A 115,785-nucleotide genomic window follows, 5' to 3' on the forward strand; every position below is an offset into this window, starting at 1 on the left:
AATTTAGTATAGCGTATATTCGAAAGTAGAGAATAAGATCTCCAGTAACGTATAAACCAGTATGTGTTGTATTGCACGTGTCGATATGTATCATCCTTGATTTTTTCAAGCACGTGCACGTCTTGTTATTACAAACTCACAAGCATTAATGGATAAAACTGCCCAAGTTTACTTTTGCACAAGGTTCAATACTTCAATATGTTACATTTTTTGTGGGTAAGGAGACCAATCATACTTGACTGACACCTCTCATAGGTAAACCTACCTAATTACACAGGTCAGTCTATTAGGGAATGAGGGATAAGGTAATCTCCACCTCCAAGAACAGCAACTGGTAAGAATCAAACTCGTAACCTTAAGGTGAAACTCCTACTAACTACACCAAGTACTACTTAATATAGCGTACATTGGGCAGTAGAGAATAAAACCTTCGGTGATATATGAACCTTTAAGTATAGTACAAGTGTCAAATATGTATAATTCTTAATTGTTTCAAGCACGTGCGCGTGTTGTTAACTCACAAGTAATACTGAGAACGCCTGAATACACTCTTGCATTAGGGTTAATATGTATCACTCATAATTTATTATATCGTACATTCAAAAGTAAATAATAAGATCTCTAGTGAGTACGTAGTGACATATGAAGCCGTATGTGTATTACAAGTGTCAATATGCAACATTTTTAATTGTTTCAAATACGTGAATTGTTTATTACAACCCAATGAGCTTTATTAAGAAGTTAACTGGTCAATTGATAGAACCTTTCAAATTTTATTACGGAACCAACCTCTTTTTCTAAATTTCAATCAAGATAAAATAATTTTGCTGAAAAAAGAGCCGTAATTGATACTATTATTAAATGAGAGTGAATAAATGTAATTATATGAAACCATTATTAGCTTGCTCATTAATTACTTGAATTATATAAAACCATTATTAGCTTGCTCATTAATTACTCAAGATTACCCTAGGTAATTGTACAAGATTATGTTTTCCCAAGATGTAATAATATAATGGGCTAGGGTTCAAATCCGAAGTCCATTAATTTGTAACACTCCCTATGTCATTAAATCTAAGCAACGCACCTCATTACTTTATTTTTATTTTATTTTAATAAAAATTGATTCATAAATAAAAAATTATATGACATCTACAATAAGATTTATATCTAGCAAATATGGAGTACATGACAATAGTAACAAAGTAACAATTACTTGTAAGTTGTAATTAAATTAATACAGTAAGTAACAAAGTAAATTGCCAAAATGAAACACCATTTCTTTGTCAAAATGGGCTGTGTAAGATTGATCCTTGTGCTAGCAACTTAGCAAGGTTACAAGGTCTAATGTTAAAACCCCTACAACATCAAACTTCTTGTCCCTTGTTGAAATTGCTAATTATTTCTGACTTAAAAAGAAAACAGACATAGCAGTTATAGCACCATTTACTTGTACCTCTATTCGTTGCATTCACTTCTTAACTTCAAGCTCTAAAAGTCCAAAATTCTTCAATTTCTAGCTTCAATTTGCGCAACTGACTCACATACACAAATGATCAAAAAAACATCCAAAATCTTTTAATTTACAAGATTCAGGATGTCAAAAATGATCTGGAAGGAGATAACAACATAATTACAAACCCCTATTAGCACTTAACAATAATTACAAATCGCCTCTAAAATACGGCCCGTTGAAAAAGGAGCTTGAGAAGGTCCCTCCTCCATTTGGGAAGAGAGTTAAGAAGCATACAAGGAAGAGGACGACACCCCAGGCATATCGGTCATCACCTAATGGAGTTATCTCATCCTTAGCAGGAATTTCTTCTCCCCCTCGAAAGAAGGTAGCAAACAGTCCCCATGCTAGACAGATTACACTTCCGCTGAGACCACCAATACCAAGTAGCAAAGAAGTGGCGAATGACAGCAATGTGGCAGTGCTCCTACCAAACATGGCCTGTGCAATCCTACCCCCTTCAAGTCTTCCACAAGGCAACAAGTTCAGCGACGTCACCACCATCCCTAAGGGAAATAGGCAGTCAGAATCTTTCATAAAAAGCAACGAAATAGTATGATTACTGTCATAAAAATCAAACAGCAAGGCAGCAGGACCAACCTAAAAGCCCAGCGAAGGCAAGGGGATCAACTGGGACACCCACTCCTTCCACCGCATTAGGTAAAACATTTCCAAGATCATCAGCATAAGGCCCAATTACATATTGGATGAAAGAAAACAAAGGATTGTTCTCAAAAAATTGAGGCCTTACAAACCTGTAAAATCAAAAAGCACATCTTAATATGGGAAAAACATAAGGTTTGAAGAAATATATTTAGACTGCACCATGTTGATTATGCATACAAATGAACTTGAGTGCTACATAATCTTAAACAATAAGTCATTTAACTAACAATAACAGTCTAACATATGTTGTTACAGCTAAAGAATGAGTAGCTTGTTTTACACCAATTAAAAAAAGGTCCCATGTTGATGCATTCATGCATACAATACTACCTGACTACCTGTCTATCACATACTCTATCTATCCTAAAGTAAAGCTACAAGTTGAGGGAATCTATCAATAGTTGAGACATAATAACTACAAGAGCTGGTTTTATAAAGTGGTTGAGGAACCTTACAGTGCATTATCACCACCATTGAAGCTACCATCTGATATAAAGGCAGCAACAGCAAGCCCCAGGGAAGTCAAGTAGGCACTGGCTGTACGAGCAACAGGAATATCAAAAAGTGCCTTCTTATTTGGGAGGAGGGACTCGTAGTTGTTCATTACTCCCAAACACCCCGTCCAATTTGATGGAACAAGAAATGATGGGCTGAGCTTTACCCCATAGCGGTTTGCGGTCAACCTTGTGGCAATCTGCGAATACAAGTATCAAACAATGTGCCAGAATGTACATATGTTAGAAAAACTGAATAGTAAGAAAACAGCTAAATGCTACATTTCATAATTTGACAGTAACACGGGACATTATTAGTTTATTACTCTTTCCTTTTGACAAATTTTAAATCTAGGGATAAGGATAACATCTGGAAGAGAACAACTGCTATCACAACATGAGCTCTTTCCCTTCGAGACTCAAATGCGATAATATATGAGACAAGAAATAACATGAATACAAATGAACCTAATTTGCTATGTACTTCACAAACATTTAAAGAGTTTTGATTTGCCCATAAAACAGAAAAACGCAGCATTTTAGTATTCCAAGCCACTTAAAACATCTAAATCCAAAGATAGCAACTTATATTAAATCACACAATGATAGAAATGTCAGATTACAGAAAACGCAAGATTAAGCATGTCATAACACACCTCAGAAACGCCCAAGATGGTTAGGAAACCACCAAAAAGAGGTACAACATTAGCCAGGTAGTCATCGAACGTTGCACCCGGCTTGACAAAGAAACCACTCGTCAAAGCAATAGTTCCAAAAGTTGTAACACCCAATGCTATTGCACTAAGATAGCCCCAGGGAGTGCTCAGCTTCGTTGATTCAAACTGGAGATCAATTTCTGATTTTGGTTGCACCAAACAGACCTTTAAAGAAAAACAACAGGTAAGTTATACCAAGATGCAATAATCAACGACAAGCTTCATGAGGATGCAACAAACTAAGACCTCAGCACACAGAAAAAGTGGTGCATCATTTCATGCCATCAGATAAAGGACTAGCACTCAATTTGATCCAGGAAAATAAGAGTAAGCAACTTTGTGGAAGACAGAGATGGACCCACTCCAACGATTTCAGCCTAACTGTAATTTGAGATACTTTTTCTGTACACATCCCTTGAAGCTCGACAATTCTCCAAGCCACTACAGCATGTACAGGGATGCATTTATGTTACTGTATAGCATTATTACATCAACGTAAGGTTCTGCAGAACCTGAAACTCATATCTATCCACAAGCTTAATGTTTGCTTATTATATGAGTTCTTTCCTAGCTTCCTTAATTGAATTTTCAGACTTCATAGAGATATAACCGCATAAGCTCTGACTATAAATCCCTACTAAAGGTACCAAGTATTCAAGGCAGTATATATGCCCCAGCAATAAGAGAGAAGTTAATCTATTTTGACCAATTTACTCATGTTTCCAGTCTTTAAAGACACTAAACTAATTAAGCTTTCGTTTGCCAAAATTTAACATATTTCTAAATATGAGAGCTATCATCACACACATTATGACTTTATAAGCTTCCTTTGATTCAACAAGAGTATTAACGGAAACTTTAAAATATGATCATACTGAATTAAGCATTACCATAATACCATACCTGTTTTTTAATGTCATCCTTAGTCTCTTCCATAAACCATAACACAACCTCTGTCCCTGCTGCTTCAGACAATTTCTTCTCCAACTTTGGCATTACTTCTTGGATAGGCTTTCTCAAATTCCCTATGAAAATTCCCCCATCCCCAAATCTCCGGACGTCAGTCGCAAAGAAAGTATCAAATCCAAAGCAATTCTTCAACTGAAAATCACAAAATCATACAAATTCATTACCATCTAGATACTTCTCTTGAAATCAGTTTTCCAATTTTATTCCATTAGTCTATTCGAAGGTATAATCATTTAAGACCATTAACAAATCAATACCACAAACAATTTTATATATATATATATATATATATATATATATATATATATATATATTCTCACTCCTACTATCCAATTTTTCCTATATCAATTTCCAATTTTGCACTAATTTCACAAACAACAGTCTGACTAACAGTGATGGAGACCGGATTTGATCCAACTTATCAGTAACACAGGACATGATTTTAACCAACTAAGTTAGTCGAGCACTCGAGCTAGTCGAATTTAACTATCAACTACACGTCTAAATAAACCAGCAATTAATATTACGCAAAATAGAGAAGGAAAAAGGAAAAATTCGAAAAAAGACCTTATTAAGATCAAGTGCTTTGAAGGCTTGTTCAACTTTCTCCAAAGTCTCTTTCTCTCTCAACAAATTATCGCGAGCAATTCGATTGAAAATGCCAACAATCGGATTATCACTCTTACTCTCAGCATCAAGCTCCTTAAGCTTCCTATCAGCCCTTTTCTTCTCCAGCTTAATTGCAGCTTCAATTGACGGATTTCCCATAAATTTCTTGAATTCTTCATCAGTTTTCCAGTCCAATTCCTGCTGCTTTGGCTGATCATCATCTTCATCATTTTTTTCTTCTTTCTGCTCAACCCCTTGTTCTACTTTCTGGGTATCTTCGTCTTTCTTTGAATCTTCATCCACAACAACAGCTACAGAAGAACTCTCTGTTTCTCTCTCATCTTGCAGAGAGAAGCAGAGTTTTCCGGGTTTTAAGGGTTTGGGGAAAGAAAAGGAGAGAGAAAATGGGTGGTGGTAGTGAGAAGTGGAAGCAAATGAGGGAAATTTTTGAGTTTTGTTGGAGACCCATGATGAAGAAGGTGGAGAAATGAAGAGTGTAGCCATTGAAATTTGAGATTGAGACTGAAAATTGGATGATTGAATTTGGACATTGTAGAAGAAAACAGAGAAGGGTTGGAATTTGAAGGGATGATTATGGGGTACATTCTGGGGATTGATTGAGTCTGGAAAGTTGGAGAAGATTCAGTGAGTTTCACAGGTGGATGGTGATTTGACAGTGACGACAAAAGGAGTCTCATTTGGAGAAAAAAAAAATTCGAAAATGATAAATGCTGGATTTTGTAAATTTGTACCCGCGCATGAGGATGCCAGGATGGTATGAGAAGGTTAGGCGGGGATAGGAAGACTTAATAATTAACATCTATCCCGTTCTGTCTTATAAGATATCCCTAATTGTATTTTTTGTAAGTTTGGTTTTCCTCGTCTTTTTGCAAATTTTAACAATGGATAAAGATAAAGTTTCAACAATGGAGAAATTTCATTACTTGATTCGCGTTATTTAATAATAAGATACCTAATAAAAAATACAAAACCCAGCAAGCTTGGTTAAGTTGATGGAGAATTCACCTTGTGACTTTGAAATCATGAGTTCGAGCCTCACCAACTATAATTTACTTGGGAGTAATTATTCCTCAACATTTCACAATACTATTATTTATAATTGTTGTCTCCTTCCGTATCCATTGCTCACCACTTTAGTCAGTTGCTCACCACTTTAGTCAAGTAAGAGTTTGATTCAAAGATAAGTGTAAAATTAGACCAAGAGAGCATTATAGAAAAGGTGAATTTTCCCTATACAAAAATTGTGGAGTAGAATTTTTAAATATTGAGACATAATCTACCATTACTTGCTAGAATTTAATTATTTTGAAATTCTGATAACTTTTCTAACTTGTAGATGAGGTCTCTCACTACCTTGAGTGGATCGATGGCTTATGTTATTGGATGATTATATTTTCCGGAACTTAATAACATAAACAAAGAATATAATTGCAACACTTTGAAGTATGTAAAAGTGAATAGGATGCCATTGAAACCCAACAACTCATATAAGATTCGCTCAATTGCATTGAGGTTTATGCCAAGATTAATGGTCGTATATCTTTTTAAAAAAATTATTAAGGGTATTACTATTTTTGAAAAGTAAAAGCATTTTCGTTAAGACTTTTTATCATGAAATGTTTTTTTTTTTTAACGAAATGAAATGGTGTTTTTAAAGGTTGCAAAAGCTTAAAAGTTTTAATAAATATTTTATTCAAGGTAGCAAATTACTCTTGTCAAAAGAAATTGGGTTAGACAATTAGACTTGAGTCCAAAAGTAATTAAAATTTAATTAACAAGCTCAATGAAATCTTCAGCCCACTTATACCTATTTTAATTAAACTATTATTAAAAATTGGTAAAAGTTAACAAACGCCCCAAATAAAATAGCTAAAAGTAGAAATAATGATTTAAAATGAACATTAATTACACCGATCAACGTGTGATTTTGACATGCAATTCTAAATTAATAATTATTTGGAAATTGTTTTAGATGATTATCTACCGCCTCGGGGGCGTTTGTTAGCAAGGTCATTAAAATTTCTATTTGTACTTATTTTTAAAAAATAAAAATATAAAATTCTATTCGTAATTTATAAAATGAACGATTTCCATAAAAATTGCTTAAATGTAAATTAATTCCGTATTTGCGTCGGTTTAAAAACTTATTCCCACCATAGTGTCCACGTAGTATTGGTGGAAGCTTTGTTATTATTTTTTTAAAATTCTGGTTCAACAAAGGACCGCTAACGGTGATAACGCTTTTATACATTAAAACCGCAAACACCATTAGCGGTTATTGTTACAGGTTATTATTTTAACTATATGAACCACTAATGGTGTTTGCGGTTTTAATGTATACAACCGCTATCACCGTTAGTGGTTCTTTTAATTATGCCCTTTTGTTTTTAGAGGTTATCATTTTAATTGTAAGAATTGCTAATGGTGTTTGTCGTTTAAATGTATAGAACTGTTATCACCGTCAGCAGTTCTTTGCTAAACCATAATTAAAAATATATATATATAATTAATAAAGCTTCAAATCAACACAAATAGGGAATTAATTTGCAATTTTTAGGGAAATTGTCCATTTATGGATAAGTTTTGATTCCTGCCTGCGGCTGTGCTCTCATATCTCCCAAACACAAATCCTGATCAAACAAATTTTTTTTTTTTTTTTTTTCTACTGTGTTTCTCAAAACCAACCATGAAACTAAGGCTAAGATCATTTGAATCCAAAGAAACTCATAAAATTGAAGTTCCCAATACTTTCAATCTTCAACAACTCAAAGAATTCTTCTTCCTCCAACTTTTCCCTTCTTCATCCTCTGCTCTGCAACACCAGAATCTGCTCTTATCCCTCAACAGGAAGGAGGAGCTTTGCGGATCTTCTCCAGAAGATTCTATTCAGTCTCTCGGCGTTACTTCAGGTGATCTTATTTATTATTCCACAAACCCTTTTGCATTTTCATCTCAAATCCCTAATTCATCAGGAAATTCCCGGGAAACTAGAGTTAATATTGAGGAATTTAATGAATTGGTGAATACCCAGAAAGTAGATTCTGGTAAATTGGATGAATTGGACGTTCCTAGCGTTGAATTTAGGGATTTGAATGATGCCCAGGTGGAAGGAACCTCGAATTTGACTAACCCTAATGATACTGGAAATTTAGAAAATACCCAGATGATTGAATTCTCTAAAGTTGATGAATTAATTGGTTCGAGCGCTCGAACTCGAGAAATTGTGGATGCCCAGTTGGAAGGTTCATCAAATTTGAATGATCCTAATGTGGAAAATTCAATTGACTTAGTTGAGGAGATTGATGGAATGGAGGTTGATGATGAATCTGAATCAGATGGAAATTATAGGTTTTCTGTCCCAAGTTTTTTGAAGAAAGTATATGTGAAGGAGGTAGGAGATGCTGCTGCTAATGGTGATCATAAGCTCTTGGTGATTGCTGTTCATGCTGTTCTATTGGAGTCTGGATTTGTGGCATATGACTCGGTTTCGCACAGGAAAGTTGAGGGATTTCATCTGGCTGATGTTTGGCCCTCTTTAGCTTTTGGTATGACTTTGCATTATACTCTACCTGAGGTTTCAACGTCTGAGGTTGTTGAGACTGTTGTTTTGAATTTCCAAAGTATGGGAAAGTTTGTGAATATATATGGTTCTTTGCCAAAGAAAGGATTTGGGGTCCATCGAGTGTGCTTGGATGAACCACGGTTCCTCCCGGCTTTGAGTTTTATCTGGAAAAGGGGTGATGATAGTCGTTCTCATGATGAGATGGATGACTCCAAGAAGTTATCCCCAAATCAAGAGATTTTTGAGTTCTGGAAGATTGTCAAGGATGGCCTTTCATATCCTCTTCTAATCGACCTTTGTGAACGAGTGGGTGTAGTCCCTCCACCTTGCTTCATGCGCCTTCCCACGGAGCTTAAACTTAAGATCTTGGAGTCCCTTCCTGCAGTAGATGTTGCCAAAGTGGAATGTGTTTGTTCAGAATTGCGATTTGTTGCTTCAAACAATGATCTGTGGAAACTAAAGTATGAAGAAGAGTTTGGAAACACTGCATTATCACAAAGGGAACGTCAATGGAAGGCAAAGTTTTCTTCTGTTTGGGAGATTAGGAAAAGGAGAAAGAAAATTTGTAGACCATTGCAGTTCCGAGAGCCTCCCCATTTTAGGCCTTTATTTCCAGGTCGAAGGGATCCAAATCTCCTCGGCTCTCCTTTCATAATAGGTGGAGATTATGATCATCTGCCAACTTTTGGTCTACCTCAACATCCAGGGCGCAGGACATTCAGGCGGAATTATGACCTGGGAGGGTTTTGTCTTTAAGCTGGATTGGAGCTGAATTGATAAGGTGGAATTTCAGTCATTTACTGGTGGCTTACTAGAAGTTCGTTAGTTTGCATAGGGTACTCCTAGTTTTCATGGTGTTTTTATAGTAGTGCGAAAATTTTATGGTTTAACTTTCAGTTCCCTGTCTGCTCAGATTTGTATTTTACCGTTTAGCAGGGTAGTTTTTGTTCTTAAGCTCTGGTTGAATGTTATGACTTGTTCTATGATACAATTTGCTTGAAATAATTATAGAAGTAGCTTAAATCTGAAAGTCAGCCACTAATCGAGTATAACTAGTAGCTAATTTATCATATTTGAAGTCCAAAATCACAGATATGGAGAATTGGAGAGTATCAAGCAAACTTGTAAACATGCTACTTGATTACGCGTAGGTTCTTTTGTCAAACAAAGTAGATTCTTAACCTCTGCATTTGTTTACAGTTAAATTTGTTCTCGTATATTTCTGTGACATCTTATGGTATGATTTAGTGCACATTCACTACATTGTACATGTACTATGTGGTCATGTTTTAGGCTTGTAGTCAGTAGTTCTACGGATCAATCTGAGTAATGATTAGCCTTACAAAAACTAAACACCATATGGAGTATCTTGCAATGTTATGGAAGCTAAATACTCGTATTATTTTTTATATAACGTAAAGCATCTGTGTACTAATATGAATATACTTCTTAACTCTCATACAACTTTTACTAAACACATTTTTTTTTTCTACTATAAATTGGTAACTAGATTTAATCCCGTGCGATGCACGGGTCTCTATTAATAGTTAGAGTTAACATTTAATATTCAATCGTAATAACAAAAATATTAATACATAATATTACTATTTTTTAAATCTTATACAATTAAGGTTCACACATATATAAACACGGTATATTTTGTAAATTTTTTGTTTAAACAACAAAACAAGCCAATTCTTGAATAAAAATAGAAATAAAATAAAATTTAAAGCTATATATATTTGTTTAACCAACTTATTTTCAAATTGTGTCTACGGTGAAACATATGATCTTTTAGGCTTCCATCATCCTTTGTAAATCAATCGTTGATCGTGTCAGTTGATAAGTTGCATAATTAAATCCGCCCCCTTACAAAATTAACATCTGATCACCGTTCATCGCGGTCAAGAATATCACGTTTTACGTTTATTTGTGTGGGATATTAGATGAGTTTATATAGGATTGAAAAAATACTGAATTAAAAGTAGTGATAAATTTATTATTACATATGATAAATTTTGTTAATATACTTGATCTTTTAGCCGAAAAAATGATAAATAATAATTTTTTTATTTTTTATTATAATCCTACGTAGCGCTTTAAAAAAACTTATCTTACGTGGCATAATTCTATTGTACCATATTAAAAATAGTAATCCTACGCGGCACTCTAATAATTTTTTGAAAATTAAAATCCTACGTGGCGCTCTTAAAACTCGGGAAAAACTCCCCTTTATATATAATATATATATACTAGTTTTGTGTCCCGGGTGATGCCCGGGTTGTTTATTGAATTTTAGGATAAACCTTTTGGCTTGATGTTAAATACGGTCATATAATTAGTTTTGATAACGCAGGATATTTAGACATGCAATATCATACTTAAATTATTTTTACTAAACTGAAAGTATTTTTAACGATTAAAACTTATTTTTGCTAATTCTCTATTATTTTAAATATATTATAAATGGATCTTATTTTAAAGAACCTTTTAAAATGAATTTTATGATGGAAATAGAACCGAGTTATTAGATTTTTATTGAAAGTTACGATTAATTTTGTATATATGAAATATTAGTAGTGTATCGATAATAAAACTCTATACAACATTTTTATCTTCAAAAATCTATCCAAAATTCGATTATTTACGGGCGATGCCCAGATGGTTGATAAAATTTTAAGATAACATTTTAACTTGAATGTTAAATACGGTCAAATAATTCGTTCTAATAATATAGGATATTTGGACATACGATATCAGATGGAGTGTACTTTGTATAGTTTTGTTTGTAAATAGATATCTATGTTATTATTGACTTGAAATTATTTTTACTGAAGTAAAAGTATTTTTACCAAAGTAAAATTATTTTTATCGATTAAAACTTATTTTACTGATTCTCTAATATTTTTTTAAAATAAATTGAATAACAATGCATTTTGTATGTGACTAACCACACCATCTGTCCGGACAAAGTAACCCCTATAAAACTGATCGAGTGACCCTTGTAATACTAACTGAGTAACCTCTAACATTGACTAAATAACCCCTATCTATAACACTGATTGATTAACCACTATAACACTGACTAAGTAACTCCTATAGCACTGATGAAGTAAATATGATCTTGTAATAGTTGGTGACATAGTTTGGCTAGCTATGTATAAAAGTTTGTGATTAAATATAGGATTAATACTGGTTTTTTAATCCCAACTTTGACCAATTTATTTTATTAATCCCAACTTTGGATTATTCCTCAATAATCCCAACTTTAAGGTGGGTTATCATTCTTTATACCCAAACCGGTCAACAAAAGTCAACAACCTTCTATTGTAGGTTGTTGGACACGTGTCGCCACGTGAGTGGTCCATTTTTTAAATTTTTTTTTACTGAACCAAATTTCTTTTTTAAAAAACAAAAAAATTTCCTTTGGATTGGTCTAAAAATAAAATAAAAAAAAAAACTAGAAAAAAAACCCCACCATAACCCCTACCTGACCACCGTAACCCCAACCCCCACCACCACCTGCCGCCAGCTGTCCGCACCGACCCCTCCCTTCCCCTGTCCCAATGTTGCGCCGCTTTCCCCCTAATCCCCCTGTGTCGGTGCTGCGACCCACCTCCACCTCCACCCCCAATCCCCTCCTTTTCCGATTCGATTTTCCGCCAACCACAATCAAAACTCCGTTTAATCCTCTCTAACCATTCGAAACACCCTCGAAACCCCTCCCCCACTCCCGAAAACCCCCAACAGCCACTTCCTCACCGTCGAAAACCTTAGCCGCTAGGGTTTCGAGGTAACCGGAGTGGTGGTTGGAAGTTTTCGAAAGGGGGGGTTTATTGACGTTTGCATAGAGGTTTCGGGGGTGGTTGGTGGTTTCAGGGTGAGGGGGAGGGGAGTCGTTGGTTTAGGGGGAGGGGGAGGGTGGTTGGCACGACGCTCCGGCTGGGGGCCAGGCAGGGGGTTGGGCTGGTGGGGCTGCGTGGCCGTGGAGGTGGTTGGGCTGGGTGGATTTTTTTTTAATTTTTTTTTTATATTTTTAACCAATTAATTTGTGACACGTGTCACTTTAACAAAAAAAAAAAATTAACCCATTCAACCGGTAACTGGTTTTTGGGATTGAAGAATGATAGGCCACCTTAAAGTTGAGATTATTAAGGAATAATCCAAAGTTGGGATTAATGAAACTAAATTGGTAAAAGTTGGGATTAAAAACAGTATTAATGGATCTTATTTTAAAGAACTTTTTAAAACGAATTTGATGATAGAGTTGAGTTATAGGATATTTATTAAAAGTTATGATTAATTTTGTATATATGAAATATTAGAATTTTATCGATAATAAAACTCTGTGCAACAATTTTATCTTAAAAAATCTATTCAAAAAGCGCTTACTTAGCATCATATGTGTCACAATATACATATTTATCACCCACGTGACGCGACACTTGGCGAAAAACTGAAATGCCAAGTGTCGCTGTCTCGTGGCCTCACTGCGAGACCGACTTTAATTATTAGTGATATATGATATGATTAGATTAGATTTGCATATCTTTTTTATTCTCCCATAGACTCATATAAAGATGATTATGGCCTTATGGGGTATGTTGGAACCGCGTGCTTTAGGCTTGGCAACACCTAGTCCATGAATGAACATACTTCGTACTTGTTATGTCACGTGACTCATGTCAATTACACTCTCCGCTTCGCAATAATCGCAACACTTTTCTTTTACATCCGTTTTATAATTTTTGTAACATTTTCTTATTTGATAAGGACCTATAACTATCTAAGCTAAATATAACATGTTTAGTTGCTTTATCATGTTATTTCTTTTGTAGTCCAAGCTCGGCCCTTGGCCTAGCACACATATCGTGTGTGTGGAATGCTCATCTCGCAGCCCTGCTTTGCTTTCATCGTAAGGGCAAGCCCGGTCCAGTGTCATCTTTAGTCTCATACGAGTATCCACGAAGAAAAAGTCTCAAATTTTCCTCTAAACAAATCCACCCACTTGCTATTCCATACAGAGTACTATACTGTAAACTTGTAAAGTACTCCGTAATTCGTATGCAATGAAGGAGCTAATCACGGAACCAAAAGCAGGAGAGTAAGTTCATCAATGGCGGCATCCTCCATTTCTCTCTCCTCCCTTTCGTTCCTCCGATCTCCTTTTCATCATCATCTTCAACATCAACATCAGCATTTTCTCTCTCCTCCTCATCAACTCCATCTCCTCCGAACCTTTCCCACTCTTCAAGCTTCTCGCCGAAGTTCCTCTCAGGTTTTTCTCTTTCAATTTCTGATCAATTTTATCTTTGATTAAGGATTAATATATCCTCAATTAACATATGATTTCATGAATTTTTGATTAATATATTGCGAATTTGCAGAATGATGATTTGATAAATAGTAGCCGAAAATGGAGCCGATTCGATTTTGATGGATACGAGGACGAAGACGACGATGAAGAAGATGAAGAAGACGAAGAAGAAGATCGAAGCTTAGATTTATTGATTAGGTTTGTTGAAAATATCTTCAGAAAAGTCTCTAAACGAGCTCGTAAAGCTGTTCGATCAGTTCTTCCTGTTGCTATCTCCACCAAATTGGTTCGTGTTTTTCTTGTTGATTTCTCTTTTGAAGTTTGGTTCTTACATTATCAATCAATTGATCAAAAAAATGTAGTTGCTTTGAATAATCCTGAATTTTACACTTGATTTTTGTTGGTATAATTTTCGCAATTGATGAATACTTACATTGGTACAATGGTATGATATTAACAATTATGATTGTTTTGGTTTGAATAGTATGATTATAGTAGCATATGTTTTTTCATTGATTAATGATCATAATTTAGGTTATTCAGGGGTTTATGTTGTTCTAAGTGTTACTTTTGTTGTTTAATAGGTGGGATTTGCTGTCAATGGACTGATAATTTTATCATTTTTGTGGGTGTTGAAGGCTTTTCTTGAGGTAATGGATCAATTGCACAAATTAGAAATACATTATATGAAGTATTACTTATATTGTTTGTCATATCATTGCTGTTGTACTCTATGGTGGCTGTTGATATATCTCTAACTTGTGAACCAGAGTTGATAGTTAGAGACTTAGAGGACGATTGTTCGATGGTTTTTTTTCATCATTATGATGATACGGGAATCTTTTATACAACTATTAACTGCATGATTAGATATGTAATGTGCGGGTTGTAATAAAATGGATCGATTAGTTATGTTAAAACTAGATATTACAAATGAGGGAAGGAAGTGTTAGTCTGTTAGATGATCTCTTAACTGCAATACTTGCATTAAAAAAAATAACGAAATGCTTCAGCCTTCAGGCATCTATGTGAAATTACATAAAAACTGTCAACTTGTGTTTTATATGGGAGGTGCTATTACAGGCTGTTTCATCAGATGAATAATCCAACCAGATGCTCCTGATAACATACTAGCAAAACTTTGAACTAATTAGAACCCTAACATCCTTAACTCGACTAAAATTAGAAACGTGATTGGGTCTTGTGAAAGGTGCAAGTGTTTACTATTCCCCCTATCTAGTCAATTCTGGCTGTTATGATCAAGTGCATGTGATGATTCCTATGTTGATCTGTTAGCAAAATTGTGAAATTCATTTTACATTTAGAAAAGCTCTAATTGTCTAATGCATAGATTCATAAGGCTAAGCTGAAACACTTATATTTGTCAATTGTGTAAAGATTAGTTGATACAATTTACATAAGTTCACTTGTTACATTTGATACACCTCTCCTTGATTGAGTTGTTTCCTTCATAGACCAAACGGAGTAAAGTTGAGTTTTCCATTTGGAATTATGTCACAGTTTTGTATGCATGTTCTGCCTGAGACATGAATCTACCATCTTTGTGCATATTTTGGTCCAACTGAGTTGTTTTATTTTATAAGAATTCTATGCTTGATAAGTAGACTATTCAGTCACCAATGGTGGGCGTAGTAAAGAAAATTGAGATTTGTTTTAATTGACTTTGTTGTGCTTTATACATGATATGCTCTTCAGGCTTGCTCTCATCAGTCTCATGGGTGCATGCTGTTTTATTTTTCTGCTGTCATGTGTTGATTATAGAGGTATTGTTGTTACCTCAACTTATCTAATTCGTTTCCTTTCACTTCAAAATGCAGGTCATTTGTACTCTCGGAAGTGTAGTGTTTGTGAGCATTTTACTTATCCGTGGGGTATGGTCTTGTGTGTTATACTTACAAGAAGGTCGCAGCCGTCATATAAACGGATTTGATGATGATGATCAACCTTCATGGACTAGAGCCCAGCCTGTAACTTGAGTGCTCTGCAGCCTTTCTAATCCTTTAAAAGTCTCACTCTGGCATTTAAACATGCTTCTGACCTTTGGAAAATAAAGAATATACGCGGTTGGCTATCAAAAATAATAGTCTTTGTCAAGAGCCAGTTTTGGCTGGATGCACGAGACCATCTGATCATGCAGCCTGCAGGTGCGTGAATGTCTTTCTCAGTCAAGCTTTACGAAAGGGGATACTTTTCTGCCAAAGAGGATGGGCTTGGCCAATATTTTTTTAGAGTTTGAAGCCCCTGTTTGCATAATTGCATTCTTAACATTTTAAGTCGTTGCACTGGCTTGTAAGTTTAATGATCAGTTTTTGCTCTTCTTAAAAATGATCAACCAACAATGTAAATTCCAACTTCTTATGTAAGCTTAGAGTTCGTGGCAAAGATCATAATGCTACTTTGTAAAGCTAAATGCCTTCCATTTTGGGAGAAAAATAGACCATGATGGTGCCAAAGACCGAGACCATAGATGTAACAATAACATATACAAAGTACGTATTACTTCCTATTTTATGATCAGGTTTAATCAAGCGATAGTCTTCAAACTTTTCGATTTTATCAAGCAATAATCTTCAAAACTTTTCGACTTAAACATATGCAAGTATCGTACTGTACAATGCTATCTGCACTTCAAGACATGGGGTGAACTTCCAATCTCCTTCACCCAATTTAGATCCATTATCTTGAACGGTTAATAAACAACTATCTCAGCAAAGATATTAGACGATTTTTTGTAACTTTGAAATTTTTTTGGTGAAATTTGGTTGGTTTAAATTTGTTAATTGTCTAAAGTTATTACTCCATAGTCTATACTCCTTCCGTTTCGCATTAGTTGCAACACTTTTCATTTTCGGCCGTTTAATATTAGTTGCAACACTACTATATTTGGAAAGGACCCACCATTATTTTATAATTTCTTTCTCCCACTAACCCCACTTTCACAAATATTTTATTATTTCTCTTTCCTACCAACCCTACCCACACTACTATTTTTATCTCTTACTAACTATACTTTATATTATAAGCCTATAAGTCTAGTCTATATTTTTCTTAAACTATGAGTCAAACCTACAGTTGCAACTAATGCGAAACGGAGGGAATAATATTTATTTATATGGCTTAGTCTTGCTCTAGATCATAAACAATGCTCTAATTATGTATTAATGAAAATCATATACTCTTATACTAGTAAAATTCATTGAAACGAATCAGACATATGTTTTATCTTATTTAAGTAATTGATGAGTTTACTTAAATTATTTTAAATATGTGAAACTCTGGTACATAAAAGAGATTGTCAAAGGAATGTTTAGATTTTTTTTGTTTTAAAAACATTTAGGTATGACAAATGCAATTTTTTTTAGGTGTCTATAGATACGTACAGGTATATGTTTGTAGATGCTTGTAAACAAGTTTTTTTTAAAAAATGGACAAATTATAAAATTAATGTTCATAGTTTGTATGTTTTTCAGTTTTTCCCCCTTAGTTATCTTTGACGGTCTTTCATAAAATAAAAAGCTGATTGTTCAAATGGACAACAAGGCTTGCATAGGCGTTGCAAAATGATCAGATACTAGGCGGAGAATGAGTGCATGTGTTATCTCAATGTCATAGTTTAATTAGTTCATTTGGTAAAAACTTTTTTATTTTTCATTGTTTTCGCGAGGGTAATAGAGTAGCGGATCGACTCGTCAATATGGGAGTCATTCTAAGAAGAGGGTATTATTTATTTCGATGTTCCTCCGATCGAAATAAATAATTTGCTTAGGAAGGATGTTGGTGGGGTGGCTTGGCCACGGCTTGTAGCTTGATCTATTTCCTTGCTTTAATAAATGGACTTGGCCCTCATTTGCATCAAAAAAAAAACTTTGATGGTCTTTCATGGATTCACTTGTGTGGTTACACGGTTTTTACAACTTATTTGTATACTTTATTCCTAATTAATATAGCTAAAAAAATGGTGAATGAGTGGACAGTTGGACACTAGTCCTACTACACATCAGTATTATCCTAATAAAGACATAATTTCAAAAAAAGAAAAAAATAATAATGCAGTATTCCGCAATTAGATTCAGAGTAAAACGAAATATTCTCTTGATTCACATCCATATAACTGATGATTCTTTGATTGTTACATATTCATTTATAGATTCCTTGGTTGTTACAATTTATCACCTTGGTCAAATGCATGAATTAGATAAATTAACAAAATTTGTCAAAATTCAAATATTTTCAGTAGTATATTTGTCATCTTTTTTTTATTTTGAAAAAGATCATAGAAACTTAACAAAAAAATAAAGTAATTTATGAATTCAAGATGGACTTTTGGACTTTAGGTTACCATATTTTTTTCGATTCGACCATTAGATGACCACATAATTGCAATTTGTCCACCTTTCATTAAACTTTCCTTCATAAATTCACATATTAGCTATTCCTCTTTATAAATATATTCATTTTTTCATTTTAGGTTAAAAAATCAAGTCCAGGTAACCTATGATTTTTTTTCCCAAAAATAAATTTATGGTCTTATAAAAAAAGAAAGGAATAACAGGCCAAAAATCCCAAAATTATATATATAGCTGCATTAGATCTACTAATTCCTGAAAATTCTCATCTCAATTCTCAAGCACACTCTGAAAAACACAAAACCTTTGTTGGCCTAGTTTCACTCCTTTCCTTGTACTCGTAATACCAAAAACCAAAATGAACATAAGTTCGCCTTTAGAATCAGGTAGGCTTTATGCATCTGATGTCGACGATGATGGCCGTGCCAAAAGAACAGGTATATCACCTCAAATCGTCCAACTTTTAGATCCAAATTCGTCACATTGTTACAATCTTGTTTGCATATCAAATTACGAAATATATATTAGATTGTTACTGACTTCTCTATTTTTGCGTGTGTTTTTCGTGGTGTAACGAAGGTACATGGCTTACCGCAAGTGCACATATCATAACAGCCGTCATTGGATGTGGAGTTCTATCATTAGCATGGGCCGTGGCCCAAATGGGTTGGATCGCTGGGCCCATTATTCTTCTCGTGTTTTCACTTGTTACGTGGTTTGCATCTGCGTTACAGGCTGACTGTTACAGAAATCCTACCACCGGCAAGAGACATTACACTTACAGAGAGGCTGTAAGGTCTATTCTAGGTATAAATTTATGCTTGCATTTTGAAGATTTTTTATGTATATAATTAAATTAAATTATTATTCGTCGATTTTTTTTGGTTAATTATATTTAGTGTAGGATTTGCATTATGTTCTCGCATTTGTATTATGGATCGTGTTGTGTTGGGATTTTTTTTTTTTTAAAGTAATGGGGTTTATGTTAGGGTTTAACTGATTCTGGTTAATAGCCTAATCATCCCTTTACAATGTGAATGAAAAAGATAAGTATGTATTTTTTGTATGGAAAAGAATTAGGTGGTGTTTGGCTAGGTATGAGGTTGGGGTGTTATCATTTTGTTTTAAAATGGTATGGGAATTATCATAAAAATGGTTAACATTATTTTTGTTGTTGAATCTTGGGAATATATGAAAATAAATATATAATTGAAATTATTTCCTCAATAAGTCATTGAAAATAATTTTAATTTAAAATAATAATAATTATAATTCTAATTTTAGTAACCACGACCATATTGATCATTTGATCTCTAAATGAACTTATGGTGAGGTGGGTAATGTTGATCTAAAATGGTGATACGTTTTTTAAAAATGAATGACAAACGATTAAGAGCCATTAACTAAAAATAATACAAACATTGTTTCTTTGATAAGGTTGAAAATTATAATTATTCAGTTAAATTATATTTCTTTTCATGAATTCCCAAGATTTGACAAAATTAATAGTGTTTAGATTGAGCGCTGTAATTTTTACTACAGTTTGGATATAGGTATTTTGATTCTCTTAGGAAATATGCCAAGGGGTAGGCTCTAGGCAGGAAGTTTTAGGTAAGGACGGAATGAAGGACTAACAAATGAAGCAAAAAGATTACAAGATGTTAATTATTATGTAATCCAACACTTAACGTAATGTGATTTACATTTTACACACCCTTGATCGGGATCTTTTGATGAAATTGAGTTAAAACATCATACACATTTCTCTTTATTGAAATACTCGTAAATTAAATTCATACTCCATTTGAGACTTTGACGTAAGGTACATGTATGATATTGGGTGATACTAATGCATGTTACATTGACATGTATGAATAGGTGGAAGAAAATTCAAGTTATGTGGCATTGCTCAATATTCCAATTTTGTTGGAGTATCAATAGGTTATACAATCACCGCATCTATAAGCATGGCGTAAGGATTTTTTATAGATTAAGCTAAAATTTTAATTTAAATTAAGATGTATAATATAATGTTTGTTTTTAATTACTGTAATTTTCAGGGCTGTGAAACGAGCTATATGTTTCCATAGGATGGGGCATCAAGCAGGATGTCACACACATAATAATCAATTTCTCATTATATTTGGAATTTTACAACTATTGATGAGCCAACTTCCCAATTTTCACAAGCTTTCATGGCTCTCTATTGTCGCGGCTGCCATGTCATTTGGTTATTCTTTCATAGGAATTGGTCTTGCCATTGCCAAAGTTGCAGGTAACTTACACTCAGAATTGCTCATTGATGTGTTATTTTTATAAGCCAAGTATGATAGATTGTTCCTTTATTCGAATTTACATGATGTTAGCAGCTTGTTTCTTAATGCATACTCATACTTGATTAGTTAACATTGTACACACAAATTGTGTCTCTAAAAATGTACATGACTCGAAGTTTATGACAAAAATATAGTTAGTGTACAACTCTTAGAATGCAGGACAAATGTACTTAAATTTTATTGTATTGTCAAATTAATAGCAGTTCTTTGTACATATTGATGTAGGTGGAAGCAATGCAAGAACATCCTTTACTGGAGTAGAAATTGGAGTAGATGTTACCGCGGCACAGAAGATTTGGAATATATTCACAGCATTGGGAAACATGGCCTTTGCTTATGCTTTCTCTATGGTTCTCATCGAGATACAGGTTAGTTATAATCCACGATTACGTTTCTATTTTTAGTTTTTCCCTAAACAATTAGTTGTATTCATCAAAATCGAAATCAAGTCATCCTGTTCAATTAATGTGTGGTTTTTGTGACAGGACACACTAAAGCCAAACCCTCCTGAGAACGTAGTTATGAAGAAATCAATATCAGTTGGGATTTTGATCACCACATTTTTTTACTTGTTGTGTGGAGTAATGGGTTATGCTGCATTTGGGAATGATGCTTCTGGAAATTTCTTAACTGGTTTCGGTTTCTTCGAACCTTATTGGCTCGTTGCCCTTGCCAATATCTTCATTGCTGTCCATCTTGTTGGAGCTTACCAGGTAATTAATATACACTGTCATATTACTTACACGAGTTTGTATTCAATGTTTATGGTGAACAGAACAAGGCCTAACTCGTGATCAATATGCTGTTGGACAGGTATTTGTGCAACCCCTTTTCGACTTTGTAGAGACACAATGCACCACGAAATGGCCTGAAAGTAAGTTCGTGAATGCGGAATACCCCGTGAAACTACCTCTATATGGTTCATACACATTTAACTTCCTCAGATTTGTCTGGAGAACAGCATATGTCATACTAGTGACAATAGTTGCAATGATCTTCCCCTTCTTCAATGATATTGTTGGCTTAATCGGGGCGTTTTCGTTTTGGCCACTCACAATATATTTCCCTATAGAAATGTACATTGCACAAGGCAATGCTCGCAAGTATTCTTGGCGGTGGATTTCGCTGCAAGTCTTGAAATATGGTTGCTTGATTGTTTCCCTTGTGGCTGTGGTTTCTTCGGTTCGAGGTCTTGTTGTTGGTGTTCAAAATTTGAAGCCATTTCAATCTGTTTCTTGATCGATGTATATCTATTTGATTAGAAGTTAGAACATTTTTCCCTTTCACGTTAGAACATTTTTATTATGTATGCCAACACCATTGGGGGTCAATTTAATCCTTAATTTTATTGTGCCACACAATATTCATTAATGGAATACTAGCTTAACATTTCATCTTGAAATTGTGCATTCAACTGTTTACACTGTTTGATGTTTGTCTCCTTTAATTATCTTTTAATTATTATAGTAACGTATTAACATATAGTGGTAATTATACTTAATTAGCTCTTAACAAAAAATTTTAGAAGATCAAAAAGTTTGAGACAGTGAAAATGGGCCATAGTAGAATGGCCTACGAGAGTCAGTGTTCCAGACTAGCTAAGAATAATATTGATCCTAATATTGATTTTATTAAATTGTGAACAAACTGTAAGAACTTCACAAACTATATACCCAAATGATAACATCACAATTTCACGATATACCTTTAGTTAGTTGTAGACTTGTAGTTATCATGTAACAAAATGATGTAATTTGCCTTATGCAATGCTAACGAAATGGTAGATGATAAGATTCATAACTAACCCCTTAATTATTGTTGATGGAAAGATATAGGTGTTTCGTGTTTAATTCATATAAACTAATTCAAATTTAACTTACTCTGATTATTATTCTTGATTTTCACCCTTATATTTACACATTACACTTGAATATATTTGAATTATTATTTATTTATAATTTAAGGTAAAGAGAACAACGCAACATGATAAACTTAATTTTCAAGTACAACAAGTCAAGGACTCATACTTTCTTCTTTAATGGTGAAATCAGGACCCAACATGATTATTGAGCCCTATTTGATAATTAGCCGGTAGCTATATATATTAACTAATTTGACTAGCATGATGTATATAGCTTGTTGTGTAAAAATATTTGGTAAAAAGTGGTCAATTGTTAGCTGTTTTACTATATGTAATAATCTAATAAAATAAAATATTCAATAAGCTAGTTTCAAAAAGAGCTTTTCAAAACCTTAAAAAGATTTTTCAATAAGTTATTTATCAAACACCCCAATTAAATTTTTCAAAAATTGTTTGTGTGCAACGAATTCATTGATTTTTTTTTATCCGATTTGATCCAATTTTTTTTATTCGACCGTTCGATCTATGATTTCTCATTCATGAACGTTGATAAGAACCTCCCATTTATATTTAGTAGCACCTTAGGATGGCATAACCTTAAAGTTAAGAGCGAGGTTGAAACGAGGAAACGCTTATGATCCTTTGGGCAAGAAACAATTTGAGTTTCTCCTTCGCAAGTTGGAGCTGAGGTAAGGAGGCCCAACTTGAAAGAGAGGTTCTTGTGTTGATGCTCACTAAGTGACTTGGTCATCAAATCTTCCAATTGCATGGTCAAACCTATAATAGTACCCATAAGTTATATTCAAGACTCTTATAAAAGGATTAAAAGCTCTTTAACAAACCCTTAAAACAAATTGTTTTTTTTTTTAAAAAAAAAAAACCCTTAAAACAAATTTTATTCTATTAAAAAAAAAAATAATAAAAAAAAAAAATCTGATACTAAAACTCAAACGAACAAAAACCAATTCACAACATTCAGAAACCCATGAATCCAGTCCACAAAAATAAGCCCAAAAAACCCAAATAAAAAACTAGGGCAAAAACCACAAACCCTAACCCATGACTCCTCACATAAAACCCTAACTCCCCCTACTTTCCCCCATTTCATTCCCACCGCATTCATTTGCAGTCTCCCCCAAAAACCCCTCATTTTCTCTCTCCGCCGCCATGGGAAGAGTGATCCGAGCTCAACGTAAGGGAGCAGGCTCCGTCTTCAAAGCCCACACCCACCACCGCAAAGGTCCCGCCAAGTTCCGAACCCTCGACTTCGGCGAGCGCAATGGCTACCTCAAGGGTGTAATCACCGAGGTCATCCATGACCCTGGTCGTGGTGCTCCTCTTGCTCGCGTCACTTTCCGACACCCTTTCAGGTACAAGCATCAGAAAGAGCTCTTCGTTGCTGCTGAGGGTATGTACACCGGTCAATTCATCTATTGTGGGAAGAAAGCTAATCTTATGGTTGGGAATGTTCTTCCTTTGAGATCTATTCCTGAAGGTGCTGTTGTTTGTAATGTTGAACATCATGTTGGTGATCGTGGTGTTCTTGCTCGTGCTTCTGGTGATTATGCTATTGTTATCTCTCACAACCCTGATAATGATACTTCTAGGTATTTTTCTCTTTCTTCTCTGTTTTGTTTTGTTTTCTGCGATTTTGATTTGTAATACTTGTTTGTTCTATGATTTTTGGATGGTTTATGAGTTTTGTGTGTTGGAAATGTATATTTGAGTTGGGTTTTTGATTTTGGGATTGAAAAATGGGATCTTGTTGTATGATTTATTTATGTTTTGGTTTAATGTTTTGGATTTCAGTTGATATTTATGGTGATTATTGAGTTGGGTTTTGTTTAGGGATTGAAAAATTCGATCTTGTTATATGATTTCCTTGTGTCTTGGTTTATCAGTTTGGAATTTAGATGATGTTTTTAATAATTGGATATATTAATGACATTGTTTTTGTGGGTTTTGATTATGATGATACTTCTAATAAGATTGATTAAGAGGAATTATTTCTGTATAATTGATTAATGTGACTGTTTTTGAAATGACTAATTGTTTTGAGCTTAGAGTTATGTATTGATGAATTGCAGATGATAGAATAAATATGTTAAATAAACTTATTCAATGAGATTTGAATTTGGCCATGAAATTTTTTGAGAGAAATCTCTGTCATCATCTAGGTTTATTATGTATGTCATTTATGTGGAATGTAGATGTTGCGAAGGATTTAGGTTATATAGGTTGATATAATTATAAAATTTTTAATGGACTCACTAATCTCTGCAAGTACACATTTCAGTCCTTTAAATCATGTTCCTGAGGCATAGTATTCGATAATTTTGCCATTCGATTAGGTTTGTATTTTGTGTCATTGTGAAGCATGATGTATTGTGATGTGGATTAAGGAAGTGCAACTGAGCTTTTAGCATGATCTGTGGTAATTTTGATATTGAATTCTGTTTTTATGATCTTTGAGTGTGATTGTAATAGCTATTCCTTATTAACTGGAGCTGCCAATGAGCTTATATCAACTCTATTTATAAATTCTGATTAGACCTATTTAACGAATTCTATTCTGTGTTGTAGGATCAAGCTCCCATCTGGTTCCAAGAAGATTGTCCCAAGTGGTTGCCGTGCTATGATTGGTCAGGTTGCTGGTGGAGGTCGTACTGAGAAGCCTCTTCTTAAGGCTGGAAATGCATACCACAAGTACAGAGTGAAGAGGAACTGCTGGCCTAAGGTTCGTGGTGTTGCTATGAATCCAGTTGAGCATCCTCACGGAGGAGGTAACCACCAGCACATTGGTCATGCCAGTACTGTTCGTAGAGATGCACCACCAGGGCAGAAGGTTGGTCTTATTGCCGCCAGGAGGACTGGTCGTCTTCGTGGTCAAGCTGCCGCTAATCTTTCCAAGAGTGACAAGGCTTAATTTACTTGGGCATTTTATTGTCATTTTTGATGTCGTCGTTTTGTTTATTTAAAGTTTCAAGTACCTATTTTAAAGATTGCAGTGCTAAGAATATACTGAGTTTTGTTTGCAATATTAGGAATGGTTTTTTTTTTATCATGGTGACATTGGATCAATTTCACTGTGCTAGTTCTTTTTTAGCTTTCATCTGTTGAATCAGCCTAAGATTAGTAGATTATTTGTATGAATTGCCTTGATGATAGCCTAAGTTATACATCTTGAAGCTTAGTTAAAGAGAGAAATATGCCGACAAATCCTATCATGCTTATGATTATACGAAGCGATTGGTTTGGGGTGTGTTTATGGACGCCTGTAGTACAATGCTGGCTCATGTTGTATAGTTCATATAATTTTACACAGGTTAAGCTGGTAGGTAGGTCGAATGATCTAGTTTAGACTATAGAGACACTGTTAGGCAAGAGCGGCAAGACTAATCCACTGATTTTTGTGGAATGTTTTACAAGTATTTGTACCAGGTCACAGTGGCTATGATGAGGATAAACTGCGTAACTCAAACCTAGCTGGCTTAGTCTGAATTATCTCCTATCTTAAAAAAAATTCCAAATTTGACTTGTATTGAATGCCTAATTGAAATCCTGATACAAGGGCTTTTTGATAAAAACTTTTGGGAAGGGCTTCTTTTGTACTAGTATGCGCTGCTTGGACATCATGAACACCAAGAAGGCAAGAACTTGAATGAGATCACTTCAATAGAGTATGCCAGGAACTTGGTGTGTTGATTAAATTGAATTGCTGTTACCTGGTTATTACAAATTTTTATTTGAATTACATTATATTCTATTAGTTGCTTTAAGATTGACTTAAATGTTAAAAGTGTAATATTCATAGCTTCTTGTTTGATTCTATCCTTTGGAGAGAGTAATCAATATTGAGCATTCCATTTACCAATATAAGTCTTCTTATATTTTGGCATCAAACGTACATACATACATACACTAATATGTATAAGCAGTTACATACAAGGCAGGAAAAGGATGGACATGAGTTACAATTCTTTTGCTTGCAAAATGAGGGAACTCGAAGACGAGGAACCCTACTAATAACCTGCCATCAAGGTTTTGGTATTTGCAGATGAATGCCGCCATTTTGATCAACAATGAGAGCCTATTGAATGATTCTATCTTCTTGCAGAAGTTCGTATGGATCAATATATTGAGGGAGAGAAGCTGTAGTATCAGTCCCATCATGAACAAAAGTTGGCCCAAAGTACTGCATCAAGAATTAGACAGTAAAAGGGAGGAGAAAATGCAAAATTATATTCTATTGCATCCCAGCAAGTCATAAATCAAGGGACAAAATATTGACAAAGCATCTACAATTCACTCTTTCTGTAGTGATCTTAGTACACAAACACCTAGTATTTTATCTTAGTCTGCCATCATCACTTTATGCAAAGTAGCCAAATTGTTTAGACTTCAATGTCTGTAACCTAATTGTTCAGACTGACATTAAATAACCACATTCACCCACTAATTCCATGTTGGAATAATTTCCTCAATGAGAAAGCAAGCCACTTGAAAGCACGTGTCAAACAAGCTATTGCTCTGTTTTTCAGAAATATTAATCACATTCATCCCTTGTTCTATTAATATTTCATTGATTCTGCTCAGTTACGATAGTTTATCATTCTCAAAAGATAGAAACGTTAACAATGCATGGAAATTTTATTGCTAGAAAGGCTTACCAGATAGAGAGCAGCAAAAGAACCAACTGTCAAAATTATTAGAGGCCAAAATGCCAAGAAGAATGTTCCACCAAGTGTCAATAAAAGTTTAGCACGTGGAATTAAGCCCTGGATTAAAAAAAACGTAGAAAATATTAGTGATTAGGCAGACAAGTAAAGCAAGTACAGGAATGAAATTGGTGCACCTTAGTAAGAGATATAATTATGAATGAATCATTTCAACTAAGGCAAAATGTGTGGACACAGTTAAGAAGGGTAAGTAATAAGAAGAAACCAAGCAGAAAATGGCAAATACTGAAATTCACACTACACTAACTTATAACCACAGTAATTTGCTCCTCTGAGGTTACCTAGCTTGTGCCAAAGTCACTTTCAGACAAAATAATGTTAAGGTCATGTTTCTGACTTTGGGCATCAAATTGATGATACACAAAGAGGGGGCAAATACTATAACTATGTCGCCGCAATGTATACAAACAAATCTATTTCACACCATACACACACACACACACAAAATGCATATACACATACTGATACGCAGAGACAAAGAAGGGAAACCATGAGGACAGAAAAGCAGCTTAAAGAACAAAAGAGAGAGGCAGGGAGCAATTGAACAAAAAAGACAATAGATCGGTTGAAAAGCTTGGATTTTTCAAGAAGCAAAGCATCAAAAATAAATTATGGTTAACCTCAAGGCCTTCGCTGTTCAGTGCCATTGATTGCTCTCTTTGATTAGTCAAGCTTTTGTCTGAATCAGTCGCAACTGCATTCCTCTTTGAATACAACCTGTCAGATCCATCTTCTGTAATCTCTTCCTCAATTTTGCTCCTATTGCTCTCCTCAAGCAGTGATGTGGGTGTAATGCCTCGTCTTCGGAGCTCTTTCATAAACAAAGATTCAGGAGGTTCGTTGTCTACAAGGAATCATACACAGGGTTAAAAGAAAGCCTAATCATTTCAATCTGTAATTCTAGCTGAATGAAATCTGAAATCACTATAAAATATATAAAGTGCTCAAAGCAAAGTAAACAAATCAAACCTTGTGCTCCTCGTAAAAATATACTGAGTACTTAATATCTTTTGTAGCATTAGCACATCATTAAAAATGAAGTCACAATCCCCTTAAGCAACATTCCCATATCAAAATATTGTAACCATAAATTATAATGTTTTAAACAGTGAAAGCTTCCGCACGACCATGACCATTGGAAATATGCAGTTAACATATTTGAGGCATGACCTTACTATCAGTCTGTCACGAGACAGTAAATGCATCTAAACAACAATCGATTAACATAATTGGTTGGTGTTCTAAGACATTATATCAATTCACATCACCTTATTCAGCTTTTTCAGTGAGTGCATCTCATTCCCGTTGCTTCAGACTCAAATGAACTATTCATCATGATTCCAATCCAAAAAAATAGCAATTTCATGCACACATAAAATTAACATCATAAAACAGTTAGTTTACACTAACACACTCTTTTTCATCTTGAGATAATCAAACAATTCTCGTAAATTTTTAAGTAAACCCATTTAACTTAAACCATAAAAAACTTCAAATCACTCAACCCAAACTCACAAGTTCCAAACTTTGCTTACACGATCCTGAAAACAAGCTGGCATTGATTCCCCACATTATACATAGTATCTTACAGACAAATGTATCCCTTATTCTAATTAAATTATAAATTTATAATTATTAAATTCTGAATGACTGTCATTGTTCCAATTATCATATTGATATACTCCCTACGTCCCATAATACTTGGGACGTTGGGGTGGACACGTAGTTTAAGAAAATTACAAGTGGGTTCATTTAAAAAATTTGTTCATTATATAAAATATTTTCTTTCGTATTTTTATATTGTAAGAAAATAAAAAGTGGGGGAGATGGGTAGTGAGGAGAGAGAAAATGCAGGATTTAATTGGGTTTTGGGGCTTGTGGTGTCAAAAGAGAGTATAGGAAAATATTTTTTTTATCAGTGGTCTCATTCCATATTTAATAACGTGTCAAGTATTTTGGGACGGACGAAAATGATAACTGTAAGTATTATGGGACAGTGGGAGTACATGACACAATGCTCCACAAATAGGATGTATCCACTATTGCCCCATTTATTACCCTTTTCTTACCTAAATCCAGTAATCCACTATCATACATAACAACTGAAAGGATTATCATAAACAATTACTAACAAACAAATAAGCCAAACCCCTAATCCATCATAAAGTTTCAATCTTTTTGCCAAGAAACTGACTTATTAATTCAGGTTATATGAAGTCTATAACTAATTTAAGTACCCCTAGTCCCCTCGCCCCTGAGGCCCTGAATTAATAGTCATGTTGATAGTATTAGCATAGTTGGAAATAATAACATGACAACTAAATTTATAACCATTAGAACAATTCCCAAATCAATCTTATAAATTAATAATAAAAAAATAGTTAGGAAATCAAGAAAGGAAAGTAAGAGCTTACTGCTGCTGTTGCTAGGACGATCATCACCATCTTGTAATTTAGAAAAAACCCTTGAACTCCGGAATCCCCTTCTTTTTAACCGGGTAATCCCTATCCTCTGAACTCCGGAATCCAATTCAAACCTTGAAGAACTAGGGAAAGAAGAAATAGTAGGTTTCATCATTTGCATAGAAGCCATTGCCACCATTTTCTTCTTTCTAAAGATTCTCTCTTTTTCTAGATTACTCTTACTTTATGAACCAAACAAAGAAACAAACAAAGAAACGACAATCAAAGGGAATGGGAAACCAATTCCATTACGTAAAACAAAGGAAAGAAGAAATAAAGAGTTAAAGGGAATGATTCTCTTCCTAAGAGGTGGCCGACGACGTGTTATAGAGCGGAGTAAGGCGGAGTTTGTGGCGGCGCAATTTGTGTTACGGGTGGAATATTGTGCTAAGTAGGTAGCTTTTTTATGACCACGAGTTTTGGGTAATTGTTACCAAAAGAAATAAAAATATGTGATGTGTGTTAATATTGTCTTGTAATGAGTTTGGACCATATATACTTGTATATTTTTGGGTGAATTGGTATGATATTAGCCGTGTAGGTGGCGGTTGACGAAGGTGGTAGACAAAGATGACAAATAATATAAAACCAACTAAACAAAGCAAGACATGGAGGCAATGCGTGCACGGTTTTTTTTTTTTTTTTTTTTTTATACTTGGAAAATATTGATATGATATTGTTCGAGAAGGGTATTGGAGGTAAATTAAAAGTAATTGACATGTGAAATGAGGTATAGCCGTATAGGAATATGATTGATAAATAATTTCAAAATGTATTATTTGTATTTTATTGTTATCTTGAGGTAATGGTAGTTTTACGATGTGTTAATAGATTCTATATTAATTCATAAAACATTTAATAATGAAAAAAAAAAAAACCTAAATATTGGTTTTTGTAGCCTATGTATTAACTACAGTGGCAGATCCAGGATTTTATAGGTGTTGGGTCACCGTCACCCATCGACCACATATTAATCAATATTTAAAGCATGAATTTTTTATAAGCTAATGATTTAATTAAAAAAAATCATTCCAAAAGTATTAAAATATCCACTTTACAACCAAATAGTTTATTTCTGTATAAAAAAAAAATAAATAAATAAAATTGTTCCCGTTGAGTTTTCATGTTTTGATATCAATCTATATATCATTCATGTTAGCATTAAAAAACAAATTTCTCTCTATATAAGTTAATTATACAAACATAAACTTGATAATGAAACAATAAAGAACTTATATTCTCAATTTGACAAGCATTTCAACATTCACAAATTTTAGTTTTGATTCAACAGTTCCAAATTTGGCAAACAATTACAATGCTCATAATAATATCAAATTCTAACTAAAAAATCAAAAATACCAAATTTTACAACTTCCTATGAATTTCAAACCTTAATTTCTAACAATTATTGCTTGTTGGTTTGTTCATGTAATGTAAAAACTAAAAAAAAAAAAAAAAGGTACTCCCTCCGTTTTTTTTAATGCTTAGAGTTGGAATTATGCGAAATTTTAAAAAGTTTTATTTGACTTTAATAAAATAAAATGTTAGTAGGATAGATAAGTCCATTTGTATTATACTTACCTTAATTTAGTTATATACTCCAATTTAATTACCTTCTTAGTTGTTTGTCTCCCGGTCAAAATGACAATTGATATTACTTTTTTATTCATTGATAATTAATGTATTGTAATGAGGATACTATATGTTACTCATATTATTCTTTTTTCTTCTTCTTTTTTTTTTTTTTTTTTTTATTTTTTTTTATTTTTTTTTAAATCCAAATAAGGAAAAATTACAAAAAAAAACTTTGCCTTATTATCTCCTACTCCGTATTCTTCTGTTATGTGTCAGTGGGACTTAGTGATTTTTTTCCTCTTAATTAGAAACTTTTTTTTTTTTTTTTTTTTTTTTTTTTTTTGTGTGTGTGCTGGGTCACGTGACCCACCTTGCCCAATGGTGGATCAGCCAATGATTAACTAAAATGTTAATAGCGCGCGAACACTAGTAATTTGGGAGATAAGAATAACCTTATTATTGTTTTTGATAGTTTACTTCTCTAACTTTAAGTGCCATCGGCGCTTTGTATGTACTACATTACATACATGATAACATCATATTACCATTGTTAAGGGTGTGAATTCTCAACTTATTATGATTGTCTCAAGCAATTACAAGTTCAAATCAAGTATTCCTTAAAAATAAAAATAAAATAAAAAAGTTCAAATAAAGTATGCTCTAAAAAGTTAAAAAGAGTAGTGATAAAATAAGGTAAATTTAAATATTTCATTCAAACTACACCCCTACAATTAAAATCTAAATTGAGCATATTGTTGTTTGTTTCCTTGACACCTCAAAATAGAAATAACTTACAACTAGAAATGCACTTATAGATGATACTATTCTACTCAATAATATATGAATTTGTATTTACAATTAGTTCAATAGCTAAAGATAATGATGAAGAAAAAAAAATCTCCGCATCAAAGTAAATTAGAGAGAAATAGAAAAATAACCGGACTCACTTATAAGACTAACCGACATCTTGCATGTCGATATATACCACCCTATCATTATTTTGTTTTGATAGTACAAAATTACAAATGTCCTTATTGACATTAGCCTCGTGCAAATTGCATCACACTTTTCACAAGTGGCAAGATATAATTTCCACAAAAGATTGAATATGTCACCCAAAATAAACAAGGGGGAAAAAAAAAAAATCCAGTACAAGTAGATAAGAATAACGCATGAAGGACAACCAAGTAAAAAAATAAATAAAAAAATCCACTAAAAATATAGACCAATGGAACATTCCAAAGCTCTATGCTGAATTTGATACTTAAATTCTCTTCATTTCCCCAATTTTCTCTCTTTCTCTCTCCTTCTTCTTCATCCTCACAAATTCTGCAAATTTCAGAATATTCGCCTCTTTTTCTTCGTAATTCTTCGCTTTCTTGTGCATTTTCCACACGCTATTAACAGGAAAATTAACCTAGAGAGAGAAAAAGTGAAGGATTTTTAGAGAGAGAAAGTAGTCATCGTTGACTGATACTTTGCAGAAATTCGATCACTGTTGAGGAATTGAGTTTCCGCCATTTTTGATTGTGTAATACCTCCAATTTCAGCTTGAATTTGGTGTTTGTTTGACGAAATTTGGAGTTTTTTTGGTCTTTGATTGTTCGCCGGGTATGAGGTTAGACGGAGAGATCAAAGAATTTGAGTATGAAGAGGAGAGAGAAAGTGTTGAAGAAATGAATTCGGTTTCAAATTCGATTAATTTAGGGTTTTCTCAGCAAGTAGTTGTTGGTTATGCGTTAACGACGAAGAAGAAGCAGAGTTTCTTGCAACCTAAGTTTGAACTCATTGCTAGGTATATAATTACACATTTCTTTTGTTTCGTTTGATCAAATTTCAAATTATTGAATTGTGATTTTGTCAGTTTGTTTAACCGCCATTGTTGTCTGCTTGCAATCATGAGGATCAGATATTATTTTGGAAGCTTGTGTAAGATAAATATTGCATAGTAATTAAATTGCTTTAATAAGTATAAAAATTAAGTATTATGTTGAATATTCCATGGCATATATGCTCCCGCCCTAATATATTTTCAAAGACTAAGTCGGAGTCAATGATTTTGAGATTTTTGAGTTTATATAGTACCTAAATTACCTAACTTATCTAATAGTACTGTTGATATAGTAAGAATACGAAGTATTTTTATTCATTCTGTTACTGTACCAATGAACTACTTGTAGTTTGCTACTGTACACAAAACACTGTATTAGAAGAAGTAGATGATGATAAGTAGTGTTTTACAGTTGATTGCATTGCCTCATGGACTTATTTAATGAGGTTTCGTCATTTCGTGATAATAGATACAATCAATGATTAACAGCTGTATTATTTTCTTTCTATATTTGTCTAATTTTTCGTTTTATCTATGCTCTTTGTAATGAGTATGTCAATTGTTGTTTGGTGAAAAAAGAAGCCAATATGGAAAAATTAAGTATCGTGTGTATTTTTAGAATCAATTTAAGTGTAGCTTTTTTTGATGCAGAGACAAGGGGATTATATTTGTTCCCATTGACCAACACCGGCCATTGGCAGAACAAGGTCCTTTTGACATTGTTTTGCACAAGGTCAGTCTATATATTTTGATACTTGACTTTGCATTCGTATATTTGTGATTATTGTTTTTAAAAATTACTAGTGTCCTTTTATATTCCAACATAGTGCACTTTTCAATACTTGGGCTTTTGTTTGAAGGATGCCTTTCTTTATCCACAGTGTTCTTCAATTCATTGGCTTTATTGAGTTTTATTCGTATACATTTCATATAACAAAGAGGTCAAAAACTAAGCTTTAGCAAATGTTATTACTTGTTTAGTTTGAAAAAATATACAAATTTGTTTTCTAGCGGGCTGAAGTGGGTGAGCTGTAGGCTTTCAGTATAGTATTTCCAGGGTATGTCCGGAAGCAATATTTCCCAAAATTTTTCTTTTTTATCATCAAATATGATCAATATTATCTTTTGTGAATTCATTCATGCTTATTACGAGCGTAATCCTTTTAGTTGCTTTTGCTTTAGTCGCATATCACTCTCTCTGATTAATCTTGTGTTTCTTACAGCTACTAAGCAATGAATGGAGCCAACTTCTTGAAGTAAGTCATTCTTTGAGATAACATATCTAGCAATGCTGATAATCATCTCATGTGTCACTTTTTATGATGCTGTGCTTCCTGATATATCTGATTATTCTGGGTGGTTTTCAGCTTGTTATATAACAATAATGTTCTTTTGGATAGTTTGGATCTCATATGACATTGATTGGTGGAACATATAAGTGACATGTTCCTATCACAAGTTAAAACTTATTGTTGCCTGACGTAATTTGTAGAATCATGCTCTGTACATCATGAACCATCACAAGATATTTATGCTTGGTCATTGAAGAGTTCAGACAAGTAGGGTAGATTATTCGCGTCAATCTGGATAACTTATCCAGGAGTTATTAGGTCTGGCTGCTAAAAAATACTACATTGCTGAATCCATTCTCGGGGTACCACTGCCTTGAACTGTATATGCTGATACGACTAGTTTTTGTCTTAGTATGCTGTTGGTTCTGGTCTTGGTAACTTGGGACCTTTATTTTCTGCAATCCCAGTTTTGTGTTGGGAAAAATCTAGTTTCTAATTATGCTGATATGACATAACTGGCTTAATGGATGGCCAATTGAACGGTTGATATAGGTTATAAAGAGCAGCAAACTAATAAAAATGAGCTGTTTGCCTATCCCTAATGTATGTCTATTGCTGTCTCAGTTATAATGTTGTACTGAGTTGATAGAGTTGCTAGTTCCTCAGTTATTACTCCTTATAAATGTATTTCTGCCTTATTGCTTAGGCTATCCTCATCAATGTTTATCTTTACCAAAAAGGTTTTTGTATCCTCCAGCTGCCTTCCTTTGTCACTCCATCTCTCCCCTATTTTCTTCAGCCCTTGAATCTTGAATTGAAGTGAGCTTCAATCACAGCTAAAACCCATTAAGTAGTTGAATATAGGTGCAGCCCTATTGGCAAATATGATGTTGGGGAGAAGTTGATCAATACAGCCCTACGCCCCTACCTAAATTGAGTATTGGGAGGAATAGGAAGTGTATGGTGTTGAATAAAAATCACGGTCAGACAGCTATTGACATAGGTAGGAGAGAGAATATGATATATGTTGGGTAGGAAGATGTGGAGCAAGAGGCAGGTGAGTGGTGACTATTGGCTTCTTAAAATACTCTAAGGGAGGCCTTTGAAGGATTGGGCTATGGAGTGTTTAGTAGTTGTTTCTTAAGGATAAATGCTGGAGAGTCATATTGGTGGTTGCAGAAGAAGGCAGAGTTTTAGATCTTAGTGCCTTAATTTCTTTTTTTATAAGTACCTTCAAGTAATAAAGTGCTACTATCATTGAAGAAAAGGACACCTTTCCTCCTACAGGTAGGTGAGGAGAACAAGAATCAGTTTTAATGGATTAAAAACTTTGTTTACTAGAATCAAATCCAGGCTTTAAGGAGAATACGACTGTTCTGTGTTTAGGAAGTAGGTTCTTCTGCAGAAAGTATGCTTTGTGAGGGGGGGGGGGTGGGGGAGAGTGGGGGTGTGTTTTGATGACTGATTGATTGCTATGTGGGATATGACAGTGGCAGCAGCATGGGCCATGGGGTGGTGAAGTTTTTTTTCTTTTTATTTTGGGGGGTGGGGGGGGGGGTGTTTGTGATGGTGTGAAAGGGTTGCTGAATAGGAGGATAAAATCTTTCTTGGCCTGCTTCTAGGTGTAAGGAATAAGGTAAGAATTCAAACCCATGGATTTCCTAGAAATCAGTACCTCATGAGAGGTGTTGGTTCCTCCTTTTCTTTCCTCACTCCTTTTATCTCTACCAATGCCTCTTCCTCTATCTCTTCCCCGCTCATTGTGCTCTCCTCTCTCTTTAGCCATTATGGAGCTTCTTGAGCAGTGGCACTGTGCTCTAATATATGAAGTGCATAGTTAACCTTAAGGCCGTCGAGAGTAATTCACCTTGTCTAGGAAGACCTAACTTTTATACTTCTAAAGTTCTAATCGAGTAAGAATATCTAACACGTACTATTGATACTCTGTCATTTTACGCATAAGAGTTACCCAATTTTAGGGATTAGCGCTCTGATTTTAATGTTGCTTTTGGTGGTGGGGGAGGGAGGGTTGGATGAGTGGAGCCTTGAGCCATGAATGCTTTTAGTCATTGGCTAATGCTGAGTGTATAGGAGTATTATATTTCATCTTTCTCTAGATAACTGATTTCACAGAGATTTCCTTTTATCTTTGCTCTTTCATTGAACATGTGTTTCTGCAATTCTAAGTTAAAGAGCAAACTCTGCTTGCATGCAGTGAAGAAAGTAAAGTTGTTAATGATTGTATGTGGTGTCAGTTTTTGGTGTTTGCACTATGCATGGGTTTGAGCAATGGATGAGATAGTCTGGAAGGTGAAATAAATTAATGACCTTTTTGTTACGTTAAGTCCGTTATGTAAAGTAATTCAACATGATGTAGTGCGAAAATGTTGTTCCATAAGTTGTATTTAAAATCACACTGTGTCTGACATATGCTGTCCTATCTGCATTAGCCATTGTAACTTGAAGCTCAAGCCATTAAGTGTATTACTGTATTTATATTTTTGAAATTCACCTTTAAGAAAACTTTGGGCCATACTTAAGTCCACTACGAATGTTTGAAGTCTCTTTCTTTACAGATTATCTTGATATGCTGTTTAAAGTTCTATAACTGTATGTAATATCTAAGAATTTTTTTTAAACCCATACTGATAATGAAGTTGAGAATTTCCAGTCTATCATGTCACATTGCAACTATGTCGACATGACATGCTACACCTGAAAAACACCAATTTTGTAATACTGAGGTTGCCACAGTTTTGAAGACTGAATGCATTGGAAACTTTTTCAATACTTAGGTTATTATATTTCTCTTTGACAGTTTGACAAACAGTAGCTTTCAAGATACTACTTCTACAGAGGAATGAATATAATAAATAAATAGAAAACTAAATCTAGACACAAATTGCTATCTTGGTCATTGTATTTGTCTCATGTACTAAGGTGTTTACTGAGTTATATGCCTTTCAAGTGAAGCTTTGCCACATTACATTGAACTTCAATCTTACCATTTTCCCTGTCCAATTTCATTTTGAAGGATTACAGACTCAAGCATCCAGATGTAATGGTTCTTGATCCTCCTTATGCGATACAATGTGTGAGAAATAGACAGTCCATGCTTGAAGATGTAGCTGCTTTGGGCTTGACTGATTCTTATGGTAAACACTGTTACATGCTCCTTAGTGCTGACATTTATCTGATTTTAATCGGATCTTTCTAATTTTTATAAGGAGAACAATACTTTCTCCATTTTCCTTGTATTTCTCTACTGATTGAAAATATTCTTGCATTTCTCAAGTTTAATTTTTTCAAAAAGTTGCTTACTTATTTGGATTCTTGTTTCTGTGATCTTATTTGTCTTGTTGTATAGAAGTTTATCGTGTTGACCTGACATATTTTCTATTATTTTATATCCGTTAGGCAGAGTATGTGTGCCTAAACAGCTGGTTATTGAGAAAGATCCTACGTTGATTCCTGCCGAGGTTGCTAAAGCTGGATTGAAACTCCCATTAGGTATGCATCCTGTGCTCCGTTTCTGTCCATTGTAAATTAATAGTTGTACTGCTTTTTTAATGGTAGTGAGCCTCGGAAACTCGTGAGAATTACATAGTGGTTCTATCATTGCCCATAGGATGTGCAAACTGTTTAAATTGTAGTGCACCTATATCTTGCATATTTGGATTATTGTGTTTCTATTTTATAATGTAGTGTTGGCATTTAGTGCTCTCTTAAGTGTTAATTGTTTGAAAGGCTAGTAGCCTTGTACGGAGGAAATCCGGGGATAGGCTTGTAATTGTAAAGCATGAGAACGTTGATGATGCATGAATGACAATGAGTCTTGATTCTTGAATGATGTATAAAACAATGGTGGTATATATGATTGTTTACATTTTGTGATAATGAAAAATATTTAGATGCTTGCCTGGTTGCCCCTACCTGCATTGAACAGGTTTGCTTTGTCAGTTGCAAAAGAGCCTTGGCATTTGGCTAGCAATTTATTTTTCTTGGTTAAGTTTCCATGTTGGAAAACAGAAATGTTTATGGTTGTAGAAAACAGAATGCAACATCAACTTTGGAATGGCTTCAAGATTCTTGTGTCCTTGGTATGTTGGTATTTGTACAGTAAATTGAACTTGGGCTTTTGGATTGTATTGCAGTGTCAAAACCATTGTTTGTGGATGGAAGTGCAAAGTCACACGAGCTATTCCTTGCTTATGATAATGTCTCTCTATCGAATCTTGAGCCTCCATTGATTCTTCAGGAGTTTGTTAACCATGGTAATTTGTCAATTTTGATGTATTAACATAGTATGTCTTTTTTCCCTGCCCTTCCTAGTTCCTACTGTAGGTAACTAAAGATATCAATCAATTCTTTTGTTTCAATGCAGGTGGTGTCATGTTCAAAGTCTATGTTATTGGGAATGCTATAAAAGTTGTAAGGCGATTCTCTTTACCAGATGTCTGCAAGAGAGAGCTCTCAAAGTATGCTGGGGTTTTCCAGTTTCCAAGGGTTTCATGTGCTGCAGCGAGTGCTGATGAGGCAGATCTAGAGCCTGGTATTGCTGGTAAGACTATGTTATCATACACCAACTAAGGAAAAATTAGAGTTCCGAGGCCAATTGTGCTACTGCTGGCTCATATAGCTTTCTCAGTGTCTGAAATGACAAATTGACTGACAAAGAAAACAAAATTATAATCACACTGCTTATAACATGCTGGATGTGGGTTATATTGCGGATTTCATGGAAACCTTTTGTCATTTAAAATAGTTCTCCATGAGAGGAGCTGTTGTGCTCAAATTATTTGTTGTCTTATTGATATTGATGCAAAATTAGTCACTTGACTGCTGACTCATTTTAAAGTGAATTACTTATTTGCCTTCAATAGCCTCTTTTTTGCTGGTGGTGTTGAGGATTGGAGGGGGTAACAATATATTTTATCCTGAACAATCTGTTGGGTGTAAGGAGAGTTTGTATTTTTCAAAGTATGGAAAGCCTCTATTTGAGTGTATTACGCCTGACAGGATTGCATTGTATTTGGTCTGTTTCAGAGCTTCCTCCAAGACCGATGCTTGAGAGACTTGTTGGGGAACTTCGCCGCCGAATGGTAATTCCCTGTTGTTCATTGTGTCCCCCTTTTTATAGCATGTTTTCTCTAGACATACCTCTGCTTCTGACCCTTGCTGTATTTTTCAGGGGCTTCAGCTGTTCAATATTGATATTATTCGTGAGCATGGGAAAAGAGATCTATTCTACGTAATTGACATAAATTACTTCCCTGGTTAGTTTCTTCATCTATCTTGAATGTTGATATATAGCTGCCTGAACCACCCTCTCTCACCAGTAAGCACCAAGTACAATACTTCAAGATTGATCATTTTACTCAATCTGGGATACAATTCATTCTAATTGTAAAATTGGCACTTCCATCTATCAGGTTATGGAAAAATGCCGGGATATGAACACATATTTACTGATTTCCTGGTGGGTCTTGCGGACAGTAAAAACCAAAAGCAGCTCTAGTTATAAGCTCAGAGGTTATAAAGCCATTGGCATAAACCTGCTTGCAGGCCATTCCGCAGAAAGTTGAATACATGTCAAAATCTTGGATTTTCTAAATGCTAACTGGTATGAATGACCCTCCACAAATGCTTAGCTTTTTTAGCAGTTGAAGCATTCAGGTTCACGTGCTAGTGGCTATTATTTATCTAGCAATGAAGCAAACTTGTTTTATGTAAATATGTAATCAGGTATTGTCCCACTCTTTGGGGCACTTTGATACATGCTCTGGATTTGGCAGGAGCTAACTTATTCAGATCGTGATTTCTGGTGGAAATTCGGCATGGCTGAGTGCAATTACAAGTGAAGCAATGTACCTATAGTCCTCCAATCCTGAATTTGATTTCCCTTCATAAATTCTTGAATCTTGATTCTATCTAATCCTAGAAAATGGAGAGAATAAAGGAACATCCCTTATAAGAGCAGAATTATTGTGTAATTTTTATTTATTTTTTATTTTTTTTTTAACCGCCCATCATTATGGTATTCTATTGATTGTTCTGGTAGTATTAGTTTTGTAGGTGTTTGAATTTTTATTCTCAAGGAGATGTTCACTGGTTATCGTTTAGCCTTCTAATTGTTAATTTACGAAGCCTTACAAAGGTGTATCTGATCTTTTGGTCTATGTTACCTTTTTAAACGTTTGAGATTAATGTCTTCCCATGATATTCTTTTTGGCATAAGGCATGACTCTTGGGACTGCTAGAAAAACATGAAAAGGACCAAAAGGTTCAACCATCCAAGCTCAAACCATGTGTCTACATTTAACTCTATTGACAGTAGCATTACAAAAATATACGAAGAGCATTGATAATATTGGTTTTTTTTTGGTTTTCATGGTTGTACTCGTATTAGTTGATATGTTTTAAACTAATGCCATATAACAGAGGTATGCTGTACTGGAATAATCTCTAAATAGAAAAGAAAAATAAAATGAATTAAGAGTGGAGTAGACATAGTAGGACGTGGTATTATGTATATCTACAATGGACACAAACCAAACAGCCACAATCGCGTAAAAAAAAAAGGCATAAGAAGCACTTATTAGTTATTATTACGCGTTCCTATCACTACGCTATCAGCAGAAACTTGTACCCCTATAACCATGTGCAATTGCAATAGAGCGCAATTATTCATATGGTAACCTCTAAGCTCCACTCACTTTTAGCCTTCCCTTGGGGCAGGACACCTAGAATGTGCGATGAGTGAAAAGATGCATCACGTTCATCCATCTAATGCTAGCGCAAAAATCTGGGCGATTATATCAAGTGCAGGTCTAATCAGATTCAAGCAACGATAACAACATCAAGAATCAGATTCTGAGAATTTGACAGCTAACCAACTCAGAAGGCCCAGTTCGCCTTGATGCAATGACTTTCCAGATAACTTCTGACGGAGACGATGCAACAGAGCTTTCAATTAAAGAGCATCTGTTAGACAATGAATTTAACTGCGCGGGTTGTGCCAAGGGCCCCGTAGCAGCTTGCAAAACTGCAATATCAGAATTGGCATCTTTAATGATCACATGAAGCTTTCCAAGGAAACCAGCAAGTAAATATGGAGATTCAGCATCAGTTTGATCATGAGTCATAGGAACTTCTCCAGATATAACTTTCCAAGAATCATCTTGGTGATCATATACTTTAATCTTAGCATTATCCAAAGAGCCTGACAGATCCAAAGCGTATAACTCATCATCAACTACAACACTCAATTTGGTTCCTGCCTGCTTAGCAGGCCAACCCTCGCCCATTCCAACAGGCATTTCAATCCATGAATTAGTTTCTGGGTCGTATATTTCGCCACCAGCATCAACAAAGAAAGGCCAGCAGTACAAACTTTGAGGCACATAAAGCTTATTCTTGTATGTTGTCAATCCTGTTGCTATTGGCTTGAGAAGATCGGCTAAAAAAGCAGTAGGCATGACCTGAGCCTTAGCGAATGGCATGCTGGGAACCTCAGACCACTGATCTGTCTCAGGGTCAAATACTTCAGCACACTGCAAAGGAGTTAACCCACCTCTGTATCGGCTAACCCCTCCAACAACGTAGAGTTTGTTGTTAATGACTCCTGTCTTACTATAAGCTCTACCAGTTAACATGGGGCTCACTTCATTCCAGGTATTTAAAATAGGATCATAGCGTCGGACACACCTTAAAGCTGAGGTCCTCGACAGTCCCCCAACTACATAGAGACAACCATTCACAGCTGCAATTGAACAGCCACAGAAAGGAAGTTTATCCAGTGGATCACCTCCACCAAGCCACCCTCTTACCGCTTCTGCTATTTTCAATTTTGATCCCAAAGAGTTCCACACTTGAATAGCCAAGCCTCTCTGAGATTCATCATGGGTTAAGTTACGAGGCATTGGGGGCAACCTTTGCCATTTCTGAGAAACAGGATCCAACGCATACCATGATAAGTTATCTTCAACACGAGACAGTATGAAAAGCCACTCTTCGGTTATTTTAAACTCTCTTCTTAAATCATATATTTCAGAAGTAGATAAAGCTTCTTTCCAAGTCCGAGAAACCAACTTCAGTTGCAAATAGTAAGCTCTAGGTACTCTGGCAAGAATCTGGAGTGATAGTTCATTTGGAAGAGAAGGAATTAGTCTTGTGCTATGCTCAAAGCACCTTGTTACCCTTTGCCGCTTGCAAGAGCCTGTACTTGTATCCTCATAGTCCAGCCGTTTACACTCACTAGAACTGTTCAGGCTGAATATACCACCCATTAAGCCGAGCAAGTCAATTCATAACCATAAAAAGTACACGGCCTTCATGCAAAAAAAAAAAGGCATGAGTTAATCTCTAAGAGTGAACACAACAGAAAAGGTAGACATAGCTACAAAACTAAAGATTTGTCCCTAAATTGAGGGAAAAACTAAAGCGGCCATTGCTAAGGGGATACAGATCCTATACACTTAGATAATACGGCAACAATACAAGGAAAACACGAAGGAGTCTAACCCTTGTATTCTTCTCTAAAATCCTAAATTGTGTATAATACTAAAGAGGCCATTGTTAGGGAAGATATAGAACCTATACACTTTAGATAATGTGGCAACAATCTAAGGAATACGCGAAGGAGTCTAGCCCTTACATTCGTCCCTGAATTGTTCCACATCACCTAGGCTCGTGCACCCGGAGACACATATGACTAGGTGTTACGGTGTCCATGGCTAAAGTCTTCCATCAATTAAACCAATGAAGTCAATCTCTCTTCTGTCAAATGAAATATAGAAAAAGATATACAAATACCTAACTACAACTAGTCAATAATATATCAAATCATACTAAGATTCCATTGAAATTCCAGACATTCTTACATTAAATAAACACGAATATTGCAGATACACTTGTTTTCACACTCCAAAAACCAATGTTGATTGTGCTAAAACGGACCAATTCATTATTTACACTCAGTTTACATTTCTTCAAAATCTCAACTAAAGCATGTAATTTCTCTCACCTCCAAACTCAAATTTACAGCTAATTCAACAAATTTCCCCAAATTATAGAGCAATTAACACCAAAAATTTCCGATACAAAAAAAAAAAAAAAAGAAAATGAAAAAGAAAGAAAAATAGTAATTTTTTGCAATCAAATCAAAATGAATTGTTTTTGCGAATTTTCTTGAGAATCACTTTACGAACACCAAAAAGAAAGTAAAGAATATGCAAATTCAACGCAATGAAGAAAGGTATGAAAAATACTATTTTAATAGAAATACTAGGAAAATAAACCTTATATTTTGCGATCAATAATCAATCAATTAATTAAAGTGTTAATTAAAAGGGGGAAAACAAAACCTGAATTACGCCGCAATTTAATCGGAAGAAATAGTTTTGTTTGAGCATGAGAATAATTTGCAGAGATCTGACAGAATAAAAATTAAGCTTGATAGAATTTGGAAGAAATTGAATAATGAAGGTACAAAAACAGAGATAATTTCAAGATTATGAGGAGAGAGAAAGTGAACAGGAGATCCACGAGTATATTTGTTTATATATACTCAGGACCGTAGGAGGAGAGAGACTGTGTTTAACCACAAACTTCTTGGAGTGTTGTATTGCGTACAAATATTAATACGAACAAAATTAGTAAGTTACAAGCTTACGAAATAATATTATTTGATTCTTTTTTTTTTTTTTTGAAGAAAATATTATCTGATTTTTGTAATTACAACTTATCACATTTTAAATCATGGACACATGTGTACGATATTTAGTTTCCACCAATATTTATAATTGAGTTTGATTAAAATTTAACCCGAAATGAAGAAAAGTTTTTGATTTGTCTTTTAATTGGTTATAAACGTTTTTTTTTTTTTTTTTTTTTTAAGGTAAGGAGAACCCTTATGGTTTTTTTGGTCCGATAATTACGAGTCAAATACTTTGAGAGTGAGGGGAAAAGGGCAAGGAATCCCCGAAAGTGTCTCTAGTATTTGCTATGTTGGGACTTGGGATTCGATCTCAATACTTTGTACTCACTATAAATTAAGGGCATGGAAAATACAAAGTAGATATTAAACTTTTAATAAGTTGACTCGTATCATGAGGGGGGTGTTGACTCGTATCATGAGGGGGGTGTTGGCCCGTGTGGGTGGGGTGGACCTTGGCAAAGAAGAATAGGGAACACTATATTCTGGCTAATTAATAACCAGCTTATTCCAATTTAGAGTCACATTGTGTTGTTCTAAATTCAATAAATGTCACTACACAACTACCAAAGAGGTTGTGGTTTAAAGATAGATTAACACTGATTAAAAATCAAATGTTGCGTACAATGCCCAATTATTCCCACATCTAAGTAATCCAAGTATCAATACAAAATTTTAAGTCCTATTATCTATAGGCACAAAGGTCGTTGATGCAGATGATACTCCCTCCGTATGAAGTATTTGTAGCACATTTTGAAAACTAAACTCTAGGATTCAGTGAGTAATATAGTTGCAAAATATCAATCCCTATTAGTCCACGTTTGTAGAAAATAATAAAATTTGGTCTGAAGGTAAACACATCTTCTACTTTCACCAAAAAAAACACATCTTCTACAAGAGCTTGTATTATTGCATAATGAAATTTCTGTACAAATAATGCTACAACATCATATATGTACATGGTGAGAATGTGAGATCTATACAACCTCTGTTGCAATGATACAAAAATGGGGAAAGAAAAAGAGAAGAATAAACATATGTACACCATAAACAACATACAATCGGTTGTTGCTCACCAAAATGGGCACCACCTGAAAAGACAGAACGCGTATGTTAGCCAAAGAATGAGATCAAATGAACACACACTAAAAATTATTATTCCATTTATTTCTGAGTGAAAATTGCAGTGAAGGAAAAAAGAAAAAGATAGGTGGGTAAAATGAGTCAATATTACAAAACAGAATAAGAATTAATAGGAGTTCAAAATGAGTTACATGTAGAAAAGAAATTAAGTGCAAGAGATCCTATTTGATTTTAGTGGGTTCATTTCATGTAATTATCCCTTCCTAATTGATCTCAAGGGTCTAATTGTGCATTTCACACTGAAGATAAATAAGAACTGGCATCTTTAGCAAAATATAGCAAACCTAACTACCTGATGCACTCCCACATTCAAAAGGAAAAGAAAAGTCTCAAAGCAAGCACCTGTTACGTTTATAATATTATGCATCTAATTCGATAAATAGAATCACTATCGAATCTTTGTGAAAAAGCGATCAAGTTCCAAAAAGATGGAAACAATCCAAAATTTAGTTCTGGCACATCTCATATTCTCATCGATTTCTCAGCATGTTACGGAATTTTTTTTTTTTTTTTTTTTTTGGGGGGGGGGGGGGCGCTAAATTTACAGTAAAAAGATTAGGATTCATACCCGACGTAATTTTGGCATAAATTCTCATATGAAGTAGCCTGATCTATCAATTTTTGAACCTGTAGTTTGACAGACAAGCCATGTTCGACTTCACGAGAATCTCCTGCTGCAAAGTTACTAGTCTTACTACTGTCCGCTGCACCTTGGCCTGCAACTGTAGAAGCAGAAACCGTGGAAAAGTCACGCCCTGTAAGCTTGTTACTCATCCGAGCCATAACCATCACAGCACGCTCATTCAGAACCTCATTAGCATCACCGAGTTGATTAACAGCCTAAGGCGGCAAAATAGAGAAGATTAGATCAATATCAGAGGGTTAAACCAATCCAAAAATTTGTGGGATTCCCCAAACCTGTAGTAGTTCTCTCTCTCGAACTCCTCGCTGAGGATGTGAGAGGTTATTACTTGAAGAAGGTTCTTCACCATTCACAGCAGAAGGGATATGTGCACTTGCAAGAGTAGAGATTTGTGGGACTTCATTGAAGTTGAAAAGACGCCAATTTATAAGAGGATCGTGAACAAAAGCCTAAACCCAAAAGGTGAACAGGGGTTACAGAAGCATCATATTTCACGCCAATGGTGAACCCAAAGGCAGCAGAGGAAATCAAAACAAGCTATCAAAGCTCCTAAATCACATGGTGCAAAAAAAATCCAGTATTTGTATACTAACAGGCAGGAAATATTAAAAAAAAAATACTGGTCTTTCTACCTCCATCATAGCCATGACACTGTCCTTGTTTGTTCTAAGAACTTGCATCACATTTTCACATGTTGTGCGGAAGGTACCCTCTATTCCACTGACTTCCATGGCTTTTACAAGCATTCTAGTCAAGCGAAAAGGCACCTGCACATTATACAATAGGTCAATTAAATGCAATTCACACATCAGAAATCAGAGATTTTATAGCCAGTCACCCAAAAGAAAAGAAAGCACATTGCACCTTTTCAGGGAATTTCTCTCTGTTCATCGATGCTTCAAAGCAGTCCCCAAAATCAATATGCAAGATTTTCCCACTGAGAAATTGTAAAGTTAATTATTGTCATACATAATACTAGCTTTGTAAGCTACATTAAATACTATACCTGTAACGATGTAGCATAAGGTTACTTGGGTGTCGATCACCCAAGCCAAGAAGGTAGCCGACCTGGTAGACATTCAATGCAGAAACATAAGCTTTTTTTTTACCAAATAGATCAGGGGGTCAGACAAAAAATTCATGTTGTCATTTAAAAGAAAAAATAAATCATCAGCACTATTTAGTAATGTTACCCATGTCTATGTCCAACACGAGTACGTGTCCAAGTATCTGACTCGGCTATTTGTGAAATTCTATGATATTGAACTAAAATGAAGTGTCTAAATGTCCTACCCATGTCCGTGTATCAGGGGTACGACACGGGTACTTAAAGCGAAATGAAGAGTGAGTAGCATTAAATCCACTGTAGTGATGATAAAAAGGATTACAGGCCCGACACAGAAACCTTGGAGGTTCACACCTGATTTGATTTGCTTTGTTTTAGCAACTGATTTGGTAGTGATAATCAGACAAGGTCAGTCGTTAGGTTAACCGGGTCAAAGGCAGAACCAGAACTGGTAGTTTGTGCATACAATTATTGCATTATTAACTATACTGAGTTTTCTGCAACAATGTAAACAAACATGTTTGTTTCTTTCTTATCATAATTGAGCTAATTCATTTGGAATATAAATAAGTATTAATCAGTTTTTTTTCACCTGGTGATACATGCAGCTTCAATATAACATTTTCCAAGACCCGCCTTTTTCCCCCCTCGGGTTTATCTTTACCTATTCTGTCAATTATTTTTTATGGATCAGTCCCAAAGGAACTTCAGCTTGGGTATGGGAAAATGGTGTTGCCAATACGAAGTCATGATGATAGCTAGGGATGGTGTCAAGCAGTCTTTGATGCAATAAGAAGTCGCACTTAGGACTTGGGTGTAATGTCTGACACAGATAACATTGCAGCTTCAGACTCATGCTGAATACTTGTGACGAAGTTTATCCACTTACCGTGCCAAGATATGCATAGTAAATTACTAGAATGGGAACAAAATCTAAATGTGTAAATGGAGAGGCAATGATTGTTCTTGGTGAGACTAGATGCTTAATAACCTCATATATGTAAAGAAGCGGAAAGCAAAGCATACCATGCTCATCACTGCTAAACTTCTTGTATAATTAGTTCGCCTGTACAACCAGACTTCTGACGTGCGACTTTTCAACCAAAGTACCTGTCACAATATATTCAAGTTATCAGTATTAAAACAGAAATGAGAGTTAGAAAAAGCAAGATGAATTATTTTAGATTACTAGACAAGTACATACCTTTGCTAAATCATTTCCTTCGGTATTTTGCAGAGCATATTCAAATACTTCTACTTTGGATATGAGTGGTAAATGGTCATAATCTGGCGCAAAACTGAGCATCAACCTGTGTTCTTGATTTAAGGTGATCTGATAACCATTAAAACGAGAACCATTTTGGAGATCAGAGAATGAGTTAATGATGCATAAGCAGTAAAAGAAAATTTCAGTCAGCTTCAATTAACCTTTCTAGCATCCCTGTACTCTCTTATGAGGTGATGTAAAGTATCACAATTAGGCACCCATCCAATTAGCCCACTATTCGGAGACAAAGGAATGACAGAATATCGTTGGATGGAAAGATCTTTTTCAGAGGTTTTACGAGCATTCTCAAGAAGAGTATTCACCAAACCAAAAAGCTGCAAAAGATTAAACCATGTAATTAACTGCCTGCAGAAGAGGCTTTATCTTCAACAAAGCGACATATTGTACACAAAATTCAATAATTATGTGGATTTACCTGCATGACACGTTCATCTTGACGTAGGTCTTCATGTCCCTTGAGCAAAAAAGCATAGTCCTCTCCATCACTACCATGAATGGTCAACTTACGAGGCCGTTGTTTAGAGGTCATTACAGTAAGTTGAGGTGCAAATGACTTAATAGTCACCACTGGTCCATCTAGAATATCGAAGCCGACACAAGTATTACGTTAATAGTTGAGACTCCTTAATTTAGCTATGAGTCATACAATAGCACTCACCAGCACGATAGGTTCCAGGAACGGCAAGTTCCAAATTACGACAACTCAGCAACTCAGGCGAAACTGACTGTTCATGGAAATATGGAGATTCAAAGAATGCCTAAATTAACACTTAAAATATAAATTGACATTATAGTAAATTTTAATAGTTTGAACATGAACCCTGCCTGCAAGTCTAGGGTAGTAAGTGACTGAAGCTGCCTATCTATCCGTCGAAAGACATGATAATAAAGGTCCCAGGCCTGGCAAAAAGAAAATATGCATTAGATACACAAGGGGTGAACAAATTACATCACCCTCAAGCAAGTAGTAAATATTTTTAAAATACTTGAAAACTTCCAATAAAAATTCAGGTTAGATGCAGGCACAAGATAGCAAGTGCATGCGATCAGGCAAGATGATGCATATGCCAGCTTCAATTCCCAAATGGTTCTAATGTAGTATAACAAATGATTCCCAGCAACACATCTTAAAATTCGAAGAGAAGTATGAACAAATGATTTGTTAGAGAAAATTAAATCATGGATGCCAGCTAACAATTTCGAACGCAATCAGCAGGGGAGTATGATTGTCTAAATCTAATACCACATGCAGCTACGCAGCGGAGCAATGGATGAGGCAATGAGAATAATAAAAAATCTAACATACACAACAAGAGTATAGGTGATCCTCCTCTCATTCCAGGGGGATTGGGGGAGGGAAAAGTGGGCATGACCCAAGTAATTTATTAGTCATCTGGCTCTCATTTGTCAATAGAAGTGTTCTATCGTTAACTGCCTGCAATTGGCATTGGATATTAATTGCGTTAAGACACAGGTAGTCTGAGGAAACATATGTATGCCTGCTCTGACAAAAATGTAATTAAATAACAAGAGCCCTAAAGCTTTTTTTCATACTCAGAGAAGGATAAAACATTCTAGCACCAACAAAATAGTTTTCAAAGTGAAACAAACTAAGAACACATAAACCAAGCTGAGCCTTACCAGCTCAAGGCCTGGCTCAGCTACGTTAGATCTGCTAATGCGTGCTTGACACAAGCCTCGATGGAGCAGAGCACACCAATGGGAATGATATTATTCTATAATTGTGAATTGGGAAAATAGTTTTTTATTCATATAAAAATTATTTATAAGGAAATTAACTATCAAGTTTGCCGAATACTCTCTTTATCCTGATTTGGTTTGGTGGTGATTCAAGATTCAAATTGAAATAATTCAGATGCCCTAACCAATTAGCAAATTCTGGGACACTTAAGACAACCTTTAGAGCACTTGAAGCAGGGAAGTAACTCTTCCTGAGTCAAAAGAACATGCCCAAATAGTAGGCACTAAAGAAAAATAGAATTAGCAAGTTTGAGATAAAATGTCGACTTCTTGAATGAAAAAGCAAGGCTTGCTCTCTAGTATACCTGAGTAAGTTCTGCATCTTTCCCAGTTCTCTTGTATCTCATGCAGCATTCATAAGCTTGAAGCAAGTCCTGGCGGTATGTCTGGAGTGCAAAAAATTGAATTATCTTGCTTGTATACAAAGATGTTTATGTCACGTACATTGCACAAAACAGTAGTTTTTTTACTTTAGGAATTTCTCACTTTGAAATCTAGAAGTCAAGTGAAATTATAATGAAGAAGATAAACTGACAAATTGCTTGAACTAAAAAGATTGTGTTGATGCAATTTATGAAGAAAAGACCACCTGAATGAAGGTCATCTCGTTAATGGTGGTGTTACTCCTCATGGCACCTTCCTCCAACATCTCATGCAATGGTTCAAGGACCTTTAACATTCCCTCTATATTGTGTTCACCAAAATAGAGACGACTAGCTTCTTCCAATCCTTCATGCCACATTTCATGCCATAATATTGCCACCCTAATTAGCTCCTTTGATACTAGTTGGGCCTGTACACATAGAATCAAATTATATATAGCTAAATTACAAAAATACTAACTGAAAAATTAAACATAATACCATTTCCATATTTACCTCATCAACAAGTGCACTGCTATGTTGACGTACTTTGTCAACTACTTTTTGAGCAGCAGCTCTACGTAGGTCACTTATTGATTTGCATGCCACAAGAAGAGGATACATAAGAGCCTGTGCAAAAATTATAAAAATGAACAATGGCACACATAGATAAGAAATTAACAAGCACAAGAAGAGAAATGGGACCAGAACTAGAAGATGATATTTAAGTGTTTGCCAGCATAGCCGTACACCAAGAAAACCACTTTCTCTAACAAAATCTGTGCCAAGACTGGATAGTCTATGAAATCTTGTAGAACAATTCTATGAGCTACTTTTTTTAGTTGCAACACTTACTTTTTTTTAGTTGCAACACTTACATTAACAACTTTAGCCATCAACAACTATCACTATCTATTAGACTAATCCAATATATTTTACATTATAAATAAACATATTATGGTCAAAGTTAATACATGGATAGCGTAAAAGCGAATGGTGCAGCTAATAAACGGAGGTAGTAAAGTTAGAGACATAAGATTAAGTAATTTAAGGTAAGCCCAAATCACTTGTAAATTGGTTCAGAGCACTATATCACAAGGTATATAAATCTCTAGCAAACAAAGAAAAGTAAAAACTTAAATCATTCACACACCGACACCAAGAACCCTCTAAAAATGCTTAGCTAGTTCTTACAGTTCTTATAATCAATTATACGCATCTCTCTCTTTAAAATGTTTAGCAAGTCCTTAAAAAAACATGAAGGCTTTTTTATCCTTATCAGGCCACTACATGTACTTAACAGCTCCAGTAATACGTATCTTTCAACAATTTTGTTATAATCATAGCACAGGCAGTTATCATTATGAATTATAATAAAGGTGAACCTGAGGATGGTTTTGTCCAATCCGCACTAAAAGAGATTGTATGAGTTCTCTAACAGCATGATTGTTAGAATGTATCCGGGCAATAATTTGAGGTAAAACAACCAGCCAGGTGTCTATGCTGACAAGTTGAAATCCCCTTTGAAGAGCCATTTGAACCTCAGCAGTTGCCCCATGATTGAACCACAGAGTGAGAAGACGGAGTATGTCCTGTACAGGAAAGGAAGTTTGGTCATGTGTCTCATAAAGTCAATTCATACAAAGAAAACTCTGGATACGGAAGGACAAACAAAAACTTAGACTGCAGAATGTGAAATGCCACATAGCATTGACAAAGGTCATTAAGTAATAATGAAAGGAGAGTTAAGGAAGAAAAGGTTCATTCACCCAAAGCAGGACCATGTAGCTTATAAGTTACCAAATTTGAATAACACAAGAGACAATAGATACTTTAGAAAACACGATAAACAGAAAATAAAAATTTACACTTGCTAATAATATACACTAAAGTGGGGATTTTACAGAAATATTTATCCTCCATAATATTGCCATTTTTTATTATTAAACTACCCCCTTTCTTTTTTGTTATAATCACTTACTATTCTAGCTAAAAACCTTTGACCATCTATTGCTACTTATAATCGTTTCAATGTGTGATATCCACATATAAAATTTTCATAATATACTATACGCAATTTAAGATATGATTGGTCAAACATGTGCGTTGGAGACCGCACAAAATGCAAGTGAGTTGAACAAAAGGAAGGAGTATTTCCCAAAAAGCATTTATGACAATACTCTCCTATGAAAATAAAAAAAATAAAAAAAAAGTTAAAATATTTTTTCCTCCACTACCGCATCTCATTAATTAAATGCACCAACTTGTATTTATTATAACCGTATTGCTCCTTATTGTATTTTTAATTTCCTAAGCTGGATTGGCTAAGCAGGATTAAAAAAAATAGCAATTGATGACCAATATATATTGAGTAAAAGCATTAGGGTATTAAATAGTATAACAATAAACCAAAATGTGTAATTCACCAAACGTTGACGTATTAAGGCACCGAACCTCAAAATCTCAACTTCTTTAAGGGCATTACAGACAGATACAAGGCTCAAGCAGTACTTTGGCATTAGAATTTACCTGCAAACTGTCATCAACATCTTTAGAATTTGCGGCACATGCTATAGAGTGGAAGTATCCAGTGACAGCTGCAACAACAAACTGCCCTACTGTACTTGCATAACCTCTAAGAGTATAATGTGACATCACGGCTGTATTAAATAAAGCCCAAGAGTGCCAAGCTTTCCCCCAATTAGGCGCACACTGCGTAGCTTTTCCTAATGAACCAATTATGTCTGCAAACGATAGTAGATTAAATCATCACAAAAAAAGTTCTACAAATGTATCAGCTATCCACAAAATATCCATAAAAAATGGCTACCTTGAATGGATTCGTCATCAAGTATTGGAGTGAGTTCGCGTTGCCAAGTGCCAAGTTTGAGATATACACGGGCAACAAGAGGAGTGGCTGGTGTAGAAGCATTTATCAATGATGTTTGAGAGGTGGGTAGAATACTTGACACACTAGAAAGTTCGTTGGCCAAACCCTGCATACATTTAGATGTGTGGGTTAATTTACAGCCACAGCTTGTTTTCTAGTCAGCTTGGACTATAATGAGATCTCATGGTACCTGCAACCTTGCAAATGCATCCCGTCGCTTGTGTTCCTCCCCAAGTGACCACAAATATTTCAAGTACGCAAGCATCACTTGAGGGGGTCCACGGTAATGTACATTTCTCGGAGATGTTTCAGGGTCATACTAGACAATTGTGAGACAGCAAAAACCATTAATAATATCTTAAGTTTATAAAATGACAAAATTTGATCGTATAAGTTACTGCAGATTTATAAATGAAATGTATGCACATCATTTTTAAATGTTGTACAAGTATAATTATACTTGTCATTGAGATAACTGAGAATTTTCAAATATTGTAATGGATATTACATGAAAGCACTGCTACCTGAAGAAGTTTAATTAATGTGGATTTGGCTTGATTGATCCGTCCACTTTTTCGGCAGAGAGAAGAAAATTTCAACCATGTTTCGGTGTCTTCGGATGGAGGTAGAACAAGTGCTCTTACTACCAATAGATGTTGCCAAACCTACAGATCCAAGTATACAGAAGTTAAAAACATACTTTCAAATTCCAAACACAACAATAAATCTTAGATATTGTCAATAGGTACTTTCTCAGTCAACTAGAACAGAACTATAACAACAATACTCTACGCAACCAAAACTAAATTGGAAGAACAGGAAAGGCATTGTGACATGTATTTTTGGAAAAATGCTGGCAGATTTTTGATGAGTCATTATTGGTACTATGGAATAAGCTCATTAAACAGCTTAATTGAGCTAATTGGACTAGCAAGCTCTCTGCCAAACCCTAGAGTTTTTTAGGTAGGTGGAACAGACTGCTATACTTGCTGCAAAAGAGTGTAAAACAACAGATAAACCTCAATATTACGCTTCACTCCATGTATGCGTTGAGTCCACATATTCCGTATAAGTGTACGGCGCCCCTCTGCGACTGGATTACCAACAGGTAAAGTACAATAATCAATCACCTGGCCAATAGGAATTTGATAACAATGATTAGAAAATGATAAAATAAACCTCTAAATTTGAATAGGATTGCTCAATTACCTCCTCTAGTTCTGACAATTGTTGAACACGGACCATATTGCTGTATGCGCGCTCATAACTCTCGAGAACCTATAAATAAGAGTTTTGGTTATATTGGGAACATACTAAACAAGTAGGAGGTTCATGCTTTCTACTGAGTACCTGTGTCGGACTCTTCATTTTACCTCAAGTACCTGTGTCGGACCCTCGACACTCATGGATATGACACTTGGACACTTCATTTTAGTTACAAAAGCATAATTAAAGATATTAACCGTTCAAGTTATGCTAGGCAACACAAAAAACAGAGGAAGTAGTATCCTAAACATTGGTAGCCAACATAGACCTCCTCTTTTTACTTATTGCATGCCAAGCAACCAAGCCTGGGCAGTGAGCATATTATAATTCAACATCCACAACAGGAATGTAAACTAATGCATCCATCCCACAATAGAAATCTTGTACCCAAAGGGGCCTATTCATCCAAATGCCAGAAAGTCACCCCAAATCACATTAAATGAAAGCTGACTTTTATGTGATTTGGCTCACATTTATGCAGATGGGAGTAACTTATATTGGATGTGGTCAACTAAGTTCTATTGCATAAAACTCGTTAACTACAAGTTTTCTGCAAATCAGAAATCATCCTTTACTTTGGATTCAGAACCTAGGCTTTGTGGTTCAAATTGACCTTTTCTGGTGTCTACTAATTTCCAATCATTACCTTCCCTGTATTTTTTCACTCCATTAGTTACTCCTAGCAATTTCCAGAACTTCAACCTTAAGGGCTTGTATATCTTATATCTACATATTGCCTGGTAGACATTCAGCGTAAGATAGACCATATTTTTTCTAGCATCAAAACAAGATATGGGTAGCTTTGTGAATTCATTTTGCTTGGTAAGGCATTGTTATAAGGAAAGCAATTCCTGAATTAGACATTACCAGAGCTGCCAGCTCTGTGGCCAAGCACTTTCTTGCCCTCTCAACATATTCTCGAGCTTCATCATACTGAAAAGGAAGGAAATGGATATCGTGTCAAGAAAAAAAAAAAAAAGCAAATATTAAATAAATTCATTTGATACAACAAAATAAAAAAGATGAAAAACCCACCTTTCCACGCCGAACAAACAGAACAGCCCGAAAGAATGTACCGTTACTGCTTCCATCACCAGTAGCAGATGTATTTCCCAAAACACGAAATTTTGTTTCATCGCCATCGTCAAGGCTTTTAACATATTCTTCCATTTGATTCCACTCCCCCATGTTCCAAGCTGCACTGGCAGCCTGGAAAAGTAACCTCGGTTAAGATAAAAAGGAAATATAGTGCACCAAAGCAGCATTAAAAATTCCTCTCTTTAACGCGTATGAGCTCAAAAATAAATTTCAAAAAATTTCTGTAGGAAAATAAGGCAAGACATTGATCCAACGAATTCAGAAAAAGAACTAAATAAACTAACCATTGGTGCCATTTCCAATCTAGCCGCTTGCTCAGCTGGAGTCCAATAATCCTTACACAGAGTGTGAAGCTCTTCCCAACGGGCAAGTGCTGCAAGGCACCTCATTCTCCCTGCAAAAACCAAAAGAATTAGAGATTTAACTTTCTAATCAATGCATTAATAATGCAGGAGGGCCCTGTGTGAAAGTTAGGCAAGTGACAGGTAGGATTAATTATTGAATTACATCAGAAGTCTGAGACTCTCAACATGGCACAAATACTAATACCAAATTCACATGAATCACATTGACATACATTAGATGTTCAGGCCTCTTTGGTTTGCAGGAAGTGGAGGGCAAAAAACACTATAGATACTAATATCAAAGAGATTGGCTGATGCCTTACTGTCAGAAAATGACGAGAATGCATGGTATGTTACGTACGTTATTTTCAGATTATGAAGAGAACCCATAACATGGTATATACTTTTAAAATAACAAGGATAATAGATATTAGCTGTATACAAGCCGAACTAGAAATTAGTCTGTTAAAGCGTAAGAGACACAAGCAGAGCAAGAGGTAGTCATTATAAACCAAGCTGGCTCTCATACATATATTCAAAAATGTGGGGAGAAAGGTAAAGCAATGCTGAAATAAGAGAAAGCAGTAAACCAATTTGATACAACAAATCAAAAATAAGATGTTGAATAACCTAATTCATCCCCCACTAGCAAAAAGAAACAAAAATAATTCTGGAAAGTGGAAACCAACTGAAAAACCTAAACCTAAGATTAACTGCAGATACTGATAGGGTTCAATAAGATCTTATACCTAATGTAGCTTCCTGTAAAGCATGAGGATTTGTTGCTTGAGCTGCTTTTGCTGTGTAAGCCTTCAAAGCATCATCCCAGCGTTGTAACTTCTCATACCTAAATTAGCAAACACGAAAAATTGAATCATGCAAAGACAAAGCAACTAGCAGAAGGGATTTTAAAGGTCAGTTAATCCTTACCATGACTCCTTCAACTGAACATCTAAATGCTGTTGTGCATAGGTCAAAATTCCTACAGCAGCCTACACATGAGACAATAATCAACAAACAGCAAAACAAACAATACAATGTGGATTTAACTGAAAAACAAAAAATATCAGAGAATCTTCACAACCTCATGCTGATGCAACTGATTATTAATATGTATAAGTGCTTCAACGACAGCAACCGGATTTGCGTCCATGTTTCTAGAACGGGGACCTTCAAACTCCATTTCCTTGTAGTGTAATGCCTTGGCGAATGCTCTACACTGATAGTTTATTGAAAGAAGTGACCAAGTTATTTGAATATCCATCTCCAATCATCTTCAGTCACAGGATGCTGAAGAAATGAACAAACAGGACAATAATGAAACAAAGATAAAACCGTACCTTCTCAGCAAGAGCTCCAAGGAGACGTATATCAATAGGTAGAGGTTTCTCGTCATGTTCCATGAACTCTGCCTAAAAAGACCAGATGACAAAAATATCGAAGACATTATAATTGGATTTCATCAAAACATACAATTAAGAGACCTCTCTACCATACAGATATAGGAGTTTAAAGTTTAAACTCATTTAACTAATTTATATTTAAACTAGTCAATGGAATAGATAGAAAATGATGACATGCTTGAATTAATTATGATAACAATAGATGAAAGAAATATCTGTATACAAAACAGAAAGAACATTATTAACCGGAGCATAAGCTTTGTGTCCTCTAGTTTATCTATGCTAAAAAGTATACTTAAACATCTAACAATAGGGGATAGAGCAGACGCTGAAATAGCTATGACAGCAATTTCACTTGATGAGCCGCGGCATATCAATTCCTAAGAATGAGGTCTTAGTCTACTACTGGGGAAGTTATTGTGTTTATTTCCTGCACTCAAACCACTTAAAAATAATACAAGTATAAAATAATTTTTATACCCAGTATAACAGAGTGTTTGTCCAAGCAGGTTATACAATCAATATAAGTAAAAGATAGTCAGGATGATTAAGTTTGAATGGTGTAGTGTATGGAAAGATAATTAACAAGTATTTTAAATTAGTTACAAGTTATAAATTTGGTGAAAAATATAAAAAGGAAGATGGAACAGTAAGCCCAGGCAAAATTTATTTAAGTGAAAAAATTATTAAGAGTACATGTATTCGCAATTTACACTACTCCCACTATACTCCCCCACCCAGACCCTTCCCTATATTGTCCCACAGACTTAGCCACCAAGCTTCTAATCTGGAAATTTTCAGTAAGTGCAACAGCTTTGGAATAGGCTCTAACTTACCCCTTTGCATTTCATAGTGGAATGGAAGGGAAGATGAGAAAGTAGGGGGAAAGAGGAAACCAAAGTCGGAAAAGCGGGGTAGGCAGCAATGGAGAATAATGAACACAGACGGTAACAATGAATGCAAAAATACCAACATGCATGATGCATCACAAGAAGTCAAAATGACAAAATGAATGGCAAAGCATAGGCATTACAAAACCCCACGATTGAACTAAAAACACACAATAGAACCTGATTGAATACCAGATTAAGAAGAGTTGCCAGAATCTCAGGGGGTATATTTGGTGAAGAAAATGCTGTCTCCAATTGTCGAACCAACTGCTTTTGACTTGTCTCATTAAGTTGAGCCCAACAACTGACAAAACCAGCAGCAAATAGTTCTCTCCCTACAAAAGGCTGGAGATCCCTGGGATTAAAATAGAAAAGCATAATAGAAGTGTCAAAGTGAGGTAGCTTTATATGTGAATAAGTAGTACCTGTAACTGTGCAAGCCTAGCACAAGTTCTTAAAGCTGGAGAAGGAGATTCTCTAAGTAGTTCAATACTAAAATGCCTCATCCATTCAGCCCAATCTTCTTTGGTACTACGTTGAGAAGCCTCCCCAGCAGTACGTAAACGTCCATCATTGACCTGATTAAGTTGATATTTACACAAGACACCGTTAGCTACAGGGTGTTGGTCTCTTAATTGTGTGTGCATTTCAGCGTAGTGTGCTATTTTTTAAATAAAAACATAAATGAATTTGTGTGGAGTGCCCCTCTTCCTGAAAAGCAGAATCCAGCTATTGGCAATTTGGCATGTCTTTTGAGTCAGGACTATGTGGTTACAAGAGACTAACACAGCGTCTGACATAGTAGTCTCAAAATGATAATAATCTTCTTCAAATATATGTTAATTTATATAGCAAATTGTTTAGTGGACAAGTAACAAGGAATCACTGTTTGCAAATAGGTGACTAAGTTTCAAAAGCTAAAGAAGAAAGCACCTGATGGCTTTTGACATCTCGGAGCATGTCACATCCATCACTATAAGGATCATATTCTGCATCATTCAGAGGGTCACTTATAACTTCTACAGGAAGGCGTCGGCTTAATCTTTGAGCAGCCGTACTTCCAGAAATTAGAGGTTCTCGTCGCCGAAAGCGCCCTTCTATCTCTTCAAATTCCTTGTGCTGGAAAAGTCAAATATCATAGACCAGATGTGAGAAGAAAGGAAAAGGCCATCATATATCAATCACAAACAAAGAAAGAAAGAAAGAACTTTAAACCAGGACAAAGATGAAGTACCCGCAACCTATGCTTCAGCAAAAGCTTATGAATGGATGGGATGAAAATAGCAAAGTCCTCACCAAGGGCATGCGCAAGACAACAAAGTGCATCAACAGCATCCTTCCGGAGCTCGTCATTCTTCCTGAAAGTGTGAAGCGTAACTGGGCAAGGCTTAAAAATTGTAAAATTTTATGAGCTGAATAAATCACTTAAAATTTTAGACCTCCCAATTTAAACATGACAGATGTTATATTAAGAGATAGCATACCACCCATGTAGTTTAATCAAACCACCAAATAATGTCCTTCAGGCTCAACTTTGATTTACAAAGCAAAACCTGCAAGCTAAAGACTGCTTCCCCTTCCTAAGCTTGAGGTGATTAAAGAAATACAAAGTCATGATTGTTTTGTCATCCATGCCAAAACACCACTATATGAACCTTAACTCCTTAATATAAGCAAGCATGGTGAACTGAACTTTAGAAGGGTACTCTATCGAAGTTTCACAAAAGTGACTCAGGATGCTCTGCAACTGTTAAAATAGGATATCACAACCCCCACGTAAACAAGAATTTTTCTGGAAGCAAATCCAACCTCTCCAACCCAACCTTGCCTTAAGGCTTCTTGACAACTCCAATCGAGTTACGGACAGACAGGAAAGTTTATTCTATTTACAAAATTACTGCTAGCACACACTATGTGCACTCTGTGTGAGTGCGTGTATGTGTGTGGGTGTGAGAAGAGAGTGAGAGAGAGAGTCCATTTTGGCAGTTTATAAACATGGCATTCTGGGAATTACCATGATATTACATGCTGACAGGCTGACATATAGTTTAGTATTTTCTATGCATTCTCCCATTCCATCTATTCCCTCAAGTTTAGGACGAAGTATCATCATAAAACTGATAAGAAATTCAGATGAGAAACTAACCCATCCAAAACAAGCTTCAAGTGATGAACAAGAGACGATATATGGCCAGCGACCTGAAAAAAGGGAATATAAGTCAAAGCACAGGTGTTAAATAGGACCTAAAAGCAGAAGAATTAATACATGATAGAATTATAATCAGAGATAACAACCTGCACCCTAGGAATTAATCTAGTAAGAGTTTTGATTGATGCACGTCTTATCTCCACTGAAGCATCCACTTTGAAAAGACGGATGAGTGCCGGAAGAAGCAGATGCATATGTTCATCTAATGTTCCTGTATCCAAAAAAAAAAAAAAAATCATAGCATCAGCACAAATAACAAAGTTTCTGAAGAATGTCTTACACATCAATACTGCCACAAAGCATGAACTCTAATAAATATTTCTCACACCTCCAAAAACTTCAAGAGTGTGGAGAATATCTGGAACATAAGTATAATCATTGCACTTTTCTGCATCACTGAGAACTTGTATGCAGCGTGGAAGAATAACAGGAAGATATGTCCTAAATTCATCGTTTAGTGCCACACAGAGTTGTTCTACCAAATGCAAAACCTGGGAATGGTAAGGGTGCATAATGTTACAAGAGAACAAGTTGTTACACAATTAGGAAAAGAAAAAGGATGCAAAGCTTACAGGCAAACCACGCACAGAACGGTTGACTGCTGGCAAAGAAAAGGAAGACCATAGCTCAGCAATTAGAGCAAGCAGGTCTACAAGATATTTACGGATATGCTGCATAGGAGAACTTATTTTGTTATAGCATGCACTCCAACAGATCATGTGAGTACAAGCTCAAAAATTGCACGTCATGAACTAAGAAAGAAAAGCCTCATCACCTGACGCACAATAGATACCAATGTTCCAAATTTCCATGTAATAAAGTCCTTCAAGTTATCATCACAAGCTCGAACGATTTGGAAAAGGTCCGGCAAAACCTACATTGCAATACAGATGAATTGGGAAAAGAACCAGACTTACATAATCCTTATCAGTAGCACAGCTTAACACCATTGACAATTGGACTATACGTAAATAGATAGAGTTAGATAAAGCATAGATGGATCAGAAATTCTAAAGATAAAAAGCCACAGTGAATTGATGTTTTTATATTTCCCTGTAATTTAATCTTGGTGTCCAGGAGTATAGCATAAACAAAATACGTATCCCATATTTAGCAAGCTAATAGAGCATATATCCTAAAATTTTTGAAACAATTGAACTGGAATTTAAATCTACAAGGTTTCCAGAAACCAGGAACTTATCTGTGCCAACATAAAGCAGTTCGGTAACTGTTGTAAATAAAAATTACGTTCACTGTTTTAGAATTTTAGAGACAAGTTGAAGCAAAGTTCATATAATGTGCACGAAACACAAAAGGAAGAGGCGTGCAAATCGATTTGGTTAACCATATTTGAATGCTAAGGCTTGTTTGGCATTGTTTTTTGTTTTCTTTTTTTTTAAAAACCAAAAACAAGAAAAAGGTGTTTCCACTATTCTATTGCCAGCTTTCAAAATTATCATGATTTTAATAAGTTTGACTACTTTTTGATTCATTATAAAACATATATCATATAATTTTAAAAACCAAAAACAGAAAACCACAACAATACCAAACGAACTAATTAAACGGATGTCAGTTAAACACTAAACAAAACAATCTTAAAATGAATAATTTCAAATTTATATATTAATATGGTTGATTCAGGTACACAGAATAAAAAATAAAAAAATAAAAAAAAAACCCACCCGGATTTATAATTATTATTATTTTTTAAAAATTTAACCTACTGAAGACCAAAATATTTGGTTCAGTTAGACACTATACTAGTTTTGATTTGACGATTTTTGGTTTTGATATAGGATTTCCTTTTTTTTTTCACAGCCCTATTAAACTATAGGATACACACCGGCGGGCACTGTTACTCATATTTTATATAGTAACTGTATTTAGAAGTTGTTCTGCATTGTAAAGGTATTTCTCACACTATTTTTATTTTATTTTTTTTATTATTATTTATCAAAGGTATGATTGAAGACACATAGACCAACCGAAACATTATAATATTCATTTGACCATCCATGCAACCACATATTCTAAGTACTCACTATTAATTATATCCACCTTCAATAAACCCTTTTTTTTTTTTTTTTTTTTTTTTTTGCTTAAGCCATTTCTTACAATCTAATGTATTCCCTTGCCATTGAGCCCACTAATATCTATATTTTTTGAGAATTTGAGGTATATTAAGATGATTGGAACTTTCTCTTCTAAATTAAGAAAAAAAAGTTAATATAAGCACATAAACTCTGCCAAAAGGAAACAATAAATTTGAGTACTGGATGAGAAAAAGAAACTGACCTTTTGCAAGTATGGCACGCAGCCAAGTCCCATAGACTGACCTCATTAAAGAAGAAACTTCAATTAGGGATTTAATATAATTCAAAATCATCATTATATACAACACAAAAACAAAAGTATCAAACTAAAATAACATATTACCTTAAATATGAACATGAGGGATCCAACCACTTTTTGGTGATAGCTAGAAAGTGAAGGATCCCTAAGAACACGCATGAGGGAATTTATTGCAACCTGCAATCATAGTTACAGCCAAAAATTGTGTTACTTATAGAATAAGAGTAGGAAGATATTATGTATATTTTTCCTTCTCGTGAAACAGAAAATAAATGACGGTTCAATATGCTTTATGATTCTATGAAGGCTGGTCATGATGAAACTAGTACCGTTGAGTAATAGTCCTCAGAAGATGTCGTAAAAGATGGCCAAAGGTCCATAGGGAGATCATCCATGGATCGAATGTGCTGACCAGTTTCTGTGGTTGTGTTGGTAACTTCTGTATGGGCCCCAGGCAAGTTCGGTTGGTTCCTCTTATGAACATAGGGATCCAATGCGCCCATGATACCAAGAACCTGGAATGGACGTCAGTAAGTTGGCGGCAATCAATACTAGAGGCCTAGCAGTCTATCAACAATAAACATACCTTCAACACTTCTCGTCTTGTTGACCACGCCAAGTCACCATTGAGCAACTTCAGGAGTAATCCAAGCAGCTGAGGGTAATCATTGTAAGGAGTTATGACATACCTGCCAAGAGTACTTATAAGATCCAAAGCATGTAGTACACTATTCACTAATCTATATTGGCATTATAAGTATTAACTGCTAAATCACAAAGTACTAGGATATATCAGTTTTCACATTACCTATATAAATCACAGAGAATAATACAAGATAGCCTCAGCACATAATGAAGATCATAGCCCAACTTATCTAAATGGATGATGCATCTAGTGATTTCTAGTTTTGCAAAATGTTAGAAAAATTCTACACATACATCAAGCAGCAATACTGCTATATATTAATAAATTGATTTTACACGATAGCTGAAGGTCATTCATTCTTAATCCAAGTTGCATTCTCACTAAAAAGGCAACAAGTGCATTGGCTTTCAAATCTCAACCACTTTAAACACAATAAGATAGAGTCTTCAAATAAGATTGAGAAAATCAATAATTTTTTGTACAGAAAAGTTAGTAGGAGACGCAAAATGTTCACATGTTCCAAATCTTTAAATTAGAACCCATAAGCCTTATTTGCACCTTTCAAATGAGATGGTATGGAAGAAAATCCAACAGCGATTTCCTGTATCATTTTTTTAGAAGAGGTCAGACATTTATATATCCTCCTCTCAACTAGGGTGAGAGTGAGAACCCTAATGGCCTATACAATGCTATGTTCAACTAAAAAATTCCGCTGCTCTAGCAAGTCTACCAGAAAATCATAATACGTGATAATACGTTGATTAGAAAGTAAATTAGATACTAACCCAGTGCTCTGTACTACTTGTCCAAGGGTCGCAACAGCAACTTCTCGTTTTGTGACAGCTGCCCCATCCACTAAAGCATCTACTATTAGTGGCATTAGTTCAGAAATATATTGTCTCATGGCAAAGCCACCCTACAGCCAAAAAAATCATTCAAGAAAATAAGTAAATAACTATACGGCGTTGCTGTCACAACATTAATGCCTGCAAAGCTTTTCTAATAGACCATTGAGACAAAGGTTTGATTTATCATGCCAAAAATAAGAAATGAATTGGAAGAAAATCTATACATCTATTGAAATATAGTCCACTGAATTCAAGTTTTCCCTCCCAAACCCACCTTATTTACAGCCTAAAACTAATACCATTTATTCCCCATTTAAATCACCTAAACCTTACCTTTGAACATATGAGTTTATAATTAATGCTCCTTGGGTGAGTTAAACCGCCAACGTAATAGAAATTAGAAATTGACACTTACAAGTTACAACATAACCAGAAGAAACACTAGGGAAGGTTCTGACACCACAAACGCCTCAAAAAAGGAAAATTAAAAGAAAAATGACAAGGAATAATAAAAAGAAATCAAGAGGCAAAACAAACAGCTCTGCCCTCAATAACTTACTTCTTCGCTTAAATTACACTTCCAATCACTGTCAGCTACTTATCCGCAAACATTTATTGATAAACTTGCACTTACGTACCTTAATAAACCTTATTATATAATAACATAATAAGATAAAAACAGCTCACCACTCTAGCCAGATCTCCAACAGTTACCAAAACGCCAGTGATAATGCCACTATTAGCAGTCAATGCCGATCCCTCGCGGAGTTTTGCCACTAAAGCCTGAAATTCAACACAGAATGAACTTCAATAAATCGATTTTTACAAACCATACATAGCATGAAAGAAACTTCTATGCCACCTTATGTATGGGAGCAATATATGGGAGTATTAAACGTTCACAACTGCGAATTAAGCACCCCAATGATTTAGCACTTTCTTCTCTGCATTTGCTGTCCACACTGCAAAAAAATGTAACATCAGTTGGTTATGCTCAAAAAGGCTTCATTCCTCCAACCAAAAGCACATGCAAAATATAGCATTTATGTATAAGCTGTGTCTGTTAGATATGGCCTTTATCATCACCTTTGCTCTAGATATGTTAGCAGCTGTATGAGATAACGACGTAGAGCTGGGAGAACATATGCAGGATTCTTTTCAGACAGTCGGCCAGCAACTGAGATTGCATATTCGCGAACTTGAAAATCCTGCAAGCAAACGATAAGCACATGAAAACAATAATGAAGTATACCATATGAAAAGTAGAAACACATCACAAGCAAACAGGGATGATAAAATAAATATCCAGATATCTAGAAGCCAGACCATTATTACTTAATTTGCTAACACCACCACCACCCCCCCCCCCCGCGCCCCTCCTATAAACCATAGCCCGCAACGTGTGAACTGGTACATGGTACGGTGGTAAACCTTTAAAATAGTTTAACAAAACTAGGTAGCAAATTGTGCTCCTGTACATGTTCTGCATACGAAAGTGGAAAACTATACCACAAGTCAGATTAGGTTATACTACAAAAAAACAATTAATTATGGTATAAGATCCCATGGGGGGCTAAGTGAAGAGGAGCAAAGGCTGGAAGATGAAGTACCTTCACAGCTTCACCCAAGTTTCAATAACAGATATTTTTGGGAAAAATTAATATGGGGTGCAAGTGCAACACAGGAGATTGGTTGGTAAGCGAAATAAAGCTCTTCCAGGAGTTCAGCACATAAAGTACAAAAGAGCATATAGACCATTCTCCGGAAATTATTTAATACAGGTTAATTAAGTGACCCGGCCACTTTTACCAAGTAGAAGAGGCAGGATAAAAAAGCAAATAACCTTACCAATCAGCTCAATACATAGTCAGGAACTTGTAGAAAGACTCATATGACCTAGAGGGCCTTGAAAAATTAATCAAGTAAACAGAACTGTATAAGGGAGCACTGAGAAACATCTACAAGGAAGCATTCCAATCCTATAGGTCCTACACCCACCCCATTCCCCAAACAATATTTCCCAAGAATTACCAAAAAGAACAGATAGCTATAGAGAATATCAGTGTTACGGTGTTACCAAAAACCCCATATAGCCCGTAACTCCGTAAGGCCTTGAGTAGTCAATCTTAGTAGTTTAAACTTTAAATGTAAAAGAAATTATTAGCAAACTAAATGCAATTACAACAATGAAAGATGAATGAAGTGTTTAACGGGCATTGATAAGGATTTCATACATCTGTTGAATTGCACTACAAGAATTTAAACATATACCCAGTGAAAATTTTTAAAAAAATTATCAGACGTAATGTATGACACCAAATGATTACAATTGAAAAACTAACACAGAATAGCTGACAGCCTGACAATGCAGAATCATAACAAACTCCAAAAATCTCATAAGTCATAACTGTTCAAATGTTACCTCATCATTTAGAGCAGCAAAGATAGCACTTAAACAATCAGCTTGAGCCAAATATTCATCAAAACCTCCATCTTCATGCAAGGATTGGAAAATTGAAAGCCTAACACTAACATCAGCATCAGCAACAGCAGCTATTAGCAGCTTTTCCACAATCTGCAGGACAAAAAACAAATGTTTACCAATCAGTTAGTATATTTTACTGTTACTCCCATTCATAAATAAACTTTTACATATCTATATATGGATATCCCCAAGAATGAGAAAACACAAACAAAACTATGCGGTCATCAAAAGAGAAAAATTTTGAGAAATTATCACGCAAGCCCCACAAATAAACCTTTTTTAGTCCAAGAACCAAATCTCTGGAATTAAGCTAGAGAGCAGACAGCTTTAGCTAGCCTCCACATACTATTTGACACCCTGAATAAGTCAATAAGCTAAGCAAAGAGAACAAACACTGAACACTCAGCTAATTACTGTCTTTGTGTTTCTCAACCTCAAATTTTCTGTCATATGCAATTAACTATAATTTGACAGTAAATACCTCCTCAATGAGACGTCTTCTTTTTCCTCCAGTTCGGCTAGATCGAGCAGGAGCGTACTGAGTAGATGTTACAGAAATAGAATTCGCTACTAATCTGCAACAGCATAATGCAGCATCTTTCCTAGTGACTGCATCCTCATCTTCCAAGTAAGAGGTAACAGATTCCCTTGCAAACTCTAGAAGATCATGGCCCTGGTATATAAACAAGAATCAAACATTAGCATATGGACAAAGAAAACTAGTCCATGCTTAATTAGGAGATGACAGGGTACAAACCTTGAAGTTAAAATGTGCAAGAGTCTGCAAAGCAAGTTGCACGAGAACAGGGCCAGAGACATCTGAAATCAGCAAAGGCGTATTTACCACATTTCCTCGGCCTATCGTAACAGCTGGCTTCACCTGAGCATGATGAGACCTCGAAAGAGCATTGGAAATGCATTCCAGCAATCGGCTTTGAATTGTTGTAAGCAACGAAGGAATACTGAGGCATTACAAAAACAGATAAATTATAACCAAGACACAAATTTGACAGGCATGCAAGGCAATCAAGTAATTCACTTATTATAGGTGGCTACAGGCTGGGCCAGGCTGCGCTCACTTGATGGGCCGGCTCATAGCTCGATTAATCTATGCCATAGGCCAGTTTTAGCCCCAGCTGAACTAAAACCAGATCAGATCCAGGGCAGGCCGGTAAAGTTAGCCAGTTTCATTATATAAAACAAATGAGAGCCAGTCAAATCAACCAGGCAGGGCCTGACCAATCCAGTCAGGTAAGATTAACACTCCTCTTTTCATTACCCAACCGCTTTCACTATCATTCTGGATCAGATAGAATTCTGGACCAACCCAAATAGAAACAGGCCAAGCAGGTTAGCTGGGCCTCTTCCAGCCTGTTAGTCACCTCTACCTTAAGCAATGAAAATCTTAAAACAAACCTAATGGCGATTTGCTCAAGTGCTTCTACAAGCTGGCATGAAAGACCAGCAGAGAACATTGCATCTAAGAGGCCACGAATGTGAGGCTCCATATCTGGCCCCATTGCTTTTGCGATGCAGCCAACACAAGCCAAAGCCTCCAAAGAAGGTCTACCCCTACGAGGAGCAATCTAGGAGAAGAAAACCAATTTGAATTTAGTGGCAATGTCATGATGTAACAACAAATAAAAGTTGAAAAATAAATTTTGCAACACACAGCATCACGCAAATGAGACATTATTGTCGGCAAATAGTGAACAAGTTCCCCATCCAAGGCACCAGCCATCTCCCCAAGAGCAATGAAACCACTAGCCCGCTCAGCAGGTATCTTCAGAACAGCAAGAATATGATCCATGCATATCTGTCCAAAAAGAATGATTAATAATGATCAGGGAAGCTACTACAAACAAGTACACAAATCAAAATATTACTACCTCAGTTTTTTTTTTCAGTTGACATGTTTTGACTTTAGCACTATTCACACACTTCCCTTTTTATTTATACGTAATGAAAATATAGTCATGTGGGATCTTGTTAGATTCGTCACGATATATATTTTCAAACTAACTTTTTATAATTTCTGCTTATCGGTAATTAAAGATATTAATGGTTGAATTTGTGTATTGGCAAATGTGACTAAAACGTGTCAACAAAAAGAAACGTAGGAAGTATAACAATTCGAGTCACTAACCGTCAAATAATTAGTCACAAAACGATCACGTAGGAAATGAGCAATGCGAGGAAGCAATGAAGTTATGCTAAGGCGAACAAGCCGATCACGATGCTCCAGATATCTTAGAACAATATCTGCAACTTCTCTATACCTAGACATCATAAATTCACCTGTATTCCTGTACAAAAGAAAATCAGAAAATCACAACCTGCAAGATGCAATCATGAAGAAGAAAACTTACCAAGCTCATTAAAAAGTGTCAAGCATGTCACAATGTCATATACTTTAAATATTTTACGAGCAAAATAGGATAGACTTTATGCCCTAATTTTTTCAAGCAAAGTCAGATAAGTATTACAAAATTATATTTATTAAAAGAAGAGAAGCAGAGACACAAATTATCAAGCCCACGGGCTATGAAGTTGTTTATTCAAAAAAAAAAAAAAAAAAAAAACGAAGTGAAAATAGGTGCAGCCGTAAAAAAGGCACTTGGCGTATGACTCCAAGAACTATACAACATCCTCAAAAAGTAGAGCTTGGATTCCTGAATCAAAGAAGCTGTCAAATACAGTTAGCAATGTTTGCTTTGGCCATCTAACCAACCTCAAAAGCTCCCCAACAGCAAGTAAGGAACCATGAATGCTATGAACTGGAGCGTTTTTTCCTAGCCCCTCTTGAGTAGCCTCAAACATACAGTAGTACCTACATTATGGCACAAATTATGTCAGCCTCAAATAATAAACTCAAGGTGAAAAAATGATATAAAAAGACAAAATAGATGTATAATTATTATTGTGACATATTTTACTATTTTTTATTTTTTATATAGAGAAAGCCACAAGGGAAAATGATGTAGGCGTGATTTGATATAGAACCACCCTCCAAAGAAATTAAATAACTAGGCTAGTTGGCATCCATCTTAATATAAATTGAACATGACGGATATTTAACTCCCAAACTCAATAACTACATTGCCAGACACCATCCAAATAACAAAATTGAACATGACGGATACTTAAAGAGGCTATTGAGCATGAGCAATGCCCTAATTGTAATTTTTTTTTTTTGGGGGGGGGGGGGGGGATGTATAGAAAGCCACAAGAGCAAAGTGATGCAAATGAGATTTGATCCAATATCACCTATTAATAGTTTTATCAACTAGGCTATGAAAAGTTTAACCAACTAGGCTATGAAGTTGTTTATCCAAAACCACCCCTTAAGAATTGGCATCCACCTTAATATTGGAAATGATGGATTTTGATAAAAGATAGCCATTCATTTTATACATACAAACTCCATCATTACAGTACCCCAAACAATCCAAATTAGTGTTTTACACCTAAAAAAGGTTACTGAGAGAAAGAGCAATGCCCAGTAGAGTGTACTTAAAAAAAATATAAAATATCAAAGCAATTATGTTGTACTCCTTCAAATACTGCATATTGTTTAGCAATGCAGCTCATTCATAAGTTTAAAAATCACAAAAACTCATGTTGCACACATTCAATAGCTAGAGTTGTGAAAAACCCCAACAGTCTAATATATAAAATAATTTTAAAAAAAAAAAAAAAAACAAAAAAAAACAAAAAACAAAAAAAACCCTATAAGCATATCATCTATACTATATTAATATGAGTATTCTGGTATTATTTAAAATTCAAATATACTCTAAATTTGGGCCAGTAAAAAGGATTTATACTGAAAATCTGGGAGGGCTGTAGCAAAAACCACCACGCCTTCATACTCATATCATATACTTTTCTCGGTCCACATATAATCTTCCTTTATTCCTTTTTAGGATGTCCAAAAATAATCTTCATGTCATTTAAAATATAAAATTTTCATACTCGAACCATGTGAAGTGGACCACTCCACTAATTCTCTCTCTCTCACACTCTCACCTCCCCCCCCCCCCACACCCTACTAAATTCCTTTACACACGCACCAAAGCCTAACAGAGAGATTTTTTAGAGTATGATTCAATCCACAAAACTTGTGCACATTTAACATGTTTTCAATTCTTTAGGGTAATTCTAAGGCCACTCCCCTTTTTCTTCCATATTTTTGTTTCTTCCACCCTCATTTACTAGAAAGCAAGGGAGTGTGACGCAACACATCACACATAGCTAGGGTTTGTGTTTGATCAACTTCAGTTGACACAACACACTTGTAACATAGAAGCTCATCACTTCTTAAATAACGAATAATAAAACTAAAATCACTTTGAATTTGTCTGAGTCATTAGCATAAAACACAAGAATTGATGTAATCAATAAGTATTATGCATTTTCATTGATATTCAAAAGTGTCAGCAAACAAACACCCTAAAGATGACAAAGCATCGTACTCTCTTTGTTTATAAATAGTTGCATCATTTTGACTTATACACTATTCACACACTCCACTTTAAAACAAAACTTAATCATGTAATATCTTGTTAGATAGTCTGAAGACTCTCAACATATACTTTCAAAGTATCAACTTTATATAATTTTTACTTAGTAATAATTAAGAATAAAAAAGTTGAACTTCTGCATTGGCTAGCGTAAAGATAGAATGTTGCAATTATTTCTAAACGGAGGAGGTAGTAATTATGACGTTATGTGATATTAAGAATATAAAAAATGAGCTCAACATTCCACCAAATATACTTTTATCATACAGAGGCTCTACAACAAGAATAGCTGCAACTTCCAGTATGTACAGAGGAATATTGCGGTTCCTGAACATATGTAAACTAACCATTGAACACGCCAACGTGTCTCACGTTTCTCAATGACACGAAGACAAGCACGTAATGCTTCCACAGCACGCTCTCGTACATCTAATGAAGGGTCTCTTAAGGCAACCCAAATGGCGTCCACAAATTCTGGAACGTGGACATTGAACACAGTTGAAGCGTTCTCAGCCATTTCCTGGACAAATGGAACAAAAGATAATAATGTAAATTTTAGAAAAGCACATTGGAAAAAAAAAAAAAAAAAAAAAATCAGCTTCCTTAGGTTCATCAACAATATAAACCACCACACTAAAGTCCCTGAAGAATCATAAAACTTCACACATGCTTCAAATTCAGCCATCAATGTAGATAAATACTAATCAAACATACAAAAGTGTCATCATCTACAATATCAGGGATATTACAAAACAAACTAAGACTACTTTTTCCTGCAGTTGATCATTGAAACTAAATATGTATCTCTCAACTACTAGAGGGCTAATCAAGGGTAAATTATGGGGAGATAAATTTACAATGGTTTAGAATAAGCTAACTTTTACATAGGTTAGTGTTTTCTTGCATTTGGTATGAAGGTGCTGAATGTAGCACTCAAAGAAAATGTTTGATTCAAACTACAGGGAATCTTTCTCAATTCTCTCTCATTGTTTTGTAAGAAATTTAAGGAGCTAACTTGTATATATATTAAATGCAATGATAATATAATATGATGAAACAATTAATTTTTATAAATGGGCTACATTCTCGTATATTTGATAACTTTGTAAAAGGCTTGTCAAACAGACAGAAATCGGGATCTGCAGCACATACAACTTTGTATTGCAGATTTGCAGACAACATAATCCAATAAAGATTCAAGATTCTCAGAAAATCAAATCTAAAATTTTGCAAAAAATATTCAAGAATAAAATAAAACCAAATCAAGATGAACGATGATAAACAATGAACCCAATAGTTGTCACCACTCACCAATCACCATGAAAGGAAGACAGTGTGAGTAAAATGAAAGAAGATATGAAAGGGGCTTTAACTTTTTCTAGTCCAAAAAACTAGGGGGATCAAGATAATGCATTAACCTTAAATTGGGGAAAAATGTTAGGGCCCAAATAAACATTCTCAACCCAAACATAGATCAAAAGCCTAAATATATCACTTCCTTATGTTGCACAACTAAAACACCCTTTCCAACATCACTTTATTTCCATGTTCAATACCCAACCCAGTCTGGCTTAAAAATAATGAAATATGACTATTTGTTGGCTAACAATGATTCTGATAAAGGTATTCACTGTTTTAAATGTGTGGATGAGTGTCACGACGAGCATGGTCTCAACATCCAGTCCATTCATACGATGAATGTAGAAATTATGACCAAGTGGTTGTTGAGGTCTAATCAACATGAGGCATTTAATGCAAGGATTAACCCCTAAAAGCTTACTTTCAAATAACACCATACAGAAACAAAAGCATTGGAATACTCTATTGTCTAGAAAAAAAGACTTCAATCACCAGCCAGAAATTAAAGCTTTAGAAAATCATCTCTATCGAGATGGTTTAGCACCATAACTTTTGCAACCTTGCAATAAAAATAAATCCCTTGATCTTTTTGATATTTGGCAGTCATAAGCTCTTCTTAAAGCCTTTATTCTTGCATGGGCAAGTGTCAAAAAAAAAAAAATAATAATAATAATAATAATAAATAATTAAAAAAAAATAAAAAAAAAAGAGAAAAGATCCTAATCAATTATGTCCTTAAAAGCACGACTTTATTAAAGCATCAGCCGTTGCAGAATGTGACTCACAGGAGAAAGGGTATATTCATAGTTATTTACACCTATCCTTGGACGTTTTCTCTTTGAAACTTTCCCCCTATATCCCAATTTAGTGTGCTCACTTATCATGGCACATAGTTTAGGAGATAAAATGGTGGTTGGTCATCAAATGTTATTTCAATCAAAAATTAATGTGTTGGGAAGTAGTGGATTAGGGTTAAGGACTGAAGTATACAACAAAAAAAAAAACAGAGCATTGTAAATTGTAGAAATTGGCAAACTAATAAGAAGTAGTTCACATATATAACAAAACAATAAGTGTGTTAATATACAAGCAAAACTCTACTAAACAAACAAAATAGACCAACAGAAACTCTAAGAGGAGCATCTATAGGCAAAACAATATAAACAAAATGACGGCATTATAGATTTTAGAGACATTTCCTGCCATGCTTACAAACTTTCAAACTAATTAGAGACAAAACATAAGTAAGAAGCAGCGAGTAGTAAAAAAAAAATCAGCAAATTGTCTCACCAAAAATGCAAGAGTCAAGAAGAATCAACTTACTTTCAAGATTAAAACTGCAGCAAGAAGACGGTACTCAACTCGCTCTCCACGTAGCCAATCCAATGCGTTTCTTATCTATAAAAACAGCACCTATAAGCTCCTGGATTTCCAAGGTATCAAACAAACAATAAAGAATTGTCCATACCTGGTGTTCCACTTCATCAGCAGTCATGGCCCCACCAGCCCGAGCTAGGTGTCCAAGCACTCTACTAGCAAGGACTAATATTTCACGTTCACGCTTCAACTCAAAAACAGTTCGAATATAATTAGAGAATTTCGAAACCCTGGAAGCACTCTCTCCCAGCGGCAAATCTATTAGCTCATTAATAGCTCTTAAAGCTCCCAAATTTTCAGCAACATCACCACTTTCAAGTAAACTAGATATTCGATCATAGAGCTGATCCATGAAGCGCGAAAATGCTTCTCCATTGAGATCATGTGCTGCTTCTTCAATGTGTCTCCTCAAAGCAGACGAAGCACCCTCCTACATAAAGCCATGATTTCCACGTTTCAAAATTCGATTACATTCCGGTTTCGTTTCCATAGACATCCCTAAGAAAGCTAATTATGCTAAACTTACGCGAATTATAGCATTGCCACACCAAAAACAATCCAGAATCAACAATTTACACATGAATAATCCACTGCCAATCATTTTATTGAGCTCCTACTCCCAAATTTAACCTTAATTCACGAGCTTTCCAATTCAAAAAACAACAAAAACCTACTTACAATCACCTAATTTCTCTCAACACCAAGCTCACTTACAATCACTAATTCACACTATTCATAATCCAAAAAATTCAGAAAAAAAAATCGAGGAAAAAGAAAGGAAGCTGAAATTGAAGACAAACCTTAGGAATTCCTTTGATGCAGAGATCAGAGAGAACACGATTGACTGCGTCAAGGTTGCCATAACCACCAGCAGCAGGGTTGAAGCGCAAGGACGAAGGATTCGCCGCCATTGAAGGAGGATTTCCAAAACCCTAGCTCAATTCATCGCCATTAAATTAATCTTCAAATATACGTAGTAATAATGATGATTAAAAAAGGGGGGTTTAGGTTGAAGATGATAGAAAAATTGAGAGAAAAAAAAAAGAGTGATGATATTGTGAAATTGGTTTCGGTGACTCACTCTTCTCTCTCTCTTTCCAAAATGTTAGAGCTGGGCAAGTGTGTGAAGCGTCGAATCGACGACGATGAAGATGGGCTGGAAGGATGTTGGTAGATTGGTAGCAGACTAGCACGTAAGTTGGTATTCAACGTGTTGGACTGTTGGGTGTTTGCTGGCCCACCCGTAGAGATGAAAATGGGTCGGGTCGGTACGAGGGCTAGGCAAGTTAGGCATGATCGTACGACATGAATATGGTCTAATTCGGTATGGCACGAGAGAAATGCTGGTAGGCCATGGGTCGTACGTGAGCTTCATTTTCAAAATTTGGCATGAATCCAGCACGAGCACGTTAGGTCAGTTTGCTAATTTTTACCAATCTAACAAAACATATAAAAAGTATTGGAAATTGGATACCCAAATTAGATTTAAACTTAATTGTCTCAACTGTGGCAATCTATTTACAAGCCCAATTGTCATAATGTATAGACCTCGTAAAATTAAGTCAACCTGAATTATTTAATTGCATCATGCTTTGTATATATTGAGAATTAGATGATCTAATTAGCTTGGAATTGAGCTATCTCCACCTTCCCAAACAATGATCGAGGCCAAATTTGATTCCAACTTGATCGGAAATAGAAACTAGTACAAATTAACTTCAACTTATCATTATTGTTCCACATAGAAACTAAATTAGATATCAAAGTCGATAGCTTGAGAACGATCCTATATTTGCTAACTTTTAGTTAGCATGTGCAAGTCTCCGATTATGGGGTAGCTTAGTTAGGTGAAAGACATCCTCGTTGCTCAAGTGGTCTAACCTTATAAGTGAATTTGAATTACATGACATTTCACATTGGATGTAATAGAACGATTGAATTATATAACATATTCCGTGTGTGATAATGTCATTGTAAATAAAAGAAAATAGGAACATGTTAAATAGACTTATTGGTATATAGCAATCATGGCATCATGCTATAATATTAAGCACTTCTTGAATAATCCTCATTAAAGGAAAATGGGAACTTTTTTTTTAATATTTCATCCCTTTTTAAATACATGCAACAAGTAGTTGGCTTTATATTACAAAAATCGTCTTTATATTGAATGGTTTGGTGTTTTGATGAGCCCTGCCTTATTGACTACAACTTATGTAAAGTATTCAACAACTAGTAGGCACCCTCTCTTTCAAGAGGATTCGTGGCATGTCAAGCCCTGATAAGGTTCTTTGCTTTGTATCGAATTCATTAAAAAAAGTCAACTTATCGCATATCCCTACCTTATAAAAAGTGGGAAAAAAAAAACTCTTATGAACAGTGTTAGGACATATATACCGCTTAAAATGTTAATATACCCATGCCCATTAATGTTAATTAGTATATGTTTGTCTCTATGTGTTTTCCCTAGAACGATATGAATACTTTCCACCTTTTCCTCTTTTCTCCTCTTAAACGTCCCTTCCTCCTCTGTTTAAACAAACTATTAGTTCTCCATTAAAGCACCTACCGAGATTTCTCTCCTCCATTGAAGAAGTTTCTAAGGTGAGGTAATTAAATTATTGAATATCAATTTGACAATCTAGGTATATCGTTAATTTTTTGACTAAATTATTGAATATCAATTTTACAATTTGGGTATATCGTTAATTTAAATTGTCACATGATTTGATATATGTATGTGTGTGTGTTTTTTTTTTTTTTGCAGATTGATTGAGTGGCTTAACAATTTGAGAGGAATAGGTATGGCTTCAATGTAGTCGTGGTTTGATTATTTACTCCATTAGTTTAAATTTTTATCTGATTATCATGGTTATTTTAACAAATCAAGATACACAATTCATGTCAAATCTACAAAAGAGCTGATGGGTATATAGAAATATTGCAAGAGAGTATCAACATTCCCTTTTTATTGGCAAGCTTATTGTTTGTGGTTGGTGCAATTCTCAATAGCCACAACCCGCGAGCAATCAAGATGGATTTACCATAGATAGGCTCATGTTACTTGCTTGTAAGTCATTTTTTTCCCAAGCTTGTGATATTGCTCTGATTTCCCATCCTATATCTTGCGAGCTAGGTCTATGGTTGTTACGAGACACAATACATCAACGAGCTCCCCAATTAAGTCTTAATATAGTTGAGGATGTTATGGTGTACTACAGAGTACAGACTCGTATAAACTATGGGGCTCACTTTTCTTTGACTTCATTCTTCAATTAAAATCATGAAACCTTATAATTGTCAGTATATATGTTTTTAAGCTAATTAAATGTTGTACAGTAAAAATTTAATCTATGACTTCAACTTTTTTTTTCTTTTTTTTTTTTTTTTTTTGGAACTATGACTTCAACTAATGAATTAATGTTAAAATGCATGTAGGGTAAAACATGGGAATGATTGGGCATATTCGGAAGCTTACCATTGTTCATAGGAGAATTAATGAATGTGGCAAATAATGCAAAAAATATGATTTGACGAATTTGTTGTCTTGTTGAGTTTTTTGGGTGTGATTTGGGTTAGATCTACATGGGTATTTTATACAGGTTTAATTTTGCAATTGTAATTGATTTTATACATGGGTATTGTTTTAATTATTTGTGATTATATCGTCTACAAGTGACCTTTTATTTGTTCATTTTTTTTTACTTTCTATGCTCTCTACTCTGCTTGTTTTACAGAGGATTCCTTATTCTGATCTTGATGGTCTCAATGAATTGTGGAATAAGGGGGTTTTCACTTAACTACTTGAGTATGCTCATTTAATTACCCTTTATTTATGTAATTGAAAGTCTAAGTTATTATGATTTTGTTTAATTTGAGTTAAATTGTCACCAAATTTACATGCCTACTAATATAATGGTGGCGGACTGACGATTGATTTTCTTTTTTAAAATTGTTTTAATATTATAATTGTTTTAATATTGTAGAATACCAAATATCCAACTTGCAGCACTTTATACTTTGTATATTTTCTCATATGCTCATCAAGATTGCTAGATATATTATTTATTCGTATAATCCAATTTCTACCATTAACCCTTTTTTTCTAATTACAATTCAAAAGTTCCCAATTTGAAAAAAGTGATGTTGAACAAATATTATGATAAGCCGTGTTTTGTGCATAATTGTTAGCCTCTTTTTAGTTGTTCTTATTAGCTTTACTGAGTATTTTAGTTCATTTTGGTCTGATTTGGTTTAGTTTCGATGATTCGATACTTTTATGGGTATTTTCTTTGTTTTTGATGTATTTCAAGATTAACGAAGCTAATTTAGAGATTTTATGAAGTCATGAGGCTAAACCGAGGCCCACGGACCTTCACGAAGCTCATTGGTCGAAGAACGAGTCACTTAGGCCTTTTTGGAGTGAGGCACGCCCATGCCCAGCTTAGGCACGTCCGTGCCTGAGCCTCAGAACTGAGGGAAATTCATTCGAAGTGAGACACGTCCGTGTCTCTAAGAGGCACGTCCGTGCCTGCTGCTACCTTCGAATCTGCATATGAGGCACGTTCGTGCCTGGATTCCAGAAGACTTGAAGTTTAACACTCGATGTGAGGCACGTCCGTGCCTCTTAGGAAGACTGCGCGATATATTTTTGTTGCGTTTTCTTATCTTTTTAGGAGTATAAATACTCTAGACTTTATATTATTTCTTTATGGAGTATTTTATTAGCATCTAGTTTTTATTATTAGACCTAGTTCTCTCTATTATTTTTACATTGCTTTTGTAATTCAAGATTCAAATTCTACTTTGACATTCTCCATTTATTTCAAAATTTGGTATTTTCTTTTCATCTTTTGTTTCTTAATTATGTTTTCCTTGATTATTATTGTTATTGTTTCTTTCAATATGTGTGAGTAGTTTTCTTAGTCCAAGATCTAGGGTAGCCCAATTATGATTGATGCATGATTTATTTCTTTAAATTCTCTAATAACTATTACAATTGTTTATGCTAAATTAATTGTGATTATGCCAATACTAGATTAGAGATAATTAGTATTGTTATTATTCCATAGTTTCAATCACAACGAGAGTTGGGTTTTAACGGAATTGAGTAAATTAATTTAGGGTTTGAAATTCATCACGAGAGTAGTTGAATTGATAATTGGGAAGTGAAGTAAAGTGTTTCATGTCTCTAATTTGCATGATACCATGAGAATAGGCTTGATTGTGGGTTAGGGAAGCCATTGATACTCGAGAGAGGTCCTTGGTATTGATTAGAGTTTGCTTTTCCCCATGTTAATTGGAATTGTATGTTAGGGGTAGATATATAATTGCATCGATAATAATTGTGGTGATACTTGATCTTGGATGTTTTAATTTATTGATTTATTATATCCGTTTGATTTATTCTAAGTTTTCCATACATTATCTTTTAGTTTATTCCACCATTGTTTGATTCTTGCTTGGTAATTACTTGAGTCTAGATAATTTAGGTGAACCTTAGTCTCTTGGGATTCAACCCTTACTCGCCCGACTACATAGTTAGGAGGAATAGTTAGGTTATTTTTGTTAGGTACGCGACACACCTATCATATTATCTTGAAGAATATTAATATTTTGATGATTTAATAAAAAAATTAATTTATAAATATAAAGTCATGACATCTATGAAGAAATTCAAATCTATCAAATATGAAGTACACGACAATTATAACAAATGTAAACATGTTATTGCAAAGTTAATTTAGATTTTAGAATTAAAGATGTTTTATAAATACATTTGTACAATTTATTATTTTAATCAAAGCGCATTTGGAAGCTACATATTTCGTTTTAAAACCCATTTGTTTTATTTGTTTACGATGAATAAAAATTTGTTATTTCAATTCATTTACAAGTGTGAAATGATACTTTTGGTTTATGCGCTTTATTCTTATACAATTTACCACAAAGAAAGAACATGTGATCAATCTTTCATATTATACATGCACACTATGTAATGTTCTTACTACACTATATGTAAATTGTATCATATCAGTTATCATACATTTTGATCTATTGAGGCGAGACGTTTTATAGATGCTTTGCTGTTTCTCATACTCTAGCAGGGGAACATCAAACTTGCTCTATTCTTTCTAAAGGTTCACTACACTGAAGTTTAATAGTTTAAAGGTACTTAAGATTTCATATATCATTTCATGTTCGTAACTATGTACAATGTACAAGACTACAAACTACTAAAATGATTTATACATGTAACTAAATCAACCGCATACTGAAGGTGTAAAGACAAGCCAATATCATTTTAAGACATTGGCTAGCCATACCGCGTATCGCACGCGTTGGCTCCCCTAGTAATGAGAAAGGGAGGAAGTACAAGAAATAATTAGTTAACCTCATCAAATGCATGATATAATATAAAATTTCATTTTTTTTTGTTTTTGTTTTTTTGTGTGTTTAGAGAGCCACAAGGACCGGTAATGAGAATCGATCGATCTCAAGATCTCCTGGAACCGAAAAGGGAGCTCTAACCACTTGAGCTACACTTCACTCTCTGAGATTTTCATGCATATGAAAGTCTTGTCACGTGACACTTGAGTTTAGTGGTAGATCTTGAACCTAAACGTAATAGGAGCCAAGGTTTATTACTTATTCACTAATCGTATATGATATAGATCTTGAACCTTCAACCTCTTGATAAAAAAATACTTATTCACTAATCGTATATGACATGACTTCTTACATAAAGCTTTATGTCTATATGTCTAATAACTCAATAAAATTGCAAGTGTAGGCCCTATAAGCCTCAATAAAGATCCTTCCTTACTTGAGTTTGAGTCTTACCATTAGAGATTAAAAAGTAGGTTGTCAAATATAAAATTAACACCGGGTTATAATTTTACCAACCTAATCAAAATCATATCATTGCATTTTCAGCCATATTGTATGGTGAACAAACCTCAACTAGAGCACTATAACCATCAACAACACCCTTAAAACATTTTTTTTTTGTATCTTTGTATGTCTAATTAAATTCTGAGTGTTACAAAAAAAATAACAAAGAAGATGTGATTGGGAATGGATTTGGGAGAGGGATATAGTAGAAGTTAAAATCAGACCAACCAAGGCACGGGCAAATACGTACTTATACTGTTTTTTAGGGGCAAAATAGTCCGAACACTGTAGATAAAGATTTCCTTGTTAAGAGACGTTGCTTATTTTCATGTTCTGGTTTTTAAAGGTTAGGTATACTAAGATTTAGAAACGCCAAACCTGACATTTAACTCATTAATCTTTAACACCAAACATAACCTTCAAAAACTTAACATCACCTAACTTTCAATTTTTGTCTCTTTAAAGTTAGTACCACATTAATCTTTAACTCATTGCTAACACAATTACAAAAATGCTACTAGTATTATGTTTTTTGGTCAACATGTAAAGATTTTAAAACGGCTAACAAACCCTACAATCTCGTCACAAAATCAATTACTATTATACTCCATATATTTTCAACTTTCCATTTTCATATGATAACACCATCCAACGGCTCCAACCTTTTAAACCCAAAATCACATTCGAAATCTTTTCTCAACTTCAACGGTCGAAAAAAACCCACCCACTTAAATTCCAACACCACCTTCCTAAACTAGCCGTTATACTATACTACTCAAAACACTCCTCAGTTCTTCCCTCTCCCAATTTCTCCTCTGTAAACAGCAAAAATCTCAAAATTCGCTTCCAAAAAAGATCCAAACTTTGCCAAAAACAAAATTAACAATCGAAAATCTGAATAATATTCAAATCCAATTCAATATCAATGGTGATTAGTTCCTCAAATAGATCCCCATCCCCAATTTCAATACGATCAAATCCTAACCCTAACCCTAATTCCAATTCAAGAAATGATCAAGAACGAGAAGGGGTTGGTGTTAGGAAGAGTTTTAGTGGATACCCATTTGCTAAATCTTCCATTGCTACTCAACCCAGAACTCTTACCCCCAATACCCCTGTTAATAGTCCTGCTGGTAACCCCATCTATCTATCTCTCTGCTTTTATTTTATTAAAATTTGTTTTAGAATAAATAATGATTCCTCAGTCAACTAATTAATTACTGTGTTATTTAGATTTTAAAGCGTTTTTGTGATTGTTAATTTTTTTTTTCTTGTAATACGAAGTGGTCAATTTTTTGTGATTTGAATTATTGTGAGTTCATCTAATTTGATGGAGCTTCTGAGTGTGAAGTTTTTGTGGTTAATTATTGAAATTGTGGTGAAATACAATTATAGTTCCCGTATTATACAATTATAGTTCTTTCTAATTTTACACCCTTTGTAAAACATGATTTATTGCTCTATAATTTCGTCTTTTTTAATTACATTGCTGTATGAAGATGTTGTAAATGCTGTTTTGATCACAGACCTTATCTTCGGTTAGATTCGAAGCGGATTTTGTCATTGTTGTTGTTATTGTCAATTTGTCATCATGATTAATTAGTATTCCCAATTGAATTGTAACTTTTTTTGCTATAGGTCGTGATTAGTTGTATTGATCATTTTTCCAATTTTATTATTCTTTATCTATATACTTCATATCTTTTGGCATTTATTGTTTGATTTGCTGAGTAATGTTTTGAGTTCGTTTCCAACTTACATAGTTTGTAAGAAGTAGTTCATGTGGTAGAAAATGTGGGATTGTATTATTGATCATATTTTCAGTTTTTTGGTATTTTATAATCTGTGTTTATTTTTTTAGTACAAAATTTTTGTTGGTTTGGTGAATGATATTGAGTACTTTTCCAAATTATAGAGTATGCTAGAAGAAGTTCATTTGGTAGAGAATGTGGGGCTGGCATTGGAGATCATGAGCAAAAAGAGAATGAAAGAGATCCCAATTTGAGGCCGATTGCACGAGTTCGATCCCCTTCTGTTTTAAAGGGAACCAAGAACTTCATGTCACCAACAATCTCTGCAGCCTCGAAGATCAATCCATCGCCAAGGAAGAAAGTCTTAGGAGAGCGAAACGAAGCCATTCGCACTTCTGCTTCTCTGTCTGATGGGAAATTTCATTTCTTTTCGACGAATTCATTGGATTTTAGTGGTGAAAATGAGTCAAAAACAGACATGGGCACTCCTCCTTTCTCAATGATTTCAGATTTTAACAAAGTGGGCAATGAGGTCTCCAACACAGAACTCGAGAACAAAGTTGCTGATTTAAGTCCTGGAGTAGGAAAGATTGAATCAGAATCTGATCTAGTGGTACTCAGCCCTGAAATACCCTTGAAGTCCACTACAAAATCTCCTAAGATTTTACCTCAAAGTGAAATGCCTAAAGTTGTTGCTGATTATAATGTGGGTTTGGATATCAAAAACAATATTTCTTCTTCACCATCTGTGATTGCTCCTCTTGATGCTGACCCATTTCATTCACCATATGATCCCAAAACCAATTTTCTTTCCCCTAGGCCTCAATTCCTTCACTACAAACCCAATCCTAGAATTGAAAGCTATATCAATCAAGGTGTAAGGTTGGAAGATGACTTTGGTTCGGATTCAGTTTCTGAGGCTGAGAATAGTGATGAAGTCCAGTCAGAAACTTCACAGGAAGTACAAGAAGAAACTTCTTCTTCAGCTGAGCCTTTATCTTCGGAATCAAGCTCCCCGAAAAATGAGGAGCTTGATGAAATTGTTGAGTCCAAAATTGAGCCGAGGACTCGGTTTAGTGGGAAGTGGAAAGCTGTCACTTTCCTATTTTTTATCCTGCTTGGCACCATATCCTTTTCCATGTATTATCCAGGAGATGGAAATGCTATAAACCAGGAAAAGATTATTTCTCGGATTTACAGCAATTCTCGGGTAGCTGCTGATCTTGCCAAAGATAATTTCAATGTGCTCTTCTTAAATGCCAAGGTGTTGTCTGCTCAATCAGTGGGTTACTTGTCCCAAATGATTTCTAAGGAAAGAGAAATTAAGTTTAGTCCATTGCCATTTAGTAACTTAACTGGTTGGCAAGAAGAGGAGGTTGAGAATGATTATTTGGTAAAAGGTTTTGAGTTTAGGCCTTGGTTGGGAAAGGAAGTTGGAGTAGATACAGCAATGAAAAAAGCGGCTGAAACTGTCATCTTTGAGGATGAAACAGAATTGATAAAGCTACATGATTGTGAGGCGGATGTATTCGAACAAAGTTCTGGCCTTCCTATCATTGACCAAGTGATAGAGGAGTATGAACCCGAAAACACAGAAGAAAGTTCTGTGCTCGAGGAATCTGTATCTGAGGATGATGCTATCGCCAAAATGTCTGAAGAAGCATCACTGTCTGACAAACCAGAAAGACTAGAAAAAACACATGTGCTTGAGCACAAGGATTCTGCTGTCAAGATGACTGAAGGATCATCAGTGCTTGATGATCCTGAAAATCAGGAAGCAGAACATTATCTTGTAACTTCTGCTGTTCACGATGAGTCCCAAAGTGATTTGAAGGTTGAGGGTCAACCATCTTCATTCTCACCTGACCCTGAAGTTCACTCTCAAGTTACAACAGCAAATGTTCCATTTAGTGATGTTGAGTTATTGTCTGAGGAAAGCGAGGAGGTTAAGGTTCAATCAGTTTCAAGAAGTTTGGTTGTTGAAGGTGCAGATTTAATTTCTCAGATTCTTGAGGCAAGTGAGAGAAGTTTGGCTCCAATTACAGCAGCAGTCAGCTTGGTTGTTTTGTCTCTATTGGCTGCCGCAGCCTTTAACTTTGTGAAGAAGTCAAAGAAAGAGACTCCAGCAGTTTCAACACCTTTAGCTGATGCTCATGTCGTGCAGAAGGAAAATTCATCTTTTGTTCCCATAGCAAGGAAAATCGATCCTAAGGTCCGTGAGAACCCATCTTCCTGCAGCGGTCCAGTTGAGGTAGATATGATTGGTGAGTCCTGCCCCTCAGAGTTGAGCAGCTTCCAAAAGACCTCATCTTATTACAAGAAGACGGACCCAAGGGGTAGCGATGAAGCTCAAAGCGTGGAAAAGAGTTCTAGGAGGAATCACAAGAGAGAGTCTCTTGCTTCTTCTTCATCTGAATACACAATGGGTTCATCTTATGGTAGTTTCACCACTTACGGCATAGTACATTCCAAACAAGTAAGTTCTCAATTAAACTGATAAACATAATGTGGCTTTGATTTTTGGTACATACAATTACTAACTAGTGCTTCATTTTAATGAACTTTACAGCTAGATGACGAAGTGGTGACTCCAATCAGGCGCTCAAGCAGAATCAGGAGCAAAGTCACTTCTCCGTGACAAGTTGGGAGTTTGTTTGTTACTCTGAAGTGTTGCTTCTTATCTAGAATTTAGTTTCTGACTACTAGCTCATTGTTTTTCTGATTCTTAGCAGGTGCCACAATCTAGTTTCTGACTTGGATTGTAACTACTAGTTATTTAGCTGATGACAGTGGCATATTGTAGGATAACTTGCCCGTTTCTATATTTGTCATGGCAAACCTGGTTTGCTGTAGCCCGTATCTATATTTGTCATGGCAAACCTGGTTTGCTGTAGCCCGTATCTATATTTGTCATGGCAAACCTGGTTTGCTGTATTTTTTTTTTTATCAAGCTTGTCTCTATATTATTTCATTTTAAAAAGTAATGCCTTCTGCTTTTAATGATAAGGAGTTATCTCAGTACCGGAACCACCCAAACAACAGGCTCATTCTCATAAACCAACTTAGCATCGATTAACCGTGCAAACAACATTGCTAATCCAAAGTGTCGTATCAACATATAAATTCCATGGCGCGAGAAGGCTGGTTCCAAGCAAAATATCTGAAAACCCTTGGGATAAACTTAATACAAGTTTGTTTTAGGATTACTTCATTAGGGACGCACTATCTTCATAAGGGACTTATACAACGTACATAGAACGATTTGTACAACGTCATATGTCATCTTCTTCACACGTCCTATGTGAAATATGAAAACATCCTGAGATCTTTGATTCAAAAGGGATGAAGAAACTTATTCTAGGGATATAATAAATAAAATATCATTCTTATACCAACCATATCATACCAAATGAGGGGTGAAATATGTAAACATCCTCTTTTCTTTTTTAATGGACATGTAAACTGAACAAGATCATTTATGTATCAATGTATGATAAGAAGCACTGCCAAGATCAGAGCAAAACCAATAAAACTAGTGGCAGCCTACAAAGAGGAAAAATTAAAGGCAGGTAGCACAATGATACATAAATCATTTAAATCATGGCAGTTTGTTGCCCTTGTTCAACCTCTGTGTGTCTCCTTGCTTAGCCCTATGCTCTCTGAACTTACCTTTATACTTCAATACACATAACATTAACTTCATTAAGGGTGTAGAAAGTGACAACACATTATTATTGACTCCCAATTTTAAATATACAAACTATACTATACAAAAATTAACCTAGCTAATATCTGTGCATCACTTTATGTAGAATAAAAAATAAAAAAATAAAATAAAAATTTGTAAATTGTAATACTCCCGGTCTTTGAACGATGTTCCTACTTTGAATTTAATTGTTTTTATCTCACAAATGTCAAAGTGGAAACAACATTTAGAAATGAATTGAGTATTAAAGAAAAGCAACATGTAATAGTATATTGGAGGGGAATTATACCTTTTTTCTTAAACCAATGCATTATTTTTTATTCATTACATGATGTTTGCTCTCGAGTAACACATGATTGAGTTAATCTTAGGCTCTTTAAACATGATATTGGATAGGTAGAAATTTTGAGAATTGAATTTTTAAATTATAACTTGATCATTATATATTAATTGTGAGAATTACTTCTAAAAAAAAGAAGAAAAAAAGTCCTTCAATCCCACAACCTAGTTAAGGTCTTAAGTATGTACCTTAACAACAAATCTACAATCTTGTACATATATGACAAGATAGTATTCTCCAAGTACATTCCTATAATCTCAAGTGAGTATTTGTATTTTCTTTCTGATTGGAGTTTTTGACATATGTATGAGAGTTACTCTATGGTCTATTTTAGTCTATAACAATGCAATGTAAACAGACATCTTTGACATATAATATGACATGATGATAGTTTGGATCTTTACGCACACCAACTCATCATAAGTCATGTTTATCTCGGAAATTCAAGAAATGATGGTAATGGCCTAGACTATGCAATAATAAAAATGTAAAATTGGCAAAATTACTAAAGTAAATGACACATTTGTTATGATATTCAATCAAATTACAAGAACAATGATCAAAACCTTGCAAAATCCATCGAAATGAGCTATGAAGGCATTATCAATTACAAATAGGGTAGGGAGATTTCAAACCCATAACTTATGTACACGACGGACCCTGGCCTCCTCAACTTATTGATACACTTTAATAGAATGTGGTAGTTGTACATTGGAGAACTACACATTCCAACACAAAAGCAAGAGAGTGAAAAAAGAGGCAAGAGTAAAGACTTTGGGCATGCCAAGAGAAGACTCAAAGAAAGTGAGAGTTGTCAGGCAATTAAGTCAAGGTCAATGTGTAACAGCTTTGCGGTGTAATAACTAAATGTAGGTACAACATCATGCATATACATTACATGTATAAAGTGACGAGCAATCCCTGTTCAAGAATCCCTGAGTTTCTGACCTCCATATTAAATGCTCTATTTTCCCTATTTTGCATCATAATACAATCAATGCAATTGCCTCATACTGTTGAGAACATCAACATTCTTCCAAGTTGCATAATGCCAAAATGTCTTGGATTTCGATCGGTTGATTCAATTTTCAAACGTGTAAATATGATTAATATTGGTTGTTCATGTTGGTATAGTTATAATCTGATACGAAATAACAACAGACGTAGTACGGATTATCTCCTTACAATTTAATTTCACGAATCAAGATAATTACTTTCATTATTCCATTGTGATTGAAGGTTTGTTTTGCATGAGCAAATAAAAGTTGAGCAATGGTAAGTTTGACTGTATGGAAATACGAGGATAAAACAATCAAACTAGATGTAAACGGAAGGTTAATTAAAATTCTCCAACAAGGGATTCTCTAAACAACTAGTTACATTGTACTTCTAAAATAAATATTGGAATTCTCTAAACAACTAGTTACATAGTAGCATATTCTAGTGCATATGATAGTAGTAGCATAATAGGGAACTTATTAAAAGACTACTTACTATCTTTAATTCTTAGAATTCAGCTTGAACAACCAAAAATACAAATTTCAGGAATAAGTAATATAAGGCTCTTATGTTTATGTATGAATTTAACATCTTGTAAAGTTATAAGCAAAGGAAAAAAAAAAACTAATTGATTCTTATACACAAAAACCGATATAGTCATGATAACCTCATCTCAGAGATGAGCAAAATTATTCAATCTCATATTTTAATATTCCGAAAAATCCCATTATGTGGCATGGAAAACCCAATATGATCATATAAATGACAAGATCGAATATCAAAAAATAACCTTGCGAAAATTAAAGCTCACCCACACAAAGAAATTAGCAAAATAAAGGAATTGAAGAAAGAATAGAGATCTAAAGAATGATGAATTGATGATCATCATATATAAAACTTTAAAGAAATTAGCAAAAGGAATTGAAGAAAGAATAGAGATCTAAAGAATGATGATCATCATACATAAAACTTTCAGCTTCATATATAGCAAATTAGCAACAATCACAAAAAAAAAAAAAAAAAAAAAAAAAAAAAAAAAGTGAGAAAAAAACAATAGACTACTTCACTACTTAAGCTAAATACAACTAACTATTCAAAAAAATAAAATAAAATAAAAATAAAATACAACTAATTAAGTTAAAAACCTCAAAACATTTCTACACGATGAAATTAAAATGAATAACACTCATATTAAACAATATAATAAGCCTTATTACATGCCCTAAAATCATATCTTAATTTACCTATTATTGCAATGGATTTGAGCCAGTTGGAACAAGCCGTTTATCATCCAAACCCGTAACATTTCCAACAAAATTATCATCCATTACAACATTATCTTCCTCGGACTTAGACTTGGACTTGAACTTCTTTTCCGAATGTTGATCAACTCTAAATTCATTATTTTCCTTACTACTTTCACTAGAAAAAATAATGGAACGAGCCGCCGACACAAGAACACCCCTATCACGAGTAAGAAGCAAGATTAGAACAAGAAGCAATAACAAACCAACCCTCATCTTCCTTGCTCAACTCGTACTAGTTATTGAGTATATGTTTTGTTCGTTGTTGGAAATATTAATCGCGAAAACGAAAGATAAGCAAGAGAAAAATGATTAAGTCAAGCCATAAGAGGTTAAAGGCCGTATATATGGGTTTAGGTCATAAGGTTGAGTTTAAAGGGCGGGACCATTTATTTATATATAAATAGTTTGAAAGGTGACCTTAGAGAAACTGAAAGAGGGACAAAGGGAATGCTGTTGAGTGTAAATTTGAGACTTTTAAAGAAAAAGTTTAAGATTTTTTTGTAAAATAAATTTACAAATATGAAAATATATATGAAGATGATCAATTTTATATATGTCTCCTCGGATGAATAATGTACTGTTGAAGTAGTAGAAGTGATCAATCAACATCTTTTACTGTATGCACCAAACCATCATTTATTGCCTTTTAATAAATTCTTCTACCCTTTTATTTATGCATATTTTTCTTTTTTTGGGATTTAAGAGTTTATCATACTATCATGCTAAATGTGATTCAATTGGACAAAAAGTAGCTGTATATATACGTAGAATATTAGTTTACCTTGTTGCAGACTCTTACTTTCAAGGACAAATTCATTTATTCATAGTGTTGTGAATTGGGGAGTGATCATGGTCCATTCTTAGCTTAATTTCCTTAATTAGTTTGTGAGAAATTAAGCGGTTGCAAAATTAGTCGGGGTAAAAATTAGTCGAGGTGTTAAAAGTATATTACAATAGTGTTATTTTCTCAATAAGTCATACATTCTAAATTTAATATTAGCAAAAAAAATTATAAAATAATAGTGGGTCCTTTCCAAATAAAATGTTTATAAAGCTATGGATCTTGTGGTCCTTAATTAGGGAATGGACTAACTGAATTTGGGCTTAGATTATTAAAGTCCAAAGTATAAAATTAACTTCTTACCTTGATTTTATTACTTAGTAGATAGTCAAATATTAATAACAAAACAAAAACTTCTAAATTAAAGTTAAGGATTTCCTATCTCAAATTTAAATCAATCAATGATGTGGGGAATAGCTTGAGTGGTTAGAGCTTCCTTGATTCTAAGAGATTTTGGGATCAATTTTCATTACTCCCTCTTATGGCTTCCTAAACACCAAAAAAAATACAAAAAAATAAATAAATAAAAAAAAAAAAATCAATAAATCACATATAGAAGTAATTAATTATTACGGAGTACATTACAAGACCCCAAATTTTCGAATGTCTGTAAAATCACAACTTTGAACATGCTATTAATCAATCATATGAAAACGAAAAGAAGATAAAATCAAACTAAAAATACGCTTATGCAACGAAATTGAATCGTGAATTTTTTTACAAACTACTCATCAGCTCCATTGCTCTTTGGACTGTATGCCTCGTTAAGATCTAAACCAGACTTTGGAGTATTTGCCGAAGAACCAACATTATTATTGTTACTCCAACAATTACCAATTTTAGATGCAACATTATTCATTAATTCAATTAAAGAAGTCATAATTTTCTCAAGTTCTTCCAACCCTAACCCTTCAACAGGCTTTTGCCACCAACACAAATCTTGCTCATCACTACATGTTGCACCGTGCAATAACTTCTCTTTGCCTACATGCTCGTTTGTAACACTTGACGAGTCTAACGACAACGACGAAGACGATGACTTTGAACCATTAATGTACCTATTGATGACTTCATCAGCACTTGGATGGCCAAAAGAAAAGACTTTACCCGCGCCAGAGAATGTAAGGACCGCGACTTCTGCGTTACATAAGGTGCATAATTCACTAGCCTTCTTGAAAACACCCTTCCTTCGTTTCGTGAACGTAACTTGTTTCCTTGCTTTGTCTTCTATTTTCTCAATTGCGATTTTTCTTTTGCCTAGTGGTTTTGATTTCACTTCACTTTCTTCCGCCATTGACATAGTTTTGCTAATAAAATCAATAACAAACAATTAATACAAGTGTTCAATAAAATAAAAAACGTAGCATAAGCTTATATTTATAAGAGCTGTGCGCTTAGGGAACAAGCTAAGACTTCCATTTAACGCGGTAAATAAATTAGGAAATATAAGATTTGATATAAGTATATAACAGAATAGATTATGATATATTATGTCATAAATATCTCATAAATATATTTCATAAAGGAAAGTTTAATTAAATTAGGGCAATGGTTTTTCCAAGTCACGCAATATTATTGTTGCCAATTATATTAAAATACTGTTAATATAACAATAACCTTTCTCAATTTATACTGAATACTCAGTAGCGCTGACGTCGATTGCCTGCTGGCATATCTTTTCCGTAATCTTTCTGGTCATATCCGATTCATATGAATAACATAATAAGATTGGGATTAAAAACACATTCATTGTTATAAGTTGCTACATAGGATAATTAGTTGCGACTTGCAAGTTTGTATTGCGTATTAAATATTAATCCATTTCTCGTGCAATTCATATATGCTCACGGCAATTTATAGCCCAGTTGATATCAAATTATAAAGTGTTACCTTAGGCATATCCCTCGAGAAGAGAGCTAACACACCCTTACGTATGTAATTCAATTCGTCTAGCTTATCATTCCAAAAGTTAATGGGGAGGAATCATAATTCGATCATTTCATAAAGGGAAAGGTTAACTAAATTAGGGCAATGATTTTTCCAAGTCACGCATTATGATTGTTGCCAATTATATTAATAATATTGTTACTAGAACAATATTTTTCCTCAATTTATAATGATAATACTTAGTAAATTAAAAGCATAGTGTTGACGTGGATCACATATCTTTTCAACAATCTCTTGTGAATGTTGTAATTTTTTAATTTATTTTTTATTTTATTTTTTTTTGTGGGGTGAATGTTGTAAATTTGAGGAGTGCGTTATTGGCAAATTTAATTACAGTACAAATAAACCAACTAGATAACTTTATGATCATAACCAATTTACAGAGTATATGAGTAATGAATTAATGATGGTGTTGTTGGCAAAATCATATTTACCTCCCTTCTCCTTGTCTCTGTATTTTCCTCTTCTCCCCAACTACCCTTTGGCTTACCCTTCCAATTTTCTATTTTTTTTTTTTGTTTCCCCAATTTTCTTGCATAGAACTATAGAAGTATAGAACCAAAACAATGAAAATCCAAAATGTTCCAAGTCAACTTATCTCAGATTCTTGTTTGTTTTTGTGCTGCGTGAAAATCTCATGATCCTAAAACAAAAACAAAAACCAAAAAATAACAACATGACAAGACCACATTGTCCATAAATGAAGTACTGATGATTTGTGCTATAATATACGAGTATATACAAGCACACTATGAATATCTCATAGAGTAAGGAATAGCTCATTTGGTTAGAGCTATTCTCTCGATTCCATGAGATCGATTCTGTCCCAGAAATTGACGTTTACGAAGAGCAAACAACTGTTCTAGGATACATATACTGATAAACTGCTGGTATCACACTAGTTGCATAAATGTATGTTGCATCATACACTATAGCAATGTATCATTAAAAAAAAAAAAAAAAAAAAAGTACTCTTTGAAGGCTGTGCTAACCACACAAGGTTTGACTTCAAGCTTGGTCAGATATGAGAGATTGCTTCTCCTAAGAACATGAGGATAATCAATCAACAAAATATATACATACGTAACAATACTCAATTGTTGAACAAAACGCAGCCATAAAAAAATCATGGAATATATGAATACTTACGGAATCTGGCAACAGTTTCCACTTGTTTGAAGCAGCGTTTCTAGCGTGATGAATCATCGCAACATAATGAGTGACATTCGGAAACAAGTTAAAGAAAAGTAATTAACTGTCACATACACCAAATTAAAGCTAAGTGTAACACATACGACTAACCATAGCGTGTGTCAAAGAAGGATTCTCACTCTTTATCTTCTTCCTTTAAAATCAAGTAGACAAAAAAAAAAAAAAAAAAAAAAAAAAAAAAAAAAAAAGAAGCAAAAAATTAGAGAAACTCTACGAAGCGAATAGTTAAAGAGAGAAGATTTAGAACATAGGCATACACCAAGGCAGTGAAAGCAATGAGAGCACCACCAGCACTAGCCTGGCCATCCAAAAAATGCCATATAGTCAGCACCCAGTATAGTAATACGAAGTATTTTTAAGTACCTCCGATCCATTTCTTATTAATTACAACAAATGGATTTTTAATGTTTCACAAACATGCATTAAAAATATTAATTAATAGGTTAGAGATGGATCGATCTTACAGCACAGATTTTCCCTTTTTAGCCTTTGATGATCCCTTAAGAGACGGAGTAAGTGGTTTATATTCCTCAAAGGACATCAATTGTAGACCTTGAAGACCAGCCTTATGCCACACCTTAGAACGGTAGATTTTTGCGCATCCATCAGTGGTAACCGTGGCAGTAAACGTAACGTAATACATCGTCCCAGAAGCCGGCTGATGGATGGCTTTATCGAGAGATACAAATTTCAAACGCTTTCCCTACCAATAATAATTATTGACATCAATCATGATTCATGAATCAATTTTCCACATACCAATTTAATGACAATATACTTCCTCCGTTTCTTATGATTTGCAACAAATAAATCTTTTATGTCTCACAAATAATACCCTTTTGTTGCGAATAATAAGAAACGGAGATAGTAGTATAATTACGTGGCCCATCTTCAAAATGTTTCTCAACTGCGTATTCAGCAACAATAGTAACACATTCCCAATCCTCGGAGGGACGGGGAATGGGTATAATGCGGCCGTACAAAGAGCCGGTACAGCCGTCGACGTCAAAACCCATGGTTTGGGTAACCTTGTCATTATAATTATCCATTTCTTGTTGGGTCATCATACGGTGACGCTGTCTACGTTTTGATAGATATTTAGCAGGTCCATAAGCAATTCCCTTGAAAACATTCAAGCCGGCGATGTTTCGAGGCACAAAATCCCCACCCGCCATTGATGAATACCCTAATCTAAATCATCTTGGTAAATTTAAATAAATAATTAACAACAAATAAACAAGGAAATTGCCAAACAAACCCTAATTAAACTAAATCCCTTGCAGAACACCAAATAAACAAACCGACACTAAATTCAATAAAAAAAGGAATTTAGAAGTTGGGCCTTTTGCTAAGGAAGTTGGATCCAACCAATTTTGGAAGTTTGAGCCTTTTGCGGTCCACCAAGTCCAGTGTGTTCCTTTCAGCGTTATTCTAGCCTTCAAACAGGATATCCGGTTCATCATATCCACTCTTTGTTTTCTTGAATCTTTTAATCTGATACTCTATCTGTTTTTAAATAATCGATAATGTTAAACTTGACACACATACCAAATTACCAATACACTAATTTAACCTTAGATATATTAATTAAATATTAGTAAAAGAAAAATAACTTGACATTATGAAACTTTATATTAATACCTCTTTAACAATGTATTTCATGATAACATTTACTTTTATACATTACTAATAACCCATGGTCAAATTTATAGTGAAAACAAAAGTTAAACATGCTAATTATTTAAAGACGGAGGAAGTAGCTGAAAACCAAAAATGATTCTTAGAGCGAGTTAGGAACACACATCTACATATTTATTGAAAACCTTCACGTTTGTACTAGGTAGTATCAATTTATTTATTTTTTACAAATTGAATTAAGTTTTAAAATATTAGTAGATGATTGTCCTTAGCTTGAAACCTAATTAGCAAAATTAAATTGTCGAACCCTTTGTTTTTTTAGGTCCTTTTAGAAATAGATGCATGAATGTCAATTTTTAAGTGTTTTATTAACCAAAATTTAGAAATGATTGGGTCCAATCTACTCTAACTGGGCTGGTCTACAAATGATTCAATTACAAAGCCCAAAAGAAGGTTCACTCTCCTAATACATGCTAAGTTAGTCAAGGGCCCGGTCAACATGGCAAGCCTATCTGACCTCAAGGCCCAATTTATCTATTTGAGTAAGGTATAAAAACCTTGACTTCTCTCTCTCTCTCAATTCATTCACTTTAAGCCTCAAGCATTAACTCTTTTGCATATCTTTCTCTCTCTAAACACTGTACTAACTTCAGCATTGGAGGGGCCTTCCTAGGCATAACCCCCGAGGTCAATTTACGTGGGTTCGCTGTGCAGGAAACCCTCGTCCCAGTCATCATTTGGGTCGAGTCCAATCTTCATCCCACTAGAAAGGTCCAGACGAAGGACCCGTTGTTTTCACACAAAATAATTTGGCACCGTCTGTGGGGAAGACATTCAAAAACAAGCCAAAAATCTACCATCTTAGCAACATGACTAAGAGCGGAAAGAGTGCCAAGAGCACCAAAAAGAATGGTCCTTCTTCTTCGAAGAAAGACCCAATTCCATCTTCACCCTCGAAGGAGGGACCACCTTCTTTGTCATCTTCCGAGGCTACCTCGTCGAGGAATGCTGCTTCGGATAGGTCACCTCGCAACATGGGTCGCCCGTCCAACTCTTGGCGATCGAGCCGGTAAAACGCTAAGAGTTCTACTCCTAGCCGCCATTCCCAATCTCGTCCAATGAGGACGCCCCAAACGGGACCCACTTCGGAGGAAATGGCAAGAGCCCTCGCTACCTTCATGGACTTCATAAAGGCTCACGCGAATCAACATCTCCCACTTCCGGCTCCCTCGGTGCATACTGACACCATTGACCAACCGAGGCACCTGAGAAGGAGAATCGGGCCGGAGGAAGGAGGACAGGTTCCATCCTTCAAGAAACTCGAGCACTGGGAAGAAGATACTTGGAGAACAGAGTGGGAAAGAAAAAGAAATCCCCAGTTCTTTGAGGATTCCGAACCCCGAAGCCTCAAGAGCAGCAACATCGCATCCACGCGATTGGAGCTTGCTTGCCGAAACGTTCACGAACGTATCGGTTTGGGGGAGGGGAGTGTGCACAGCACAGCCGCCTCACCTACCCGAGGGAACCGCGCCTGACCCTGCACCGTCCCAGTCGAGTACGAAAATCACTTCTACCTCTCTAAGAGGGGGGAAGCGAGGTCCCATCAGCTGGATACAAGGGGAAAGTCATGATGGTTCCCACTAGTTCCCCATTTCAGAGCTGGATTCTGGAAGAGCATGTGCCGACGGTCGAAATCCCGGCATACATCACATATAATGGTACTTTGTATCCGAAGGACCACATCGCCTCCTACGAGGGGCACATGTGCTTGAACCCCAGGCCCGAAACGACCTGGTGAAAATACTTCCCAACCGCTCTAAAGGGTGTTACACAAGCGTGGATCTCTAAAGGAGTAAAGGAAGGTTCGATAAACGGTTGGAAGGACCTTTCTAACAAGTTCAAGAGCAAGTTTTCTACGGAAAACCGCTGAGAGAAAACAACCGCTGAGCTGATGAGCCTGCAGCAAGGGGAGGAAAAAAGCCCTCGAGACTATCTGACTGACTTCAGCAATGAGTCGTCCAGAATTACAAGTCTGGACCAAGAGTTAGCCGTTTTCGCGCTGCAGAATGGGTTGTAATCTAGAAAGTTTCTTGCTTTCATGGTCATGCACACTCCGCAGACCTTGGAGGAAGCCCTTGAAGCTTCGGACAAGTGTATTCGAGCCGAGGAATGGAAGAAAACCAAGTTCTAATCTCAAACTGGGACTGGTAAGGCAAAAGGACAACAGTCTAAAGGTCAGGGCCAGAGGAAAGGGAAGGCAAAAGACTCAGAACCATCCTCAGTAGCTGAGCTGAAGAAAGAGAAAACCCTATTCGTAGGGAAATATGAATCTTGCACTCCTCTTGGTCTTCCACGTGCTAAAATTTATAGCATAACGAAGGACGAGCAGAAGTGGAAAAGGCCGACGCCACTACCATCGTGGCATAAGCAGAAGAATAAAGACCGATGGTGTGAGTTCCATGAGTCTCCTAGACATCACACCAAGGATTATATCTAGCTGAGAGATCAGATTAAAGATATGGTCTGAAAGGGTCACCTGAAAAAATATATCGCGGATCGTCGCAAGGAGAAGAAAGCCGAGCAAGACTCTCGACAACAACTGGATTTCAACCGGAAAAAAGAAAAGCTGCGGGATAAAGAGCATCCCGACATTCCTGTCATTTTTAGGGGGACGAGCTCCCGAAATGCTCGAAAACGTCACTTGAGGGGACTGAACCATCAAGTCAACCATGCCTCCATCCAAAGTCTAAAGTCTCTGGTGCCGAACATTACGTTCAAAGCCGAAGACTGCCACCGGGGGGGGGGCATACCCCATGATGATACGCTGGTAATCATCATGGGGATCGCTAACCACAACGTCTGGAGAACCCTCGTCGACAGTGACAGCGGAGCACACATCCTTTTTTGGGATGCTTTCAACCAACTGAAGCTACAATCTAAGGACCTAAGTCCAATACCCTACCCGTTATCTGGATTTAACGGTTCTACAACATATTCAGATGTGAAAATCATACTTCCCATCACCATCGACAGAGATCGAGCATCTCAGAACGTGATGGCCGTGTTTTTGGTCATGTACGTTCCATCTGTTTATAATGTGATCATGGGGAGACCCATGATCCATCAGATTCAAGGAGTGATCTCCACGTACCATCAAATGATGATATATGTTTCTCACGAAGGCCACTTTGAAAGAATTCAGGGAAGCCAAGTGACTACCCGAATATGCAACTACCTCAAGCTATCCAAAGAAATGAAACTTGACTAGCAGACTGAGTCAATTAAATTGACCGAAGGATACCCAAAAAAATGTGTTAGCATCGGCCTCAGATTCCATTCGAACATTCGGGTTGAACTTATCCAACTCCTTCGGGACAATAGAGATGTGTTCGCTTTCTCAGCAGCAGACATGCCTAGGATTGATCCAAACCTCATCTCCCACAAGCTGAACGTCGACCCCACCTGTCGGTCGGTTAAGCTGAAGAAGTGGAATTACTCCGCTAATAAGAACCGAGACATCGCAGCCGAAGTTAAAAAACTTTTGGATGCAGATGAACCCTGTCAATATCCGGAATGGCTGGCCAATGTGGTGATGGTTCAGAAGGCAAATGGCACCTGGAGAATGTGCGTTGACTTCACGGACCTAAATAGGGCTTGTCCGAAGGACTTCTATCCTTTGCCGAGGATCGATCAGTTAATTGATAAGTCTATTTTATATATATTTTTATTCCCCATCCCAAGGTCATATTTGTGCTTATTTGAGCTATACGAAGCTATTTTTTATTACTAAGATACGTTTTCTAGTGTTTTTGTAGGGTTGGTGTTATTTTGCAGGAATTTGTAGAATTATGATAATTCTCGAGCTTATTGAGCCACTACGAAAACATTAAAGTCGGATCGTATTTTATGACCGTATGTTTAAAGCCCAAGGTCGAGCTAATTAATTTTGATTAGGTGATTAAGGGCTCGACTTGTAAAGAAGTCTAAGATTTAAAAGCTTAGTGTATGGAATATGGACCAACCGATCAAGCAAATGAAGGGTTAAAGAGCTCAAGTCAAAGAAAGAAGCCCAAATAATATCTTATACTGTTGCCGGGCCTAATTGGGTGAGGTTCATTCTGGGCTGTCAAAATCATAGCAATATATTTTGTAATCTTGGTATCATCATCGTGGGAATGCACGTGATTGTTGGGCTGCTTAGGGACTTTGATTACTAGATTTATTTTGGCAGGTTTATCATTAGTTTTAGTGAAGCTAGGTTTACTTTTCTTAGTGGACTTTTAATAGGATTCCTTTTCTTTATAAGAGAAGGAGTGGTACTAGTTACAGGAGGTTTTTACGGGGGGTAGTATTAGTTTCCTTCCCTTTTTTAATTTAGTTTAGTTTTCTTTTCATATATATCAAGATTCATTAGTTTATTTCAATACTATTATTCTTCTTATTTTAATTATTACTTTTGATTATGTTTTCTTTAATTGTCTTGCTTAGTTTAGATTTAAATATGTGCGAGTAGTTTTATTTCTAGGGTTTGTGGGGATCCTTGAATAAGACGAAGGGGTAATTTATTATTGTTGATTATTGATGATTGATTAATTTCCTATTGATTGATTTAATACTATGCAATTAGATTTGGCCAGGTTTAATTGTATGAGTTTTGCAATATTGATTCGAGATTCGAGAGATGAGAATTAATGTTTAGGCTTAGTTTCAATAGGCATGTTAATCTATAAATAATGGTTAGGTCAAGATTCAAGAGATGCGGTTTTATACCGGTAGATTAATTATGTGATTATAATACGTAGCGAAAGCCCTTTATAATCTGATTAATTTATGCATTGATAATTGATTGTTATGTTTTACCCTGAAGTATTATTTATTGGTGAACCTATACCCTAGGCCTTTTATTATTGATTCCCCTTCTTTAATTTGCTTAGTTTAAGTGTTAGTTTAATTCCCACAATACAAATTGGTTACTTGATAATTTAGATTATAATAATTGATTAGGAATAAAAGAACATTGTTTCCCTGTGGATTCGACCCTACTTCCCTATCTACTTTAGTTAGAGGACTTAGGAATTACTTTTGATTAGGTGTCGACTCGACAAATGGCCATGCTCTGCTTAGTTTGATGGACGCATTCTTGAGGTACCATCAGATCTTGATGCACCCCGACGACCGAGCAAAAACGACATTCGTTACGAACGCCGGGGTGTACAACTTCAAAATGATGCCCTTCAGATTGAAAAAGGTCGGGGCAACATATCAAAGGCTGGTTGATCAGGTCTTCGCCAAGCAAAAAGGCCGCAACATGGATGTAACACCCCAATAATACTCTCTAAAAGAAAACCTGCAAAAACCTGTAATAACCTGTAAATACTTAAAAATAATTAGCTGTGAGAGAATTACTGGTGTGCTATAGCCACGTGTTAAAACGTTAAGGCTAGTTTCAGAAATCAGCAGCGGAAAACTAACTTAGTTTTAAAAAGGAATATTAGTTTCAAAACTAAAGTCAAAACTCAATTTAGTCTTACAAGTTGGAACCATAACGACCCTTATTCAAAATCCAGTATAATAGGAAGTAAGTGGAATTAGAACCAAATTAAAATTCAATCTATGATATAAAATAAGCTAAGTGATTAACCAACGCTCCACTCAAATCCCATCACCCTGATGCAATTCAGTTTATGCAAAAACCTGTGATAAATCTGCTCCCCAATATTACAAGTGTAAGAATTGGATCATTACAGGGTTGTTGAAGGCGAAGGCCATGACCAAGAGAAACACACAAAAGCACGCAATCAGCATCGCTGAGTACATACAAGCTACGAAATATAGTAAAGAGTCTTAGCATGATACTATCAAGCATTCCATACATTCACAATATAATCATTGACTCAAACACATGATTCAATTGTTACTCATTACTAAGTTTTTATTTAAGTAGCATTGATCACTTCATTAATTGATTGGATTAAGCAATAGACCGGGTTGTCCCCTTGTGCTCCATTCCGGAACATTAAATAAGAAAACCCTATGCCTCCTTTCGGAAGACATTAATAAACATCCAATGGCAGACGGGCGCGACTCCGTGGCCATAGCTAGCATAAGATTTCATCTAGCTCATTATAATTTTAAAAGAATTTAAAACAAGAGACTCGTAGATCAGACGACCTCTGAAAAGTGCACGGCTAATACCCCGTGAACCCCAACCCATGTTTGTCATTACTCTAGATGTGCACAAATCCAGAGTTTCATTGCTCGTCCTTCTTGCACTTTACGTGATTTACCAGTTTAAAATTTGGTGATGACTCATATGCAAACAACTCAACCAATCATACATCAATCAATCAAATCATTCAAGTTTCCAATTAAATTCTAAATTTATCAGTGACAAACAACATTTATTATTGCATCCTTTAACTACCTCAGTGTATAAACACCTTAAGTGCATAAGGCACCTCAACTTCTCAACTTTGTCTTATAAAACTTTAATTCTTCCTTTACTCATTCCATTTCAATATAAACAAACAAGTAATCAAAATAATTCATTATATCTTTGCCTCTAAGCTCACTTTGAACATTATTGCATAAATACTGCTAATAAGGGAAAATCAATGCACATTTCTCAAGCATGAATTAAACTAACCATCACATTTATCATCAAACAACTCATCACCAAACAATTCCAATCAATCGACAAGTTCCCTTGCATGATTCTAGGTTTTTCCAAGTCCCTATACATGCTCCTAAAATCAAGGTTCCTCGTAATCTTGTACGTACCTTAATTAAATCATCTTTCCAACTAGCCACAATGCTAGAAATTACTCAACTTAAAGTCTCCTACAATACCAAATACATAAACTCAATTACTTCCTTGATTACACAAATTTCTAGCAACTTTTAAACACTTTAAACCTTCTCTAATAAGCTGAAATTTTGGTTTAAAACCTTTAAAACTCTTTCTTTAAGTGGGTAATTAAAACCACAAAGTAAAAACTCATTCATGATGTTTATATAAAAATTCCAGCACACTTTTTAAAATTTAAACCCCCAAATAAATCTGAAAATTATTTTTAAAACATTAAACCTTCGTCAAAAATCAAAAACTGTCCGAAAACCCTATTTAGAGGCTGATTTTGGCCACGAGAGGGTGATTCTCACTACCCAAGGTAGTGAATTATGATTAAAAAATTGTTTACACACGAAAAACACTATTTTTTTTGTAAAAATCAGACGAGTTATAATCTCAGCGGGATAAAAACGTGATTAAAAATAATTAAGAACGGAGATCGGAATTTGATTACCGAAAATCAGTTTTTATGGTTAATTAATCTTTATAAATTCAATAGGAATGAAAGCCCTAATTTAATTGATTATTAGAACCCTAAAAATCAACACTTTAATAGTTAAAACCCTAACTTTTTAATACTTTATAAAGACCATAATTTAAAACCATACAAAATCAGAAATTTATACTCTTTAGTTATCAAAACACAATTATAAAATATATTAATCATATTTAAATAACAAGAATCAAAACCCAAAAATATATACTACATAAAACAATAATTTAAAACAAGGAGGAGGAGAGATGGGTGGCTCACGGTGGGGGTGGTTGCCGACGTGGGTCGTCGGAGCTCCGGCTGGCTGGGGAGTGGCGTGAAGTTGCTGCAAAACATGAAAGCAACAATTGGCCATGCATTCATGCATGAACCAAAGCAGCATGCAAGGAAAGAAAAGAATAAGAAAAAGGAGAAAAGAAAAGAAAGAAAAAGAAAAGAAAAATAAGGGAAAAGAAAAGATTACTTACCCCAAAATCTGATTTTTGATCTCTTGTGTGGGAAAATTTTGGGGTATTGAGAGGTATTTATAGAGTAGGGAATAAAGATTAGGGTTGGGCTTAATAAACAAATGAACTTTATTTATGAAATATTTGACCCACAAGGGTTTAAATATAAGAATTGGGCTTACTTAAATGAAATGAGTTGGTCCACAAGGAGTATATAAGGATTGTTTACATACTATTATTTAAACGAGCCTAAAAGATTAATAAACGTTTAGCCCAAAATAAATTATACTTTTATAAAACTCAATAATTTAAATACTTTAGCCCTTTAAATATTTAATTAAAATACTTGAGTATTTTAAAAATATATTTTATAATTAATTAAATAATTTATATAATACATAAAAAATACGGGGTATTACAATGGAGGTCTACGTTGACGATTCCATCGTCAAAAGCAAAGAGGATAAAGACTATATTGCGGACCTGGCTGAAACCTTCGCCACCCTCAGAAAGCACCAAATGAAGCTGAATCTGAAGAAGTGTTTCTTCGGCGTGAAGTCAGGCAAGTTCCTTGGCTTCATGGTAAGCAAAAGGGGGATTGATGTCAATCCCGCCAAAGTACAAGCAATGCTCGATTTCCCCGAGCCAAAAATAAAGAGGGATGTCCAACGCCTCACTGGGAGAATGGCAGCCCTATCCAGGTTCATCTCTAGAGCCTCGGACAAGGGGTTACCCTTCTTCAAAGCGCTAAAACTCCTAAAAACCAAAGAGCTTGTCTGGGAAGATGAGCAAAAAGAAGCCTTCAAGTAGCTCCGTGAGCACCTGGCTTAACTCCCAACGTTGGCTCGCCCAGCTGAAGGAGAAACTTTATACTTATACGTGGCAGTTAGCCCTACCACCATAAGCGCGGTTTTGCTGAAGGAAGAAGACAAAGTCCAGAAGTCGATCTACTTCGTCAGCCACACTCTGACAGATGCCGAGACCCGCTACCCCTTGCTCGAAAAAGTTACATATGTAGTAGTGGTAGCCGCTCGGAAGCTGAGGCCTTATTTTGATTGTTATCAGATAGTGGTCTTGACTAATCAGCCGCTGGAAAAAGTCCTCGACAAAGTGGAAAAATCTGGTAGGGTGGCAAAGTGGGCCTTCAAGTTCATTGAATTCAGTATCAGCTATAAGCAAAGGACAACCATCAAGGCGCAAGTTCTAGCGGACTTTCTAGCCGAATGCTTGTACCAGGAAACGCTAGACGAAGAAAAGAAGACCTTGACAGTTTTACGAATGGATCCTCCACCGTAAATGGTTTAAGGGTGGGGGTAGTACTTACCTCGCATGAAGGCAAGTCCTTCGAGTATGCACACAAATTTTCATTCCAGGCTTCGAACAAAGAAGTAGAATATGAGGCAGAGATTGTTGGCCTAGAGTTGTGCATATCGTTGGAAGTCGAGCATGCCTGCTTGAAAACAGACTCTCAGCACGTCGCAAATCAGATCCGAGGCGAGTATGAGGTGAAAGAGCCCTCGATGATTGCTTACCTCGCTAAAATCAAAACGAAAATTGCGAGGCTGAGAACTTTTGAAGTCGAGTTGATCCCAAGGGGTCAGAACGCACAAGCTGATGCACTCTCCAAACTTGCAAGTTTAACTCTAACCAAGCTGAACGGATTTATTTATGTGGAGGTGCGGCGAGAAAGAAGTGTCTAAGAAGCACCTGAAGTTTGTTGTGTCGCACATGAACCGAACTGGATGGATCCCATCCTAGCTTACAAACTTCGGGGAGAAATTCTCGAAATCAGAAACTTAGCCTCCAAACTGAAGCAAATCGGCTCAAGGCTAATCGTCTTCAGAGGAGAGCTGTCGAAAAAATCCTTCTCAGCCCCACTGCTGAAATGTGTGGGACCAGCGGATGCTCATTACATCCTTCGAGAAATTTACCTCGGCATTTGCAGAAGCCACATCGGGGGGAGAAAACTGGCCCACAAGGCATTGAGGGCAGGATACTACTGGCCCACCATGATCCTAGATGCTAAGGAACTGGTCAGAAAATGCGATAAATGTCAAAAATTCGCACCAGTTATCCGTCGGCCAGCCCGAGATCTCCAACCGATTCTGAATTATCTTCCATTCGTTCAATGGGGCATGGATATCTTGGGGTCATTTCCTGAGGCTCTGTACCAAAAAAGATGACTGATAGTCGGCATCAACTATTTCAGCAAATGTATCGAGGCTGAGGCAGCCTAGAACATCAAGAGCAAACTGTCCGGAATTTAATCAGGTAGAATATAATCACTTGCTTCGGAATTTCGAAGGTATTTGTCTTCGATCACGGGAGGCAATTTGACAATTTTCCGCTAAGGCGGTACACTGATCAATTCGGCATCAAGTTGGCTTATATTGCAGTATGTCATCCACAGAGTAACGGTCAAGCCGAAGCGGCAAACATGCAGATTCTCAACGCACTTAAGAAGAGGGTTGAGGATCAAAAGTCCAAGTGGATAGATGAAATCTCAGGAACCCTCTGATCACTTCGGACAACCGAAGAACAGGCTATGGGACATTCGCCATTTGAGCTGGTGTATGGATACGAAGTTGTTCTTCCTATGGAAATCGGCACAGAATGTCTACGGGTGCACCACTTCTCAGCCGAAGAAAATGAACAACACATGAAAGAATCCCTCGATTTTCTGGATGAGATTAGAGATTCGACTCGGGACAGAATGGCAGCATACAAACAAAGAATCAGTAAGTTCTATAACCAAAGGGTCAATTCAAGACCACTCAAGATTGGGGACTTGGTTTTTCGGAATGCTGCAGCAGTGCAAAAAAACCAAATTCATGGGAAGCTCTCACCCACTTGGGAGGGACCCTATGAAATTTATAATGAACTTCAACCTGGAACCTACCGACTTCGTCGGTTGGAAGGAACCGAACTAAAGAATCACTAGAACGCTGATATAATGAAAAAATATCATGTGTAAGCCCTTCGTGGAATAACAATCTATGTAAGCCCATCGAGCCACCATTCTTATCAATTTTGGAAGTTTCTATTATCTGTCTTCTACGTTTTCTGAAAAAAGGTTTTCCTTCGGCACCGTCCAAAGTATAGCCCAACAGTGGCACTGTACTTCGGATTACCGCCAAACCTTCCCAACAGGGAACAATGATTTCACAACCGAAGTATAGCCATAGTAAGGCATGGTACTTCGGACAAGTAAGTTCCCTAGGGCAAAGAGGGCGTGGATAAATCGGAAGCATAGCCAATCACCGGCATTGTGCTTTAGAGGAGTTATATCCGAGGCATTGCTAAACACTGGCATTGTGCTTCGGATAGTCATTCCCTCGAAAAATTTCAAGAATCGATAGAATACTGCTCTCGGAGTCTAAGACTTTTGATCAGCGAACTCATAGATTCTTTAAAAAAAAAGAGAAAAGAAAAGAAAAAGTCTAAAACTTCAAAAATATTGCTAAGTAATACAGGGCAAAACAAAGAAAGACTTCGTTTGTGCGAGTAAAACCAAGCAAACACCATAGAAATCCAAAGATTCAAACTTCATATTTTTGGGGTGCAAGAAGCACTCAACAACCCCACTCTTCTAACAAGTTGAGGACCAAACGAGTCCAAGCCGAAGTTACATCAAACCAAGTTCTAAGAAATGCATTTCAAGCAAACAAATTATGTCCGGATTACCGAGCATAATCAAATCAAGTTCAGAAAACTCAAGAAATCAAATACTAATAGGTATCCACCCACAAGACGGATAAAAGCAGGTGCCGAACTAAGTATAAATACTCAAAAACAAAAACAAATTAAGAGTTTGTACATCAAGGCGAGCTGAAGCAAAAAAGGTTCAGAGGCAAAAACAGATGCGGTAAATTTTAAATTAAGAGCAAGTTGACCCGCATACGACTTCCCGAGTTCCTATGCTTCAACATTGGCAGGATCAGGCTGAGGAGTAACTGGATCTTGGCCCCCAGAAGTTTCAGCACCAGCAAAAGAAGAGGCGGGCTGAGCAAGAACTTTCTCAGATTCTCTCTTATAAGCTGCTTCTCTCTCATTCCTTGCAGCTTCCTCTTCCTCTCGAGCTTTAGCTTCTACTTGACGAGTCAGGAAGTCAACTTCAGCTTGGCTGGCTTCCCTCAAATGAACATCCCGCTCATCCGAGGCCGACACTTCCGCCTGATCCCAGTTAATGTTAGGCTCAGTATGGAAATCCAGTCGTTAAGCTACATTGAACCCATTCTCATAACCCTCGTTATATTCGGCTTGGGTATAGATCTTAACTTCCAGTAGCTTCTAAGCTTCCTCAAGCTTGATCTGGGTCTGGGCAACCTCATCTTGCTGAGCCTTCAATAGATCCTGAGCCTTCTTAAACTCATCCTGAAACCCAGAGGACTCGTCTGCTTATCATTCAGCTCGTTTTGGAGCCGCTGAATTTCATCTTGAAGCTCAATTCGTCTTCCCAGCGACTCCTCCTCGGCAGCAGCGGATCTCTACCTAAACTCCTCAGCCATCATCCGCTGGGTCTCCACCTGCTGTTGCTGAATCTCTTGGAGCTAAACCTCAAGCACAGGGGTGTCTTCAACCCTATACTTCTTAAGCAATTCAGATCATTGATCCAAAACGGGGAATGTATATGGTCCTCTAAGTTTTTGAAGACAGTCTTTGAAGCTTCCCTAGCTGAGGCAACCTTTTCTTCAGCAGCTGTGGCACGGAGCCTAGTAAGATTAGCTCGAACTTCGGCCTTGTCGAGCTTAAGCTTTAGCTCCTCGTTCATTTCCACTGCTAGAGTGTGATTCTGAACGACTTGAAGGAGTTAAAATCCAATCAGCCGAAGTGAAAGGGTTACATAAAAAATAAAAAAAAATAAAAAAATAAAAAAACTTAAGAGAATTAAGTACAAGGGATTATACTTCATCAGCAGCTTCTGGTTCTCAGCAAAAGCATCAGGCACCCTTACATTGGGCTCGGCTAACCCAGCAGTGGCCCTAAGTGACCAAGTCTTGGCCTTCTCTAGCTCAGACTGGCCAGATAGGTCGCCGAAGAAGGCGATAGCAGAGTCGCGATACGACCAGAGGGCAGTCCTAAGACCCTCAAGAACATGGAGAAGAGGAGCTGATCCGAAACCCATGTCAGCAGACTGAAAGATTCGAAAGGAATTGTCTATAGAGGTTGAAGGCACACCAGTGCCCTTCACAGCCTCAGCTTTGACATCCTTCCTCGAGCCCTCACCATCATCAAAGCCCTTCGGCTTCTCACTCAAAATCTCCGCGTCTTCCTCAGGTTGATGCAACAAAAGAGCATCAGCCTCACGCTGAATGTCATCGGTGAAAAGTCCTTCCCAAGGTGGGGACGAGTGCGAGGTCTTCTCTTCAGACACAGGCTCCTGGACGTTGACCTGTGGCTCAGGAGGAGTTTTCTGCTGAACCTCTTCCTCGGTAGGGGCCTCAGGAGGCGGAGGGGTCTTTTCCTTAGCCTCCTCCGGATTCTCTATTTTGTCTTCTTCTTCTAGTCGAGGCTTTTTACCAGGAACTGGGGCAGCCTGAAATTGCCCTGGTCCAATGACAGCCCTCCTCTTTGGCCTGGTCATTTCTTCGTCTGAAGATACTTCCTAGACGGGATCAACAGGCTTGTCCTTGTTCTCCTCTTCTTCATCAAACTACAGAAGAAGGAGCAGGGGGGCAGAGAGTCATATATGTTAAAAAAATTAAAAAATAAATAAAAAAAACAACAACAGCAGCAACAACAGGCAAAGCAAGTTAGAAGGCTTACCGAAGTCTTCAGCTGATGCTCGTCTTCGTCTTCTTCTTCAACTCCTGGAGCAACTGTTTCAGTTTGCTCGCAGCAGGAGTAGAAGTCTTAGCAGCAGCAAAAGTTCTAGCTAGCGGCTTGCTCTTCGGTAGATAGAAGAAAATAGGGGTCACTCTTATTCCACCAAGACTTCTGCTGTTGATACTCAGCCGCGCTAACTATCTGGAACCTCTTTTCGTGCAAGCTAAGAAGTCGATCCTTCAAATCAGTGATCCTCGGGGTGTTGGTGATCGGGTTCCTTACCTGATTGGTCCCGAGCACCTCGTAATTGATGCCTAAATTCTCTTTGTACAGCACTGAAAAGACAAGAACAACAGTTAGCTTCACCGAAGAAAATAGGCATAAAAAACCAAAAAAAAAAAAAGAAAAGAAAAAACGATAAAGTCCTTGGCCCCAGCCGAGCTCCTTACCGCCTTAGTACTTTCGGCTGAGGCCGACAACAACAAGCATCTTTTCTTGGAAGATGTAGTGGTAGCATGGTAGCCAAGTAGTGGGCACGTCCTTCATTCGGCCTGTGGCCCCACGCATTGTGGTCCGGCCAAAAAGTGCCATCTACTTCAAATCCGCGTCAGAAAACTCACCAGGGCCAATGCTATACATATTGGGCTCAGGCTTCCTCATATACCTCGGCACACCAAAGTGGTTTGGATGGTCTTCGTCTTGGAGCACCCTTACCCAGATCAACTGACCCCTATAGTCTTTATCCGAGGTATCGTTCGGCCAGACCGAAAGGTAGCCCTTCTCATCTTCAATCTGCCCACAACCAGGGCCATAAAATCTGTTTGCCTAGGTGCTAGGGACCAGTTTATGCATGCAACAGAAACAATGAACGCTCGGCGTGAATCCGTTAAACAGACACACCTAGAGATAAGTCATCACCCTTTGGATGCTCACGGGAGTAAGCTGACACAACGAGATGTTATACCCGTTCAGCACCGAGGTTACGAAGGAGTGAAGTGGGAGCCGAAGCCCGTACTGCAACTGGCAGGTATAAACCCCAATGTAGTCAGGTGGAGGATGACGAATCCTATCATCAGTAGAGGGCATTTGGCACCAATACCCATCTTCCTCCATAATTCCGTAGCAAACCTCAGTTTGCTCGGCGAATTAGAACTCGGCGTCATTGTCAATCCACCATTTATAAGGCGGAGACAACATAAGGTTGGCGTTTTCATTTTCATCCAGCCACTCCCTCTCCTCGGGGGTCAACGGCCTAGATGCCGAAGCCGGGTTCGACTAGAGGTACTAGTTTCTCCCGAGGCGTTAGGTAGCAAGGTAGTCAAAGGGATGGCCCTAATTGCAGAGCCGCTAGAAGCGGCAGCGGCACCAGCCCTAGCCCTAGGGTTCTGGTCGCTGAGGGGTGGCATCATCTCCAAGGGACGATTCCGCCGCAAAGTCAATTGCGGAACCTCTTCCTCTTCCTCAATGGTCGGCTCAGCCTCCACCTTTTTCTTTCCGTGGTCGCCGGCCATTTTTAATAGTGGTGGTGCGGTAAAACGGAAAAAGGGGGGTACTCGAAAAATCAAGAAAACCGAAGAAATTTATGAGAAAATTACCTTGGTCAGACGCGGAAGTTGTCGATCTATAAGTTCGGAGCAACAAATTTCGGTTTTGAGCTTCAGGTTGCTGAATATGAGTGAAAAAAGAAAAAGGGTTTAGCAGCGGTGATTAGCAAGAAGAAATCCGAAATTAGCAAAAGGAAATAAGGAGAGAATGTGGGACGAGTGGCTTAAATACCTTTCAGAAATGGGAATCTTGGGAGTTCGCGCCAGTAACACCCCCACTAACTCCACTTCAATGCTCCACATTTCCGTCTTCTTCTCTGATTAACCACTCACTAAACCATCTATATACCCAATTAACTCCAAACTGTCGTTATTGCCTTACTAACCGGCAATAGTTTAAATGTTAATAATCATTTGCTTCCCTTCATTTTGCAAGTCAAAACCCAACTCGTCAAACTTCCAAATCGGGTCTGGGAGGCAAGTTTTTTGGGTCCAATTTACTTCAATTGGGCCGGTCCACAAATGATTCAATTACAAAGCCCAAAAGAAGGTTCACTCTCCTAATACATGCTAAGTCAGTCAAGGGCCCGGTCAACATGGTAAGCTCATCTGACCTCAAGGCCCAATTTATCTATTTGAGTAAAGTATAAAAGCCTTGACTTCTCTCTCTCTCAATTCATTTACTTCAAGCCTCAAGCATTAACTCTCTTGCATAGCTTTATCTCTCTAAACTTTGTACTGACTTCGGCATTGGAGGGGCCTTCCTCGGCACAACCCCCAAAGCCAGTTTACGTGTGTTTGCTGTGCAATAAACCCTCGTCCTAGTCATTACTTGGGCCGAGTCCAGTTTTCATCCCACTAAAAAAGTCTAGGCGAAAGACCCATTGTTTTCACACGAAACAAGAAATATTCTGAGAATGATAATAAACAGAAAACGTCAGCTAAGAGACGGAGAAGTATTCTTATCATTGTAAACTAGGGGAAGATAAAGCTAAGTGGGTTTTAGCTGTCATGATTTAGACATGATTCTGGTGGGTATAAATGTATAATCATAATCTTGCTTAATTTGACTATCTCAAAAGCTTACATTAAAAAAATAAAATAAAACTTCAACTGCAATTATAACTAATTAATTAATCATATGTTTATATCATATTCTATTTAGAAATTTGATTTACAAATAATTTCAAATCCTCTCTACATAGGTTGAACTTTAACCAATAAAACTTGTTTTTTTTTTAGAATAATTTCCATCTTTTTTGATAGAATTTTTGGCAGCCAAACTACAGGTAATTCCAATTAGACTGACATTTCTCAAGGGTCAACTTGTCAACTGTAAGCTTAGTCTAAAATGAAATTTTTTTCAAACTTTATTTATAATTTATTTTGATAATTTTTTTTTAAAAAATATTTCATATTAGTAAGTTATATACCTTATCTTTCGTGGAATATGTCAAAAAGTATTGATAATACGATGTACTTCAATAAAAGAAAATGTATTGATATACATTATTGTATATGTTATCTTATGGTGATATTCATCAACTAAATTATAAGACTTTTCCATAACCAATTTTCTACGACAGGGAATAAGATATACTTAGCATATACTGTATAAAATTTTGTATTTCAACAATCACCATCGAATTTTGAACATATAGGATAAAAATGTCTTACAATAAGTAGATAGTATATAAATATACTTACTTACTTTGATACACGAAATATTTTGTTGATATGTAAATCTACTTTATCAAACACAACAATCTTATAAAACATAAAGGTAGAATCTAGATAATGCATGTTACACTTAATATTTTGAAAAAATTGGTTTTAATAATCCCAACTTTTGATTATTCTAAAATAATCTCAACTTTTATAGGTGTCTTCTTAAAATAATTCGAAAATTTTATTTTTGTTACGCCTAATAGTCTCAAAAGGGATCAGCAAAAGCAACAATATAGCACTTCGGATTATTATAACTTTGACTGATTTTATTTAAATAATCCCAACTTTGATTATTCTGAAATAATCCTACTTTTATAGGGGTCTTCTTACAATAATCCGAACTTTTATTTTTGTTACGCATAATAGTCCCAAAAGGGATCAGCAAAAGCAACAAAATAGCACTTCGGATTATTGTAGGAAGATACCTATATAAGTTCGAATTATTCCTTAATAATAAAAAGTAGGGATTATTAAAAGAAAATCAATCAAAGCTGGGATTATTAAAACCAATTTTCCCTAATATATTAGAAAGCTCAAGATTAAATAATAATAATAAAAAAAAATACATAAAAAAAAAAACCACTAGCTTGATAAATAAATAAAAAAAAAAATTAGAAAGCAATGATTTCATTATTCACACTGTTAAAATTATGAGAAAAAAAGGTTGGAAATGTAAGTTAGAAGGAATAAATTCTACAAATTTCACATAGAAAGTTTAATAAAGAGAATTTTCAATACTAACCCTCTAATTTTGCATATCACATTTGTTAGCAAGCTAGTAAATTTTTTTTTTTTTTTTATAGTTTTTCAATGGTAACCTTTTATTTTGTTTGATCTCTAACATGGGTTTTATGACATTAATAATGATGATATTAAGGTTAATTAAATAGTTTAACTAATTGTAGCCAACTTTGGATAGGACAAAGTTAATAAAATCGTATGAAGTAGCAAATAATTAATTTCATTATGAAACTCTATTTTCTCTTCACTCAAACTTGGTAATCTGCTTCAGTTTGACGTGATTTTACCCCTTAGCTAGATTGACCGAACATTGATCATATTCAATGTGTATGCTAACATATTTTCAAAGAAATATGTATTACAATATGGAGTTTAACATCAAATACGAAGTATTTATTAATACAAAATTTCAGATCACTTTTAAGTTTTAACAATACAGAAAAAAATAAGAAATTAAAAATATAACATGATTTACATCTAATCTGATCCAAACTTTTTGTTCTGACTCAAAAAAAGACAAGTGATGTAGTAAGTTCCTAATAGCTAGCATGAACATAGCATAGCTTAATCATACCCTTAGTTACCGGGCTATTGTCTGTTTAATAGAATATTAGAATCCTTAATAGTATATTATTTGGCCAAAGCTGTATCAAACATTAAAAATTTTAAATAAGAAAAACAAAATAAAATTAATAGTACATTAGTACATGATCACAATTTATATTTTGTTTGGCAATGCTCTGACCAGTTGCAATTCGACAAATTCCTCGTTGTCACACCAACTTCATACCTTTATTTAGCCCCACTAACGACAATCCCCTAAAAATGGAATGAGATTGATATAGCTTAAAGATTCCTTACTTTTAAGTCTTGCCTCAAATAGTATATTTATTATCAAGGATTTAGGCACATAGGGAGGTAATTTTTAAAAATAAAAATAACAAAATCAGATCAAACAATTGATCAAATAATCACAAATAGGAAAGCATTGCGGAGAAAGTAATAAACAAGAAAGAAGCTCGTCTTTATTCCGATCCATCTATATACCAACACGTGTTATGTATGCGTTAACACATATGTAATTTCGTCAAAGCATGTAACATATCATGTATACGAATACATAGTTTGATTGCAATTGATATAAAACAACAGTAATGAATCTAATTAATGATCACATAAATGCACAAGACACCAAATTGTTTATCAAAGTATTTTTTTATTTCAATAAGGGACTATTTATTCAAAGGTTTTCTACAACATAATATAATTTGTTTTTACTCCAAAATAAGAGATTAGGAATGAGTACTCTATATTTCAAATAATATTATCTTGTTGTAATTTAGTATTTTACCTCACTATTATCAATTTGTTCGAGTGGGTACGATACTTTTATCCCGGGAATACATACACACATAATATTTGTATAAAGTAATGAGTTTAATTTGTGTTTATTGGATATAACATATATTATTTTGATTTAAATTAATCAACATTTGAACCTTATACAACGCAAAACCCTAACATCATGATGATAAATTAGATACAATGCAAAATAAAGCATAAATTAAACGAAGTAGTTAATTGATCAGTTAAGTGGATGTGATTGACTTTAATATATATATATATATATATATATATATATATATATATGAAGATAAAATAACACAAAGTCAATATGCTCCATCAATATTGAAACTCAAACAAATTTTTTCTTAAATCATTTCAAACACCAGTGAATAAGGTCTCTAATCAATAATTTTAATCACTATTGATGAATAAGACCAAAGCTAAAGTTTATGTATCACTCTTGAAACACTATAAAGTCCACAGTGAAAAATAAACTCAATATTACTTAGCTTTCAAACTAACCTATTAATAGATTACAATCAATAATAATAACATAATACTAAATCATACACCGGGAATGGTACGTGTCACTTCCTGTTTTTTCCCTCCAAAATTCTCCCCTCCCCTTTTAGCAAAAATCTTTTATTTTTGAAATATTTGTATAATACAACTATAATAATATATTATTCCTAATCATATACGAAATATATTATCTTTATAATAATTGTATTCCTTTTTATTTCGTGTTTTATTTACTTCAAATTATTTCACAAGATTTTAAGACTTTTTAATTATGGGGGAATAAGCTATAATTTAGAAGGTTGAAATATGGTGGAGAGTATAAATAACAGAGCCAAAAATATAATATTAACATTTAAATTACCATTATATATTTAGTTGTATAATAATGGGTTTCAATGGAAAAACACATTATATTCACAGTGTTGATTGAAATCTTATGAATCAATATTGAATTAGTTTTTTGTTAAATATATTTCTGTAATAATTTTACCAACTTATAACTTTTTTTTTCCTTTCAAAAAATCTATTAACTATTACTTAAATAGGTCATTCTTACATCGATCATTTTGGACATATGTCAAGTTATCATTAAAAAATTTCCCGCCAATACAGTATATGATGTCAGCTTTAAGTTTTTTTTAATTATTCAACTTAGCTTATTTTTTAGAAGTACATTGTATAGTTTTTGTTGAACTAAATTAATTCATTAATTAAAAAGCCATACGACATATAAATTGTATAGTTTTATTGGGAATAACATGTATCATTAATGTATTATAATGTATAATATATTTTTAAATATTTTCAACACAACTAATCAATATTAATATTTTTTTTCTATTGTAGTTTTAATAATTTTTGCCTTATTATTTTATCTTTCTTATATGCATTGCATTTGTTTATTCCACATGAGTTGTCTCATTTTTACATTATATTACAAATTAATTATATGAAAAAAATTATTATTACCGTGCATCGCACTGACACTAATCTAGTTAGTCTTATTACAAAGGCTTATTGGACTATTTTTGCCCTAATAAAGCGCTAGTATGTGTTGATAATGAGAAAACTAATATGAAGCCCATATTAACGAGCCCAAGATATAATGATGGAGCAGATAAGTGAAATCATGTGAATAAAATACACCCGTACCTCTCTGTGCCTAATTCAGTGTATAGTATAAAAATAAATAGATGTATTTCTAGAATTTTCGAAAAAGTAAAACGGTCAAATATGAATGAGATTGTCATGATAAATGAAACATTTGGTTTATTTCCAAAAATTATAATATCGTATCCGCTGAAATCTTCTTTAACCTATTTCTTACCTTTTAACTTTTCATAATAATTACTACCAGACTGCTTTCTCTTATAAAACTCCATCAAACCTGAATGAGATTCAATTCATATTTCTCATCAATAGTTCTAGTTAAGTTTTTCTTCCTTCTTCTTTCTTTCAACTACAATTCCTTTTCATTTTTTAGCTAAAACAAAAAAAAAAAAGCTCCATTTTTTAGATACTTCCTTCGTATTTTAATAAGTGTTACACTTACCAAATGCGACCATGTTTAAATAAGTGTTACACTTCCTTTTTTGGCAAAAAAACTACATTTTAATATTATATCTCTCTCCTCTCATGGTCCCCACCTAAATCCACGACTACTTTTTTTTTTTTATTATTTCTCTCTTCTGACATTTATTACTTTTCAATAA

The 115,785-nt window shown here is 35.3% G+C and overlaps 10 protein-coding genes across 13 annotated transcripts; 5 read left to right on the top strand and 5 right to left on the bottom strand.

The window, feature by feature from the left end:
- Nucleotides 1–1,198: 1,198 nt before the first annotated feature.
- LOC110739993 (probable zinc metallopeptidase EGY3, chloroplastic) lies at nt 1,199–5,715 on the bottom strand. Its single transcript, XM_021920476.1, has 6 exons — nt 4,926–5,715; nt 4,293–4,490; nt 3,330–3,554; nt 2,635–2,873; nt 2,114–2,268; nt 1,199–2,019 (listed from the first exon to the last, which is right to left on the bottom strand). Exons 1-6 carry the CDS (start codon nt 5,469–5,471, stop codon nt 1,664–1,666), a joined length of 1,719 nt encoding a protein of 572 aa, XP_021776168.1. The 5' UTR covers nt 5,472–5,715; the 3' UTR covers nt 1,199–1,663.
- Nucleotides 5,716–7,531: 1,816 nt separating this feature from the next.
- LOC110739994 (putative F-box protein At1g23770) lies at nt 7,532–9,584 on the top strand. Its single transcript, XM_021920477.1, has one exon. It carries the CDS (start codon nt 7,675–7,677, stop codon nt 9,304–9,306), a length of 1,632 nt encoding a protein of 543 aa, XP_021776169.1. The 5' UTR covers nt 7,532–7,674; the 3' UTR covers nt 9,307–9,584.
- Nucleotides 9,585–14,532: 4,948 nt separating this feature from the next.
- LOC110739995 (amino acid permease 6-like) lies at nt 14,533–21,933 on the top strand. The gene is made up of 8 exons (XM_021920478.1): nt 14,533–14,985; nt 18,642–18,671; nt 18,814–19,041; nt 20,113–20,206; nt 20,295–20,509; nt 20,796–20,938; nt 21,056–21,283; nt 21,384–21,933. The coding sequence occupies exons 1-8, from the start codon at nt 14,964–14,966 to the stop codon at nt 21,807–21,809; spliced, it is 1,386 nt and encodes a 461-aa protein (XP_021776170.1). The 5' UTR covers nt 14,533–14,963; the 3' UTR covers nt 21,810–21,933.
- A 1,581-nt stretch (nt 21,934–23,514) lies between these two features.
- Nucleotides 23,515–25,610, top strand: LOC110739996 (60S ribosomal protein L8-1). Its single transcript, XM_021920479.1, has 2 exons — nt 23,515–24,038; nt 25,015–25,610. The coding sequence occupies exons 1-2, from the start codon at nt 23,599–23,601 to the stop codon at nt 25,355–25,357; spliced, it is 783 nt and encodes a 260-aa protein (XP_021776171.1). The 5' UTR covers nt 23,515–23,598; the 3' UTR covers nt 25,358–25,610.
- A 687-nt stretch (nt 25,611–26,297) lies between these two features.
- Nucleotides 26,298–30,197, bottom strand: LOC110739997. Its single transcript, XM_021920480.1, has 4 exons — nt 29,585–30,197; nt 27,791–28,014; nt 27,102–27,209; nt 26,298–26,626 (listed from the first exon to the last, which is right to left on the bottom strand). Exons 1-4 carry the CDS (start codon nt 29,769–29,771, stop codon nt 26,522–26,524), a joined length of 624 nt encoding a protein of 207 aa, XP_021776172.1. The 5' UTR covers nt 29,772–30,197; the 3' UTR covers nt 26,298–26,521.
- Nucleotides 30,198–32,395: 2,198 nt separating this feature from the next.
- On the top strand, nt 32,396–40,497 carry LOC110740001 (inositol-tetrakisphosphate 1-kinase 3-like). 4 transcript variants are annotated; one of them, XR_002514970.1, is made up of 11 exons: nt 32,396–33,002; nt 33,690–33,771; nt 34,262–34,294; nt 37,365–37,485; nt 37,748–37,840; nt 38,485–38,604; nt 38,715–38,891; nt 39,377–39,432; nt 39,522–39,668; nt 39,763–39,953; nt 40,126–40,497. XR_002514970.1 is itself a non-coding variant. In XM_021920483.1 (10 exons), exons 1-10 carry the CDS (start codon nt 32,821–32,823, stop codon nt 39,846–39,848), a joined length of 1,035 nt encoding a protein of 344 aa, XP_021776175.1. In that variant the 5' UTR covers nt 32,396–32,820; the 3' UTR covers nt 39,849–40,497. The 4 variants fall into 4 exon arrangements, 1 of the variants encoding a protein (XP_021776175.1); XR_002514968.1 differs by having other exon boundaries at nt 39,522–39,606; nt 40,076–40,497; XR_002514969.1 differs by having other exon boundaries at nt 39,522–39,606.
- Nucleotides 40,498–40,796: 299 nt separating this feature from the next.
- On the bottom strand, nt 40,797–44,777 carry LOC110740000 (F-box/kelch-repeat protein At1g22040-like). The gene is made up of 2 exons (XM_021920482.1): nt 43,696–44,777; nt 40,797–42,660 (listed from the first exon to the last, which is right to left on the bottom strand). Exon 2 carries the CDS (start codon nt 42,616–42,618, stop codon nt 41,197–41,199), a length of 1,422 nt encoding a protein of 473 aa, XP_021776174.1. The 5' UTR covers nt 42,619–42,660; nt 43,696–44,777; the 3' UTR covers nt 40,797–41,196.
- Nucleotides 44,778–44,932: 155 nt separating this feature from the next.
- LOC110739998 (serine/threonine-protein kinase TOR-like) lies at nt 44,933–75,144 on the bottom strand. The gene is made up of 57 exons (XM_021920481.1): nt 74,802–75,144; nt 74,093–74,431; nt 73,948–74,022; nt 71,613–71,785; nt 69,474–69,572; nt 68,889–69,048; nt 68,415–68,558; nt 68,159–68,328; nt 67,500–67,704; nt 67,224–67,415; nt 66,680–66,832; nt 65,344–65,465; nt 65,120–65,219; nt 64,945–65,040; nt 64,195–64,325; nt 63,350–63,452; nt 63,093–63,278; nt 62,848–62,940; nt 62,707–62,742; nt 61,184–61,282; nt 60,981–61,079; nt 60,737–60,899; nt 60,495–60,619; nt 60,346–60,398; nt 59,434–59,557; nt 59,133–59,318; nt 58,625–58,777; nt 58,392–58,544; nt 57,247–57,318; nt 56,991–57,125; nt 56,837–56,898; nt 56,656–56,753; nt 55,847–55,956; nt 55,500–55,673; nt 55,332–55,397; nt 54,408–54,476; nt 54,218–54,328; nt 53,723–53,863; nt 53,389–53,517; nt 53,139–53,304; nt 52,838–53,052; nt 51,694–51,900; nt 50,825–50,938; nt 50,536–50,739; nt 50,252–50,332; nt 49,011–49,085; nt 48,844–48,910; nt 48,601–48,761; nt 48,326–48,499; nt 48,102–48,230; nt 47,924–48,007; nt 46,838–46,899; nt 46,696–46,768; nt 46,464–46,598; nt 46,107–46,280; nt 45,757–46,028; nt 44,933–45,136 (listed from the first exon to the last, which is right to left on the bottom strand). Exons 1-57 carry the CDS (start codon nt 74,910–74,912, stop codon nt 45,118–45,120), a joined length of 7,422 nt encoding a protein of 2,473 aa, XP_021776173.1. The 5' UTR covers nt 74,913–75,144; the 3' UTR covers nt 44,933–45,117.
- Nucleotides 75,145–81,289: 6,145 nt separating this feature from the next.
- LOC110740002 lies at nt 81,290–85,704 on the top strand. The gene is made up of 3 exons (XM_021920485.1): nt 81,290–82,028; nt 82,811–85,122; nt 85,216–85,704. The coding sequence occupies exons 1-3, from the start codon at nt 81,821–81,823 to the stop codon at nt 85,282–85,284; spliced, it is 2,589 nt and encodes an 862-aa protein (XP_021776177.1). The 5' UTR covers nt 81,290–81,820; the 3' UTR covers nt 85,285–85,704.
- A 3,675-nt stretch (nt 85,705–89,379) lies between these two features.
- On the bottom strand, nt 89,380–94,173 carry LOC110740130. The gene is made up of 3 exons (XM_021920627.1): nt 93,859–94,173; nt 93,463–93,701; nt 89,380–91,146 (listed from the first exon to the last, which is right to left on the bottom strand). The coding sequence occupies exons 1-3, from the start codon at nt 94,171–94,173 to the stop codon at nt 90,564–90,566; spliced, it is 1,137 nt and encodes a 378-aa protein (XP_021776319.1). The 3' UTR covers nt 89,380–90,563.
- Nucleotides 94,174–115,785: the final 21,612 nt, after the last annotated feature.

The sequence above is a fragment of the Chenopodium quinoa genome, unplaced genomic scaffold (assembly GCF_001683475.1).
Source record: "Chenopodium quinoa cultivar QQ74 unplaced genomic scaffold, ASM168347v1, whole genome shotgun sequence".
Taxonomy (NCBI): Eukaryota; Viridiplantae; Streptophyta; class Magnoliopsida; order Caryophyllales; family Amaranthaceae; genus Chenopodium; species Chenopodium quinoa.

Bases quoted from the DNA above. Each gene is read 5' to 3' on its own strand.
- LOC110740002 (XM_021920485.1), top strand. From the start codon at position 81,821: ATGGTGATTAGTTCCTCAAATAGATCCCCATCCCCAATTTCAATACGA. The intron at 82,029-82,810 runs GTAACCCCATCT...TCCAAATTATAG, and splicing joins CCCTGTTAATAGTCCTGCTG to AGTATGCTAGAAGAAGTTCA. The intron at 85,123-85,215 runs GTAAGTTCTCAA...TGAACTTTACAG, and splicing joins GCATAGTACATTCCAAACAA to CTAGATGACGAAGTGGTGAC.
- LOC110739998 (XM_021920481.1), bottom strand. From the start codon at position 74,912: ATGGCGGCGAATCCTTCGTCCTTGCGCTTCAACCCTGCTGCTGGTGGT. The intron at 66,833-67,223 runs GTATTTACTGTC...TTTGTCCTGCAG, and splicing joins GAAGACGTCTCATTGAGGAG to ATTGTGGAAAAGCTGCTAAT. The intron at 60,399-60,494 runs GTTGTTATCTCT...CCCTTTTTTCAG, and splicing joins GATTAATTCCTAGGGTGCAG to GTCGCTGGCCATATATCGTC.
- LOC110740001 (XM_021920483.1), top strand. From the start codon at position 32,821: ATGAGGTTAGACGGAGAGATCAAAGAATTTGAGTATGAAGAGGAGAGA. The intron at 37,486-37,747 runs GTAAACACTGTT...TATATCCGTTAG, and splicing joins GGGCTTGACTGATTCTTATG to GCAGAGTATGTGTGCCTAAA. The intron at 38,892-39,376 runs GTAAGACTATGT...GGTCTGTTTCAG, and splicing joins TCTAGAGCCTGGTATTGCTG to AGCTTCCTCCAAGACCGATG.
- LOC110739996 (XM_021920479.1), top strand. From the start codon at position 23,599: ATGGGAAGAGTGATCCGAGCTCAACGTAAGGGAGCAGGCTCCGTCTTC. The intron at 24,039-25,014 runs GTATTTTTCTCT...TCTGTGTTGTAG, and splicing joins CCTGATAATGATACTTCTAG to GATCAAGCTCCCATCTGGTT.
- LOC110739997 (XM_021920480.1), bottom strand. From the start codon at position 29,771: ATGGTGGCAATGGCTTCTATGCAAATGATGAAACCTACTATTTCTTCT. The intron at 28,015-29,584 runs GTAAGCTCTTAC...GATTCCTTGTAG, and splicing joins TCGTCCTAGCAACAGCAGCA to ACAACGAACCTCCTGAATCT. The intron at 26,627-27,101 runs GTAAGCCTTTCT...TTCTTGATGCAG, and splicing joins CTTTTGCTGCTCTCTATCTG to TACTTTGGGCCAACTTTTGT.
- LOC110740000 (XM_021920482.1), bottom strand. From the start codon at position 42,618: ATGGGTGGTATATTCAGCCTGAACAGTTCTAGTGAGTGTAAACGGCTG.
- LOC110739995 (XM_021920478.1), top strand. From the start codon at position 14,964: ATGAATAATCCAACCAGATGCT. The intron at 18,672-18,813 runs GTATATCACCTC...GGTGTAACGAAG, and splicing joins TGGCCGTGCCAAAAGAACAG to GTACATGGCTTACCGCAAGT. The intron at 21,284-21,383 runs GTAATTAATATA...GCTGTTGGACAG, and splicing joins ATCTTGTTGGAGCTTACCAG to GTATTTGTGCAACCCCTTTT.
- LOC110739993 (XM_021920476.1), bottom strand. From the start codon at position 5,471: ATGGCTACACTCTTCATTTCTCCACCTTCTTCATCATGGGTCTCCAAC. The intron at 3,555-4,292 runs GTATGGTATTAT...TTTTCTTTAAAG, and splicing joins AGGATGACATTAAAAAACAG to GTCTGTTTGGTGCAACCAAA. The intron at 2,874-3,329 runs GTGTGTTATGAC...TTGTATTCGCAG, and splicing joins CCATCTTGGGCGTTTCTGAG to ATTGCCACAAGGTTGACCGC.
- LOC110740130 (XM_021920627.1), bottom strand. From the start codon at position 94,173: ATGGCGGGTGGGGATTTTGTGCCTCGAAACATCGCCGGCTTGAATGTT. The intron at 93,702-93,858 runs GTTTCTTATTAT...TATTATTGGTAG, and splicing joins GTAATTATACTACTATCTCC to GGAAAGCGTTTGAAATTTGT. The intron at 91,147-93,462 runs GTAAGATCGATC...TGATTTTATTAG, and splicing joins AAAAAGGGAAAATCTGTGCT to CAAAACTATGTCAATGGCGG.
- LOC110739994 (XM_021920477.1), top strand. From the start codon at position 7,675: ATGAAACTAAGGCTAAGATCATTTGAATCCAAAGAAACTCATAAAATT.